Source organism: Aethalodelphis obliquidens, unplaced genomic scaffold, assembly GCF_003676395.1.
Source record: "Aethalodelphis obliquidens isolate GAN/ISIS:26980383/991018 unplaced genomic scaffold, ASM367639v1 scaffold43, whole genome shotgun sequence".
Lineage (NCBI taxonomy): Eukaryota > Metazoa > Chordata > Mammalia > Artiodactyla > Delphinidae > Aethalodelphis > Aethalodelphis obliquidens.
The window spans coordinates 15,243,473-15,379,373 of NW_020837987.1; the positions used below are offsets into that span (position 1 = coordinate 15,243,473).

Below are 135,901 nucleotides of genomic sequence, written 5' to 3' on the forward strand. Positions count from 1 at the left end.
ATTCAGTCCCGCCCTTAGGAAGTCTGGAAAGCCCTTTGCATTACTTACGTTCTGCTGAGGGAGGTGTGCTGAGGATGAAGAATCTCCTGGAACCCTTGGAATGAGAAACAAAGGTAAAATTGGGAGGAGAAGTGATGGATGAAGGGCAATAGAAGGGCAGGAAAGAAAAGAGGGTAATGAGGATTCATCCCATATATCTCTAAAGGCTGGCACAGAGGAGCAAGAAGAAATCAGAATTTTAGAGCAAGGCTGATCATCACATCTCAAACAATCAAGCCCACTCATGTTACAGATGAAGAAATAAAAGGAAAACCAGAGAGAGGGATATAGTTGACCAAGGTTATTCCGTGATTTAATGGCTAAGCCTGGGCCAGGACCCAGACAGGGCTCGTTCCAACACCCAAATGCAGTTTTAAATCAGAGAACGGAAAAGGAAAAAAAAAAAAAAATTGGCAGTGCAAAAAGGGAATGGTTGTGGGGTGTGAAGAAGAGAAAATACTTCACTACCTGGAAGCCTGGACAGCATCTTATTTATGTAAGTAGGAGAAAGGAAATCTGTTTTGACATGTGGGGATTAAGGGTTGGTGCAGAGACCACTCAAAGGGATCCTGTAAAGCATGTAGAAATATGGAACAGGAAAATGGGTGGGGGTGGGGGAGAGGAAATAAAATATTAGAAAGAAAAAAGAAAAAAAGCAGAGATCTGGCTCTAAACCAGAAAAACAGTGGAAACAGAAAGAGAAGACTTCCCTGGTGGTGCAGTGATTAAGAATCCGCCTGCCAATGCAGGGGACACGGGTTCGAGCCCTGGTCCGGGAAGATCCCACGTGCCGAGGAGCAACTAAGCCCGTGCGCCACTACTACTGAGCCTGCACTCTAGAGCCCGCGAGTCACAACTGCTGAGCCCGTGTGCCACAACTACTGAAGCCCATGTGCCTGGAGCCCGTTCTCCGCAACAAGAGAAGCCACCAACAATGAGAAGCCCGCGCACCGCAACGAAGAGTAGCCCCCCACTCACCGCGACTAGAGAAAGCCCACGCGCAGCAACAAAGACCCAACACAGAAAAAAAATAAATTAAAAAAAATTTAAAAAGAGAGAGAGAAAAAAATTGAAGTATAAGAAAAAAGGGGGAAAAAAGAAGAGAGAAAGAAAAAGAAAGGAAAGCAGAGCTCTGGTTCTAGAACCAGGAAAAAACAAAAAAAAAAGGAAAGCAGAGAGCTGGTTCTAACACCAGAAGAACAGAGGTGGAAAAAAGTAGTCCCAATTCAAATGCTGAGAGAGGTCAAGTAGGTAATTTAATAAATAGTAACTAACATTTATTGAGTGTATACTATGTAAGGCTCTGTCCTAGTAATTTGTTTAATCCTAAGAACGACCCCATGAGGCTCAGGCCCTTGACAGAGCACAGAGTCCTAACCACTGGACTGCCACTTTTTTGTGTGAAATAGCCTGATTTTTAAATGTTATCCCCCCCACAAGAAAAAAAGTTGATTTAATAAATTAAGCTTTTAGGAGGCCAAACAAAATCTATTTATGGGTCAAATCCAGCTTGGGTACCACCAGTTTGCAACCTCTGATGCAGAGACCAAGAGTGATGGAACTGACTTACCCAGAATCTTCAGAAGCGGGAGACAAAGATTAGGCTTTCTGACTCCTGGTCTACTTCCAGGAAGAATCTGAAACACTTAGGAGCCCTCCCATGGCTTCCCAGGAGAGGGTGGAGACAGTGACCAAAGGAACTGGGTTCTGGCGCTGCCCCAAGCCAGCCACTTACACCCCAGGGACCTGCGAGCTGCTCAGAGTGATGTTGAAGGAATCCAAACTGACACACTTCCAACAGCGCCACATCATGGACACCATGAAACGAGGAGACACTCTCCCCCTACAGTGCAGCCCAACTTCCAGCTAGAGGGTCTTGCCTTCCAAGCCGCCGGCCTCAGCCATCTGCTTGCCTCCCATCCAGGCTGCCCGGTCCCACCTCCGGACTGCCAGCCTGTGCCAAGACAACGGGGCCTACAGCCGGGAGCAGCTGAAGCCTCAAGCCACCCGAGATCTGGAGAAGGAGAAGCGAAGACTCCGAAATATTTTTGCCACCAGGAAAGAGCCAGAGGAATGGAAAAGAAAGCCCCTCCTATGCGACAGGAGGGCCCGGCCCCTGAGCTGGACCGGTGTGAAGAATTCGTGAAGGAAATCCAGGAGAGGAAAGAATTCCTGGCTGACATGGAGGCCCTAGGGCAGCGCAGACAGTACCGAGGTCTCATCCTTACTGAAATCTCCCAGAAACTACAGGAAATGGAAGACCTTGACCACAAGAGGAGTGAGGAACTTAGGAAGGCTCTTGCCACCACTTAATCTGCCTCCGGAGGGGAGCGGGGGAACCCAACCTCCACCACTGGAGCCCACCCCCTTGCCAAGCAGGGTCATCCCCAGGTCAGCCCACCCACCCCAGCCTTCAGCCATGTAAATGGTTGTATAGCACTGCCCCCACCTAGGGTACCCTGGACATAGATAGCACCCTAGAAAATGGACCGTGTCTCAGAAAATGAGCTGATTCTCCTTGAGACTCTGCCCAGGATTCTCAGTCAGCTGAGCCTCTGAGACCAGTCACAAATACAGACACATACACACACACAGTGACTCTTTTCTTGGGGAAAGAGCCACACACACAGTGAAAGAAAGGATCCAAGTCTCACCATCTTGGGTGTGTGTCTAAGGGCATCCACTGGGCCCCCTTCCCTCCGCCTCCCCGACTGCGTGTCCCTGTGTCCAGCACATTAGTTTTCCTGAACTTAGTAATGAATATGATTCTTTTCCTCCTACCTGTCTTAGGACCTACTTATTTGACTTCTTACAGTTTGGGGCAAATATTTAACCAGTATGATCAACTGGCTAATAAAACATATTTAACATGAAAAAAAAAAGAAGAAGAAAAGAAAAGGAGGAGGAGGAGGGCAAATTAAACCTGAAGCAAGCAGAAGGAAAGAAATAAGAGAAAGCAGACATCAATTAAATTAAAAACAGAAGCAACTGACACTGCAGAAATACAAAGGATCATGAGAGATTACTACAAGCAACTATATGCCAATAAAATGGACAACCTGGAAGAAATGGACAAGTTCTTAGAAATGCACAACCTTCCAAGACTGAACCAGGAAGAAATAGAAAATATGAACAGACCAATCACAAGCACTGAAATTGAAACTGCAATTAAAAATCTTCCAACAAACAAAAGCCCAGGACCAGATGGCTTCACAGGCGAATTCTATCAAACATTTAGAGAAGAGCTAACACCTATCCTTCTCAAACTCTTCCAAAATATAGCAGAGGGAGGAACACTCCCAAACTCATTCTATGAGGCCACCATCACTCTGATACCAAAACCAGACAAAGATGTCACAAAGAAAGAAAACTACAGGCCAATATCACTGATGAACATAGATGCAAAAATCCTCAACAAAATACTAGCAAACAGAATCCAACAGCACATTAAAAGGATCGTCCTCAATGGTGAAAAACTGAAACCATTTCCACTAAGAAAACACTCCCATTTATCACTGCAACAAAAAGAATAAAATATCTAGGAATAAACCTACCAAAGGAGACAAAAGACCTGTATGCAGAAAATTATGAGACACTGATGAAAGAGATTAAAGATGATATAAATAGATGGAGAGATATACCATGTTCTTGGATTGGAAGAATCAACATTGTGAAATGACTCTACTACTCAAAGCAATCTACAGATTCAATGCAATCCCTATCAAACTACCACTGGCATTTTTCACAGAACTAGAGCCAAAAATTTCACAATTTGTATGGGAACACAAAAGACCGCGAATAGCCAAAGCAATCTTGAGAAAGAAAAATGGAGCTGGAGGAATCAGGCTCTGGGACTTCAGGCTATACTACAAAGCTACAGTAATCAAGACAGTATGGTACTGGCACAAAACAGAAATTAGATCAATGGAACAGGATAGAAAGCCCAAAGATAAACCCATGCACATATGGTCACCTTATCTTTGATAACAGAGGCAAGAATATACAGTGGAGAAAAGACAGCCTCTTCAATAAGTGGTGCTAGGAAAAATGGACAGCTACATGTAAAAGAATGAAATTAGAACACTCTCTAACACCATACACAAAAATAAACTCAAAATGGATTAAAGACCTAAATGTAAGGCCGGACACCATCAAACTCTTAGAGGAAAACACAGGCAGAACACTCTGTGACATAAATCACAGCAAGATCCTTTTTGACCCACCTCCTAGAGAAATGGAAACAAAAATAAACAAATGAGACCTAATGAAACTTAAAAGCTTTTGCACAGCAAAGGAAACCATAAACAAGACGAAAAGACAACCCTCAGAATTGGAGAAAATATTTGCAAATGAAGCAACCGACAAAGGATTAATCTCCAAAATTTACAAGCAGCTTATGCAGCTCAATATCAAAAAAACTAACAACCCAGTCCAAAAATGGGCAGAAGACCTAAATAGACATTTCTCCAAAGAAAATATACTACAGATTGCCAACAAACACATGAAAGAATGTTCACCATCATTAATCATTAGAGAAATGCAAATCAAAACTACAATGAGGTATCATCTCACACCGGTCAGAATGGCCATCATCAAAAAATCTACAAACAATAACTGCTGGAGAGGGTGTAGAGGAAAGGGAACCCTCTTGCACTGTTGGTAGGAATGTAAATTGATACAGCCACTATGGAGAACAGTATGGAGTTTCCTTAAAGAACTAAAAATAGAACTACCGTACGACCCAGAAATCCCACTACTGGGCATATACCCTGAGAAAACCATAATTCAAAAAGAGTCATGTACCAAAATGTTCATTGCAGCTCTATTTACAATAGCCAGGACATGGAAGCAACCTAAGTGTCCATCAACAGATGATTGGATAAAGAAGACGTGACACATATATACAATGGAATATTACTCAGCCATAAAAAGTAATGAAACTGAGTTATTTGGAGTGAGATGGATGGACCTAGAGACTGTCATTCAGAGTGAAGTAAGTCAGAAAGAGAAAAACAAATACCATATGCTAACACATATATATGGAATCTAAGAAAAAAAAAAAAAGGTCATGAAGAACCTAGGGGCAAGACAGGAATAAAGATGCAGACCTACTAGAGAATGGACTTGAGGACACAGGGAGGGGGAAGGGTAAGCTGGGACAAAGTGAGAGAGTGGCATGGACATATATACACTACCAAACGTAAAATAGATAGCTAGTGGGAAGCAGCCGCATAGCACAGGGAGATCAACTAGGTGCTTTGTGACCACCTAGAGGGGTGGGATAGGGAGGGTGGAAGGGAAGGAGATGCAAGAGGAAAGAGATATGGAGACATATGTATATGTATAATGATTCACTTTGTTATAAAGCAGAAACTAACACACCATTGTAAAGCAACTATACTCCAATAAAGATGTTAAAAAAAATTAACCTTCCAGAATTGGAAACAACTAAATTTTCAATAAAGTGGCTTTTTCATTAAAAAAAAAAAAAAAAGAAGCGATACAAAAAAAACGGTTGAAAACCAAAAGCTTATTTTTAAAAAAAAAAAAAACTCAATAAAATTGATAGACCTTAAGGAAACTGACTGAGAAAAAGAGAGATGACACAAATTTTGAATACCAAGAATGAAAGAGTAGTTATAACTACAGATCCTAAAGACATTACAAGGATAATAAGGAATATATTTTTCAGAAGAGAACCTTTCTAAGCACTGGGAAGGACACAAAGATGTATTTGATGTAGGGCCTTTTCTCAAGGAGCTGACTCTTGGATAGATTCCCTGGTAGGGTATTTCATCAGTTTCCCAATGAAAGCAGTAACCAAATGAAGAAGCGTGCAGTAGACTGTGCAAGTTTGTGTAGCGGCTCCACAAGGCTGTCAGGGAACAAGGATCCCTATACTGTTGTCAATAATTTCCTCAGTCTGTGGCTTTGATCTACATGGTTCCTCACGGTCGCCAGATGGCTGCTCCACTTCCCGTATCACATGTATATTCCAGGGAAAAAGAAGAAGAAAAGCAACAAGAAGAAAGTAGCGGTGCTAATATGAGAAAACCAGAACTCCCCAAAAGACTCCAGCAGATAGCCTCAGACATTTGGTATTTCAAGTAGGCAAGTCTCTCAAGATATTTGCGTAATAATAAATCTAACAGCAGAGTCTGTGGTTTTTATTTTTGCATTGTTCACGTGGGAGAAGAGAACAGAACCGTCCTACAGATAGGTATACAATTTAAGAAACAGAGATGTCAATTACAATGTTATTGTTACCAGAGCAAAAAATTATCAAGTAAGACCACTGGTCAGAATTCCATTTTACTGGGATATCATTTTCATAAGACATGGAATAATTTCTAATGTCTTTGGAGTATCGTAAGACTGCTTTGTTTGAATTGTTCTTCTGAGGGCGGACTTATATCAACAGAGAACAGAACAAATCAGTACCAGTCTTGAATATTCATATGAAACTGTATATTGCAGAGGAGAACATAAATTATGTTCTTATAAACATTCGCAGTTTTGCACAATATCAAATCAGATTCCCTGAACCTTTTTATGACACAAAACCGTATCTTTTGATTTATAGCTGCAGGGGAAGGGAACATCTTCAATTCTTTCTGAGACACATTTCCTTTATCATGAACACTTATTTTTAAAAAAATAGAGCTCTCAAATTTCATTAGCTAGTATTATATGCAAAAAACAGACCTTCAGAGCTCAATTGTGATGGCAAAAAATGGGGTAACGGCTGAATGGACTTCTATTTGGTGATAATAATTTAATAGCATCTTTCTTGTACTTGCTTCATTGCCCAGAACTCTGTCACGTGGCCAGCCCTAGATGTAAGAGAGGAAGGGAAATAGGGTTTTTTTTTTAAACTGATAACATCACCACCTGAACAAATTTGAAATAATAAGAACATACAAGACGGTAGATATCAGGCAACTCTTGGGTTCTGCCTGAGACATTGCTCTAAAAGAGATGAAAATATATAAGTGCTGAAGAAAGTCTGAGAAAGGAGGCTTTTTTGTGGTTGTGAGGATCCAGGAAGGCTACCAGGAGGAAGTTACATTTGACCTGGGCTAGAAAGAGAGGTATGATTTGAATGTGGGCAGAGGGGAGAGTTGCAGAAGGATGCCATGAAAAAGGCGGCGGCCCAAGTAAACATACAGAGGTAGGAATGCACGGAGTAGATGTGGTATATATGTACACATACTTGTTTCTCTTAAGCTTGCAAAGAATGGCAGAAAGGGGAGCAGTAGAGATAGGGCAAGTGTGAGCCCAAATCATGGACAGCCTTGATGCAAGGCAAGGGAGTTTGGAATTTATCTTGCCAGCCGTAGAAATGTCTTTTATCACTCAAATGTCTCTTAAATATACCCCATCCTCTCCATCCCCCATAGCCACTGGGCCAGCTCAGACCACATCCTCATTCTCTTGAACTATTGCTTCCTCCTCAATGCAGACCATAGAGACCTTTATAACATCCACACCTGTTGCCTGCCCCCCCACCATGGTTCAAAACGTTTCCATGATTTCCACGACTTCCCCATTGACTTGCGAAAAAGCCCAAGCTCCTCGGCCTGGCATTTGAGACCCTTTAAAGGGAGAAGGGGCTGTGAGTGAAGACTAGAGGAAAGAGAAGAAAGAAGACATGGTCTTGAGACTCCACAGAGAGTCACGGGGAACCTTCCCTGTCCCTGTTCCTGAAGCTGCTCAGCCTCTGGTCCCATGAGGCTCCTAATTCACAGGTGGATGGACCTTAAGGGTGATTGCAGAGATAAGAATACCCAGTAAACAGGGCTCCCCTGGTGGCGCAGTGGTTGAGAGTCCGCCTGCCGATGCAGGGGACGTGGGTTCGTGCCCCCGTCTGGGAAGATCCCACATGCCGCGGAGCGGCTGGGCCCGTGAGCCATGGCCGCTGAGCCATGGCCGCTGAGCCTGCGCGTCCGGAGCCTGTGCTCCGCAACGGGAGAGGCCACAACAGTGAGAGGCCCATGCACCGCAAAAAAAAAAAAAAAAAAAAAAAAAAAAATACCCATTAAAAAAGGAATATATTTCTACCTCCACCTTCTGCTTCTAACTGCTTCTCCTCTCCTGATGCATTCCAAATCCTGCCCTCCAGGACATGTGGATCTGAGATCAAGAGTCAGCAGCATAATAGGTCCTGATCCTCTCTTGTCCCTGAGAACCTGTTGGTGCTGATGGTACTACCACTGTTACGGTTGGGTAAGTGGAACGCGAGGCCGGGTAGGAGGTGGTTGAGGAAGCCAAGGAAGTGCTGGGATGGGTGTGGCTGCGGGGGTGGAAGCTGGGCTGGGCTGAGGTCAGGTGAAGAGGTGATGACCTAAAGAATGATAAATAATACGTAATAGACATCTTCCATGTGCATTTTCTGTGCTTGCCATTGTGACCCACCCTGTGTCCCATTTTCTCTACCCAACAACTCCCTGAGGAATTACAGTCCCCATTTCACAGATGAGGAAACAGTCTTTGGGAGGTTAAGCAACTTGGCCAAAGTCACTAGAAATTTAGCTAGTGGAGTGCTCAGCTCTTCTGACTCCTAGTTCCATTTTCATGCTGTGCCCAGGCACTGTAGAACCCAAATGATCAATGTATCCACATCTGCTCTCTCAACACCATCACCTGTGCTGTGGGTGCTGTTAAGTCTTGGAGAAGACAAAAAGCATGGTGACCCAGAACCAAGTGTATCGAGATCACCAATGTGATGAGCTGGGGACTGGACTTCACGTGTGGGAAGCCAGGGTCCAGCCTCATGCTGTTACTCTTTTCTCTATGACCTCAGGCAGGGTCCTTAATCTCTCTCTCTTTTTTTAAAAAAAATAAATTTATTTATTTTAGGCTACGTTGGGTCTTTGTTGGTACGCGCGCGGGCTTTCTCTAGTTGTGGCGAGTGGGGGCTGCTCTTCGTTGCAATGCACGGGCTTCTCCTTGCGGTGGCTTCTGTTGCTGCGGAGCACAGGCTCTAGGCACGCGGGCTTCAGTAGTTGTGGTGCACGGGCTCTAGAGTGCAGTCTCAGTAGTTGTGGTGCACGGGCTTAGTTGCTCTGCGGCATGTGGGATCTTCCCGGACCAGGGATCCAACCCGTGTCCCCTGCATTGGTGGAGGATTCTTAAGCACTGAACCACCAGGGAAGTCCCTGTACCCATTTTTCTGATTTGAGAAACTACGATACAGAAATGATGCAACATGACCAAGGTTACAAGATACAGTTACTACCAACAACAAGAGAACTAAAAAATACCCAGCAGACCAGGTTGGGCTGGTGCAGTTTGGGAGTCTTCAAGACCACCCTCAGGTTCAGTAACTCACAAGGACTCACAGAATTCAGCAGAACTATTCTATTCCTGGTTACAATTTATTTATTTATTTATAAATATATTTTTTTCTTTATTTATTTTTGGCTGCGTTGGGTCTTCATTGCTGCGCACAGGCTTTCTCTAGTTGCAGCAAACAGGGGCTACTCTTCGTTGTGGTGCACGGGCTTCTCATTGCAGTGGCTTCTCTTGTTGCAGAGCACAGGCTCTAGGTGCGCGGGCTTCAGTAGTTGTGGCAAGTAGGCTCAGTAGTTGTGGCTCGCAGGCTCTAGAGCACAGGCTCCATAGTTGTGGCGCACGGGCTGAGTTGCTCCGCGGCATGTGGGATCTTCCCGGACCAGGGCTCGAACCCATGTCCCCTGCATTGACAGGCAGACTCTTAACCACTGCACCACCAGGGAAGTCTCCCCTGGTTACGATTTATTATAACAAAAGAACAGAGACTAAAATCAGCAGAGGGAAGAGCACACAGGGCAGGACCTAGGAGAGACCAGACACCTGTTTCCAGTTGTCATCTCCCAGTGGACAGCGCCCCTCCTCTCCCAGCAACAAAGTATGGGAAACTCACCAGACCTTGGTGTTCATCCTGAAGGAAGCAGAGAAGTCAGGATGCTTACTGACCCTTGACGTTGCTTCCCTACAGCCCCCGCCAGTCTGCTTTATTCTTCTTGTTCCTTGGAGAAGACTCTGCAGTGCAGCGGTTCCTTCCATGGGCTCCCCACGCCCTCCCTGCAGTGGTTGATGGGAGGTGCTCCCATGGGTCTGAACAACATGAATAACATCTTCCAGGTGACTTTTAGCATAATTGCCCCTTGGGCCAACAGCACCATCACCCTCCTCGGGGAGCCTGAAATAACCATGGGCCTCCACTGTGAGGGGAAGGACCGATATGGCATCCATACTTCAAGCATCTTCCTCATACCAGGTAAGTATACAGGGGTCTAGTTGCTGGGCTAGAACGACACCACCTAGGGACCAGGATGAGGTTGGGTACAGAGCCAGAGGAAAGAGTATTGGCTCAGAATTTACAGCCTTAGGAGAAAAACTACTCCCACTTCCCTCTGATTCCAGATAAGAATTCAGTTTCCAATGCGTTCGTGAAAGGGCTGATCCAGGGCGTCGTGTATGGACCCATTGCATCAGCACTATTCTCCTTCCTTGTTCTCCTTGCGTGAGTATCAAGTTAAAATTCAACAGCAAGGGGGCTTCCCTTCCCTGGTGGCGCAGTGGTTGAGAGTCCACCTGCCGATGCAGGGGACGCGGGTTCGTGCCCCGGTCCGGGAAGATCCCACATGCCGCGGAGCGGCTGGGCCCGTGAGCCACGGCCGCTGAGCCTGCGCGTCCGGAGCCTGTGCTCCGCAACGGGAGAGGCCGCAGCAGTGAGAGGCCCGCGTACCGCAAAAAAAAAAAAAAAAAAAAAAAAAATCAACAGCAAGCCTTCCCCAAAGCCTACCACATTTATTTACATTCTTTATTTCCTTCCTTATGATTCTTCCAGTTAATTCAGCTCTGTCAGTTTTCTTGATACAGACGCTTACATCATTACATTTCAGCCATTCTTCTTTTCCAGTTTTCCATTTAAGGCTATAAATTTCCCTGTAAGCATGACTGTAGCTGAGTCTCACAAGTTTTACTATAAAGTCTTTTATTATCTTTTGGTTTAAATATCGCTAATTTCCGTTATTATTTTTTGACCCATAGAGGTTTTTTTAGCGGCATCAATATTTTCTAATAATCCTCTTTTCTTTATTTCTATTTAAATCCAATAAGGTCAAAGAATATGCTATGCATGATTTCAGTTCTTTATTTCTTCGTGACAAAATTTTTGTTTAGTTTATATAAATAAATATTCCAATGTGGGTTTGAAAAGACTATGCATTCTACGCTTGTGGAATGCAGTGTTTTATATAAATATTATATATATGTACATGTATATATGTGTATATATATATCCTTTAAACCAAATTTATTAGTCATGTTGTTTAAATCTGCTCGAGCTGTACAGTGACTTCTGCCTGGTGCCCTTCCCTACACTTCATCTCCCATCCCTGAACCCCTCTCTTACCTGGCTGACGTTTACTCATTGCTTAGGACTCAGCTCACAGCTCTTCCATCATGTGCTCCAGGAAACCTTCCCTGGTACCTGGGCTGGGTGTCTTTTCAGGGCCCTCATAGCCATCTGGGCCTTGGGGTATTAGCACTAAAGGTTTCACTCTGATGGGACTAAGTGTGGATATCTTTTTTTGTCTGTTGTTATATTTGTTTGGCCTCTTTAATCTCTGCTTTGGTGTCTTTTATCAGTCCTGGAAAAGTCTCAAACATTCTTTCATATATGCCTCTGCCCTTTCCTTTCACTATGGGATTCTCATTTAATATTTGTCAAACCTTCTTTCTCTTTTTTTTCCCTCTAACCTTGTCTCCTGTATTTTCCAAGGACATAGACAAGTAGACAAGTGCTGTGTTAGAGGCCGGCACAAGGAAGATATTAAGGGAAACTTACCCCTTCGGTATCTCCTTATCCCTTGGGAACAAGCATCAATACTGCCCAGAAATCCCTCAGCCTACCTCTAGTCAGCCCTTCCCAGCATAGCACTCTGTCAGTACTACAAATGTTTTCCTTTTCCCCCCAACTCTCTTATCTCCTCCCCTCTCACTCTTAGCAATAAGGTTTCCCTACTTCGCAGGAAAAAAGCAGCTCCCCAAACCTACAAAGTTATTTCCCATTGGCACTGATGATTTACTCCTTGCCCTTTTCAGAGAAAGAGGCATCCCTCTTCCCGTCCAAGGTTAGCCCTACCTCCTTTGCTTGGGAATCCTTCTCGTCCACACTTCATTAATCATTCCTCCTGTCTCTTAAATTATCAATCACCCTCTCTTCACTGGCTCTTTCTCTGAATTATATAAATATGTCCAAATCTCTCCCACCTCAGCCCCACAAACTCCTTCTATGTACCATCCAGTGTTTTGGGGTTTGTTTTTTTTTTGAGAGAGAGAGAGCTGACGTCCACTTTCTGATTCTCTCACCCTCACATTCTCCAGTCCACGTCAATATGCTCTCCAGCACCGTGCCCCTGAAATGACATTGTCTAAACCAACCAGTCATCCTTATTCTCAAAATCCAATAGCAGATGTTCTTTTTCTGGTTCACCTTTAAGTGACATTTATCACTGGGTGGCCATTTGTGATTGGCTCCTACCCAGTGGCTCCTCTCCGGAGAGAAGAAATACGGCAAAGCCATCTGCTGAAAGTGATGTGGGTGGGAGCAGGGGTGAGGGGTAGAGAATGAAGAAGACGGACAGTGTTAGGCGTGGTTAGGATAGCCACTGAGGAGAATCACTGGGATCTGTACAAGGACAAGGACAACACTTGGTGAGCAGCAGCAAAGGCCCAGCAGTGACTGGAGATTATTAATTTTTTTTGGAGATTATTAATTGTTAGTGGCAGTAAGCGGCATTGCCCTGTGATGTTTCCTCCCACCAGTGGTCATCGGAAAGAAAGAGTAGATGGTGGCATTGATCTAGGTTTGGGTCTTTGCAGGCAGGGTCCATGGAAGGCTGATGGGGTGGGGGAAAGGGAGGCAGGGAGGCTGGAGGGAGAGAGCACTTCAAGTGGGCAACCAGTTGTACCCTGTGGGGTTGGAAGGAAGGAAGGGAAACCAAGGAAGGGAAACATGGTGTCTTGGCCTTGAAGCTTCCACCTGTGGGATCAAAGAAGAGGAACATGAGATTGGAATGAGAGCACGGGAAAGCTGATAGAGTAGAACCAGGGAGAGCATGGGGCATTGGGGTTCATATTTTCACAGGTGGAAAACTTTGGAGGATAACGGAAGCTTGGTGGTTACTAAGGGAGATAAGTCGCAGTAGTCAGAACTCTTCCATTTGTGGGTGACAAGAGCTGAACTCAACGCGTTCAAGAGAACTCGACAACAGTTCTGGTTGCTTTGTTGTCATAATCCCCCGGCCCTACTGCTTAAGCCATGATTTTAAGCCATGATCGTTTTAGCGTGTCTTACAATTTCATGGATCAGGAATGTGGGTGGGACCCAACTGGATGATTTTTCTGCCCTCCTGTGGCAGCTACTGAGGTCACGTGGTGGTAGTTAGCTAGCAGCTGGGCTGGGCTGTGGCATTTTGATGGGGACAGTCAGAAGATTGCTGGGCCCCTCCCCCTTTCCAAGGAGTCTCAGGGCCTCTCATGGTGGTCTCTTCCAAGGCGTAAGTTGCCAGTCCCCTTTAGGGCTAGACCTGGAATTGACAGTGTCATTTCTGCCATATTCTTTTACAAAAAGTCGTAAGCTAGTCAAGATTCAAGGGGAGAGGAAATAAACCCCACCTCTCCGTGGGAGGAAGGCCAAAAACTTACAACTGTGAAAAGACTAAGGGGACTCTCTGTACACTGATATGCACAAATATGCCAGGAATATTGAGAAAGAAAAGGGATGCAGAAGAGATTTCTCTAGGGAATGCCCTGACGGTCCAGTGGTTAGGACTCCGTGCTTTCACTGCCGAGGGTGTGGGTTCGATCCCTGGTCGGGGAATCCCACAAGCTGTGCAGCACAGCCAAAAAAATATTTTTTTAATTTAAAAAAAAAAGATTTGTCTATAAAAAAAATTGCATACATATCGAGACTTTAGGGGGACAGGAGAGAAGCAGAGGGAAGGCACAGTCATGAAGGGCCGCCAGGCTGGAGGGCTGGGGGACTTTGTGCCAGGGGACACCGGGGAGCCATGGGAGGGCTGTGAACAGGATGCTGGGAAGAGGGTCCAGGCCAAGAGAGTAGGGACTTGTATCCCCATTTGAGGGGAGGCGATGCTGCTCACAGAACCAGCAAACGGAGGGAAATTGGGTCTTCTGGCCCCCAGCCCAGGGGTCCTGCTGGGAACCATGGGGAACTGAGCACAGCGTTAACCACGGGGCTCATTGCCTTAGAATGAAGATGCGTAAGTGGTGGGAGAAGAGTCATATTCCCATGGCCAATGAGGCCCTGATCATCAAGAAACCAGAGCTGCTGGAGGAGCCAGAAACACCCAAGGAGTCTGAAGCTGAAACCTCACCTGCTTCTGTTACAGGTTAAGTCCCTGGGCTGGGCTGCTGCACAGCTGAGGCCACCAGAGGGCACTCGTTAGACACAAAGATTCCCAGAGCCCCCGGGTACTTGGCAACCGGCCGGGAGAACCAGGGCTCAGCCTTAGCAGAGCATCTGTCCGCTTCTTCAAGCCGAGGCCCCATTCCAGTAGCCAAGCCCCCTGTGCCCCAGATGGTGACGACCCTGAGGGGTCCCAGCCCCACCTGCTGCCCCTCCCACAGGCAGCCCTTGCCCCACCAGGAAAGGAGAGCAACATCTAGAAAGGGGCTTATGAGTCCGCTTGTGCTGCCATAAGAAAGCACCACAGACTTGGGAGCTTAAACAACAGAAATTTAGTTTTTCACTATTCTGGAAACTACAAGTCCAAGATCAAGGTGTGGGCGGGGTTCATGCCTTCTGAGGCCTCTCCCCTTGGCTCGCAGACAGTCATCTTCCTCTTGTGTCCTCACGTGGTCATCCTTCGGTGCATGTCTGTGTCCTAATCTCCTCCTTATGAGGGCACCAATCCTATTGGATTAGGGCCCACCCACGTGACCTCATTTCACCTCATCTCTTTAAAGGCCCTGTCTCCAAACAGAGTCACATTCTGAGGTGCTGGGGTCTAGGGCTTCAACGTACAGATGGGGTGAGGCGGGAAGGGACACAATTCAGCCCATGACAGAGGCTTCAAGGAGCTAATGGGATCCCTCCGTTTGTGGGAGACCCTTAAAGGGGAAGGGGCTTGCCCACGGCAGAGGGACGCCAGGATCTGTGTCTCCCACAGTCTAGGGCTCTTGAGAGCAAGAGAAGACCGCAGACACGTGAACTCCAGGACAGATCAAGCCCAGCGCGTGGCTCACAGCCGCCTAGATCCAGTGGCCCGGGGAAGACCTGCATAGACCCGCAGGGCAGGAGCGGCGGCTACCGTTCAGAAGCTAAGGCCAGAGGCCCTGCTCAGCACTCACCCTTTCACTGGGCAGACACCCCCCTAGGCCTCCTGTCAGCCCACACACCTGCTCCCTGCCCTGGAGGAGCGAGGTCTGGACCGGCCTGAGTCACCCAGGAGCACAGGTGAAATACAAGAACCCTGTAGGGGGCAGTACTAGGCTATGGACTGTTACCATGGCAGAGGCCCCATGGGGCCCTGTGAACCAGAGTGACAGTGACCACCAACCACGTCCAGCCCCAGCATTCTACAGGGAGAGAAACCGAGACCCGTAGAAGGGAAATGAGACCCTATAGGTCCCTCTGCAGGGACTCTGGGGATACTCCCCATTCCCACATGGCAAACGGGGAAACTGAGGCTCACTGCGCCCCAGGCCACACAGCAAGACCTTGCCCTGCTCAGGACCCCTGGGTCCCTGGAACAGCTGTCCGGGTCCCTGATCATTTTCTCCTGACCTTATAAGCCTCCAGTGCAGAGGCTGCAAACTCAAGCCCACAGGAGCCAGGCAGCCTGGGGGGACCGCATCCACCTTGAGAGCAGGTGCCCCACCTGAAGGGGCCGCCCCGCAGCCGCCGTCTCCACTCCCACGCCTTCCACCACCCACCCGCCCCGAGCAGCTATAGGATCTCTATGGCCGGATCTGCGGGGGGGTTTTCCCCAGAGATCCAGATTTCCGTGGGAAATTTCTGGATTCAAACATGTTGGTAATCGAGACCGTGTTTTTTAAAAAACAGCATGGTCCCAGGAAAAGCCATATGTGGGCCTCTCATTTGCAAATCTCATCAGAAGCACAGACGCAGAGGGGTCTCCCTTGATCTCAACCCAACCCCTGCCAACAGGAGGTGTCCTTATTCAGAATTCAAACACCTCAGGCCAAGCGCAAACAGAACCCCGGGCTCGGGGCTGCGAGGATGAGAACGAATTCCCGGTGGAGAGGGAAGATCCAGGAATTCACTCAGTCGTGCTGCCACAAACGTCCCCGGAGGCCTCCTGTGTGCCAGGCCCCGGAGTGAGGGCACGGCGATGAGTCGGATCCAGGTCCTTGCCCGCAACGAATACAGGTTGTCACAGCCTGCGTGGTCAGGGGCTGTGTACAGGGAGCCTCTGGGAGGGCGGGGGGCCGGCACTGGGGAAGGGGGGCTTGACCTCACCTGGGGAGCTGGAGCGTTGCCACCTGAGCTGGGAGGGGTGACGGCAGTCCAGGCACAGTAAGCCACAGGATGAAAACCAGGGGGCCTGGAGCGCTCCAGCCAGGGCAGGGCAAGCAGAGTGTCCTGGCAGGGGGCAGACGACACTGCAAACAGGCCTCAACCTTCACCCAAGCCACTCTCAGGCGAATCAAGGAGGGCTGTGCCTGGCCGGCTCCCCCCACCCTCCAGGACGAACCGGGTGGAGAAGCCAGAGCTGGGGTATTGCATTAAAAAAAAAATTATATATATATGCAGCTTATGAGCTTATGACCTGCTAACTGCGGAGGCAGAAGCCACCCGTACGGGGCTGGCACATGGCTCCCTCAGCGTCCAACTCCCACTTTGCGGAAGGTGCGGTTTCAACAGCACCCGCACAATGCTGAGTAGCGTCACAGGATTTTGGTGACTTACAGATCCTAGACGCAAGGGGGCGCGGTTGAGCCGGGGAAGGGCAGTCCTCCATCCCCGGGCACTGGCAAGCCCGAGATCGCAGGGTAGCAGCACCTATTACTTGTAAGGTGGTTGGGGCCAGGTCACTAACTGTTCACAGGCTTAACTCTAAGTGGTTATTTTATTTTTTTATTTTTATAAATTTATTTATTTATTATATTTGGCTGCGTTGGGTCTTCGTTGCTGCGCGCAGGCTTTCTCTATTTGCGGTGAGCGGGGGCTACTCTTTATTGCGGTGCGCGGGCTTCTCATTGCGGTGGCTTCTCTTGTTGTGGAGCATGGACTCTAGGCATGCGGGCTTCAGTAGTTGCAGCACGCGGACTCAGTATTTGTGGCGCACGGGCTTAGTTGCTCCGCGGCATGTGGGATCTTCCCGGACCAGGGCTCGAACCCGTGTCCCCTGCATTGGCAGGTAGACTCTTAACCACTGTGCCACCAGGGAAGCCCCCAAGTGGTTATTTGAAAAGATGTCTTGGGAAAAACAAAGCGTGAACTTATGGCGAGCATCCTACACTCAAGTCCTTATCTAATGTTCAGACTCCGGGTGTGAGCAGAGTTATCACACCATAAAACACCTAGACACAAGTGGGAAAAACAAAGGCATTTTCCTCAAAAGTTGTTTTTCTCATTGTAAGAACACACGTGACAACATCCTTGAGTTCGACTTCAAAGACCCCACACTCCATCAGTTAGGGCCTCGTGGAGTCACGGAGACGGAATTCAGGAAAAATGAATTTTTCATTTTCCTCCTGAGTGGGCGGCAGGGTGGGGACAGCAGGGAGCCAGCAGCAGCCCCATGAATAAAGATGAGGTTGGAAAGTGGATCCTCTTCCTAGAAGTGGTTACAGGGCTAACCTTTTCCTCCAGAGTCAAGAGAGAGACACTAGAGGGCGCTAAGGGGTCAGGCACGGCTCCAACCCCAGGCTGTGTGACATCGGGCCAGGCACAGACTCTCTGCACCAGGATAAGAATCAAATGCTTGAAATGTAGTCGTGCACGGGGGGGGGGGGGGGGGGGGCCCACGCAGAGGGCCCCCAGGAGCCTACAGCTCACCCCCTTCTGAGCAGACATTTGCTGATGTCCACTGTTTTTCAGCAATTCACGGGAAGGACTCACAGAACTCCGCAAAGCTCTCATACTCACGATTTATTGCAGCAAAAGGATAGAGATTAAAACTAGCCATGGGGGCTTCCCTGGTGGCGCGTGGTTCTAAGAATCCGCCTGCCAATACAGGGGACACGGGTTCAAGCCCTGGTCCAGGAAGATCCCACATGCCATGGAGCAACTAAGCCCGCCTGCCCCACATCTACTGAAGCCTGCGCGCCTACAGCCCGTGCTCCGCAACAAGAGAAGCCACCTCAATGAGAAGCCTGCGCACCACAACGAAGAGTAGCCCCCGCTCGCCACAACCAGAGAAAAGCCTGCGCACAGCAACGAAGACCCAAGGCAGCCAAAAATAAATAAATTTTAAAAATTTACTTTGAAAAAGAAAGCTAGCCATGGGAAGAGCACGCAGGGCAGAGTCCCAGAGAGGCCAGGAGCCTCCAGTGGTCCTGTCCCAGCGGAGTGGGGAGTCTGCGTGATCTCCCAGCGGCAACGTGTGACAAGACACACAGAGTGTTGTCGACAAGGGATGCTCACCTGAGCCTCGACGTCCAGGGTTTTATTGGAGGCTGGTTATGTAGCTCTTCGTTTCCAGGGCCACCGCCCACCAGGACGTCAAGCTGATACCACGTGACTCAAGGCATCGCCTATAAATCATACTGTTAGCATAGACTATCTGGTGTGGCCCAAGGTCCCCAGATAAACAAAGACACTCTTATCAGGACATTCCAAGGGCTTAGAGGTTCCCTCCCAGGAGCCAGTCCTCTGTTTAAAATGGGCAGGGTTTGGACAACCCAGGCCTGCTGAGTTAACCCTTCACTGCACACCTGTCTGAGGCCAGTTGGAAGTGCAGGAGATGCAGGTGAGTCAGCCTAGATGAGGACAAGAGTATCCTCCTCTGAGAGATGATGGGACTCGGTGGTTTAGGCAGTTTAGTGCCGACCTCTGAGCTTTGGCATTTCCCACTCACAGGGCCCTTCCCTGCCCCTCCTACCCCCCTGGGTTGACCTGGGTCCCGGTCTGGACAGGGGGAGGCCCGTCTCACCTCTGCATCCATGCAGTGCTCAGCACGGAGTGTGGCACCCGGGGGGCTCGGGGAAACATTTGCTACATGAGCAACAGAAGGAAGGAATGAGAAACAGTGAGGGAGAGACAGAAAGGTGGAGACAGAGACGGAAAGAGACAGATGGCAACTGAGGTGGAGAATGACAAGGAGGCGGAGACAGGGACATAAACCAGAGAGAAAGAAGGATGAAGGGGAGATGCACAGAGGGAGAGAAAGAGGAGATCACGGGAAGACAGATTTGTATAAACCTCCTCTGTCCCTTCAGGAGGTGATGGCAACAGCCATGATCATGGCACTGGCCAGGACTGAGTGACCCAAGCCCTCAGCCCTTATTCACTTAACCCAGCGGCCCTGCGGTCTGGTCATTGTGACCCTTTCACAGAGGAGGAAACTGAGGCCCAGAGAGGTTCAGAAGCCTCCCTATGGTCACACTGCAAACTTGTAGATGGGAGCTAGGCCCTCGAGGATGAGGACGCTGAGCTTCAGAAAGGGGAGGCTCCTTCCCAGGGGCTCACAGCCTGAGAGGCAAAGCCAAGTCCATTCGGGTGCACTGCCGTCTCCTGGCTGCTCCTAGGAGCTGGGCCCATTAGGGCCACTTCTCCGCATCTCCGAGACAGGCTGGAGCTTGGTCCTCCTCCCCAGAGACGAACACGTTCTGGTGCCTAGTGTTTCCTCCCAGACAGGTGGGTCTCAACCAGGATCCATGCTGCCCTTCCCAGGGGACCGTCTGGGTTGTCACGACCTCTAGTGCGTGGAGTCCTGGGATGCTGCTTAACACCCTTCAACACACGGGGCAGCCCCCACCATAAAGAATCACCCAGCCCCAGATGTCAGCGATGCCAAGACTGAGAAAGCCTGTTCTAGAGGAATAGGATGGACCTACAAGCACATGTGTGTGTTACACATTTGCACGATGTACTTTGCTTCCTTTCGCTCACAGAACACCACACCGTCCGTATCATTCACCTCACTCTTTACCAGCTGCCTATCAATACATACAATGTATCAAACCAGTCCTTTGTTGAGTATTTAGGTAGTTTGTCCTCTGAGCACTGCAGACAATGCTACATTCAGCCGTTGGGCATGAATGAGAATACACCTGCAGGAGAAAACTCTGGATATGGACTTTCAAGGTTAAGGGTGAGGTACATAGTTTCCAGGGATGATGCCAACGTGACCTTCATAGAAAGGGAACCGATTTCACTCTTGTCGACAACTGCTATCGCCAACCTGGTGTGTTTCTGGGTCCTTTGAACTTTGCCTATCCAGTGTATGAAAAAATAGTATCTGTGGCCATCAGAATCTTTATTTCACTTGTTAGGTATGAAATGAAGCATCTTCCACACTCCTGAACCTTCTAAACATCATCTTCAGGGGGCTTTGGGCCTCGACTGTGAAACCCCAACAGTGTTAGGACAGCAGGGGTCCTGGCCGGAAAGAGACAGCCACCTCCAGTGGGATTCCTAAATAGACTTTGTGATAAAGGTACCATTCACAGAGGTGCGAGCGGGGTTAGGGATACAGGGATGGTAAGGCTCCTAGGAACCAGGAACAAAAGGAAAAGATTCCTTCCAGGTTCTGCCGTGTCCTTGAGGAACTAGGAGAGAAATGGTGTCTCTGAGGCCTTATTGAGAACCGGAGCCGTGGCCAAGGGGCCACCTGACAGGCCCCAACGTAGGGCAGCGGGCAAGGACCAGAGCATTCTCCAGCCACCCTTCAGTGTTCTGCCTGTGCCTCCCTTTGGCCAGACCCCCCTTGAGGTCAAAGGGCAAGTAAGCTTGCAGGGTATGAGAGTTCCAGGTGCTCCACATCCTTGCCAACACTTACTACTATCAATCCTTTTAGCCATTCTAGTGAGTGGTCCTGATTTGATTCCCCTGATGACTAATGGTGTTGGGTATTTTTTTCAGGTGCTTATTAGAAATCCTCTTTCTGTGAAGTATTTGTCCAAGTCTTTTGCCCATTTAAAAATTGAGTGGTCTCTTTTGTTGTTGATTTGTGGGAGCTCTTTACATTGATATAGTCTGGCTATAAGTGCGTTATCAGATACACACATGGCAAATGTCTTCAGCTGTGTCTACAGCTTTGAGGAATTCCTTTACTTTTTTACTTCTCTGCTTTTACTTCTCTATGTCTGTTTCCTCATCTGTGAAACAGAGGTAAAGATAAGACACACCCCCAGGGACATCGTAAGGCTTCAAGGAGAATGTAAAAATGTGCTCAGAAAGATGCCTGCATGTAGGAAGTGCTCATATTGTCATCAGGCCTGGGATGGGTCATTCCAGGAAGAGAGAACCCTGTCCTCACCTAAGCCTCATCATAGGGAAGCAATAAATGACCTGTTGCCAGGACCCCCATGGATTTTGTACAGGGGTGTGTTGGTACAATGGCTCTCAGACAAAAAGTACCGATTTGTGGTGTTTGCCAGTTGCCACCGTGTAAATACTTCCATCATGTCCAATTTCAGGCTAACAGTGGTTTAACATCCATTTTGAAAATTCCTGCAAACTTAACCACCAGTTCTCACAAATCAGTGTGAACAAGCAGCGGCACACCACCAGCTCTTACGCCACCTGGCTGTGTTACCGTAGGGGGGTCCCTTTCCCTCTCTGGATCTTCGTTCTCTCCATCTATCCTAATAGGGCTAGCAACTCATCAACCCATGCATAGAGTACATATTTTTTGAGTACCTACGAGGTGTCAGTCACTGGGCTAAGCTCTGGAGATAAGCCTTGAACAAAAGCAGACGAAAACAAACAAACAAAACACCTGTCCTAGATGCTCGACATTGCTAATCACCAGAGAAATGAACATCAAAACCACACTGAGCTATCACCTCACGCCTGTCAGAATGGCTATCAGCAAAAAGCACAAATAACAAATGCTGGAGAGGATGTGGAGAAAAGAGAACTCTTCTACACTGTTGGGGGGAATGTAAATGGGTGCAGCCACTGTGGAAAACAGTATGGAGGTTCCTCAAAAAAATAAAATAGTACAACCATATGATCCAGCAGTTCTACTCCTGGGCATATATGCAAAGAAAATGAAAAACACTAATTTGAAAAGACACATGCACCCCAGTGTTCATAGCAGCGTTATTTACAATAGCCAAGACATGGTAGCAACCTAAGTGTCCATCAACAGAGAAATGCATAAATATTCATATATGTATATATACGAATACTACCCAGCTGAAAGAAAAAAGAATGAAATTTTGCCTTTTGCAACAACATGGATGAACCCGGAGGGTATTATGCTTAGTAAAATAAGTCAGACAGGCAAATACTGTATGTTATCACTTATATGTGGAATCTAAAACATAAAACAAACGGATGAGTATAACAAAACAGAAACAGACTGACAGATGTAGAGAACAAACTAGTGGTTACCAGTGGGGAGGGGGAAGGGGGGAGGGGCAAGATGGGGTGGAGGATTAAGAGGTACAAACTACTACGTATAAAAGAAATAAACTGGGGCTTCCCTTGTGGCACAGTGGTTGAGAGTCTGCCTGCCGATGCAGGGGACGCGGGTTCGTGCCCCGGTCCGGGAAGATTCCACGTGCCGCGGAGCGGCTGGGCCCGTGAGCCATGGCCGCTGAGCTTGCGCGTCCAGAGGCTGTGCTCTGCAACGGGAGAGGCCACGGCAGTGAGAGGCCCGAGTACCGAAAAAAAAAAAAAAAAAAGGAAGAAACTATAGGATTATATTGTATAGCACAGGGAATATAACCAATAGTTTATAACTTTAAATGGAGTATAATCTATAAAAATTTTGAATCACTATATTGTACACCTGAAACTAATATAATATTGCAAATCAACTATACCTCAATTAAACAAACAAACAAAAGCACAAAACCCTGCCTTAGCAAAGCTTACATTCTGGAAGCGGGAGATGGAGGAGAAGGGAAGTGACTGGAAACAAACAAGTGAACACGTGAAATAAGGGAACGGTAAAGGCTATGGAGAAAACAAAACCGATGTCACAGAGAGCTGTTGCATTGCGAGTGGGGGTTACTTTGGATAGCATGATCAACAAAGGCTTATTTTTTAAGATTTATTATTTTTTTATTCAATTTCTTTATTTATTTTGGGCTGTGTCAGGTCTTAGTTGCGGCATGCCGTCTCTTCACTGTCATGCGTGGGCTTCTCTCTGGTTGTGGTGGTGGATTTTCTCTTCTCTAGTTGTGGCACGTGGGCTCCAGGGCATGTGTGCTCTGCAGTCGTGGCTCAAAGGCTCTCTAGTTGAGGTGCGCGAGCTCGGTAGCTGTGGCATGCGGGCTTGCCCCAGGCATGTGGGATCTTAGTTCCCTGACCAGGGATCGAACCCAGGTCCCCTGCATTGTAAGGCAGATTCTTTACCACTGGACCACCAGGGGAGTCCCAACAAAGGCTTCTGAAAGGTGAGACCTGAATGATAAGAGTCTTGTGCCAATCTGGTGAGAAGAGCATTCCGGCAGAGGTAACAACAAGTGCAAAGGCCCTGAGGTTGGAACAAGTTGGGCTTGTTCAAGGAGCCGAATGAAGGCCACAGCAGCTGGAGTTGAGTGAGTGAGGCAGTGCAGTAGCATCAGCTGGTCTATGAGTTCAGTGCTTGTGGATCTGAAGGTGGAGGCCTAGAGACCAGGGCATTGGCTGCTGCCTTCAGAGCAGTCATCCAGGGGAGACGTGACAGCTCAGGGAAGGGTGGAGTGGGAAGAAGAGGACAGAGTAGAGATCTGTTTTGAAGGTGGAGGCCGAGCTAGCTTCTCTTGCAGACAGATTGGATTTGGGGGTTGGGGGGAGGAATAGAGGATGGCTGTGCTTTTGCAGTTAAACAGCCCCTAGGGGGTGACTTCAAAACCTTCTGCCTCCAAGTGCCCCAGACATGGAGTAGGCTCAGGGATTGTTCTCTTGCCTCAGAGGCTAGATGGGGGCACAGGGGACAGGGATGCCTCACCTGGTGGGCCAGGAGGGAGGACTATACCCGGTAAATGGATGTATAGTGGGACCAGGAGGAAGAGCTAACTTCAGGTTGTTAGGGCACTGGGCTGAGCTAGCACCCTCCCCAGAATCTCCGTTATTCTTCTCAATAACCTTGAGAAATAGAGATGATTCCATCTTGCAGGGAAGACACTGAGATTCTGGGGAAAGAAGTGACTTGTCCAAGGTCTCGCCCGCAGCCAAGTGACTGAAAGAATGAGCAGTGGGGATTCTCCATACCTGAACCCTGGATTACCATCTCCCAAGGTCAGGTCCCCCCCCACCCCGTCTCTCCCCATTCCCCTATTATCCTGGGGAGGAGGGTTGGGATGGACAGAAGAAGGAAATTTCACCCCAAAGTCAGTGTTATTCATGAAAGTAGATGGAGAAGCGGAACTATGTCCCACAGGAAGAGGGGGCTGGGAGTTCTGATTCCTGGGTCTGGGGGAGGTGGGGACTTGGGGAGCAGACTCCTGGGCCTGAGGGGGCTGGGGGCCGGACTCCTGGGGTTGGGGGGCCGGAATTTCTGGGTCTGAGGGAGGATGAGATTGGGACCTGAAGCAGGAGGGAGGTGGGCTCCAGGAAAAGTGTCCCAGACCCGGGGTTCTAGGGAGCCGAGGTGGGAAGCCCTGTGGATCGAGGGGGCGGGAGGGGGTAGGGGCCGGGCCGCAGTAACAAAGGCCTCTCCCTCCAAAGAGCAACCCTCCTCGGCCCCGCCTCCCTGGCCCCCCGTCTCCCCTGATTGGTCGGCCTTCCTGCCCGTCAGCACCGCCCCCTCCCCGGGTCTGCAGCAGCTCCGGCCGCCTCGTCGCGCCCCCCCAGCCCCCTCCCCCCGCCCCCGCCGCCCCCCGGGCCGGTGCAGCCGCAGGCGGGGTCCCCCTCCCCCTCCCCCTCTCCCCCCAGGCCTCGCGCGCCCCGGACCGGCCCCCCCTTTCCCCTCCCCCTTCGCGCCGCTGCTGCCGCGATGCCCCCCCCTGCGCCCGGGGCCCGGCTCCGGCTTCTCGCCGCCGCCGCCCTGGCCGGCCTGGCCGTCATCAGTCGAGGTACCGCAGCGCCGGGGGCGGGGGGCTCGGCCGGGACTCCAGGGTCCCAGGCGGGGATTGGGGGCTGGGGAGGGCGCAACCCTGAGCAGGGAAGAGGAGGCCCCCGGACGCGGAGGTCTGGGCCCGGGGGCGGGGGCTGCATCCTCTGGCTGGGAAAGGGGTCCTCGGACGTCTGGATCCATGCCCGGAGGCGGGGGTCCGCGTCCTGGGGCCCGAGCCTGGGCCTAGGGGCGGAGGTCTGCTTCTCCGGGCCGGCGAGAGGGTCTCGGACACCTGGTCCCGGCCTGGGGGCGGGAGTCTGCGGCTCGGGATCGGGGAGGGAGATCAGAAGCTAAGTAAGGGTCCCCGGGCAGAATGTCTGAACTGAGTTGGTGGGGGTGGGAGGAGGGTAGGAAGGGGGATGCCCCGTCGGGGGTCTTCATCTCTGCGTGGAGAGGGTCCCGCAGGGGGTTCCTGCCTGAGGGCTGGGGTAGGCGTTTCTGGGGAAAGGTTGGGGGGATGGTGTCTTCCCAGGGTCAGTAAGAGGAGGGGGCAGGGGTGTCTATAGACCTCCGTCCCAGGGCCGGGAAAAGAAGGGGGTGGGGTCTGGTCTCCCAGCTGGGAAGCGGCTGAAATCCCCCAGCTGGGTGGTCTAGGTTGGGAGAAAGTATTGGTAGTTGGACGGTTGCCGTTATGTGGGGGGCAATGGAGCTGGAGATCCAAGAAGTTGGGGTGCTGGTCTGGGGACTCAGATGTGGAAAGCTCTGGCTGGATATTTGGGTTCGGGGCAGGACGGAGCCTAAGAGACGGGCAGATTGAGGAGGGAGGGAAGGGAAGGGTTAACACGGGGTCAAAGGGTTAAACTCAGCCCTCCCAGTGGGGGAGGGGGACTGGGGCTGGTCTTTCGTAGAGCAGGAAGGGGAGAATGGAAAGTGGGGAGGGGGGTACTGGGGAGTGAACTTGGCAGTCTCTGTTTAGAGGACGTGTAGCTGGATCTCGTGTCTCCCCAGCGGGCTGGCAACCTGGGGATGGTCCAGGAGATGCCCCCTGAGGAGAGGAGGGGAGAGCAAGGAGGCAGGGGGCAGGGGACAGGGTTAATTCTGTGCTTCCAGAGCATTCCCCCAGGCCCTGCCCCAAGCCAGGATCACAGAGTCAGGGACACACAATCGGGAACACCCTAGAACCCCCAACAGTCTCAGCGAGACAGCGACAGCGGCTCTCAGCCACCCGCCCACACACACCGAGCTCGCACAGCCACAGAGACACCCATCCCCCTGGTCTGACCCGGAGCCGCACCTGCAGACACCCAGGGTCACATAGACCCGGCCCTGCACACACAGGACACAGGATGCTGAGCCGGAGGGTCACTCCCTCCCTGGTGCAGACCATCTGAGTGCCCCTCCCACTTGACCCGTCTGCATCCCTGCCTGTCTGTGTCTCTGTCTCTGTCACTTGTCTCTTTAGGTCTCTCTCACGTCTCGGCCATTTCCGGAGGCTCCCTGGCTCTGGGTAACATTCCGTTTGTCTCTGTCTCTGGGTCCCCTTCTCTCCATCCCTGCTGGGCTCAGCACAATTTCACATGTGTCCCTCCCCGCCTCTGGAACTGCGTCTCCATGTCACAGCACGTGTGTCTCTCTGCCTCTTTCTGGCCCCTGAGATGTACCTTGGTCCCCATTCACTTCTGGGAGCTCACGTCTCATCTCGCCCACTCATTTTCCTCCCTGTCCTTTCACTGTCTCTGGCTGTCTCCCATTAGCTCTCTCTCTGTCTCTCTTCCTTCACTCTCAAGTAACTTCCCATTTCCTTCTACTTCTACTCTTCAGAACCCTAGAAATCACTGCTGTTCACAGGTGCTGGGCTGGGATCTTAGTGGAGCCAGGAGGTGGTCTGTGACCTAGGTCAAGTCCAGTCCCATCTCTGAGCCTTTTGTCCCCCATCAGAGAACTGCAAGCAAGGGGGATAGGGCGGGGTGGGGGATGAGCTGAGACGGGATTAGGGAGGCAGAGAGAGAGCCCCCCTCACCCACCCTCTGACCGTTGGGGCTGAGCAAAAGCCAGTGGAAGATACTGCATCTCCTCCTCTCTTTTATTCATTGGATGGTTTCCAGATTAAGGGAGGAAAGCATCCACTACAAATCTGCATAAAAGCAAACCCCACTGTGTCCCGCCCCCCCACCCTCCCCAAACCCACTCTCGAGAGGGAGCCGGCGTCCCCAGCCTTCTCCCACCTACAGCGTCAGACACGCAGTTCAGCATCTGTAAGGGATTGGTTAGTTTGTTGATGTTTTTCCCCAGATAGAAACAAAATAAAGCCATTTCTCTGCAAAACTGGCATTTTTTCCCCACTTAACTCTACCTCCCCAACATCTGTAGATATTATTCTATCGTTCCTTTTTTTTTTTTTTCCCCTTAAATTCTTTATGCCAACACACACACATCCACGTACAAAAGCAGATGCTGCAGATGTGGGGTCAATTCTTCTGCCATATTACACGGAGTGGGGACAGGGTGAACCTGGGCGTGGGGGACCCCCCAGGCCCCCCCGGTTTGTCTGGACTGGGGGCGCCGCCTCATCGGCTCATTTAACAGGTATTTACTGAGCACGTAGTCGCTGTTCTAAGCACTGGGAATCTATAAACACAGCAGTGAAGTCCCTGCCCTCGCAGAGCTTACATCCTAGTGGGATGGAGAGAGATCCACAAACTAAAAAAAAACCTCAGAAGTAAACAGCTAATTTCAGAATGTGACGATTCACGTAGAGAAAATAAGAAGGACTCGGCAGGGCTTCCCTGGTGGCGCAGTGGTTGAGAGTCCGCCTGCCGATGCAGGGGACGCGGGTTCGTGCCCCGGTCCGGGAAGATCCCACATGCCGCGGAGCGGCTGGGCCCGTGAGCCATGGCCACTGAGACTGCGCGTACGGAGACTGTGCTCCGCAACGGGAGAGGCCACAACAGTGAGAGGCCCGCGTACCGAGAAAAAAAAAAAAAAAGAATGACTCGGCAGACAAGTTGGCCTTGTGACCTCAGGTGGTGTCTGAGCAGCTGAGGGGAGTTCAGACTGAAAGAACGGGAGAAACCAGCCTTGGAAAGATCCCGAGGGAACGGCAGAGGCAAAGGCCCTGCGGTGAGAACCAGCGGAAAGGAACAGGCAGCATGTGGAAGGTTCCCGGGCTCTTGGCTCTGCAGCCAGACTGCGGGCATCAGTGATAAGAAGGACTTGGGAGATCAGCAAAGAGGAAGAGGGCTCTGGGGGCTCCTCGTGGCCGTTAGACCAGGCCCAGCCCCTTCTCACGGCTCTTCCCTGCCAAAGCCACACGGACCCGCACTCACGTGGTCCCCACCCCTCCCTCCAGCCGGGCTTCTGCCACCAGCTCCCCAGACGCCCGCCACAAGTTCACACACACTCCTGGGCCTCGGGTTCCCCATCTGTGAGTTCTGGGATGGTGGAATCTAAGCATCCCCTGCATTGGAGGGTCCCATTTCCACCTAAGTTCCTTTGAGGGGCGGCAGGTGGTTCTTATCTCCAACTCAAGGTCACTCAGCTTGTTAGAAATCCCCTTCTCTTTTTTTTTTTTTTTTTTTTTTTCTGTTTTTTTTTTGTTGTTTGGCTGCGTTGGGTCTTTGTTGCTGCACGCAGGCTTTCTCTAGTTGTGGCGAGCGGGGGCTAATCTTCAACAAGCTTCTCTTGTTGCGGAGCATGGGCTCTAGGCATACAGGCTTCAGCAGTTGCGGCCCGCGGGCTCAGTATTTGTGGCTCGAGGGCTCTACAGCGCAGGCTCAGTAGTTGTGGCTCGTGGGCTTGTTGCTCCGCGACACGTGGGATCTTCCCGGACCAGGGCTCGAAGCCGTGTCCCCTGCATTGACAGGCGGATTCTTAACCACGGCGCCACCAGGGAAGTCCCAGAAATCCCCTTCTCTCAAGAGAAGGGAATTCACCCACTGCAACCTTCATCCCTTGGTTTATCAAACGGGTATGAGAGCCACTGGTCTGGACTGGCAGAGACCCGTGTGGTCCGTCCCATCACCACTGGATCTCGCGCCAGGCTGGCACCTGCCCCGTTAGCATCCCATCAGCCAACACGCATAGAGCTGTTTGCAAGCACTTAACTAGCAGGCACTGTATTGAGCCCGTTGCTTGGGTGACCTCCTCTCATCCTCTCCCCCACAACCCAATGAGGGAGGCACAACGATCGTCCCCACTTACAGGTGGGGAAACTGAGTCTCAGGGAGGGGAAGTAACTTGTGCAACCCAGTGGCACAGCTGGAATTTCAACCCTGGCAGCCCGGCTCCCCGGTCCGTTCTTTTAGCAGCCTGGTCATGCTGGCGTGGTCGTGGCAGAGCAGATGCTGACAGCGCGTCTGTACATGCGTCGCCGACTCGGGTGGGTGCTGGGCATAGAGCAACCTGCAGGCCAGACCTGCTCTGCCCCCTCCCCTCCACTCCCGGGGGACGGACACCGAACCGGGGGATAACAATAGATGTTTCTTTAAAAAGAAGGTGCTGTTAGGAACAGCTAGCATTTCTTGGGCCCTTTTTGCTTGCTAAGTGCTGAGCTAAACATTTTGCTTGCACGTTCTCATGGAATCCCTGACAAAAAACCCTCCGAGGGACGCACTACTGTTTTTCTCCTTTCTACAGTTGGGGAAACTGAGGCTCAGACTGGCCGGGGGTCACCCAGCCAAGAAACGGGGGGACAGACATTTGCTCTATCAGCCCAGACTCCTTACGGCTTTCTTAGCGAGTCTCTAGAGACCATCCATCCCCTCTACAAACAGTTCCCTGCTCAGAGCTAAGCCCAGCTCTGGGGGACACAACCAAGATTCAGGCCCTCAGGGGACTCCCGGCCAGGTAGGGAAGACACCCCTGGACACTGTCCCAGCTGAGTCAGAGGGTACGCAGTAGAGAGAGTGGAGACTCTCTGCCTTGAACAGTCAGGGAGGTCCTTCTGGAGGAGGGGGCATTTGAGTTGAGGTTTTGAAGAATGTGTAAGAGTCCAAGAGGTGGCAAAGCATGTTGTAGGAATCCATTTACATTCACTCATTCAACAAATATTTCCCAAGGCTTTCCAGGCCAGGCCCTGTGCTGGAAGATGTTGGGGATACAGACCTGAGTCAGACCCAGGCTCTGCCCTCAAGAAACTTATAGCTGGGACTTCCCTGGCGGTCCAGGGGTTAGGACTCCGCACTTCCACTGCAGGGGGCACGTGTTCAATCCCTGGTCAGGGAACAAAGATCCCACATGCCTCGTGGTATGCTCAAAAAAAAAAAAAAGAAACTTATAGTGTGCTGGGGGAGACAGATACAGTCACCACAGCTGTAAGGGAGGTAGTCCAGGCATTGTGGGAACACAGACTAGGGCTGGAGGGAGTAGGGAGTCAAGAGTTTCCCAAGCAGAATTCCTGCAGAGGGGACCTCATGTGCACTAGCTTGTTTATTTTTATATTAAACATCTCTTGAGGCCTCCTGTGGACCAGGCCCTGAGCTGGGTGATGCTGGAGGTGGGGAGACCCAGGCCCTGCCCTAAGAGGCTCCCGTCTGGTGAGGAAAGCAGACCTGAAAACAGTGCAGGGTGACTGGGACTGAGACAGAGGGAGGGGCTGGGCCCAGTGACAGGGTGGTGGAATGGCTAACCTGACCCCCACCCCCATTTGCCAAAGCCCAGAGAGGGGAAGGGACTTACCCAAGGTCACACAGCATGGAGGGTCCTCCTGAGCCTGGAGTCTGGGAACTGCATGAGACAGACATGCAGACCCACAACATCCAAAGTTATAGACACACAGACGAGGAATCGAAGAGGTAACTTCATCACTCATCTCCCAGGACTGCCCGCAGCCAGGGCCCAGCTGGGAATGCTGGGGAAACAGATGGTCTGAGCCAGGCCCTGCCCTGGAGAGGCAGCTGGGGGGGGAAGAGACCTCGGATCCACGGAGCCGTGGGAGCAGAGCGGGAGCTCGCATGGGCTCGGATGGGCCATCTCTCCTAGGAGAGGCCCCCATGTACCAGGTCCCTGGAGAAGGAGAAGCGTTTTGATGGGAAACAGTGGGAAGGAGGGAGAGGGGAGAAAAAGTGGGAAATGCAGAGCTGGGCTACGCTAGGGGAGAGGAAGCAGGAGAGTGACGCCGGGGCCCCGGACTCCAGGGGGCCATGCCGAGTGCTGGAAAGATCCCTCTGGCAAGGAGTGCGCGTCTGTCTGTCTTTCTGTCTGCTGTACCTATGATCAAGATCCTGCCCACCTCTGTGAGGTCCACTCCCCACCCCAGGGCCCTAGCCTGAGCTCAGGAGCCCCGGGTTCTTCCCTGAAGTGGGGCACCTGAGACAGCTTCCTCTGCAACCCCCAGACTGGGGTTGTCCTCCTTGAACCCTGGACAGTGGCTGTCACAGGGCTGGGGGGAGGGGGGCAGGTGGGGTGATTTCGCCCCCTGGGAGGTATCTGGCCATGTAATTTTGGTTGGGGCAGGGCAGCTACTGGCATCTAGGGGGTCGAGGCCAGGGGAGCTGCGGAACATCCTACACTGCACAGGACGGCCCCACAATGAAGGATCACCCAGCCCCCAATGTCAACGGTGCCGAGATGGAGAAAGCTTGGTCTAGGATGTGTGTGACCAGGGGGTGGCGGGTGTGTGGATAGGGCCGTGTGTGATCTGATCAGAGGTGACAGCGTGAGTGCACGCGCCCGATTCTTGGCCCAGGGCAGCCCCTTTGTATTTGAGAGGCTACAACTGTGTGGCTGTTTCACTGCACAGGCCGTATCTTCATGCACGACTTTCCAGGGTAGGGCGTGGGCATGAGCACAGCCCTCCGGCTGGTAGTGTCACTGTGACCGATTCAGCCTGTGTGTGTGTGTGTATGTGTGTGTGTGTGTGTGTGAGAGAGAGAGACAGCCCTCCAGGTAGGGCTGTAACCGTGTGCAGACTTTGCACCTGCGTGTGAGGGCCCGCTGGTGTCAGTGTACCCGTGTGGGGCCGGTTGTGTACGGTGGGGCGGGTCAGGGTACCACGTCCCTCCGGTGGCAGAGAGGCGTGCTTCTGGGAGAGAGCTGTCTTTTCCAACTGACCTTCTGCTGGGTGTGTGTCCCGGGCTGCGTGCGTCAGCGTGAGTATTTAGGTCTCTGTCCCGCTGAGCAGGACCCATTGCCATGCGTGGGACTGTCTCCTGGCCCCGGGGCTGGCTCTGCGCACCTTTCCTGGACCCCGGTGACTGTGTGTGTGTGTCTGTCCCCTGGCCGCCCCCTCCTTCCTAGGGTTCTACGTGGCAGCATCCTCTCTGCACAGCTCAGGACGGGCAAGTCCCTTCCCTCCCTCCAGGGCCCTTCAGATTACAGGAGCGACTCTGGCCCAGGCGAGCCCAGGGTGAGGGGCTGCAAACCCCCAGGGCCTGGCGAGCCCACTGCACTGGCTCTGGCCCAGCCCGGAGGGCCTCTGGGAGTCGTTGGCGGGGCACGGGCAATTAACTCATTAGATTAATTAGGTCCTCATCCTGGGGTGGGGGCCAGGGCAGCCCTGTGTAGACCCGTGCGCCCTGGCGTCCAAGGTCATCCGGCCGCCTCCTTTCCCCTCCTGGTGCTGTCTCCATCCGCCGCCTCCGCGTGCGCAGCTCCCACTCCCTGGCCCCGGTCCAGCCGCTGGCCACGGTCCACAGAGAGATGAATGGCGGGGGTGGGGGGAGCGCTGCAGCGCGCAGGCCGGCGTGGGCATGCGCCCTCAAGAGCGTGCCCCACCGGGCACGGGCACACGGGGGAGTCTGTAGACGCGAGGCGCTCTGTAGCACGCCTCAGCGCGTCCTGGGCATCTGTGCTAGACGTGTGTCCGCGTGGATATTCGTGTCCATCCGCGTTTGCAGGCGTGTTTGCGTTTGCATGTCTGGATGTCTGTGCACTTATGTGGGTGTCGAGGGTCTCCCTGAAGCGTGTCTTTCCATGTGTTTCTGGATTAATGTGTGTAACTGTGTGTATCCGTGTGCATGTGTCTGTTACATCTGTATATGTATCTGTGTATATGTGTATCTATGTACCCGTGAGTCTGTGAATATGTGCATGTGTGCCTGTGTACGCGGATATCTGTGTATGTATGTGTGTGTTCTTGAATCTGTGTGTATGTGTGTCGTACACTGTGAACATGTGTGTGTGTGCCTTGTGCCATGTCTGCATGTGTGTCTGTGTACATGTGTATCTGTGCTTGTATACGTACCTGTGTGCACATCTGTGCGTATCTCTTTGTATCTGCACATATGCAGTTCTGTAATTGTGAATCTGTGCATATGTCTGTGTGTGTGCACATCTGTACACAGCATCTCTGAGTGTGTCTATGTATTGGTGTCTGTGTGTCTGTGTGCACATACATGTGTGTTTGTGTGCTGTGATTGTGTGCTGTCTCTGGAGGTGCATAGGTTTGTGTGTCCCAGTCTGTCTGGGTCAGTGTGGGCTTGTGGGAAGGTGTTGCGTGTGTCTGCTCTGAGTGTGTCTGCCATGTGTGTCTCTGAAAACAACAGTGAACATATATGCCGGGGGGTGTGGGAAGTGTCTGTATCTGCAGGGGTGTGTGTGTGTGTGTGTGTGTGTATACAGATGTGTACAGTCCCGCCGAGCTGAGCTGCCCTCCCTTCCACAGGGCTGCTGTCCCAGAGCCTGGAGTTCAGCTCCCCTGCGGACAACTACACAGTGTGCGAAGGTGACAACGCCACGCTAAGGTAGGGAGACCCGGAGGGTGCTGCCCCTTCACCTTCCTTGGGGGGAAATGGTCCTGATCTCCAGGCACAGCCCACACCTCCCCATCAAGAGAGAGGTCATTGGGGCCCAGCCTCTGGGCCCAGGCCCACCCCTGGGCCTCAGTGTCCCCATCTGTCAAATGGGTGGAGGAATGGTGACCACCACCTGGGTTGCTGTGAGGATTCAAGAGTCTGTACACACGCCCTGAGCTTAGAGAGCCTGGCACACTCTGCCTGCTCGGTGAGAGCCAGGGTTACACACCCCAGCTCTCTGCCTCCCCAGTCTGGGTCTGTCCCCCTCTCTCTGAGTCTCTGAGCCCCTCTCTCTGGGTCTCTGTCCTTCTATCTCTGGGTCCCTCTCCCCCAGTGTGTCTTTCCCCCCTCCTTTTGGGTCTCTGACACACAACAATCCCTCAATAACCATCAGCTGTCATTCTGTTGTGCACTTGGGCTCACAGCTCTCCCTCTCTGAGGCTCAGTTTGCCCACCTGTAAAGTGGGTGCAGTCACACCTGCCTCCAAGGACTGCAGTGGGAACTGGAGATGCAGTGGGCCTTCCTCCCCCCCCACCAAGCCCCCGTGACGGGGGACCCTGGAGGGCCGGGGGGGGGTTGTGTGAGAGAGAAGAAAACCACCCTGCCCTCGTCCTCCCCGCCAGCTGCTTCATCGACGAGCACGTGACCCGAGTGGCCTGGCTGAACCGCTCCAACATCCTGTACGCGGGCAACGACCGCTGGACCAGTGACCCGAGAGTGCGCCTGCTCACCAACACGCCCGAGGAGTTCTCCATCCTCATCACCCAGGTGGGGCTGGGCGACGAGGGCCTCTACACCTGCTCCTTCCAGACGCGCCGCCAGCCGTACACCACTCAGGTCTACCTCATCGTCCACGGTGAGCCCTCAGCTGCGGCCCTGGTGGGGGTGGGCGGGCGCAGGGGACAGGGGACCCTCATGTCCTTGCTGATCCCTGGGACACCGCCATGGAAAGGCAGACACACACCCTGCCCCCACGAATTCCAGCCAAGCAGAGGGAGGGAAAGTCACAGGCAACTTCTAGGGCAGGAGAGCTACAGGGCCGAGCGTGGACTCGGAGGAAGACCGCATTCATTCACTCAGCCCTGTTTACGGAGCACCTGCTACCTGCAAGCATTGCTCCGCGGGCTGGGGACAGAGAAGGAGCCAGGCAGGCTGTCCCTGCCCCTTTGGAGGTGACTTTCCAAGGAGAGGCAGCTTCCCAGACATAACGTCTGAGCTGAGACCTTCAGGTGGGTGCAGGGCTGGTCCCGGAAAAAGAACAGCACGTGCGGGGGCTGGATGCGCAGAGTGGGAGAGGTGGGGCTGGAGAAATCCACGGAGAGGGCAGGAGGCTGCCTCACATGGCATCAGAGGTGGTCTGGAGTGCAGGGAGCACTTGGAGAGACAGGACCACAGGGACAGCCCAGCGGGGCCGTGGACAAGCCCCGACTTGAAGCCAGATTCCTCCAGGTTCCAAGCTCACCGCCACCACCCAGGGGCTGAGGGACCCAGAGCGAGCCGGGCGGTCTCAGACTCCGCATCTGCAAAACAGGGATGACGCTGTCATGTATCAAGTCCAAAACATCGTCAGCTGGAAGAGGCACCTTTATTTTATGCCTGGCTAGAAATGGAAAAAAAACAAAACAGAAAACCCCTCCCAGTGAAACACTGGCGTCCTACTACGTCATAAAGCCATCCTGATTGGAGAAATGTGCAAACGGGTGGGTGGAGGTGGGAAACGCCCCTGGGTGTTAGAATTGATGAGTAAAGCAACATCTACCCCAGAAGGGAGTAGTGAGGGTTTAGTGGGTTAATTTTTGCCAAACACTTAGAACGCTGTAAACTTACACACAGGAAGCACCATAGGAGCATTCGTTAAATAATTTTTTTAATAGTGATACTAATCAATAAAAACAGAGATGGGGAAGGAGGAATTCAGGCCAGAAGATAGAAAATAGAAACCAAGTTAGGAGGAAGGTGGAGAGAGACTGAGAAGGAGTGAGGAAGACAAGACCAGCAGCTGGGGAAGCAGCCAGACCCAGAGGGAATGGAACACACAGGATTGCTTCCAGAAAGAGGAGTGTCAGCTGGACCCCTGGGTCTGAGGGGGGCGGAGCCGGGGGCCTGGATCCTGGGTCTGAGGGGGGAGGGGCTGGGGGCCTGGATCCTGGGTCTGAGGGGAGAGGAGCTGGGGGCCTGGATACTGGTCTGAAGGAGGAGGGGCCAGGCCTGGATCCTGGGTCTTGGGAGCCCACATCTGGCCTCTCACTGACCTTCCCTCCGGCCTGCAGTCCCCGCCCGCATCGTGAATATCTCTTCGCCCGTGACCGTGAATGAGGGGAGCAATGTGAACCTGCTCTGCCTGGCCGTGGGGCGGCCGGAGCCCACGGTCACCTGGAGGCAGCTCCGAGGTGAGGACCCCACCCCTGGCCGAAAGCCCCTTCCCCCACTCCGCAGTCTGGGCCCCTCAATTCCCCATATCCCTAGCTAGATACCCAGGATCTCCCATGACCCCCTCCCTTGATTCCTCCGGAACCCTTGTGATGACTGGATTTCCCCCTCCTGCCCTGGTCCTGCTATTTCACTGGAAGACCCCAGAGCCTTGGAGCCTTCCCCACGTGCCATCCCAGGCCTGGGCATTTCCTCCAAATCACCTCCTAGATCCCAGCTTGCCCCACATCCCCGACCCCAGCAGCCTCAGTCTCTTTCCCTCCAGCTCACAGGATTCTCCTGGATTCAGACCCCTACCACTAGATGGCCAGAGCCAGGTTCCAGCCACGGCCCTGGCCCACACTCCCGTCTCCCGCTCGCATCACTACATCTCTACCAGATGCCTTAGGCCTGTGGTTCTCAGAGTGTGGGCCCCAGACTGGCAGCATTGGCGTCCCCTGGAAACTCGACAGAAATGCACATTCTTTGGCCCACCCCAGAGCTCATGAGTCAGAACCACCCCTCCCCACATCACCACCACAATCTGTCTGAACAAGCCCTTCAAGGGATTCCAGTGCTAGGGCTAAGAACCATGGCTGCCCCCAAACAGAGAGCCAAGGGGCCTGAAAGGGACATTCCAGGTCCCAGACATCACCCACTCCCCTTCTACCTAGATCTCTACTACCATTTCCCAGATCCCTAGATCCTTACTCACGGGGTCTTTGGAGACCAGTTGTGCCGATCGGTAGATCCCTTGGGACCCCAGAACCCAGTAACTAGGTCTCTGGTCCTTGGATCCTCCCCTAGTGGTTCACCTGAGCCCCACAGTCCGGGGCTCGAGTCTCTGGATCCCCGGATGCTCTGAGTCCCAAAGGGTCTCCTGAGCCAGCACTCTGTCACGAGACCCCAGATATCTGGATTGCTGACCCCAGTCACCAGATCCTGATTCCTTGGGCCCCGAGGGCTAGATCCCAGAACTCTGGATCCTCCCCACTGGGTCCTGTGAGCTACACGATCTGAGTTATGGACTCCCAGATCGCTGTATCCCCTGAACGCCCCCAATTCTAGGACCCTCCCCACTGGGTTCTAGTTACTAAGCCCCAGATTCTCATTCTGTGCCCCACCCCTAGCAGGAGATCCCAGGCCCGGCAAGCCCCTCCCCATTCCCACTGACCCGGGCACTCCAGGCCCTGCGCTGTCCGCCCCGCTGATGTGTGTCCGTGTTGTGCCCGTGTTGTCCCGTGTTAAGTGTTTGTGTCTGGCCCCGCCCCCTCCCCTCCCCTCCCCCCACAGATGGCTTCACCTCGGAAGGTGAGATCCTTGAGATTTACGACATCCAGCGGGGCCAGGCCGGGGAATACGAGTGCGTGACTCACAACGGGGTTAACTCTGCACCTGACAGCCGCCGCGTGCTGGTCACAGTCAACTGTGAGCCCCCCTGGCACTGGGCACGAAAGCGGGGCGGGTCCTGGGTCCCTGGGGATGAAGGGTGTGAGGGAGGAGGAAGGGGGTGAGTCTGCGCGAGGAAGGAGTCTTTGTTGGGGGGGATGCTGGAGACCTGGACTCCTGGTAAGGAGAGAGGAGCGGGCTGGGGGTGGGACCCCTTCGTCCGCACCCGGCTAGGAGAATTCGCTGACCCTGGTCCCTCACCAGATCCTCCCACCATCACGGACGTGACCAGCGCCCGCACAGCCGTGGGCCGGGCCGCCCTCCTGCGCTGCGAAGCTATGGCCGTGCCCCCCGCGGATTTCCAGTGGTACAAGGATGACAGACTGTGAGGACGGCACCGGGGCCGGCCGTGGTGGTGATGGTGGGGGGGGGGGTCCTTGGTCCTTTGGACCGCGGGGAGGGGGGCAGAGGGAGCAGAGTACTGGTTCCTGAGAACTTGAGGGTCCGGCTTCTAGGTGTTGGGGTCCTCTGAGCCCCAGGAAAACTGTGGTGGCTTACTGGAAATTTGGGTCCCAGAATGATGAATGCTGGAGCCTGGTCTCCTCCAGCTCTTCAGGAAGAAGGTCTGGGATGGGGGTCGATACTGAGGATCCGGCAGAGAAGTTTTAGGGTTAGGGGACCATTACATCTGGGGTCTAGCGGGGCCTGGGTGCCCCTAGTGGTCGGAGGTACACACTGAGAGAGTCCAGTGTCCCTGAGGGGCTAGGCTTTCTGGAGAGGGGCGTCTGCGGGAGTGGCCCGAGGTAGTGGCGCTAGAACCCGAGGCTAGGGGTCGCTGGGGTAGGGATCAGAATGTAGGGTCTCCAGGGAATCGGGGAGCCTGACAGTCAGGGGGTTGGGCTTTCCGCCTGGAGAGGGCCCCGGGCCGGGGTCCTGCGGCCTGGTCCCTCACCCGGATCCCCGGCAGGCTGAGCAGTGGCACGGCCGAGGGCCTGAAGGTGCAGACGGAGCGCACCCGCTCGATGCTTCTCTTCGCCAACGTGAGCGCCCGGCATTACGGCAACTACACGTGTCGCGCAGCCAACCGGCTGGGAATGTCCAGCGCCTCCATGCGGCTCCTGCGTGCGTCCCTGAGCGGCAGGAGGGGCGGGGCCGGAGCGGCGTGGGTGGGGCCGGGGCTGAGTGGGCGGGGCCAGAGAGGTGGCGATGCCGGGCCGACCCCAGACTGTCCCCGAACTTAGGAAAGAGACGCACCCTCGACTGAGCAAGAAACCGATCCCTTCTACAGACACATTCATTGGGCGCCCACTAAGGGCCAGGCATTGGGTGCTCGGGACACAGCAATGCACAAAGGAGCCAAGGTCTAGGGACTTGCACAGCTTACAGTCTAGCAGTAGTAGAAACGCAATAAACAAGTAGACACATAAGTAAAATGAAAAGCCAGCGAATACACACATAAATAAGCCAAAAAATTTGCATATCAATAAGGGCTACGAAGAAAATAAATAATAGAATTGGGGATGGTAGCATTGGATAAGCTCATCAGAGAAAGCTTCCTGGAGGGGGTAACATGTGAACTGAGACCTGAGTGGTCGGGAGAAGCCAGCCCGGCCAAGATCTGTGGGGAGAGCTTTGCAGATGGAGAAGACAGTCATCAGCCAGATGCTTAGACTAAAACAGTCAGAGGACAGGCACACGGAGTGAAAGCCCAGAAAGGTCCCCAGGAGGCATCCTCAGACCACACCCTCAGAGCAGAGATAAGACGCTCGGGAGAGACACACATGGGGTCTCCCCACTCTGGGCCTCCTCCCCTGACCCTCTCTCTTTCCCCAGGCCCAGGATCCCTGGAGAACTCGGCCCCAAGGCCCCCAGGGCCTCTGACCCTCCTCTCCGCCCTGGGCTGGCTGTGGTGGAGGATGTAGGAAGAACCCAGTGCCCTGGAGTCCCCCCGCGGGCGGTCTGAGGCCGAGAGCAAGAGGAGAAGGGGGAACAAGCGCCGCGGGTCTCGAGGGGGCAGAGGAGCTCTAAGAGGAAAAGGAAGAGAAGGAGGAAAGATCTTTACAGAACCCATCACTGTGAGGGATAACGCAAAATTATGCATCTTTCTACAGCCATTCTCGCCACTGTTCACCTTTCCGATTGTGACCCATCCCCGGCCACCCCACACCCGTCTCTTAGCTCAGGCTGTCAACTGGATCGCGTGTGTGTAGTGGGTGTGAGCGTGAGCCTGCACGCGCGTGTGTGCGTGTGTATGAATGGGTGGGAAAGGGAGCTCAGCACTCTTCCCTCCTCGACACGCCGCACATCCACTGCCCCCAACCTTGCTGTCTCTCACCTCTGGCTAGAGGTAGGTATGGGGGCTTCGTGCCGGAAGCTGTGAGGAGAGGTTTTCCAGGCTCCCTGCTTTCCCAATATATGCACTCACACCACCCGCTCCCCACCCTGTTGATAGGCTGTCTCCTGGGCAGGTTGGGAGTAGGCAGGGCCATCACGCTTGCCTGCCAAGCTGTCACTCAGCCTCTGTGAGCAGGTGCACGATCTCCATCTTGGCTCTGGGCCTCCCTGCTGTCAGCCGGCTGGCTGCCTGGAGCCGGAGGCCCCATCACTGGCTCAGCGGCCTGAGACCTTCCCACTTTTCCTGTCCCTCCCCACCCTGGACTTTCTGGCCCCCTCCTGGGCCAATCGGTGCTTCCATCCAAATGTCAGGCTGGTGCCTGTTGTCACCTGTGTGTCTCAGTGCTTTGCCCTACCCTGCCCCCACTCCCCTCGACCACCTGCAGCGCCAACCAGCTGCAGCTGGCCCACAGGTGTGGGCTTGCTGGGCTACCACTCCCTGGCCTCTCCACCGGCTGAACCTCCTAAAGGCTGACCTGACCACCCTCACACACACTCAGACACACACACACACACACACACACCAGCGACTGTGACCAGCAATAGCCCCCCGGCTCCAGCTGTCCTGTAGCTGGTGACCAGCTGTAGTTCCCCCCAGGATGGGCAACTGTTATCAGGAAGGGGCTCTGATTGTAGGAACACCCCGCCCTGGCACACCACATCACACAAGGTGGGGGAGAGAGAGGCATCAGACATCCTGAGCCCAGACCAAGATGCCAAGTCACCAGCTCCAACTCCCGGGAGACCCTCTATAAACACCCACCCTGAACTACACCACCCAGAGCTTGGGACGGGGAGAGAGGGCAGAGCAGGGGCAGAGGGGCAAGGGGCAGTGACTGTACCTCAGACGGGGGCGTGGACCCCATCCCACATTGTCTTCCATTCCCAGGGTCCGGGGGACAGGGCGGGCAGGGGGAGGGGTGCAAGGGAGGGGGGGCGGGGGGCCCTGGGGGCCGTGTGTTCCAAGTCATGGGGAGTGTTGAGACCACCACACCAATAAACGCCTTTTTCCAAAGCCTCCGCCTGCAGGTGTCAATGTCATTAAGGATATGGGTGAGTGGAGGGCAGAGTTGTGGTCATCGGTGGTGCCTCCCCAGCGTCACTTCTGCCCTCCCTTTTCTCTCTGGTAGATTTGCAACTGACCCATTTGCAGAGGTGGCACGATTGGCTTAAGCCACTCAGCATAGCCCGCTTCCCACTGTGACTGGTTCAGAGGTGGGCACGTGACCCAGCCAGCCCACTGAGAGAGTGAACACCAGAGCTGTGTGGATTTCCTAAGAAGAGACGCTCTTCTGCTGCATCACGCGGCTCAATGGCGTGAAGTCTGGATCTGCAGGGCTCCTTTTCCCATCGCATGGAGAGATCTTGGGTCTATGGGGATAGCCACGGTGGGGAAGACAACACGTGGAGCCTGAGAATGACAGAAACACTACGGAATGCAGAGTGGAAGGTCTAGAGAAACTGGGTCCATATGACATCACTGGAGCAAGTGGATCAAAACTTACCTGATGCCCACATTCACTTACATAAGCAATAACGTCCCATGTATGTTTAAGCCAACTCATGCTAGGTTTTCTGTTTCTAGTGATTAAAAAGGAAATGAAAATTCTAGCTGATACAGATGTAGAGAGTCCAGGTATCCAGGACCCCAGCCACCACCTTTTTAAAAAGATCCAAGGACTGTATTTCCTAAAGGCCTCTTCCACCCCAATCTTTAACCAGAATCCTTTCCTTCCTTGAGACAGACGCTGGTTGCCTATACTTTAGTTGTTGCCCCTTTCCTCTTTGCCCACCTCCCACGATACAGGCTGAGATATTTGGTTGCCCAGCCTCCCTTGCAGTGATGTGGCCAGTTTTTGCTCAATGAGACATAAGGGAAGTTTACTGTTAGGCTTCCAGGAAATTTTTTCCCCCACTCATGAGAGTAGAGGAACGCTGCTCCCTTCCTTTTGTCGTCAGATACAGTTGCGTGAAGATCTGAGCTGCAGCAGCCATTTTGCTACGTGAGGCAATATGCTGACCCACTGAGGGTGGCAGAGCAGAAGGACACAAAGTACCCAGGTACTTGATGGGGTCACTAAGTTGCTGAGTCAGCCTGAAACCACCTACCTCCATCCCTTGCCATCATTTATTTTGTTACTTACAGCCGAAAGAATCTTCACTGATGCACTCCTTAAATTTCCAATGAGAAACCCAGGTGGAAAAGGAGGCCATCCTGCTGGGGATGGCAGCAGCAAGCCCAGTCCTTCACTGGCCCCAAATACTTGATCAGTCAACAAATATGGATGGCCTGCTGTGTACCAAACTCTGTGTTAAGCGCTGGGGATAATGACACGGTCTCCACCTTCGTGGCGCTCCCGGTTAAGAGGGGGTCGGAGGCTAAACAAATAGTTATGTTTAAATACAAGGAGCAGGTGGTTCAGGGCCTCTGGGACCTAAACCCATGACTGAGGCACGTTAAGGTCATGGGTTAGGGAAGGGTCCTCTAAGATGGTAACGGTTACCTTTACACTTGAAAAATGAATGACATAGGTCTTCCCTGGTGGCGCAGTGGTTGAGAGTCCACCTGCCGATGCAGGGGACATGGGTTCGTGCCCTGGTCCGGGAGGATCCCACATGCTGCAGAGCGGCTGGGCCCGTGAGCCATGGCCACTGAGCCTGTGCGTGAGCCTGTGCTCCGCAACGGGAGAGGCCACAACACTGAGAGGCCCGCGTACCGCAAAAAAAATGAATGACATAGAGCAAAGAATGTTGCTCCAGGCACGATACACTCTGGGAGCAAAGGCCTGGAGGCAAACTTAAGTATGGTGGAGAGAAGCAGGGGTGAAACTTCTGGAAGGGAAGGTCAGAGAGGCTGACAGAGGCCAAACCACAAGACTCTGAAGGTCATGATGAGGAGTTTGGACAATATCTGAAGGGCAACGGGCAGCCATAGAAGGGCTTAAAGAGAAGAGGAACGCGATCTGATCCAAGAGGAAGACCCCGGGAGCTGGATGGAGTGTGGCCTGAAGCAGGCAAACGTTGACATAGGAAGACCTTTCTAGAGAATGGAGGCAGGCCGCCCTCTCCAGCTCGGGGCAGCACAGCAAGCCCTCCCAGTCGGCCACAGGCCCTTGACTGGTTGGAGGTTGTGCAGGTCACACTGTTAGGTCAGCAGGAGTCCCTCCTAGCCCAGAAGTCCCATCTCCTTAGCTGCACAAATACAAGGCGAGTCTTCTGCGCTGAGAGAGGGAGACAGGAAGTCCCACCTTACGGGTCCAACCTTCAGTCACAACAGGACAGGAGTTCCCCTACTGCTGCTGGAGTGAAACAGGAAGTCCCGCCCCAAAAGTCCTGCGCAGAGCAGGCCACTAGCCCTGGTCACACGTGCGTGGCTGTCCGAGCAATCTTGGGGTCCCCACGTGGAAAGCTGACTGTCCTCGGACCAGAGGCCTGGAAGGGAGGGAAGGGGGACAACTTCAGGGGTTGCCCTGGATGTGACATAACTCACCCTTTTCTAGAGCTAGCTCGCACCATTCCAAAATTAGCTGAGTTCCCTCCGTTTGCAAGGAGGAAAAAGTGTCTAGCCACCCTTGGGAGAGATAAGACATGCAACAACCCAAATTTTATGGGGAAGAAGACGTTCTATCCCACTTCGGAGAGAAAATGGAAGTTTTGCCAATTTTTATGGAAAAGAATGAAGGCGTTTTCCTTCATTTGGCGGGGGAGGAATTGGAATTTCGCACTTCTTTTAATATATATAAAAATTGGATGGGAAGTCCTGTCCAACTTTTATATATTAAAAAAAAAAAAAAAGACGGAAAATCTACCAATTTTGTAAACCAATAAGAAAAGCTGGAGGAAGAGAATTCAAACCATCTCCTCTGCCTGACTAAAACACAAAAAAGTTCCACCCCATTCCAGGACACTGGGGCACCCACACTCACTGAGTGGGCTCTGGTTGGGCTAGGGTCCTTCAGAGGAACTTCGAGGGGCAGAGGCTGTGGGGTCTGCTCTGGGGTCACGCTCTGCATCCTATTTTCCGGTACGGTGAATACAGGGGTCAACCTGGGCGTACTCTTCTTTCTGTTAGGAGTCTTTCCTGGGAAAGGGAGGAGGAAGAGAAATAGAAGCAGTTGATTGGCTGCTCTGACACCCCCACGCAGTCAACGGCAAGGGAAACTGGGCTGAGAGGTGGAGCCTTACGCTGATTGGCTGATATGGAGGTAGGCAGGCAGGTTGGATGAGGTAACTGCTGCTGATTGGTTCAGATGCTGAACCAATGGGACTCTTTGTAGGGAACCTACCACTCGGTCACTCACTCACCTTGAAAGCGGCACAGATAGCAGATGCCCAGGATGAGAAGTGCTGCCAGGAGTCCCAGGCCCAGTAGGGAGCCCAGGACGATGCCAGCGATGGCCCCGGGGCCCAGGATGGGGCCTGGAAGAGACCAAGAGAAGGAGGATAAGGAGAGCGGGGGCCAAATCTGAACCTGTTTCCTGAGCCCCCTGCCTCAGCCCCCCGTCAGAACTCAGGAATCTGGGACCCCAGCACTCTCAATTCCTTTAACATTTCCTTAGTGAATGTGGTGTGCCTGGCGTTCTGCCAGGTGGTGAAGCTCCGTTGGTGAGCAAACGAAGATACCTGCTATCGCGAGGGTTCCTTTTAGGAGGAAATCAGAAACGAATGTGCAAATAAATAACATAATTTCAGATTGTGCTCAGAAGAAAAAATCAATGAGCTATGATAGAAAATATGGAAGGGGAGGTGACATTTAGAAAAGTGGGTGACGGAAGGTCCTTGAGGAACATTTGAGCAGAGACCTGGGGAGTAAGGAGCCGGGCATGCTAAACAGGGGGAAGGGTGTTCCAAGCAGGGGGAACGGAACATGCAAAGACTCAGAGGTAGGAAAGAGTTTTCTGCGTTCAATGAAAACTGTGGGTGGATGACACAGAATGAAGGTGGAAGAGGTAAAGGATGAAGTTAGAGGGATTAACAGGGGCCAGAGCCTAGGCACAAAAGGCTTTTCAGCAAGGCGGCAACAACGTGATCGGATTTGCATAACTTCGGCTTCTACCTGGAGAATGGATTGTAAGAGGGCAAGAGGGGGCATATAGAGACCAGGTAAATGGCTGCTGCCGTCCAGGCAAGAGAGGACGGTGGTGTCTGACCAGAGTGTAATGGAAAGAAGTGGACGGATTGGGAAAGCATTTCAGAAGGAAGCGATGGGACCCTGCTGGTATTTGGGATGTTGGAGGTGATGTCAGCACTTGGGTGGTGCCCTGTCCCAGGATGGGAAGACTGGAGAGTTGGTGGGGGGTGGGGGGGAGGGTGTAGTTTGGGAGAAAAAAACCTCAAGAGATCTATTTTGGACATGTAAAGTCTGAAATGCCAGCTGGACATCCAAAGTGAAGATGTCAAGTCTGGAGTTCAGAGGTCTGGGCTGGAGATCAGACATTTGAGAGTCATCTGAGTATTAATGATATATAAGGTGATGAGAGTGGACAGGCCACACTGGGGAGAAATATAGGTGGAGAAGAGGGCTGAGGGCTGACACATCCAATACTTAGAAGTTGGGGAGTGTTGCTGGTTGAACTGTCTCCCCAAAAAAGATACAGTGATATCCTAACCCTCAGTACCTGTGAATGTCACCTTCTTTGGAAATAGAGTCTTTGCAGATGTAATCCAGATAATATGCAGAGACTTCTTTTCCAAAGAAGGTCATGTTCACGGGTACTGAGGGTCAGGACGTCAGTATACAGTAGTTCCCCCTGCCCTTATCTTCAGGGGATACATTCCAAGACCCTCAGTGGATGCCTGAAACCACGGATAGTACAAAACCCTACGTATTCTATGCTTTTTCCAGCATCACTACTCTTGCGCCTTGGGGCCATTACTAAAATAAGGGTTACCTGAACGAAAGCACTGACATAGCGTGACAGTTGAGCTGATAACTGAGACAGTTTCAAACAGGCAGAATACTCCGGACAAAGGTGTGATTCACATCCCAGGTGGGATGGAGGGGGCCAGCGTGAGAGTCCACCACGCTGCTCAGGCACGCAATTTAAAACTTACGAATCGCCGATTTCTGAAATTTTCCATGGAATATTTTCAGACCACGGTTGACCCCTGGTAACTGAAACCTCAGAAATCAAAACCGAGGATAAAAGGGGACTACAGTGTCTCTGGGGGGAGACACAATTCAACCAATCAAGTCGAGATGAGATCATGAGGGTGGGCCCTAATCTGATAAGACTTGTGTCCTTACAAGAAGACAGAGGCGGGGCTTCCCTGGTGGCGCAGTGGTTAAGAATCCGCCTGCCAATGCAGGGGACACGGGTTCAAGCCCTGGGCCAGGAAGGTCCCACATGCCGCGGAGCAGCTAAGCCCGCACCCGCGCGCCACAACTACCGAAGCCCACATGTCTAGAGCCCGTGCTCCGCAACAAGAGAAGCCACCGCAATGAGAAGCCCGTGCACCGCAATGAAGGCCCAATACAGCCAAAAATAAAAACAAATAAATAAATAAATTTATATTTTAAAAAAAGAAGACAGAGGCACACACAGGGAGGAGGAGGCTGTGGGAAGCTGAGGGCAGAGACTGGAGTGGTGCCAAGGATTGACCGTCACCATCAGAAGCTAGAAGGAGGCGAGCAAGAAGGCTACGCAGAGTCTCGGAGAAAGCACGGCCCTGCAGACACCCTGATTTCAGACTCCTGGCCTCCAGAGTTAGGAGAGATACACTTCTGTTGTTTCCAGCCACACAGTTCATGCTACCTTATTACAGCAACCCCAGGAAACTAACACAGAGAAAGAAGGAAGATCCAACAAAACAGACTGACAGGAGGGAGCCCACGACAAGGGCTTCTCAGCCCAGGACGAAGCCCAGCGGCTCCAACTCACCGGCACGGTAGACCCGGCTGTCGGATGGGGTCCCTGGCTGGAGCCCCAGAGTGGGCAGGATACGAAAGACCCAGACCTGGGGCTTCTGAGGAAGGAGGGGCACCACAGCTGAGCGATCCCGAGGTCCGAGGGTGAGCAGGGAGGTCCAGTCCTTGGACATGGTGGCTCTGCTCAGGTCAGGGCTCTCCTGGGCCTGGATCTGGAAACTGCTAATCAGGGCCCCTCGCTCCACATCCCAAGTCAGCACTGCTGCATCCCGGGTTCTCTGCAGCCTCCATGAGGAGATAGAAGGTCCTGGGGAGGGGGCGGGGGTGGAATCAAGGTGGGGGTTGGATTCATGGGTCCTAGCAGGGAGAGGAAAGGGGGCCACGGGCCTGGACTCCTAGGTCCCAGGCGCAGAGGGTCTGGAGACCCCAACTCCTGGGTCTAAGAAAGGAAGGGACTGGGGGCCCAAACTCTTGGGTCTGAGGGTTTCATGGAAAAAGTGACTGGGGTCCAGGATTCCCTGACGGGTCAGGGATCTGGGGGTGGGAGTTCTAGGGTCTGGGGTCGGCGGAGGCCAGGGACCAAGATTTCTGTGTCTGAGGGAGGAGGGAACTGAGGGCCTGGACTCCTTGGTCTGAGGGAGGAACAGGCTGGAATCCCAGTCTCCTGGGTTTGAGAGAAGAGAGGGCTGGAGGACCTGGGTTCCGGGAAAGGATGGGGCTCACCAGTGAGGGTGATCCTGTCGGTCCCAGCACCCAGCGCCCCACTGCACATCACGGAGTAATTTCCCAAGTCCCAGTTCAGGCTGAAGTTGCCGATCAGGAGCCTCTGCCCATCCTGGCTGAGCAGCAGGTGCCCGCGGCCGCTGGAGGCCAGGGGCCGCCCTTCCCGGGACCAAGATGCTCGAGAAGGGGGGCCACAGCCAGAGGCCTGCAGCGCCACCTCCACCTTCCCTGACTGTGTCTCCTCGACCACCGGATGCAGCAGCACCTCTCGAGGGGCCTCTGTGGGTGGAACAAACCCAATCAAGAAAGAGAACAGGTCCTGTGCCCTTTGATGAATCTAATAGGGCACCTTAGCCAGAAGAGGAAGATCTGCCCTTTCACTCCATCCCTCATTCATTCATCTGATTTCCTTAACAAGGACTTAGGAAGTACGTGAGACAGGCCAGGTCCTGGCCTGGGAAACTCATATTATTCTCAACCATGTATTGCTCTGAACACGTGGGAAAGTGTCAGCCCTCTCCGTCCAGGAAAGAAATTTTGGCCCCGCCCCTGCTTTAGGTATAGGAAAACCTCCGACCTTCTGTAGGGTTAAAGATAGAGGAAATCTCTCTTCCTGTAGTTAGGAAGTCCCCTTTTCTCAAGTTCTAATGGAGCAAAGAAATAGCCCCTCCTCCTCGGGAAACAGGAAAGAAGCTCTCACCCGGGGTGACAGTGCAGGTGCGCGTGGTCATCAGGTGGCGAGCAAGGCAGGTGACGGGGACGCCGCTGAGCCGGGGGTGGGCGGGGACAGCCTCCAGGAGCACCGAGGACACCGGTTCCGCCTGGACGCCTTTGGGGAGACCCTGGAACTGCAGGGAGGCGGCAGGGACCCCGCCGGGCCACGAGCAGCGGAAGAGGAGGACGCGATCCCCAGGACCCCCTTCGACTGAGCACTGTGGGGACCCGGGGGGCAGATCTGTAGAGGGGAGGGAGAGCTCAAGGGGTCAGTCAGCTCTCTCCCAGCTCCCCTCGAGCCCCGCCTCTCGCGCGTTCACTGCACTCCTTCTTCACCTGGCCCCGCCCTGTAGGCACTGACCCTGCCCCGTTCTCTTGCAGACCCCGCTCCCTTTCCCCGGCAACTCCTGGGCTAAGTGGGCAGTCGCAGCCCCACTGACTGCCCCCCTTTCCGAAGGAAACTTCATCCTCCCACACTGATCCCTGTCCTTCCAAACGTAACCCCGACCTTTTCTCTAGCTCCACCCCTTCTACCAGGTTACTTTGGCCCCCCTCTTTTTTTTTTTTTTTGCGGTACGCGGGCCTCTCACTGTTGTGGCCTCTCCCGTTGCGGAGCACAGGCTCCGGACGCACAGGCTCAGCGGCCATGGCTCACGGGCCCAGCCGCTCCGCGGCATGTGGGATCTTCCCGGACCAGGGCACGAACCCGTGTCCCCTGCATCGGCAGGCGGACTCTCAACCACTGCGCCACCAGGGAAGCCCTGGCCCCCCTCTTTGATTACTCCACGAGTCGCCTCTTCCTACTGAACCCTCCCCTTTTCTGGACATCTAGAATGATTCCACCCCTTTCTCTCGTGACCCTGCCCCCTTTCCCAGGTAACTTCTTTCTCTTGCTGATCCCACTTACTGGCCCAAGCAACTTAGTCCCTTTCCTTGACTACTCCTTCATCCCCAGGAAGCTCCGCCCTCTCGGTGCTGGCCCTGCCCCCTCTCCTGGCCATCCTTGCTCCTCCCCTTCTCTTGTGCATCCCCCCCCCCCCGTTCCTTCTACTGGGATCTCCGCCCCTCCCTGCCGGTCACGCCCCACCATGCTCTTTCCCCCCCCCCCACCCCCCCCCGGGTATCCCAGTCCCTTGCTGGTTCCGCCCCTTCTCCCGGGCATCTCCGCCTTTCCTGGCTGGCCCCGCCCCTCCATCCACCCCGCGGCTCTCACCCGCCACAATGAGTCTGAGCAGCGAGCGGCGGCGGTGACCGGTGCGCGGGTTCGCAGCGAGACAGGCATAGGCGCCGCCGTGGCCGGTCCGGACCGAGGGCAGAAGGAGGCGCGGGCCGGCGGGCACCGCGGCCTCGGCCGGGTCGGCCAGGCTCCATGTGATGTCGGCCGGTGGCCGCGAGGCGGCGGTGCAGCGCAGGGTCACGTTGCTGCCCACGGTGACAAAGAGGGCGGGGTCGGCGTCGCGGTCGGAGGAGACAGTGATGACCGGCAGATCCGGGCCGTCTAGGCGGAGGAAGGGGGTCGGAACCGCGAGAGTCGGGGTCAACTGGGACTCCTCCAGGATTTCCAGAGACTGGACCTCCAGCCCTCTCCTCCCCAGGGACTCCAGGAGCCTGAGCCCTCAGATCCCTGTCCCCGACCGGAGGTACCGCCGCACTCACAGAAAACACTGACGTTGGTCGCGGCCTCCGCGTGGCCGAAGGGGCTGTGGACGCGGCAGGTGTACCGGGCGTGGTCGCTGCGCGTAGGGCGCGCGATGAGCAGCTGGTCGCCCTCTACGCGGATCCGGGGTGGCTTCACTCCCGCAGGGTCCCCTGCCTCCAGGACGCGTCCGTCCCGGGTCCAGCTCAGCTCCCCGCGACCCGGCCTCCACCCCACACAGCGCAGCCGGAGCTCCGCCGCCCCCTCCTCGGTCTCCGGGGCCTCAGGCTTCACCGACACGTTGGACACGGGCTCTGGGAGAGGGGGAACGGACTCAGGACTCGGTTCTCAGCCCCCTCGTCCCTTAGGACCAGGGAGCCCCAGCCCCCTCCACCTCTTACACCCAGGACTTCGCCCCAGCCGAGGCCCCCTCTTAGCCCTCCTCTTAGCCCCAAGAGTCCTCTTCTTCTCACAGACCCATGAGTCTGAGTCCCCAGCTCTCCCCTCTCTGGGACTTGGGAGTCCGGGCTCCCAGGAGTTTTGGTCCCCAGGTCCCATTTCCCTCAAGCACCTGTCTTGACCCCCAGCTCCTCTTCTCCCTCCCTCCAGCCCAGAAGTCCTCTCTCCCCTGTCTAGGAACCCCTTCCTCTGGGGCAGGAAACACATCCTCAGAAGAGCAGTAATCTGCCCACAGCAGCCCCTGCAGCCAGCACTCTGGACCTCAGGGCCCACTTACCATATACACGCACAATGAACTCCCACATCTGCCGGGAGATCCCGGCCCGGATGACCTCAGCTGTGTAGACCCCAGCATCCTCTAGCTGGGCAGAGGAGAGTTCCAGACTCGCTTGGGTCTGGTTAAATCGTAGGCGGCCTTTGTACGTGGGGTCCAGGCTGATGAGAGGGGACCCTGGCCCCAGGGCCCCAGCTGCCAGCACCTTGGAACCTTGGCGCCAAACCACCAGAGGGGAAGGGGGACCAAGGCCAGGAACTGGAAGCAGAGGCAGCTGGATTGTGGTCCCCACCAGCACCGCAAGAGGGCCCCCCACTTGCGGGGATAAGCTTGAGGCAACTTTGGAATCCAGGCTCTGGGCAGAGAATTTCAGACCCGCATCCTCAGGGGAGAATTTTGAAACTGGGGTCTCCACAGAGACGTTCGTATTGGGGACTTGCCTGTTGGAAGCTGGGGTCTTAACAGAGGAGGAAGGCTCCGGGTTTGGGGCAGGAACTCGAGAACCCGAGGCATGAGGAACTACTTTGGAACCAGGTTTTCCAGAGAAGGGGTCCAGCTTCAGCTTTTTGCCCTCAGCAGAAACACTGGACTGGAAGGACCCGGGCACGTCCTTCAAATTCAGCACCTCAGGAGACCGTTCAGAATGAGGGATATCAGCTTTTGAACCTGGAGACTGATCTGGAAATTTCCAGCTGGGGGGTTTGATGGAGGGAACTTTCAAACCCGGGCCCTGGGAAGATCTTTCTGAGTCCGAGGAGAAATTGGTTCTCTGAATTCCTGAAGAGCCTTTGAAGGCGAGGACCCTTACTCCCGAGGCTGCAGAGGAAAAAGAAGGGAGGGAGTTGTTGGGCTGCAGAAAAGGGAAATGGTGGGCAAGGGGCTGGGTGGGGGGCTTACCCAGCAGCAGGAAGAGCAGCAGAGCCCGTGAGGTGCCCATGGTGCCAGCTGCACCCGCGAGGAAACCGGGGCAAGACCCAGGGCCTGCACCCATTCCTCCCGGGCTAGACGAGTCCAACAGGACGGATAGCTTCCTGGGCGGGGAAGGGAGCCAGATCCAGTGGGAGGTGCCAGGATCCCCCACCCAGATAATATGGCTGAGACACTCACCCCACCCCACTTGTCCTCATCAGCTAGTCCCGACTGAGGGGAGGCCCAGCTGTAACCCCTGCACTCCCCACACCCTGGGGGCAGACGGTGAGACTGGAGTCCCAGCTGGAAACTTAGTAACAAATTTGTGGAGGGGGGTGGGGAGGTGAAGTCAGGAAGACTTCCTGGAGGAGGGTCAGGTGCCCTTTGAGAGAGCACCCCGCCCCCAGCCTCCTGGCGTCTGGTCCACTCTGTCCTGCCTACATCTTCAAATACCCATGTCTGACCCTGCTCCCCCTCTGCTCTCCATGGTCCCCTGTTGCCCTCAGGGCCGAGTCTCAAAGGGTTATCTTCCACCCAGTTCTCTCTCCTGAGAGCCGGAACTGTGTCTCCTCAACCCCCAGGTCTTAACATGCCCCATGTCCCACTAAACGTAGAGTCTTCCCTCTAACCCCACCCTCCTGCATTCTCCATCTCCAGTGTGGCTCCGCCATCTAGAGGGATGCTGGGAGCCTTCCTCCCTTGTTCCTTCCCCTCACGGCTGTCAGTCTCTGGATCCCACCCCTCCTGCCCCCTGAATCTCTCTGCTCCGTCCCTTTCTTTCTACCAGCCAGACCCCAGCACAGGCCTTGACTTCCTCCGTCCGCTTGCCTAGCCTCCTCCCTCCAGTCCGTGGCCCCCCAGATGGTCCTTGAGTCTTTCTACCCCCCGAGTGGCCCCCTCCCTCACAGCCCTCCTGTGGCTCCCCAGCACCTGGCCTTGGAAGACAACCAAGTTCCTCATCAGAACTTCCAGGCCCTGCGTGGCCCAGACCCACCCACTCCTTTCCCCCTCCAGCACTTCCTCTTTGAACACCCTGCCATTCTTAGGCCCGCTCTCCCCTCCCAGCCTTGGCCGGGACAGTTTCCTTTGCCTGAAAGCTCTGGCTCACTCCCCCACCCCCTCCAACCTGGCTTAACCACAACTTGTCCTTCAAGTCTCACCTTATCAAGAACCAAAATAATAATTACCCATTTGCTGTGGTCCAGGAACTGCGCGAAATTCTTCCCCTTCCCAGGCATTAGGCTGAACACTTCCGAGTGCTCTGAGCTGGGTGTTTACAAACAAGGATACTAGGCTCAGAGACATCATGGGACCTGCTGGAGGTTGCACAGCCAGAGGGAAGAGCTTGGTCCACAATGGTCAGGCTGCTCACTCCTCCTGAAAGCTTTCCCTACCACCCCATGCTAATAATGGTTAAAATACAGAGTAAGCATTTTCTGCATGTCGGATATGGTTGTGAAGATGCTACATTAATTACCCTTCAAAACCCCATGGGAGGACTTCCCTGGTGGTCCAGTGGTTGACTCCGCGCCCCCAGTGCAGGGGGCCCAGGTTCGATCCCTGGTCAGGGAACTAGATCCCGTGAGCCACAACTAAGACCTGGCGCAGCCAAATAAATAAATAGATTTTTTTTAAAAAAACAAAAAAACCCATGGGGTAGGTTTTGTAGCTTTAAAATGGTTACAGGGTTTCCCTGGTGGCACAGTGGTTGAGAGTCCGCCTGCCGATGCAGGGGACATGGGTTCGTGCCCCGGTCCGGGAAGATCCCACATGCCACGGAGTGGCTGGGCCCGTGAGCCATGGCCGCTGAGCACAGGCTCTGCTTAAAAAAAAAAAAAAAAAGGTTACAAATCCAACCCTCCTCCTACTAAGAAATAGGGTCTATCTCCCCCTCCCTTGGATCTAGGTAGGCTCTGTGACTGTCAGACCAAGAGAGTACAGCACAAGTGGCCCTGTGCTAGTTTCTGCATCTAGGCCTTGAGAGACTGGCATACTCCACTTCCCACATTATAGAATACTCCCGCTGGGACGCAGCTGCCATGATGTGAGGAAGCTCAACCAACCCAGTGGAGAGGAATCATGGTCCCTGGCCAACAGCCAGCTCAAGTCAACATCCCCAGCCAGCTTGCCAGGCACATGACTGAGGCATCTTGGACACGCCATTTGAGCCACCCAGACTGATGCTACGTGGAGGAGAGGCAAGCTGTCCTCGCCAAGCCCTGCCCAAATTTCAGATTTACAAGCAAAATGATTTTTGGTTTAAGCCACCAAGTTGTGGAGAGGTCTGTCATGCCGTGACAGACAACCAGAAAATGGGTATTATTACTAACTACACCTGATGGAGGAAGAAAGCCAAGCTCAGAGAATAGGAACCTGCCAAAGGTCCTCTCAGAGCCAGCGACTGGCCAGGCTGGGAGCTGAACCCAGGGCCTTGGGCTCTAGACCCCAGGCCCCCAACCACTACACCAAGCTCTTACTATTTCGATCATCCACATGAGGAAACTGAAGATCAGAGACAGGAAGTAACTCACTCAAGATCTCACAGCTGCTAAGTGTGAGGGTGAGGGTCTAAAATCACTATGTCTAGCTCCAGGTCCCTGCTCTGCATCCTCACACTAGGTTTTGACTGTCTGTTGCTTGTCTGTCTTCCCAACCAGGACCAGACCTCCCGGCCTCATTCCCTCTTGCGTCCCAAGTCTCAACAACGGCCTGGCACCATTGTCTGTGCCCCCTTCACCATGGAAGCTCCTCACAGGCAGGGGCCGGATGTGACTCCCCTGGCTCCCCAGCATCAACCAGCACAGGACCTGGCACACAGGAGACTTAAGTAAATGTTTGTTGAATGAATCAAAGAATGGGTTTCTGGGGGATGAGTTAACAAAGACAGACGCCGCAAGAGTCATGGTTTTATTGCCGGGTTTCAGGGAAAGGGCTCAAATGCGCCCAATCTCCTTCAGCTTGGCCACCAGGTCCTCTGTGGTCTCCACCTTGACACCGGCTGTGCGCTGGGGTGGGTCTTCCACGCTAATCACGGAGAGCTTGGAGGTCAGGTCCACGCCCAGGTCCCCAGCCTTGATCACTTCGATCTTCTTCTTCTTGGCTTTCTGCACATGGGAGGCTCACGGTTCACAGGGCTGCCCAAGCCCCTGCCCACACTCCTGCAGCCCCCTTCCATGGGTGCCACGTCTGCAGAACCACTCCCATTGGCTGAACCCTTCTGGACCTGCCCACTGGCCAGGGCACACGTGACCTCTTACAGGGCCACACCTGGTGTGGACAATTCCTGCTGCCTGGGATGCCCTGGGGAGCCCTCCTATCGCGGGAGCCCACCTTTAGTCAACCGCCGTGGGAAGTCCTTCGCTGGCTGGAACGGACTGGCAAAGTCATTCTTCTCGCAATAATAACTCAATAGACTTTTGGCCAAGATGACCAATCGTACTCTCCCTGTTGGCTGAGATGATGACTCATTGAACCCTCCCTATTGCCTAGGAGGACACACGGAAACCTTCCTACTGGCTGAGATGACTCACTTGAACTCACCTACTGGCTGAGACGCCTCAATGAACCCTCCTTGTTGGACGGAATGACATACTGAACGCCCCCTGTCAGTTGAGATGACACACCGAACTCTCCATTGTGGCTGAGATGACACATTAAACGCTATTGGCTGAGATGACACACTGGACTCACCCTATTGGCTGAGATGACACATTAAACGCTATTGGCTGAGATGACACACTGAACTCACCCTATTGGCTGAGATGACACACTGAACTCACCCTATTGGCTGAGATGACACATTAAACGCTATTGGCTGAGATGACACACTAAACCCTCCGTATTGCCTGAGATGATACATTGAACTCTTCCTATTGGCTGAGATGACCCAATGAACCCATTCTAGAGCCATGATGAACAGTGAACTCTTCCTGTTAGCCATGATGGCCTAAATGCTGCCTTCCTGTTGGTAATGATTACCGGGGGAACCTTCCCTGACAAAACCAAGATGACTTAATGAATCCTCCTTATTTGGCTAAGAGCACACAGTGAACTTTTCCCATTGGTTGGGATGACGGGGGAACCCTTCCTAGAGTCCAGTGAAGCCTTCCTATTGGCTGAGGTAACCAGCAAACCCTCCCTGTTCGCCAAAACAGCCACTGCCCCGCAACCTCGAACTCTCACTGTTGGCAGAAATGATTCAGTGAACCCGCTCCGTTAGTGACCGGGTGACCCCTTCCTTTGGAGGAGACGTCTCTTGGGTCCTCTCTCCTCCCACCTGACCACCAGGGAGGCACTGGGCCTGCTGCACTCACCCGTCCCCAGGCCCCCAGTGGCCCACCTGCCAAGCACTCACCATGATGTTGGGCAACGTGGCGTAGCGGGGCTCGTTGAGCCGCAAGTCAGCGGTCACCACGGCAGGCAGCTTCAGGCGCAGGGTCTCCAGGCCCCCATCGACCTCCCGCTCCACTTTCACCTTGTCCCCTTCCATCGTCACCTGGGAGGCAAATGTGCCCTGGGGAGGGACAGCGTTGGGGGAGCACAGGTGAGGTTAACCCAGTGCAGGCACAGAGCAGGCCACTGCTGAGTGCACAGCACACGGAGGGCCAATGAATGAGAACAGAAGTGGGAGTCCCGCAAGGTGACCTACAGACATCAAGCTTAAAAACAGGAGAAAGCCACAAGAAGGGAACTCAAAACTCCAGGGGAGGGTCTTTCCTGGGACCCAGGGTGTAGGTGCTAATGTCCTGAACCTGCCCGTTGGATCACCCTTCCTTAATGATAATGAACATGTATGGAGTTTGGGGCACTGTTCTAAGCGACTGTATTAAGTCATCAGATCCTCACAGGAACTCTTTGAGGTAAGTGCTATTATCCCCATTTTACAGATGAGGAAAACTGAGGCAGAGAGAGGCTCAAAAATGTGTCCAGTCTGGTTCCACCTTTCTGTCCCCAAGAGCTCCCTTTGAGGTCCCTCTGCTGAGCCAACAACAGAGCCTTCTGTGTACCTTGATCCTCGAAACATCCACTGGGGCCCCCTCAGCACCCACTCTCTGGCCCAAGGCTCCTCTGCCCTTCGGTCCTGAACCACCATTTCCCGACGTGACCTACACCCTCTCTGTCTAACCAACCTGTTCTCTCCGTTCACTTATTCACTGGACAAATCTTTCAGGTCTTAGTTGGAATGTCCCATGAGCCCGGCTCTGGGGATGCACCATGAACACAACCGACAAGGACCCGGCTTTGGGGGGCATTTATCCTGCAATGAAGACCACCGGTAATCAAGTAAATACACAGTGGCCACTGGCCACATGTGGCTTCTGAGCATGTGAAATGTGGTTAGTTCCATCGAGGGAGGGATGGAATTTTTCATTTTATTTCATTAATTTACATTTTAAAACCAATAAGTAAGATCCATTATCATGATTGTGGTGATGGTTTCATGGGTGTGTAACACGTGTCAAAGCTTACCTAACTGTACACATTACACGTGTGCAGTTTATTGTACAGGTCAGTTTTATCTCAATAAAGCTGTTAAAAAAAAAGGATACTTGATGCAGTTATTGGAAAACCTTTAAGTCTGTTTGGAACAAGTTGGATTCGTGAATCCGCTTTTTCAACAATAAGTATTAGGAATCTAAGTATTTCTTATGGAAGTTGAGCATGTGGATTGAGATGTGCTGTAAATATAAAATACAGCACTGGTTTTCGACGACCTCGTACCAAAAGCCAAAAGAATGTAAACTAACTCAGTATTTTTTTTTCATGTTTTCTTTTTCGGCCACACCACACGGCTTGTGGGATCTTAGTTCCCCAACCAGGATTGAACCTGGGCCCTTGGTAGTGAAAGCAGAGTCTTAACCACTGGACCGCCAGGGAATTCCCAGCTCAATATTTTTTCTATTGATGACATGTTGAAATAATATTATCGATCTATTCTGTGAAATAATATAGGATTAAAATGAATTTGGCCTTTTTTACTTTTTTAATGTAGCTGTGAAGAGCTTTAAATGACCCACGTCGCTTGCATTTCTATTGGACTGGAATGGGAAATGTGGGGTTGGGGAGGGGGCATGAGTACTTTCATAGATAGTGGGCAAGGCAGGCCTCTCCGAAGAGGTGATATCTGAGGAGAGACCTGGTGGGGAGTGAGAAGCCCTGAGGAGATCTGAGAGAACCCTGTTCCAGACTGAGGGAACAGTCAGTGCAAAGGCCCTGAGGCAGGGATGAGTGGTGTGGTTGAGGAGCAGCAGGCTGGGGAAGCGGCATGTGAAGGCCCAGACGTGGCCTGGTGTCCTGGCTGTGCACCCCTCCTTCCTGCCCACTGGAGTACCCATCCTGCTTTACACCTGCCTCCCTCCAGAAGGGCAAGGACAGGCGTGGCTGTGTTCTGAGCCCCCAGGCCTGGCCTTCAGCAGATGCTCCCCACTCCGGCCTCACCTGTGGCCAGTCCAGAAATCCGGCTGTCATCTGCCCTGTCTGGTTACAATCATCATCGATGGCCTGAGTGGGGAAAGAGAGAAGACTGTACACTGATGGAGCTTCTCACGTTCCATCTGGGCCTTTCTCTAGAATGCAGGCTGGCAGATGTTTTCTCTAATGGGCCAGGTCTCTGTCACAATCACTCAGCTCTGCTGCTACAGTGCACGAGCAGACACAGACAATAAGTGTCTATGTAAACAAACGCAGTAGCATTTCAACAAAACTTTATTTATAAAATCAGTGGTGGCCATGGACCACAGTTTGCTGACTCCTGGTCTAGAATGATCCCATGCCCTCACTTGGGCCCCGAGATAGGCAGTCACTCGTCCAGGAGTACATGAGGGCACCTGGCATCCCAGATGCCAAATCTTTGCCCACTGTCTAAATAATCCAGAGGCCTCCCTCTAGCCAAACCCTACGCCAGTCACACTAGGGAACTAGATGAATGGCACCTGGGCCAATGAGAACGTTTTATCCCTGACCCCAGCGATTGGTTCAGGGATGGGCACGTGACTCCAGCTGGACCAATGAAGTACCAGCTCTAGAAGCTCTGCTGGAGTCCTTGGGAAAGAGATTCCTATTTTCTCTTGGGTTTGTTAGGCTGGTGGGATGTGAGCCTGGAGATACACAGAGTGACGCCAAGACAGAGGAGGGGGTGTGGAGCACGTGGGACTGGATCCAGCTGTGCCTGAAGCTTGTTACCTAACCTAATGAGCTTGCTGTTTGGCTTCACGATTCTGTCACCTACCTGCTTGCCCAGCAGCACCAGGTCCACCTTCTCCTTCTCTGCCAGCTTGGCCAGGACCCGGGCCACCTGCAGGGGACCCAGGCGATCCACCTCGGCAGCCGGCACCTCCACGTGGATGCCTCGGTCTGCACCCATGGCCAGAGCGGTGCGGATGGTCTCCTGCGGAGCGGAGAAGGGGCTTGACTTGGCTTCTAGCCCTAGGGGGACCCAGGAGCCCAGTCTCCAGCCCTCCTCCCTCAGACCCAGGAGTCCAGGCCCCAGTCCCTCCTCCCTTAGACCCGGGACTTGGGGTCCCAGCCCCTCCCCAGGCCCCCGAGCACCTGGCACTGGGTAGGCCCGCAGCTGACGGCAATGACTTCCTTCACCAGCTTCTTCTCCTTGAGCCGTACGGCCTCCTCCACGGCGATCTCGCAGAAGGGGTTCATGGAGTGCTTCACGCCATCCGTGACCACACCCGTCCCGTCGGACTTCACCCGTATCTGCTCAGCCAGGAGGGGAGGTGGCAAGGTCAGGGGGAAGCGGGCGAGAAGGTGGGGGTCGGGAGGGGGCGGTGGCCGAGACACCAAGCCTCGCGCAGGCTGGACGGGGACCACAGGGACCTGGAAAGGGGCAGGGCCTTGTCCAGGGTCCCACAGCTCCAGGGACAGAGAGGGTTAGAATTCACAGACGGGTGGAGGTCACCTTCTCACTCAGACATTCGCTGAGCGCCAGGGACGTCTGCCATGCTCGTCCTACTCTGTGGCTGTTCTTCGGGCCTGAAAGAGTGTCTCTCAAATTTTTCTTTACCATAACCCACTGCGAGAGGTACATGTTACAACATCCCCAAGTGTATTATAAATGCACGACACACATTTATACATTAACGTAAATACCAAGGCAATGTAAGGTTCCGTGATCGATGCTAACCCTTCCGTTATACACCATACCCTGACATTTTCTGTTCTTTTTTTTTAAACTGCCAGCCTGCCACATGGTTTTCCTGACCGACACATGGTTAAGATCGAGTCTGAGAAACACTAGCGTTGAAAACCTCTCTCTGCCAAACAGGCTAAGGTCAAGGGCAAGCAAACCTCGTCTATTGCTTTCCTCCCACGGCGAGTCTTCACTGAACACGGGCCCTGTGCTGGACTTCTAGGCACCGCTGTGTGCAAGGCAGACAGGTCTGCTGGCCCGGAAGCTCCCGGTCTGGCACAGCGGGGCATGGCAGGAACAACCAACTACTGCTTCTGTTAGTTTCCCGAGGCTGCCGTGACGAATGACCACAAACTTGCTGGCTTACCGTCTCACAGTTCTGGAGGCCAGAAGGCCAAAATAGGTTTTGCTGTGAAATCAAGGTGTCAGCAGGGCTGCGGTCCCTCGGGAGGCTCGAGGGGAGAGTCTATTCCTCGGCTTCTTCAACTTGGAGGGGCTGCCAGCATTCCTTGGCTTGGGGTGGCATCACTTCACCCTCAGCTCTGTGCTCCATCTCCATGCAGCCTTCTCTGTGTGTGTGTGTGTGTGTGTGTGTGTGTGTGTGTGTGTGTGACGAAACTCGACTCCTCTCTTATAAGGACTCTTGAGATGGCATTTAGGGCCCACCTGGGGAATCGAGGAGAACCTCCCCATCTCAAGATCCTTAACTCAGTCGGGACTTCCCTGGCGGTCCAGTGGTTAGGACTCCACGCTTCCACTGCCAGGGCCCTGGGTTTGGTCCCTGGTTGGGGAACTAAGATCCCACAACCCACACGGTGCAGCCAAAAAAAAAAAAATCCTTAACTCAATCACATCTGTAAAGACTCTATCTCCAAAGAAGGTAACAGTCACAGGTTCCACGGATGAGGAACTTCATAGCCCAGGGGGGCCACTGTTCCCCCCACAATCCTCTTGGTAGCAAACAGGGATGACAGCATTGGCCACTGCAGGAGCCCTGTTCTAAGCAATCACGTCCTAACTCATCAATCCTGGCAACAGCCCCGTGAAAGAGGAGCCGTCGCTGTCCCTGTGGGCAGACGAGGAAACTGACGCTCCGAGTAGAAGCACCTGTCCCAAAGCCACACGGCCAGTCAGCAGTGCTCTGCGCCCCAAGCACTCGAGTCCCCTCTGTACCACCTGACAATTCCTGAACAGGGCTCCAGGAGCTGTGAGACAGCACGATCGGGGCCCGACCCAGTCTGATGTTGGAGGCTATCAGGGAAGGCTTCCCTGAGGCAGTGGCACTTGAGCTGAACCTGAAAGAGGAACTGGCATCGAGTAGGTGAAGTGTGAGGGAATGCGCTGGGGGTGTGGGAGGAGCATGTGCAAAAGCCCTGAGGTTTGAGGAGTCCCAGGAGGCTGGTGTGGCCAGGGGAACACAGTACGCTGTCAGCGAAGCTGGCAGGGGCTGAGCCGGGGTGACAGGCACAATAACAGATCCTCAGGATGCCCATATCCTAATCCCTGGAACCTGTGACTGTCGCCTACATGGCAGAAGGGACTTTGCAAAAGTGATTTAAGTTTAGGAATTGAGAGAGGGAGATTATCCTGGATTATCCAGGTGGGCCCAAAGTAATCACGAGGGTCCTTACAAGTGGAAGAGGGAGGTGAGAGAGCGTCAGGGTCCAAGAGAGCAAACGCTAGACTGCTGATCGAAGACATAAGAAGGGGCCACAAGCCAAGGGACGCAGGTGGCCTCCAGAAGCTGGAGAAGGCCAGGAAACGGATTCTCTTCTTGAGCCTCTGGAAGCCATGCAGCTCTGCTGACACCTTGATCTTAGCCCAGTAGACTCATTTCAGACTTCTGACCTCCAGAACTGTAAGAGAATAAATCTGTGTTGCTGTGAGCCACTGAGTTTATGGTAACTAGTTACAGCAGCAATAGGACACGAATTCAACTGCGCAGGGCCCAGCAGGCCATGCCGGGGAGCTGGGTCTTGATCCAGAGAACAACAAGGAAAGGTAAAGAGGTGAGTGGATCCAACTTAAGTTTGTACAAGGTCGTTCTGTATCTCGGTGTAGAAAACTGGAAAAATGGCAAGAGCGGAAGTGGGGAGACAGCTGGGCAGCTGTTGGTCACCGAAATAAGAGATGACAGTGGCTCGGACAATCCAGCCACATGTGGAAGTGGATGGACTGGAGAGGTCTGTGGAGGTGAAACTGACAGGGTGCTGGGGGCAGGAGAGGGAAGAGTCTAGCAGGACTCTCGGGTTTCTGGTGGGTACATCAGTCCAGCGGGGGAGGATGCTGAACTAGGCTCTAGCCTGAGAGAGAGACTGTCAGAGAAGCCTGGCTTGGGAGCCTGCCTAATCTGGCTCAGGACCTCACCTCTTTCTTCTCCTTGGCCGGAGCAGACCTGGGCTGACAGCAGGGACTCTCTCTCTGCGACTATTTCCCTGCACCTGTTTCTCTGGGGCTGAAGGATGTGGTTGTTCCTCCCATCCACGGGACAGAACTGAGATGGGAATGTGGGATTCAGGCAGGGGTCCCCCAGTCTGGCTGCACCTCAGGGACTGGTAACATTAAAAGGAGGAAGAGAACGAGGAGAAGGACAACCCACACTTTCTATCACTGTTACTTCATTTTGAAAAAGTCACCTTAGCACCAACAGTAAGGCTCAAACCCCAGAACTTAATGAATGCACTTTACAGAAAAAGCCATGGAGCAAACACCATGCACTGAGTCCATGGTTTTTTTTTTTCACTAGAACCTGGGCTGGGCATGTCACCCAGGATTTCCCCAGAATTTCCCAGACACGCCCCTGGCTCCATCCCTCACCTCCTTCCCTGGTCATCTTCCTCAAACTGCATCCCTCCTAACTCTCCCCGCCCCCTTCCTCTGTTTCCTTCTGGAGCATGCCTGCCATATGACATATGCTGTACTGATTAGCTGTCTTCTCCCCAGCAGAACGTCAACTCCATGAGGACAGGGATTTATGGGTATTTTGGTCATGACCGTATCCCCAAGGTCTAGAGCGGTGCCTGGCATGTGGTGGATGCACTGGAAATATTTGTCGGATGAATGAATGAGAATTTGCTCACAAGAGTAATGCATTAAAACCTGCACCTGTCCGTTCATCAAACACTTACTAAACAGCATGGAAACTAACAGGCCAAAGCCCTGTCTTTCATGAAAAAAAATAAAATCCAAGATAGGAGTTTCCCCTTTATAAATAGGAAAGCAGCCCATCAGTGTAAGGCCTCACTGGGAAGCCAGGGGGCCCAAGAGAGGGCCTCAAGCCTGCTCCGGCCCTGGCAGGACTCTCAGCCCCAGACTCCTGACTCCCAAGGAGGAAGGGTTGCGAGCTCTCCAGCACCAGGGGCCCGTGCCAGCTCACCTTCTCCGGGGAAGACCTTTGAAGCCTGAGTTGATTTCAAGCTTCAAAAACACTGTTTAGTTAAATTACGTAAGTCGGGAAACCATGGTTGGCCTGAAAAATCAGTGATGATCCTTTTTTTTTTTTTTTTTAATAACGATGTTTTATAAATTGAGGGAGATGATTCAGTGAAGCGTCCAGGCTTTCTCTCTAAAGGTGTAACAAATTAACTCTCAACAGAAACAGCCAGAGGGGACCTCCCTGGTGGTCCGCTGGTTAAGACTCCGTGCTTCCAGGGCTGGGGGATGGAGGAGCATGGCTTCAACCCCTGGCTGGCCGCGTGCCACAGAGCGCTGCCAAAAGAAAAAACGAAAGAAGGAAAGAAAGAAACAGCCAGAAACAGGAGGCAGGCAACCTCCAAGGGCTTTACAGGTGTTCACTCATTTAACCGTCCGGACAGCCCAGGAGGTGGGTTACTGCCACCGCCATCCTCATTTGCTAGATGGGTCAACTCAGGCAGAGAGGCCAAGCAGGTGACCATGGAAGGCCTCATAGACAAGGTGACTTTTTTTTTTTTTGCGGTACGTGGGCCTCTCACTGTTGTGGCCCCTCCCATTGCGGAGCACAGGCTCCGGACGCGCAGGCTCAGCAGCCATGGCTCACGGGCCCAGCCGCTCCTGTGGGATCCTCCCGGACCAGGGCACGAACCCGTGTCCCCTGCATCAGCAGGCGGACTCTCAACCACTGCGCCACCAGGGAAGCCCGACAAGGTGACTTCTGAGGAAAGTCTGGAAGGGAGTGAGGAAGCAATGCTGGGAACACAGAGTTGGGTCAGACCTTGCACACCACCACCACCCCCTCCTGAAAGGAGCGGCCAGTCTGGGGGCAGGGGGTGACAACTGGGCAAACAGAGGATCTCAATCCAGTGTGGGAAGGGCTGAGATGCAAGCCCAGGGGGCTGCAGGAGCACCCAAGGACACATCAGGGTAGCCTGAGGGGATGGGGGGGGCGGCGGCTTCCTGGACGTGGTGATGCCAGGTAATCCCTACACCCTATTACAATCAGTGGGATCAGAGTTAGGCAGGACAAAGGAGGGATGAGAAGCAGATGGGGGAAGCGGGGAGCTGTAAGGGCACCCAGGCAGAAGGCACAGCAGGGGCAAAGGCCCAAGGCAAGCAGCAGCCGAGTTTGTCAGGAAAGTATGAGCAGCTGGGAGGCACAAAGGGGTGATGGAGGGCCAGGGGGCCAGGGCTGGACCACGAAGGGGCTCGAGCACGTGGCGGAGGGGCTGGGACTTTGTCCTCAGGGTGCTGGGAGTGGCGGCATGAGCGGAGGGGCCTTGGTCAGCCCTGGGGGCAGGAAGCCCCCCACACGCAGGCTGGGAGGGGATGGACTGGAGGGGAGAGACTGGGGAAACAGGAGGAGACAGCGGTGAGGGTTCAGGTAGAAGAAGATGAAGCCTGAACTGCTGCAGAAGAGGGAGCAGGGCAGAGAGATGGAGAGGGCAGGGGGGACGGGGCTGAGAAACGACAGGCTATGGGAGACGAGGGAAGGAGGGCTGGGGTGGCGTCTGGTTGGTGATTAAGGTAGTTAGCAGCGTTTGAATCACTTGTTTCAGACACATCCAGGGAGATGCCCTGGGGCACCGTGGGAGGGGCGGCCCTGCCAACACTGCGAAAAAGGACAGGAGCTCATGTCAGGAGGAGTTCACACTTCCCCATTTGGCACGAACACCAGAAGCACCCATGGGCTAGGTCCTGGGCGGCGCAATGCTGGGACCCAGAGCTGAGTCACATGTGAGCCTGTCTGGCGGGGGAGACAGATATGACCCCAGACATCTCAGGCCAGGGCCCAGGGCTGTGGCAGAGGGGGGCAATGGGAGCCCAAAGGGACAGTCAGAATGGGAAGGAAACCAGAATTGGGTCCCAGGACCCCAAGACGAGCCTGTCCCCCAAACAAGCAACCCCCCTGCCACACACTGCCAGAGCTGTCATTAGGCCAAGTGGCTGCTGAGTGAGAGCAGGACTTGGTTGCATTCTGACCTGACGGCGGCTACAGCTGCCTAGCCGGGTGATCCGGCAGCCAACAGCACCTCCACAGGCGTGTCCTCACCTGTCCAACAGGATTAACAATATCTAAACAGGGGAATTCCCTGGCGGTCCAGTGGTTAAGACTCTGCACTTTCACTGCCGTGGCCAGGATTCAATCTCTAGTTGGGGAACTAAGATCCCACAAGGCACGCAGCATGACCAAAAAAAAAAAAAAAAATCTAGACGGTATTGAAAGGACTGAATAGGCTCATCTCCATCAAGGACCCGGAACGCTGCCTAGTGCACAGTAAGGACCCACTAAATGTGGGTTGTTAATGATGCTTAAGTTTTCATGCGAGGGTCAGGCCTCCAGGCCCCGTACTGGGCAATGCTGGGGACACAGAGGTGGACTCCTGGTCTGATGGGCATTGCGGGGTGGGAACATACACGGATGGACAGTCACTGCCTTCAGTCTGGTTTAGGCCAACTACTGAGACAAAGTGGCTTGAGGGACCGTGTCTGATTTACCTCTGTCTGGACCATCTTCTGTCTGGGGACAAGTCAGGCCCTCAGAGACCTTGCCCTCCACCCCTCTCATGGAGGTGGTAAGCTATACCACCAACTTGTCAGACTGGTTTTCATCTCTAGCAAACACACTTCTCCCTTCCCAGCGTCTCCTCACTTGCCCTGGGGCTGTGATAGCTTCTGGGTTCCCATAGGACCTCCATGACAGCACTTTTTCTTTGCTGAACAGTCAACCGAGTGTGCAGTGCAGCCGAGTGGGTGAAAGCCTGGATTGTGTGCAAAGCACTAGCTGGGATGAGGAGTCAGAGGGACCTGGATCGGAATCCCGGCTGTGCCCCTTCCCAGCTGAGTGACCCCTCTGCGCCTCAGTTTCTGCGTGTGCTAAACAGGAACCACGGCTCCTCCAGCAGGTAAGAAAAAGAGAAGGTAACTCGCCCTGCACACAATTCTCAAGACAGTGAGTACAGAACTGGCGGAAGGGGAACGGGGTCATGACCCAGAAGGGCTGGGTTTGAATGAAGAGGGATCGGGCGTCAGAACCTCTCAGTTCTTGACCTTTGCCCTCAGGTGTGACTTTGACGTTTGAGGGAAGAGCTGCAGAGGATCAGAGGTACCAGAAGACCCTCATACAGTGTGCGCTCTTGACCCCGGAAGTATACGGCCGCGGGGCTCAGGGAGGAGGGAGAGGGGGGCCCGGTCACCTTCACGGCGAAGTCGATGACCCTCTTGACAGCCACAAGCGCGCGCAGCTCCGCCATCTTCCCTCCGCGGCGACCCGCCGGGTCAGTCCTCACCCTCGGCCTCGCGGTCCGGACGCCCCGCCCCCTGTCCTTCTCTGCGCCGGTGCCCCGCGCCACCAGCCAGTCAACCGCTGCGGTGCCCGCCTCCCCGCCCCGACAGAGGACCAATCAGGAGGCCTGAGGGGAGGGCGGTGCGGCAAGCGGATGCGGGCCAATGGGGAGAGGATCCTGGGGAGGGAGGCGGAACCCGGAGGGGAAGGGAAAAACTGCTTTGTGAAGGGGGCGTGGCCGAGAACTAGGGGAAAGGTCTTGCGGGGGAGGGAAGCGTGGCCAGGGAGGAGTTTCAACGAGTAGTCCTAAGCTTCTCCCAGTGCCCTAGGATTAGCCCTCTCCCCTAGGTCCGCACCTCTTACTCGCCTCTCCGAGTCGCGGTGCCTATGTGTCCGAGTCCCCCCATTCTCTCCGTGCCCGTGTTCCTCATCCCCTCTATGATCGTGCCTCTACGTTCCCCCATATCCGTCCTCCCCCGTCCCTGTCTCCACTTTTCCTCCATGTCTGTGTCCCTACATCCTCTCCACGAGCCCTTGTCCCCTCCTGACCCCACTACCCCCTGTCCCTGTTCCCATCAAAACTCTTGTCCTGTCCATGACCGAATCTCCGTTCCCGTGTCCCCCCATGTCTCCACGTTCCCTATAGGTTCGTGTCCTTACTTCCTCCCTGAGCCTCCAGGTACCCCCGTGTCCGCGTCCTCAGGTCCCCCAGAAAGGCACGTGGAGCCGCGGCAATGGAAGCAGTTCCTTTATTCTGCCCCAGGCAGCTGCGGTCATAAGCACACGGGGAATCCACTGATGGCATCCGTGCTCTGCATGATCATGTCCGCCAGCAGAAAGCAGAAGCCTGGCGGGAAGGGAACGGAGGGCGGGTGGAGGAGGGTGAGTACTAGGGCGGATGGTCGGGAGGGCCCCGGGGACTGGGGTTTGGGGCTCCAAGGGCGTTTCTGTCGGGTCCACGGGAGCCCAGAGTGGAGTGTGTTCAGGAGTCCCTGGGAGGTCACTGTGGTGTTTCCTGGGAGGACAGCTGGGGCGTCTCTGCAGGGAGGGGGGGGTCCTCGGGGCAGGCTCCTCTCCACCCTCTTCCGTTATCCAGGTTACCCGCGAGAACAGAGAAGGGTAAAGCCAGCCACCCCGAAAAACAGGACCAGGAGAAGAAGACGTCGTTTTTCCCTGCATTCTTCACTGTGTAGCCTGTCATGGCGATCAGCTGCAGCAGGCCTGGGCCCCGCCCACCCGCCAGGTGAGGGTGGCCAGGGGGCTGCACCCAGCCTCACCCTGACCGCGCCCACCGCCTCAGACCACGCCCTTCTTGCCCGCCCTCCCGTCCCTACTCTACCCCATCTCCCTGGCCCCGCCCCTGACCCCGCCTCTTTAGCTCCTCCCCCTCGGGGCCCCTACCTCCTCCAGCTACCAGGCCCACCCTATGCCATCTCACCGCAGAGGAAGAAGATGGCACTTGTGGTCCGGCCCCGCGAGTCGCCCTCCTGGCACAGAATCCGCAGCCCCATCACCAAGCCCACGATGCTGCAGCCCGCCGCCAGCACCATGCACGCCCCGGTCACCGCCAGCATGGCTGCGGAGAGCGGGCCGCATCAACCCCGCTGGCGCCGCTCCTGGCCACCACCCCCATCCGCCGGCTCCGAGCTGGGAGCAGAGTCAGGGTTTGGGATGGGGACTTGGAAGTTACATCGTGAGCGGCGGTTAATGTTGCAACAGGGAGGCAGGTCCCCGAGTTGGGGTTCCTGGTGGCCTGGTCACGGAGGGACAGCTGGATCTTAGGCTGAAGTGGAAGGGCTGGGGGCGGGGGCACCGCAGGATGTGCCCGGCTGTAGTGTCAGGAGAGGGGGCCAGCTGTGGTCAGTGCTGGGGGGCTGTCTGTCCAGTAGGGGGGGAGGGTCTGACAGCTGGGCGGCGGGGCCTCACTCTGGCAGGAGATGTTGGAGCAGGTGCCCCCGCTGCACTCCTGCCACAGGCCACTGTGGCCCCCAGAGTAGCGGATCCAGTAGTTGGTGGCCATGGACAGAATGGTGAGGATGTTGGCCAAGAAGCCCAGCAAGGTGCCCCCGCTTTGAAGGCTCCGCTTCACCCCCATGCCAGGGAGGCTGCTGCCGAGGACCACACATGCAGGATTGGCCAACGCTCCTCCCACCCCCAGGTCCCTGAGACCCCCTCCTGCATGTCCCTCCATATCCCAGCTGGCTACCCCTGCACCCCTGCCTGGTGCCCCTACTTCTGGGACCACCCCCCTCAGGCCCCTCCCAGACCCAAGACCACCTGCCCCCTCAGGCATCACTGCTTAGGAACCTCTGCCTTCCAGAGACCTCCATCCCCCAGTAGACGTGACTTTGGCCTGTCCCTTGCCTTCCCCACCACACACCCACCTAAATGACTCACCCACAGCTCCCAGGGCTTGTCAGACAGAGCCCAGAGGGTGGGGGAAGGGAGACTGGGTCTCTGTGAGGCAGCAGGAGTTCCAGAACCCCCTTCTCTAGTGGCCATTTAAAGAGATAACCACCCACCCACCCATACACACACACACACACACACACACACACACACAGAAGCAGCTCTTCTGGCAAACTGACAGCTCAGAGTCAGGTGGCAAGTCTGGGGGACCCTGAGGGCCATGACATGGTAGCCCGTGTCCTAGAAGCTGCTCTTCCCTTGACCCCATAAGCTCTCCTGGTCCCCAGCTCTCTGTGCCCTCCCAGGCCCCCATGCAGCCTCCTGCCCCTCCCTCCACTTCTCAAGGCCGGTTCTCCTGGAGAACTCCATTCTGCATCTTCTTGCCAGGTGAGCTCCAGTGACCACCGATGCTCTGAGAGCACCCCACACTGCATCTCCAGCCCAGGTCCTCACCTGCTTCTGACCACCTCCCAGACCCTGACACCCAACCACATCCCCACTGATCTCAGCATCTTCCACCAAACCAGGGAGGACACCATCACCCCATCCAGCTAGTTGGACCACACCCCTGGGCACTATCCTCGCCCTCTTCCTGCCCCTCACCCTACAAAGCCCTTGGATCCCTGAGTCCAGTTCCTCCCACCCCCTGAAACTTTCTGGCTCCTTTCCTCCTTTCCCTCTCATGCCCTGGCCCCAGTGCACCCTTGTCCTGTCTCATGTCCCACCTGTTGGATTGCCAAGCTCTTCTCTCCCCTTCAAGCCTCCCCCATGGGCCCCAGAAGGAGCTTTCTGGCACCCAGGCCAGACGCTGTCCCTCCCCTGCTCACACCCTTAGCTCTCCATCACCCTCAAGAGACAGTCAACTGCTGGGCTAGAGGTGCTGCCTCCTACCCGCCTCTCCATCCTCATTTCCCCTCCCGCTCACCTTCTACAGTGGACCACAAAGCACTATTCTCCATCCCCTGAGAACTCCCAGCCTCTCCACGCCTTCACCTTAGGGTCCCTCTGCCCGCATTACCTTCCCTCGGTATTTAGGTGTTCCCTAAACACAGTCTCCCCAGAAAGCTCACCTCCACACCACACCCCTCCTCCAGACACAGCCAGTCTTCCTGCCACACCCGCCCTGGGCTCTGCCTGCCCCCACCGGACTTGGAGCCCCTGGCGGGCAGGGCCTGATCTGACTCACCTTCAGCGTCCCCAGTGGGAGGCCCAGCAGAAAGGATGCACTCAGGAAAAGCCAGCTGAAAGAGGGAATTTGTTCTTTTTCTTTCTTTCTTTTTTTTTTGGCTGCACCCCGCGGCTTGCGGGTTCTTAGTTCCCTGACCAGGGATTGAACCCGTGTCCCCTGCAGTGGAAGCACGGATTCTTAACCTCTGGACCACCAGGGAAGTCCCAAGAGTGAATTTATTAATGAAATGAGGAAGGCGCGCTAAGGGTGACAAAATCAGAAGGGGCAAAAGGAAAGAGCTAAAGGGAGAAAGACAAAGGGAAGAAAAGAGAGAGAGGATGGAGAGACAAGGGCCCTGGGGCCAGGCCCGAGCCCACACTGGTTCCCACTCTGGTGGGAGCATCTCTAGGGCAGGGCAGGTAGCAGGATTGACTCCTCTCTGGGTGCCCAGTGTCATCCGCCGTGGAGCTGCAGTGTCGCTGGCTTCTGTTGTGGTAGCATTAACCTCAGAATAACCAGATCCCAGCAAATTTTTATTGAATGAATGAAGACACAAAGGAAAGAGCTTGCAGACGCTGGGAGTCAGGGCAAGAAGGAGAGCCAGCTGTCTTCATGGTTCCTGATGACGCCTTCAGAGAATGGAGCGCCAAAGCCGTCCTGTGGTTCACATGGCCTCATAGCCAGGCCGGTGGGCCCTGTAGTGAGCTCCCAGACTCAGGCCACCTGGGTTGGCAGAGAGAAGTTAAACCCTGGCTCCTGCCCTGCTCCCTCAGAGCCCCCAGCTGGGCCCCTATCCACCCCTGGAACTCCCCAGGGCAGCAGTCACCTGCACAGAGAAAGAGGACAGTTGAAACCCAGCCCAGGTAGAAGGACCAGGAGAAGAAGGAGTCGATCTGGGGGTGTCCAGGCTGCTTCCACCGCTCGATAGTGTAGACCACTGTGGCCACTAGCAGGGAGAGGGCTGGGGACGGAGACAAGAAGGATGGCTCAGCCCCTCCGCGAAAACTCACCAGGTCCCAGCGCCCCAAGCGCAGCCCGGAGTCCTTACCTGCGGCAAAGGCTATGAAGGTCGAGACAATGGGGCCGCGTCCAGCGGCAGACAGTGAAGGGATGCAGGACATGACCAGAAAGCTCACAGAGATCAGGCCCCACAGGACAGCCAGAATGCAGAAGCTCTGTGTCACGCGGATATAGCCTGCTCAGAGACGGGACTGCTAAGTGCCCGTCCCCTCAGGCCCTTCCCCACCCCAAGAGAGACCGCTCCCCCTTACCTTCTACTGAGCCCTGATCTCCCCTTGGCCAGAGGCCCGAGTGAGACGAGGAGCTGGGCCCCTCGGCCACAAACCAGAAATTCGTGCTCAGAGCCACCAAGAGAGACAACAGGCCCAGGGAGCTAGTGAGCAGGGCCAGGGACCGGCAGGGCTCCATGGGGGCGAAGGCTGGGTTTCTGGGTCCCGGGTGATGAAAAGCCTGGTGATCCAGATTCCTGGGTCTCTGAGAAAGGAGGAAGCTCTGCCCCCCGGACTCCTGGGAGAGTCAAGCAGTTGGGGCAGCTGGGGGACCTGTGGTCCTTCAGATCAGACTAGTTTGGTCTCACCCAGTTCGTGGCGGCTGACTCGTCACACATCCTCTCTTCCCGGCTTGCATCGGCACCCGCCCCCCACCCCTCGAGGTTCTCCTCACAGTATATGGTGGGGGGAGGGCCCTGGAGGTGTCACATTGTCAGTGGTTTGGGTGGGTAGAGTGTGTCTCTACAGACGTTTCCATACCTCCTGCCCTCGGAGCCCTCCACACCAGAGGGGGCTTCCTGTAAGAGGTGAGAGAGAGGCTTGGGAGGCCCAGAGGTGGGGTGTGGTGAGTGAGGCCAGGGTGTGAGTTCAATGGGAGGGGGAGGTGTAGCCAGAGGGGACCGTTGGGGGATGCATCATTCTTTCCTGTGGGTTCTGCAACCTTCCGTTCTGGCAGACGGGGGCCCCAATTCTAGGGTCTCCATAAAAGGAGGGGGAAGGAGGCTAGGATGCTTGGGGCTGAAGGAGGAAGCTGCTAGGAAGCCTAGACTCCAGGTCCTGAGCGTGGGGACACAGAATCCCGGCTCCTTACTTAGAGCTTATGCCCAGGGCAGGTAAACAGCGATGGCAATTCTGAAGGTTTGTGGCGGGAAGACACGCCCACATCCTCATCTGATACATGAGTTCACACTTAGTGCTGTTTCGAGCAAGGCTTTCCGTCTGGTGTGCTTCATCAACGGGATCTGGGTTTCTGTGGTCGGGGAGTGGGAGTTGGGGGTCAAGGATGTCAGTGCAGGACTTTCTGGCCCTCCCCTCACAGCAGCATCAGGTCCTGGGCCCCACCTCAAATAGAAGGTGAAGGTACCACAGCCCAGGTGGAAGGCCCAGACAAACTTGACCTCTACGAAGCAGGAATGACCTGGGAGAGGACTTCTGTCCCGCAGATGAACTGAGCTAACAGTCCCAGGACAGCTGGCGAAGGGGAGAACCAGAGTGACCCAGGAGGCTCTGTCCTCTTCCTTGGTTGGAGACTCCAGTTTGCAGGCCCCCATCCTTCTCCCAGATGCTCACCAGTGGGGTAACTGGCCGCTCCTGAGGACAGGCTCCCAGAAGGGGATCCAGGTCCTGAGCAGCTGGGGTGCCACTCCCAAAACAGCTCCTGTGATTAGCTGCCGGACCAGCTTCGGGAAGTCTCAGCTGAGGGCACGTGGTGATCACACGCACAGAACCCATCTGAGATCTTTTTCTCTCTCTTTTTCTTTTCTGGCCTCACTACATGGCTTGTGGGATCTTCGTTCCCCAACCAGGGATTGATCCCGGGCCCTCGGCAGTGAAAGAACGGAGTCCTAGCCACTGGACCGCCAGGGGATTCCCCCCATCTGTCATCTTGACCCCATCCCAAACCCAACACCATCCTGACCGCAGGCAGCTCCAATCCCATCCTTAGCCCCATCCCTACCCTCCAACCCAGCCCCATTCTCATTCCTAACAACAAATTCAATCCCATCCTTTTATTTATTTTATTTATTGGTGTGTGTGTGTGTGCCACACCGCATGGCGTGCGGGGTCTTAGTTCCCTGACCAGGGATTGAACCCCAGACCCAGCAGTGAAAGCGCTGAGTCCTAACCACTGGACAGCCAGGGAATTCCCTCAGTCTCGTCCTTAACCCCAGTTCCAATTCCAAACTCCAGCTCCAACCCCAAATTCAACCCATCCCAATCCCCAAACCTAGGGGCTTCCCTGGTGGCGCAGTGGTTGGGAGTCTGCCTGCCGATGCAGGGGACGCAGGTTCGTGCCCCGGTCCGGGAAGATCCCACATGCCGCGGAGCGGCTGGGCCCGTGAGCCATGGCCGCTGAGCCTGCGCGTCTGGAGCCTGTGCTCCGCAACGGGAGAGGCCACAACAGTGAGAGGCCCGCGTACCACAAAAAAAACAAAAACAAAAACAAAAAAAACGCCAAACCTAACCCCAAAACACAACCCATTTCTCAACCCCAACTCCATCCCTGAATTTAACCCCATCCTTATCTTCTCACCTAACCCCATTCTTATTCCCAAACCCAACTCCAAACTCAACCCCATCCCCAAACCCAAACCCATCCTCACCCAGACGCTTAACCCTCTCCTCACATCCATCCCCACACCAGATGGCATTTCCAGTCTCAACTCCAGCCCCAGTCCCACCCCCACTTCCTTCTTCATACTTCTCCCCGACCCTGTAATTCTTACCTCAATCCCAGCACACCCCCTCCATTTTTTATCTTCATCCAACCTCCAGGTCCAAGCCACTGGAGGACTGAGAGCAGAGGGGGGAACATGATTGGAATCATGTTTTAATAAAAATTCCTTTAAAGTCTAAAAACAATAAATGCTGGGGAGGGTGTGGAGAAAAGGGAACCCTCCTACACTGTTGGCGGGTATGTAAATTGGTACAACCACTATGGAGAACAGCATGGAGGTTCCTTAAAAAACTAAAAGAAAAAAACTAAAAAAAACTAAAACTAAAAAAAAACCTAAAGAACCCGCTTCCCTGGTGGCGCAGTGGTTGAGAGTCCGCCTGCCGATACAGGCGACACGGGTTCGTGCCCCGGTCCAGGAAGATCCCACATGCCGCGGAGCGGCTGGGCCCGTGAGCCATGGCCGCTGAGCCTGCGCGTCCGGAGCCTGTGCCCCGCAATGGAAATGGAAGAGGCCACAACAGTGAGAGGCCCGCGTACCGCAAAAAAAAAAAAAAGAAAAAAAAGGAACGTACTGTGTAGCACAGGGAACTCAATATTCTGTAATAACCTATATGGGAAAAGAATCTGAAAAAGAATGGATATATGTATATGTATAACTGAATCACTTAGCTGTACACCTGAAACTAACAGAACATTGTAAATCAACTATACTCCAATATAAAATTAAATTTGAAAAAGAAAAAATGAAAAAAAAATCCTTTAGATACTGTGTAGAGAATGGACTGCAGGGGCAGGGATTGGGTGGGGTGTGGGTAAGGGTTGAGGCTGAGCTGGTTAGAAGTCTGTGGCAATAAGCCAGGTGAGACATGATGGTGGCTGGGATCAGGGGGTAACCATGGTTGACCAAGAAGGGGTCCAATTCCGAATACATTTTTAAGGTGGAGCCAAAACGATGTGCTGATGAATCAGATGTGAGACGTAACAGAAGGAAAGCTATGGAGGGTGATCCCAATGTTTCTGGCTTGAGCAGCTAGATAAAAATGGGCTTGTCGGGCTTCCCTGGTGGCGCAGTGGTTGAGAATCTGCCTGCTAATGCAGGGGACACGGGTTCGAGCCCTGGTCTGGGAGGATCCCACATGCCGTGGAGCAACTAGGCCCGTGAGCCACAACTACTGAGCCCGTATGTCTGGAGCCTGTGCTCCACAACAAGAGAGGCCCACGCACTGCGATGAAGAGTGGCCCCCGCTTGCCACAACTAGAGAAAGCCCTCGCACAGAAACGAAGACCCAACACAGCAAAAATAAATAAAATAAATTAATTTTTTTTTAAAAAAAGAAAAAATCCTTAAAAAAATTTAAAACAAAAATGGACTTGTCATTTACTAAGTTGGGGGAGACCATGGGAGGAGCAGATGCGAGGTGTGAGAGAATTCAGGAGCTCAGCTTCAGATATGTGAAAACTGAGATGCCTCTTCTTTTCAGGTGGAAATGTTGAGTAAGTAGTTGGAGATACGAGTCTGAAGTTATAACATCATTATTATTGCTAGAGTCAGCCCCTATAAATATGATTCCTGGAATAAGTCTCAGGAAATACTTCTACTTAAATAGGCCTCAATAAATTATAATTAGAGAAGAAGGCTTCAGTTGCTATTATACTAGAGGAAGCCTCTATAAATATAGTATTTTGGTTATTTGAGGAGGTCCCAATAAATATTTCTAGGGAGTAAGCCTCTATTAATATAACAGTTCCTAGCCTAGGCTGTAATAAATATTCTTATTATTGGAATTAGCCTCCCTAAATAGTCTTATTATTTCGTGATAAGCTTTAGTAAATCTCATGGCAGTTGGCACGAGTTTATGGAATGCACTAATGAATGAGTGAGTGAAGAGAAGATCAAAGTCACGAATGATGGATGAAGAGGCAGTGCAGGACCAGGTGCAGATCAGACTTCTGGTGTTTCTCCTTGGAAGGGTCCATCCAGGGAGGGGCCAGGAGGTTGGGAGAGCCAACTGGAGATGGCGCGAGTGGGCAAGGAGGTTGTTTTTCCACAGTTGTTCCTTTTTTTTTTTTTTTGGCTGCGCTGGGCAACATGTGGGATCTGAGTTCCCAGGCTGAATTTGCTCAGTGGCGTTCTGGAGGGCTCCGAGGAGCTCTGGTTGTCTCAGCACAGAAAGAATTCAGTGAGAGGCAAAGTGATGAGATAAGAAGCGATTTATTAGATTATGAGGATAGGATGCTTATGAGGCTTACAAGTGGGTGGGCGAGAGGGTGCCACGCCGAGAACTTAGTGGGCTCCTGTTTTATAATCAAAGGAAAAGTGGGGAGGGGGAGAAGACCACCTCCTTCCTCATTCTTGAGTAGACGTCATGCTTCCATCGTCAGCTCCGCCTCCAGGTTGGGCAGGGGAGTTTTTTTGTCCCTACATGGTCAAGCCAGGACTGTCATGGCACTATGGAAAAATTATTTCAGGTCTCAGTACAATGAGGGTCTTTCACTTTGAAATATCACCTTTCCATAAATTATTGTCTTGTATGTGTGCAGAGAGAATGTCATGGGGGTTATTAACTTACTGAGCTCACGGGACAGGATGTGGGTCTCACGCCACCATTGTTTTATTGTTTGGGGCATGTCTCATGCTTCTGTTGCATGGTTTTGTTGCTAAGCAAACCTGCTTGGTTTTGTGGTTAAGCAAACCTGCTTTCTTAAGTGATCTTAACTTATAGGGGTCTCCCATACTTTTTCTTTACTTACAATCCCCTAGTGTAAGTAAATCCTCTATTTAACTAATCCCCTATTTAATTACCTACTTTGTCCCTTTATTCTGTCCCTATCATGACCAGGGATAGAACCCATGCCCCCAGCATTGGGAGTGTGGAGTCTTAACCACTGGACCACTGGGGAAGGTCCACAGATCTTTTCATTTATCGTGTTATCCTACTGTGATATTATGTTTTATAATAAATATATATTGGGTCTTTGTCCCCACTTCTGGCATAGGGATCCTAAAACTCTTGGAATTTCCTAAGTTGTGAGAGCAAGGGGAACCAACCACATGATTAGAGGGTCAGAAATTGCAGTCCCACCCCTTGACCTCCTGGGAGGGGAGAGAAGTTGGAGACTGAGTTCAACCACAAATGGCCAATGATTTAATCAATCATAACTATGTAATGAAGTCTCCAGAAAAACCCAGAAGGAGAGGATTGAGAGAGCTTCTGGGCTGGTGAACACGTGCTTTCTGGGGGAGAGTGACCTACTTGGAGAGAGCATGGACGCTCCACACCTCTTCTCACTTACCTTGACCTGTGAATCTCTTCCATCTGGCTGGTTTTTGTTTGTTTGGTTGGTTGGTGTTTTTTGCGATACGTGGGCCTCTCACTGTTGCGGCCTCTCCCCTTGCAGAGCACAGGCTCCGGACGCGCAGGCTCAGCGGCCATGGCTCAGGGGCCCAGCCACTGCACAGCATGTGGGATCTTCCCGGACCGGGGCACGAACCCGTGTCCCCTGCATCGGCAGGCGGACTCTCAACCACTGCGCCACCAGGGAAGCCCCATCTGGTTGTTTTGAGTTATATCCTTTTATAAAAAACTGGTGATCTAGTAAGTAAAATGTTTCCCCGAGTTCTGTGAGCTGCTCTAGCAAATTAATGGAACCCAAGGAGGGGGTTGTTGGGACCTCTATCTATTGCTGGTTGCTCAGAAGCACAAGTGACAACCTGGGCTTGTGATTGGCATCTGAAGTGGGAGGCGCGGTCTTCTAGGGCTGTGTCTTTAACTTGTGTGATCTGACACTTTCTCTAGGTAGATCGTGTCAGAATTGAGTTATTCGCTTGGTGGTGTGGGGAAAAAACACACCCATCAGAATTGGACCTACACATTGGTTTCCTAGCAGTTGAACCCAGGGACTTTCCTGACGGTCCAGTGGTTAGGACTCCGCACTTCTACTGCAGGGGGCCCAGGTTCGATCCCTAGTGGGAGAACTAAGATCCCACACATCGAGGGGTGCAGCCCAAAAAGAAAAAGGTGAATCTAGTAGGGGGGGGGACTGTGCAATTTATCTCTGTGCCCATCTCTCCTACAGGAACTGAGCAGGCAGGCCTACTATAATGCCACCACCCCTGCCCCATTCACCACACTTCACCCCTCTTTCTCTCCACTCGAACGCCTCAGGGACCACACTTCAGTAGTTTCCGTCAGTTTTATTAAACTCCAAAAAGTCTCTCTAATGGATATTCCGTTTCTCTAACAACCCCCCTGGTGGCTGGGGCCTTGGGTCTCCTCAACTGCTTCCACCAGGCCCCAGGAACCAGGATTTCAGGCCTCTAGACCCACCGCCTCCTCTTCAGTGACCTGACTTTGACATCCAGATGAAGTCGGGGCACACATTTGGGTTCAGCGGGGAGTGGACAGGCGCCGACATTCATTCATCCGGTAGGCACACATGTAGAAAATTCCTGCGCGAGAAGAGATCCCGGTTGACCCCGCCCAGCCCCCCATCAGCCCTCCCAGCCCCTGCTCCCAGCCCCAGACACCGACACAGCATCCCCTTTCTCCCTGGTGTCCACAGGGCTTGGAGTCTGCCTTCTGGTTCAGTGCCGGGGGCGCCTGTGTGGGACTCGCCCCCATCATCTCACCCGGACACTGGCCTTTCCACCCCCAAACCCAGTACCTGCAAAGAAGGTCATGAGCAGGGCTACCCAGCCCAGGATGTAGGACCAGGAAAAGCGCCAATCCCCGAAGCGGCGACCGAGGAAGCTGACGGTGACTCCAGTGTAAATGGCCAAGGCCAGCAGGACGAAAAATGCTGGAGAGAGAGGTCGGGGGTGGGGGTGGGGGAATGGGGATGGGGGCGGGTTTGGAGATGGGGGTGGGAATGAATAAATTGAGAAGCGGGTATGGGTGCAGGTAGGGATAAGGGTGAGGATGGGGGTTGAGTTGAAAGTGGGAGTAAAAATGAATGAGGGGTAGGGTTAGGGTGGGAATGGTGTGGGGTTGTGTTGCGTCATAAAGAATCTGACTGGTCTTTGTCTCTGGTTCCTGGGAGGGAAACTCTAAATCCTTGGAATTTTCTGAGTACTAGGAGTGTCTTTGATGTTCTTGGATCACACCTGAGTTTATGTTGATGATCAGAGATGACTCAGAGATAGGAGCTGGTCAGCAGAAAGACCAGCCGTGGGAATAGAGGGTTGGGGCTTTGAGCCGCTTGGGATCAGTCCAACCTCTGGGGAGGAAAGGGGAGCTGGAGATAGAGTTCAATCCCATGGCCAGTGATTCATGCCCTTGCAATGAAACTCCAGTAGAAATGCTGGATGCTGGCGGTCACTGGGGCTCCCTGTTTGGTGAATGCATGGATGGGCTGACGAGCCCTAATTCTGCAGGGAGAGCGCATGGAAACTCCATGCTCAGGACCCCTCTCCGGCTTCACGCTATGCATCTCTAGTTGGCCGGTCTTGAGTTGTAGTCTTTATAATAAAACTGTAAGTATGATGCTTTCCTGAGTTCTGTGAGTTATTCTAGCACATTTCTGAACCTGAGCAGGTCCTGGGAACCCCTGAATCTGTAGCCGATTGGTCAAAAGTACAGGTGAGCTGGGGACCCCACTTGCAGCTGAAGCAGGGGCAGTCTGGTTGGGAACCGTGCCTTTAAACCTGTGGGGTTTGACGCCAGCTCCGGTGGTTAGTTCCAGAACTGAATGGCAGTACACAGAGCTGGTGTCAGAACTGACTGGCATTAGAAATAGTCCTGAAGTTGTCGTCGAAGGTGGAGGGGGGATTTGGGTGCGGGTGCAGTGGAGTGAGGAACAGTGGGGAATGGAAGTGGTGTTGGGGGTAGAGCTGGAGAGGGAGCTGGGAGGGGGCAGGTGGAGGGGGTGAGTCACTCACTGGAGGCGAAAAACACGATGCCCGCAGAGAAGGGCCGGGAGAAGCGGGTGAAAGTGGGCTGCTGAGCGAACGCCATGATGCCCATGATGATGCCAGAGGTGGCGCACAGGGAGGACAGGATCATGAAGGCCCGGGTGGCATTCCAGTATGCTGTGGGAGCACCCCACAGTCACTCCTGTGCCTTCCTTGCCCTCAGTGGTGAAGGCTGCTACCTCTGAGGGCAGGAATGCCTCACCCCTCTCTGTATTCCTGACCTAGCTCCTCCTTCACCTCTCTGAAAAACCCTTCCTCTTCACCTGGCAGACTCCTATTCGTCCTCCAAAGCCCGGCTCCCAGATCCCCTCCTCTGGGAAGCATCCCTTCTCCCCTCAGGCACCATCCTCACTCCCTGCTCTGGGTTGAGACTCTCTTTGCCTGTTTCCCTCTCCAGCCTGATTGCTCCCTGAGGACAGGGACCTGGTTGACTCTACACCACAGACACCAGCAGAGGTTTGATTTGCACATGGGCCTGGAGAAATGCTTGTTCAATGAATGAATGAGTGAGCGAATGCCGATTTCCCATATCCTCCTGCTACTCACTCTCTATCCTCTCTCCCATGCTCCCTTTCCCTTCCTTCATACCACTTACCCATATTTAGAAATGTCCCATTAATTTATTTCTAACTTGTTTATGATGTCTATCTCTCTCCGCTGAGTTCTCAGCTCTGCGAGGGCAAGGGCCTGGCTTTCTCACTCACTGCTGTATCCCCAGCACCTAGTGCCTGGCCCGTAATAGGTGTTCAAGAAACATGTTGAATGAATGGAGATGCCCTGGGAACACTCATCACGATCTCATCTCCCATTTGGCAACTCTCAAGTACGCACCAGGCTCTCTTCCCATATATGATCCTATCTATTCTTTCCAAGAGCCCTATGCTCTAAGTAAGATTTTCATGACCATTTTTCAAGTGAAGGAATGGAGGCTCAGAGAGGTGAAGCGATTTGCTCAAGGTCCCGTAATTAGCAAAAGGACTGGAGTTGAAAGCCAAGCTCCACGCCCTCCGTCTTAACCGCTTTGTTATTCTGTCTCTCGGAGAACCCATGAGGATTATCACCCCGGGCAGAACTGGGATCCTGCCACTGAAAAAGCCTTAGATCTTTGCAAAATGCAGTCTTTTGTCTTGTGAAAGTCTAGGGGAGAACAATTCCTGGATACTTCTTCACGGATGTTGTTACGGGCTGCTGGGTTGCGTTGTGTCTCCCCTTTCAAGTTCATATGTTGAAGTTCTAACTGCTCCCCCCTCCCCCCACTGCCTCGGAATATGACCTTATTTGGAAATAGGGTCTTTGCAGATGTAAGTAGTTAAGATGAGGTCATACCAGAGTAGAGTGGATTTCTAATGCAATATGATTGGTGTCCTCATAAAATGGGGACATTTGGAGACAGGCACAGACAGGCACACACCCAGGGGAGCATCACGCAAAAATGAAGGCAGAGGTGGGCTGGTGCACTTACAAGCCGAGGAAAACCAAAGATTGCCGGGCAGCCACCAGAAGCTAAGAGAGAGGCAGGGAACAGATTCTTCCTCACAGCCCTCAGAAGGAACCAACCTTGCAGAGACCTCGATTTTGGACTTCCAGCCTCCAGATCTGTGAGGCGATAGATTTCTGTTAAGCCACCCAGTTTGTGGTACTTTGTTACGGCAGCCTTAGAAAAGGAATACACGTGCCTCTGGGTATTTAAAAGTCTGGAGGACTTATGGGGGATGTTATAGCCTATTTCTTTCCCATGGTTGGGCTAATGCAGGGGTGGAAAACACAAGTGCCTCTGAGGCCTGGCTGCAGCTGTGAATAAAGGCAGGAGACGGCAGGCTGCATGGGGAACACGTATGTACCAGCGACCAATGATCAGCTTCATCTTTAGATAAAACCTTCCCTATTCAAATCACAGTGTGGTTTCTGTCTCCTGAGGGGACCCTGACCGGTGTACCCCATTTGAAGGGGGCATTTGCTTCTCATAACCAGCTGACCATGGGCCTGGAAAAGACAGGCAAAGCTGGATTATTCAAGAAGAGCTGCAAGTCCAGATTTTAATGTAAAAATCTCCAGATTTTTAAAATACTGGTAATGACTTTGGAAGCTTTAAAAATGCTATGCATACGCGTCCTGGGTTGGGTTTGGCCTCTGGGAAGCAAACCCAGGACTCCTGCTCTAATTTCGGTGATCGGATTACGTCAGCTATACGATGGATGATCAAATTAAACCTGCTGTTTGGACAAATACCCAAGAATCAATCGGGGTGAGGTATGTCCCTGAGCCTCTCAGTCTTGTGGTCATGAAGATATCAAATGAAGCTGAAGACGTCCATCCAGCCTCCCTCTCTCCCATCCCCAGCAGAGGGAACTCAGAGTGTCTGGCGGTGTTCCCAGTCTGAAGCAGGAGGAATGGTAGAAGTGTGACAAAGGACACAGCCAGAAATGAAAAGGATGTACGAAGTCAGCCAGGTGGGGCTCTGAGACTGGTAGCCCAGGGCAAACCTTTCCACTTCTCCCTGTCTCAGTTTATCCCTCCAGCAAATGGGTAGGTTTGGTAAGATGGGGTAGGTGAAATCTGCCACAAGCCTGTCATCTCACAGGGCTCAGTGAGGGTTGGCTCCTCTTCCCAACCCCCTCCCCAGAAGAATTGACTTTTTGAGGTCAAGTGTCGTGTCTTAATTCACAGACACAACAGAACAGCCCTCTTAGTGTTGTTGGGACACCGAAGGGAGTTAATCCAGGCAAAGCGCTTAGAATAGCATGTAGGACACAGTAACAATACATGCCAGTTATTGTTATTATTATTACTACACTATGATTGGATACAGATAATATAGAACATGTGATATACTATGTATTATTAATATATTGTATAATGTATATTGTATATACATTATATATATATATATGTATATTGTATATACATTATACATTGTATAATGTATATAATATAATGTATATATTATGTAATATACTATACATCTCTATGCATCTCTCTTTCCATATATATGCATGCATATACATTTGACCCTTGAACAGCACAGGTTTGAACTGTGCAGGTCCACTTACGTGAGAATTGTTTTCAATAAATACATACAGCACTACACTATCCGCGGTTGGTTTAATCCCCAGATGCAGAACCACCGTGGATACGGAACCGCGGATACGGAGGGCCGACTACATGGCTTGAGCATCCGGAGGCTTTGGTATCCACGGCGGGTCCTGGAACCAATTCTCTGTGGCTAATGAGGGACTGAGGGAAGACTGTACATATATACAAATATATATGTATATGGAAAGAGGCACGTAGAGGCACATAGTATATTATAATAATATGTATTATATAATATAGATTGCAGGAATCCTATACTGTAAGTACTATTTTTATCTCCATTTTTACAATATATAATGTATTATATACACGTATATATCTATATACACATATACATACACACACATATATACATATACACATATGTGTTACATGGCTTGCCTCACAGCAAGTATTAAAAAGTATCTCATCCAGTGTTAGCAAACTTAGGGTCCGTATTGCTTCTGTATCCTCCTGGTACCTAATATAGTTCTTGACACCTAGTAGATATTTAGAAAATGCTCTTCTGATAACCCCAGCCCCAACTGCTATATCTGACCTCTATTTCATGCCAGGAAATGTCACCTCTCTACTTAACCTCTAAATCGGTACATCCTGTAATTGTACTAGAAAAAAATACTGAAATCCCAGTTCTGCCCCTTCCACGCTGAATGACCTTGGGCTGGACGCTTTCCCTCCCTGAGCCACAAGGTTCTCCATCTGCAAACAGGTGGCCTTTCCACCGTAAGGTTCTGCCCCGCGTGAGGCTCTGACCCCAGGCACAGCCCAGACCCTGCCCCGGAGCCTCACCGATGCTCTCCGTCTGCAGGTAGCACTTGCTGCCCAGGCAATATCGCCACAGGCCCTGGTGGGCGAAGGCCCCCGACAGCCGGTACTGCATCCAGTGGTCTGTCGCCGTGGCCACCACCAGGAGGATGGTCCCCACCCAGGCGCAGAAGAGGCCGCCACCCATGAAGCTGTACATGGTGATCTGTGGGTAAAAGGAGAGATGGGGTCGGGAGCTGGATTCCCATGTCCTGGGGGAGAAGGGACCGGGGGTCTAGATTCCTAGTCTGAGGGACAAGAAGCTGGGGCCCTAGACTTCCAGATCCTAGGTGAGGAGGGAGCTGGGGGGCTGGGACATTAGGTCCCAAGGAGAGGAAGGAACTGGGCACCTGGATCCCTGGGTCTGGGGGGGCAGAGGGAGCTCAGGATCTGCACTTCTGAGTCTGGGGGAGGAGAGGCTGAGAACCTAGACCCTTGGGTCCTGGGGGGAGAAAGGGGCTGGGGACCTAGACTTCCAGGTCCTAAGCCAGGAAGGGGCTGGCCACTGGGACACCAAGTCTTTGGGGGATGGAGGGGGCCGGGGCCCTGGACTCCCAGGTTCGAGGTGAGGAGGGGGCTAGGGCTAGGACCCCACCAAGTCCCTGTGAGAGAAAGGAGGCCTGGCTGCCAGATTTAGGGGGAGGAGGGGCCCATGGCTCCCACACCTGGTCCCTACCTGAGGGGCAGAGCCTGCCCTGAACCCTCCGTCTGACTCGGACCCTCTGTGCAGACTGAGCCCGGTCAGGTCGCTGGCCTCTCTGCTCCCAGGGTCTCCCAAATCCCTTAAGCCTCCCCATACAATGGCCCCATGGCCCAGCAGCTTCCAGCAGGCAGAAGTGCAGTGGTGGCAGACGCCCCAGATGGAATTCGCTGAAGCAGGAATCCAGGCCCTCCCTCCCCGCAGCCCCTGGTCCCACCGGCCTCTCTCTGTGACCCTCCCAGCCACCCTAGCACCCTTTCACAGGCCTCGTTCCACGGCACCCTCGGGGTTAGCCCAAGCTGTGTAAGCAGACACAGACACAAGACGTAGGGTCACTCAGCCATTTATTGTTCAGCCCGGCCCCGCTCCCCCAAAGGCAGGAGATGGGGTGGGGCTGCAGGTATCTGGATATGTTGGGCCAATGGGGTTCTTTGCAGGTGGGGTCACAGGGCATGTCACGTTTGGGGCTGGGACAGGAAGGAGGTTGAGGGCGGGGCGGGGCTGGCTGGGGTTGAAGACAGGGCTGGAGTGCAGGAGAAATCAGGGATGAGGATTGGTTGGCCTTCAGGTGGATGGGAATGAGGATGGGTCAGGGCGGAGATGGAGAATGGAATGGGGGTGAATGGCTGCGGGATGTGGGATTCAGTGTGGCCGTGGGATGGGGCTGGCAGAGGCAGGTGGGAATGGCTTTGGGGTTAGGAATGGGCCTGGGCATGGCTAGAGGAGCCCTGGGCATTGAGAGCGAGGTGAGTGTTGTCGCTGTAGCTGGGAACAGTGTGAGAAATGGGAAGAGGCTTGGGTTTGGGCATGAGGTTCAGGGTTGTTTCCCTGTCTTGGGATCCTATGTCAGGTCTGGGTTTCACCAGGTGACTCGCAGGACCCCCTCCTGAGGCTGTGGTTTGAGAGGAAGAGGGATGGGAGCAGGATGTTTCTTGGGTATCTCCAGCAGGGCTGAGGTCACCCTGGGCTCCAGGAACACCCTCCTGGTGACCCTCAAGGGCCCCCTCCGGAGTCCAGGGTGCAGGTCCTCAGGGTCCTAGTACTCGGCCTCCCAGTCATCAGCAGGCGGCGTCTCCAGGGGCGGCTCCGGACCCTGGGCGTCCTTCTTCCCATCCTGGGCAGGTGGTGCTGGTGATGGCAGCGTCATCGGCGGGGTCTTGGGGCCAGCCCCAGGGTTCCCCACCCAGCCACTCTCTGCCTGCTCAGCCCTCCCAAGTCCCCACTGCCGCTGGCCCTGACCCCGGCCTGGCCTGCGTCGGACGTCCCTGCCCCCTCGTCCCCTGGGCGGCCTCTTGGCGGTGCCCGGCTGGGTGCAGCACGCCTGTGGGGCGCAGGGGCAGGAGGGCAAGGACTGCTGAAGCGTGTAGGCTCCCATCAGGGCACTGTGCAGGAGGTAGGAGAGAGCATCCAGACGGATGGGGACAGTGACAGCGGCCAGGCTCTCAGGAAGCCCCAGGTGGGCTGGATCTGGGGTGCCCAGGAGAGAAGGGAACAGGGCTGGGAAAGGTGCAGGCGGCCACGCCTCAGTCCCTGGGGAAGGCAGGTCGTTCCTAGAATAACAAAAGGACAGGTCAGTGGGTCTCCCCATCTGCATACGCCTTCCCTGCTGCAGCCTTTCTGCTTCCCGGCTTCTCCCAGGAGTCCATTTCTCCCCATCCTCAGGACTGAGCTCGCCTCTGACTTCCAGGCCCCTTTCTCTCTGTTTCTTCCCGTTTTCTTGACAGACAGACAGACAGACAGGTCTGCCAGCATCCCACAGAACGCGGCTCCCATTCCAGGCTGCCTCCCTCGCGTCGTGTTTGGGCAAATCATTTTCCCATTCCGAACCTTACGTTTTCATACCACGAGATAGCTTCTGGCGCTATCAAAGGTGCTTACTAAAGGGCTGGGTCTGGGAAATGTTCAATAAATGTGGACAATTATTATTTCTCCAGCCCTACGTCTGTGTCTGGCATCTTCCATTCTGGTTCCTTCTCGAAATTTCTCTGTTCCACAAATATGTTTCTAGCTCTCTCCCTATTTCTAAGCATCTCGCTCAACTCTCTCTGTCACCAAGACTGTCGAAGATTCTGTTTCTGTGTGATGATACCCAAGACTTTTTTTTTTTTTTTCCCCTGATACTCTCTGGGTCTGTTCAACTCTGATTTTCTCTACCCTCCCTCTTTCTGGGTGTCTGTGCTCCCCGCGGGAAGTCTTGCGTCTCTCACCCCTCTGGCCCAGTCCCTTCCTTCTGTTCCATCTTCACCGGGGTCTTTCAAGTCTTTTCTAGGACCCTCGCCACGACTTCTCCACGGCCCAGTGAGCGGGGAAGCGTCTGGAAGAAGATGGGTGGGACTTTGTCAGAAAGGGGGCGTGGTTTGCGGGGCGTGCAGAGTCGCAGGAAAGCGTGCAGGGCTGAGTTCGCGGGGTTCCAGTGCGTCAACCCCACGTATCTCAGGTCGCAGACCCCGCCTTCCGGAGACCCAGGAGCCGGGCGCTCGAGCCAGCTCCTCCCTCAGATCCAGGATCCAGGCCCCGGCCCCTCCTCCCTCAGACCCAGGATCCAGGCCCCCGGCCCCTCCTCCTTCAGACCCAGGAGTCCCCGCCCCTAATCCCTCCTCCCTCAGACCCAGGGGTCCAGGCCCCCAGCCCCTCCCCCCTCAGACCCAGGAGTCCAGGTCCCCAGCCCCTCCCCCCTCAGACCCAGGAGTCCAGGCCCCCAGCCCCTCCCCCCTCAGACGCAGGAGTCCCTACCCCCCTCCTCTCTCCACCTGTATTCCTGGGCCGTGTCCTTAGGGGACCCGATGGTGTTCTTTAGGACTAAAGGGACGTTTAGGGAAATCTGGACATTGGGTACTCCTGGGGGCAGAGGGGTTAGTAGATGGACTGGAACCTTAGAGGCTGGATTTCACTCTAAGCTCTGGGCTAACATTACCTTCTAGGACCTCGTGAGGTTTAAAGGACGTATCACGTGTGTAAAGTAGTCCACACATGATCTGGACTACAATAAGTCTCAACCAATGAGAGTTTCTTATTGTTATTGCTGGTGGTCGTGGTAGTATTTTATTGAGAAGCAATAGTCATTCTCATATCTATTTATTTAAGAAATATTATTCAGTGCCTGCTATATGCTACGCTCCAGGTTGGGGGCTTGGGATTTAGCCCGGGACAAAATACATGCACGCTACTGAAACTTTACATGTTGGGAGAGAAACACACAAGACACAGTACAGTTTCTATATGCAGGAGGGCTGTGAAGGTGTAAAGACAGGACAAGTGATATAGAGGCACAGGGGGCAGAGGGTTATTTTATTTTTTGGCCACGCCACCGGGCATGTGGGATCTTAGTTCCCCGACCAGGGATGGAACCTGCGTTCCCCTGCAGTGGAAGCTCAGAGTCTTAACCACTGGACTTCCAGGGAAGTCCCCCATGGGCTTATTTTAGATAAGATGGTTAGAGAAGGATACTGTGGGATGGAGCCAGCTGACCTGGGAGTTGATTATTCCCAGCGGAGGGACAAGCAGGTGCAAAGGTCCCTCAGGGTGAAACAAACATAGTGTTTGAGGGACTGGGAAGCAATAAGCTAGGAGGAGAGGGACAGGTCTATTTTTTAAATATATATATATTAAAAATTTTGGAATACCTTCATATTTACAGAAAAGTGACGAAGATAACTTTGTAACTCACCCCGATTCCCCTCTTGTTATCTTCTTACATTATCGTGGAACATTTGTCACAACTAAGAAACCAACATGACTCTTAAGACTCTTCACTAAACTCCAGACTTCATTTGGATTTTGCCAGTTTTTACCCGAATGTCCTCTTTTTTCTGTTCCAGAATCCAAGGCAGGATCCCACTGAGTCATCACATCCCCTCAGTCGCCTCTGTTCTGCAGCAGTCTCTCAGTCTTTCCTTGTTTTTCACAACTTTGACAGCTTTGAGGACTACTGGTCAGTTTCTTCTTTTTAACAAACTAGAGGTCTATTTTAATGAATAATTCCAATTTATTTAGTCTTCATTTCACAGAGGTTCAAAAACTGTGCCTCAGAGAGGCTAAGTAAGTTACTCAAGGTCACGGAGCTCGTCAGTAGCACAACTGGGATTTGAACCCTGACTCCAGAGTCTGTGCTTAATGGAGACACAAGTAGGAGGCAGACTGTATAGTACCTTCTAGGCTGACTTTGGATTTTTTTTTTTTTTTAATTCTGGAACATTGAGACGACTTTGAACATTTGTAAGCAGAAGTGTGACACAATTTATGTTTTAAGAAGAGCACTGTGCCTGCAGTTTGGATAGTGGATTGTGGTGGAACGCAAGAGTGGAAGCAGGACGCCTAGGGAGAATGCTGCCATCCTCCGGGCATGGGTGGTGACGGCTCCAAGGAGGGTGCGGGTAGTGGGGATGGGAAGATGTGAATAGATTTAAGATGTGTTTTGGAGGGAGAGCCATCGGGATTTGCTGCAGGGCTGCTGGACACGAATAATGGGGAATCAAGGATGATGCAAAGTTCTCAACCAGGGCGGCGCCTTTGAGTATGAATTTTTTTACAAGAAGTTCACAACATCCCACTTTAAGGATGAGAAATCCGAGACTAGCTTTCGAGTTCTGTGCTGGATGATACTGGTGACGCCGAGATGACGCAGAACCAGTACCTGCTCTCGAAGGGCTCTCAGTCTTGAGAGGTGGGGGACAGACACAGAGATGGACAATAACATTCTGGGGTGATGGGAGCCGGGACACAGGGCGGAACAGGACAGTGACAGCCGGAAGCGGATTAAACGTTGCCTGGAGGCAAGGGGGAGGGGGAGGTCGGGGTCCAGGAAAACATTGTTGCTCGCTTGCAAGGCGTGGGGGAGAAGGTCGGAGAGGTTTTTGGGTTTTTTGGTGTTTTGTTTTGTTTTAGAGGAGGTGGCCTTTGGGCTAGGTCTAGGGTGAATGGATAGTTGATGTAGAAGAAACGGCGCGAGCAAAGGCTAGGTGGTTGGAATCTAAAGATTTTTACCAGAAAGTCTGGTTTTCCTTTCCTGGCGACTATGATTAGCATGCAGGTCTCATCCATCCGGTTAGGAAGCTTATGTCAAACAGGGCTCCGAAATAAGGGTTCGAATCCTCGTTCCGCTTCTTACTAGCTCTTGACCTAACGTAAGCTAGGTCTCTGGGTTTTTGCGACATAAAACCCAATTCCAGCGTAACGGCACTGCTTCGTGTTTTGTTCTGTTACTGTTCCTCCGGTTTCTGCCGTCAGGGTCCGACCTCGCCACTTACCATGTACCTGGCCCTTTAAGGCCCTTCCTCCCCGAGCTGGGAGAGCGGAGGCGTGTTCTTGCGCCTCTAAGAAGATGCCCTTTACCCAGCTTTCAAAATTGACAGGCAAGTTCTGAAAAGTGACCAATCAATTCCTGAGTCGGGAGGGAACGAAGGTTCCGATTTGTTGGGGAACGCCTGCAGCAGTAGGTTTGAGCTCCTCCCACTCCTTGTTACTTGGAACAGCGCGAGACGTAATCCTCAGCTCTGATTGGCGGGTATGATCACGTTACTTCCGCGTCTCCTCCCTCTGTCCGTCAAATCCGGGGAGGCGGGGCTAGCACCCTCGCTTTTTGATTGGCTACGTTTCTGAGCGCGTCCGAGCGTCTGAGCGTGAGAAGCCCGTGCACCGCAAAGAAGAGTAGCCCCCGCTCGCCGCAACTAGAGAAAGCCCACGCACAGCGAAGAAGACCCAATGCAGCCAAAAATAAATAAATTTTAAAAAGTTACTGACCCCTGGTCAAACCTGTTGTCCTAGCAACATAATCTTGCAATTTCCCAGGTCAAACAAATTTTGTAGGGTCCTTTGGCAGGATTTGGGGGCAGAGAGAGGGAAACAGAGGCCCCTCCAGCATTCTGCCCCCTCTAAGTTTATCAAAACGAATTCAGGACCTGCAGTGGTCATCCCTTTTAGGACCTGTCTGAGCTTGAATGTCACTTCTGCTATTTTGTTGTGTGAACCTGTCCCTCTTGAAGCCCCTATAAAATGAGGCGATTGTACAAACTACCATGTATAAAATAAAAAAGCTATAAGGATACGTTTTACAACACAGGAAATAAAGCCAATATTTTATAATAACTGTAAACGGAGTATAACCTTTAAAATCTGTGAATCACTATGTTTACACCTGAAACATAATACTGTACATCAACTATACCTCAATTTTTTAAAAAAAGTTAAAAAAAATGAGGCAGTTGCATTGGTTGATCCTACTCCATGGGTAATTCAATTACTCTGGGTATACTGGCTTCTGGTGGCCAACTTCAGTGCTTGCAGCTAGTTCAGTTTTTTATTTTATTCAGTACACAGAGGCACTGGCACAGTTAGGAGGCAAAATATGTCAGCGTGGCCCTCCTTACCATATCATCATATGCAGTAACTACCAAATCCGGGCTCCGGGGGTGACTATGGAGGAAAGACAGAGAACACTTAGGACACAGTGAGCACAGCGCTCTTTTTTGCTACCTTCTTCTCCAAAGCTATTTGCATCCCACCTGCAGACTGGAGCTCCATGGCTCAGCCCACTGGGCTAGTCAGTTAATACCTTACACAAGGTAAAATGTTGGCTATATTCCCTGTGTTGTACAATATGTACCTGTAGCTTATCTTATACCTAAGAGTTTGTATCTCTTAATCCCCTACCCCTATACTGCCCCACCCCCCTCATCTGTACTCTCTTATTCAATCATTATAACAAACCTTCCAAGTAAGGGTGTTACCTTCATTTTAATACATGAGGCTCAGAGAGAGAAAGTCACTTGCCTACACTTATTCTGATTAGTAAGTAGTAGAATCTGGACACAAGTGCAAGTCCTTTGTCCTTTCTATATACTGCACCTGCCACCCCTCCTTATCAGGTCCCCTCTGCTCAACAAGCCACCAAGAGGCCAATATAAGGTCATGACCAAGAGCCTGGGCTCTGGAATCAAATCTTACTAATCCTGTGGCTTTGGATGTGTCTGTAACCTTTTCATGACTCAGTTTGCCCAACTGTATAATAGAGATAATATCTGTATAAAGGAACCCTTGGAAAATTCCAACTCAAAATCTTTTTCTTTCTTTTCTTTCCCTCTTTATCTAATTGCATTTATCCTTCTAAGGAGTAAAGACATCCCCTGCACCCCCACTCCCCCACCATGGTCTTAGAAAGGAAAAGAAAGATCAACGGAGGCCAGCTTCATGGACACAGCCTGACCACTACTTCCTGCTGAGATGAGGTGACCAGCTAGCCTCTCTTTATATCTGAGATGATTGACCATCCTCACATTCTGCCCTGAGTTTTGAGTCCTTTTCACTCAAGAGCGCCACTTCAGGAGGGATTATGAAAAAGCGGGGAGAGCAGTGGTTTTGGAGTCAGCCATGGGTGGGACCCCTGATATTGCCGATTTCTCCTGTGTGTCTTTAGATAAGTTAATTCACCTCTCTGAGTCTCAGATATCTTCCCAATGGAGATACTCTTAAATCTTACACCACAGTTGGCTCACAATGTGATACATAGCAGGTATTCAAAAATATTCATTTCCTCCCTCTTACTATTAAACTGCCACTCAAGTCTCCTCGCCCTACAAGTCCTCACCCTAGAAACCTTCCATCTCGTCACAGAGCTAGCCAGTGTCACCTTGGCTACTCTTGAACTCTCTCTGGACCTCCGCTTCTGTTAGCTCTTCTGTACAAATAAGTGGGTGAGTTTACATTACATGAAAATTCCACCAACTCTTCCTAAACCGAAGGCTAGCTATCTTAGGCTTAGCAGGGCAACGACTCCACTCTGCCTGAAACCAGCCACAGGCGATCCAGAAAAAAACGGGCATGGCTGCATTCCAATAAAGTTTTATTTATGGATACTGAAATTGGAATCTCAAGTCATTTCCACGCATCATAAAGCATCCTTCTTTTGATTTTCCTCTTAACCATTTAAAATGTAAAACACTCTTGGCTCACAGGTGGCAGCAAACTAGGCAGTGGCCCAGACTTGACCTGTGAGGTCGGCGAAGATGAGCGCTTGGTCATCTTTCAAGGCCCTCCCACCGCTGAGAAACTGAGACTGTTGAGTATTCAGCCAGGGTGGTGCCTAGGTGTGTCAGAGGAGAAGCTTTACCTTGCTTAGAATAGTGTATTTGGAGAAGGCTGCTCTGGAGACATTGACCAGGCTGTTCCAAGATGCTAGGATCTGGGATGGGATCATCCCATCCTTGGACGATGAAATGAGAGAGAGAGGGAGACAGAAAGACAGACAGACTACACTCTGTTCTCCTCTTCCCAATCGTTCTGCCTTTCTCCCCGGCCTGGGTCCAAGTCCTCCAACCCAGCAGACAGACGCTCAGTGGAACTGGATTTCAGCATACTCTGAGTGAGTACCCTTGGGCCTCTGGGTGTCCCATGGTCTGAGGCCTGGGAAGTTGAGGACAGCATAATGGGTCTCCTCCTGGTTGTTCTCTGATTCTGGGGCTTGAGGGGATGATTTGGGTCCTGGACAATTGTGGGAAACAAGATAGAGCTCCTTCTGGTTCTTTCTGGGTTCCGGGGGGTGAGCATCTGGAACAGTGGCCCAGGAAGGACTGCTTGGTTTGGTTTTCTGTTTCTGAGCCTAAGGGAAAAATGACCATCCTTCATTCATTCATTCAACAGATACTCGAGCCCCTACCACGTGCTAGGCACCGATTGAGGAACTGGGGTTACATCAGGCAGTAAAACAAAGACCCTGCCTTCGCTGAGCTCGCCTTCCATCTCGCGACAGGAACACACAATAAAGACAAGTCTGTGGTTAAGCCTCCCAGCCTGTGGTTCTCTGCTATGGCCGCCCTGGCAAACTAATGCAGATACATTGGTGTAAACATCACCACAAGACGTCGAACTGCTCCATCATCACAAACATCTCCCTCCTGCTGTCCTTCTCATCATCCTCCCATCCCGAACCCCTCGCAACTACTAACCTGTCCTCTGTCTCTACAATCTTATCATTTGAGAGTGTTATATACACGGAATCCTGTGTATGTGACCATCTGAAATTGGCACTTTTCACTTTTTTTTTTCTTCGTCCCTAAGCTCTATCCAACCGAGGGGGGAGAAGTGGTTTGGATGGATTTGGGAGGAGATTTGCAGATGGATTGATTGTGGGGGCGATAAAAAAGAGAGGAGTAAGAAATGACTTAAAGTCTCTAGGCTTGAGCAGCTGGACAAATGTGGTGCTATTTGCTGAGATGCAGAGGATGGAGGAGAAGGGTTTTAAGTGGTGCTTAGTCATGAGTTTGGTTTTGGACCGGCTAGGTTTGAGATGCCTATTAGACATCCACGTGGAGATGCTGCCTAGATAGTTGGCTATGAGTCTAGAGTTCAGGGATGAGTCTGGGAGATGTAAATTTTGGAATCGTCCGCATATAGATGTTCTCTCCTGAAAAGATCCAGCATTTACCCAACACTTACTAGGTGCCTGGTACTGTTGTAAATGCTTTACAAGTAGAAAATGAGCATATTGAATACCCAGAGTGAGCCTACGTGGTCGGCACTACTATTATCCCCATTTTACAGTTAAAGAAATCGAGGCACAGAAAAGTTAAGTGACTCATCCCAGAACACACAGTGAAGAAAGCGGACAGGAACCCGAGCAGGCTGGCTTCAGAGCCCTACCCTTAACCATCACTAGGACATGCCGTCTCTCAGTGATATTAATCATTGGTGACATCATTAATTTTACTTAGTAATGTTGTTGGTAGTAGTAATAATGGAATAGCTGCTACCTATTAGGCAATAACATGTGTTGTAATCCTCAAGCCGACTCTCAAGGAGGAAGCAATAGAGGCGCAGTGGAGGGAGCGATTTGGTCAAGGTCTCATAGAGGTTAAGTGCCAGAATCAGGATTTGAATCCAGCGCCCGGGCCTCTTCCACTGCGATGTCTCTCGGGCAAAGGGTGAGGGCGGGGCTGGGGAGGAGGGTATACAGGAGTCAGAGAAGGGGAAGAAGAGACAGCTGGTTGGGGCCACTCACCAGGGGGCCAGTTTTAGGGACCACGTTGATGTAATCCAGGAGCGTGCTCCTCCGTGAGACCCTGGACCTCGGAGTCTCTCCCGGGGCCGGGGCCGGGGCCGGAACCTCTGCTTGGGTCCACTTCTTCCTCAGAGCCCTCGCGCTGAGGGAACACCCCGCCTTGGTGTGCGCCCGGGCCCCGCCCCCCTCTCCACGGGTCCCAGATCCCACGCTCCCTCCATCGCTGGTCCTGCTAACTCACACGATCAGGATGAAGCAGAGGAGAAGGAGGGTCATGAGGCCAATTCCTAGAAATATTCCGCTGGAGAACGCTTTGGAGGCGAATCCCTTCTCATCTGCACGAGGAAACGGTCAGCTATCTCTGAGCCCTTCCCATCCCCGTGCGTCCTCACGTCCACCCGCCACTAGGCGCTCAGGCTTCCGGAGCCTAGTGGTTTTTCCAGAGGTTTTTACCTCGAGCCCCTTCCCATCGACTTCTTGGAAACCGCTACACCCCAGGCCCAAGCGTCAGGCTCTCCGATTTAATTTCCCCCTCCGCATCCCCAGCCACAGGCGCCCCCGTGTCCCCGCTCCCCAGCTCCTGACCCAACCACAGGACCCTGTCGCTGTCGTTCTCAGCCCCCGCCTCCAGGGGGCGTCCAGTTGGCCCCTGACCTGGCAGCAGCAGGACAGTGGCGCTCTGGGCCCCGTGGACGTTCTGGGCCTCGCAGCTGAGTCTGAGGCCAGAGCTGAGCCCCTCGCGGAGGCTCAGGGAGCTGTTGACCCAGGGCCCAGCCGAGCTGGAGGTGACCTTGAAGGAGGCGTTGCTGAAATTCCCCTCCAGCAGCCCCTCCCCCAGCCGCCAGCGCAGGGAGGGGGCCGGCTGGGCTCGGGAGGAACAGTCGCAGTGCAGACCCTCCTCCTCCTGGGAGCAGGAGGGTCCCAGCAGCTGCGGGGGGACTGTACAGAGGGAGGAGAGTCAGCGGTGCCTCTCCCCTCACGTGGGCCCAGGTGTCCTGCCCCCAGGGGTCCCCGCACTCACAGACCACCGAGAGGCTCAGAGACGTATTCTGGGAGCCCAGAGGGTTCTGAGCTCGGCAGGTGAATTCTCCTTCATGCTCTGCTTGTATCTGCGGCAGCTCCAGGACCCCAGGATCTGAGGGCTGGGAGGGGCTCAGAGTCTGTCCCCCTCGGGCCCAGCTCAGCCGGGCTGGGGGGTTGCTGTGAGCGACACAGAGCAGACGCAGGCTTTGGCCTTCCAGGACCGGAAGAGATGTGCCATTTCTGAAGTTTTCCAGGACTAGAGAGGGAACGGCCAGGAGGGATGAACAGCTGAGGGCACAGGGACCCTCTTCCTGCTGACATTCCAGACGTCCGGGCTCCCAGTTCGGTTCCTCTGATCCCCTTTCCTACCTGTCCTATTTCCCTGGGAGACCATCACTTTCAGGTTCTCTGGGGCATCTGAAACAGAGACAGGGTACTTGACGTTAAACAAGCCAGGGGTTTCCTTCTGGGCAAAGTGAACGTCCCTAGGGGTGAAGGGCTGGGAGGCGGAGGGGGTTGAATCACCCACTGAGTGATTCGCAGATGAATGACCCAAGGGAATAGACTGGTAAGAAGGGCAGGTCCCTAAGATACTGTGATTTATAACAGAAATAGGTATTTGATCTTTGTTCCTATTCCTGGCACAGAGCTTCTAAAACTCTTGGATTTCCTGAATGCTAGGTAAGCGTGATAAACGTGCCTTGTTATCTGTAACAAACCCCTTTCCACCACTCCTGAGTTTATGTTAATGAAGTCACTTTTAGAAGCGCCCGAGGATGAAGGCTTGTTGCCGGGGGAACCAACCACGGATCTGAGGGTTAGAACTTTCAGTCCCACCCCCCTGACCTCCGAGGAAGGGAAAGGGGACTGGAGATTGAGTTCAGTCGCCAATGGCCAATGATTTAATCAATCGTGCCTATGCAAGGAGGACTTACACGCCCCCCCCACCAAATGGGTTGGGAGAGCTTCCAGGTTGGTGAACACTTGGAGGTTTGGGGAGAGTTGTGCCCAGGAAGAGGGCATGGAAGTTAGATGCTCCTTTCCCCATACCTTGCCCTATGCATCGCTTCCATCTGGCTGTTCCTGAGTTATATTCTTTTATGATAAACCGGTCATCTAGTGAGTAAAATATTTCTCTGAGCAGCTCTAGCAAATTAACTGAACCCAAGGAGGAGGTCATGGGAACCTCCAATCTATCGTTGGCCGGTCAGAAGCACAGGGGACAACCTGGACTTGTGATTGGTGGCTGAAGCGGGGGCGGGGCCCCTTTCCAGAAACTGATCCCTTAACCTGTGGGATCTGACGCTATCTCCGGGTAGATAGCGTCAGAATTGAGTTGAATTGTAGCACACGCCACTGATGCTGGAGAACTGCTCGGTGGCGTGGGGAAATCCCCCGCCCCCGCGCCCACCGCAGTCGGAGCTGGAAGCAGAATCCCAGCCCCATAGGCCTGGGGTTCCGGGTCACCTTAGAGCTCTGGGACCCTGCCCTCAGCCCCCTCCCTCCGCCCCGCCCCCCCCCCCCAACCCAGGCCCCTGCTGGTCACACTCACACTGCACGGAGAGTTCCAGGCTGCGGCTCTGAGAGCCAAGCCCGTTCTCAGCTCGGCAGGTGTAGCGACCCGCATCCTCGGCCTTCACCCGGGGCAGCACCAGCTCCAGGGTTCTGGAGCCCGAGGGGTGGGACCAAGAGAGGATTCTGTCCTGCAGGGCCCAGCTCAGTGTGGCCAGCGGCACGCTGTCAGCTGTACAGAGTAGCCGCAGGAACTGGCCTTTCTGGACTTCCAGATGGGGGCTGTTTCCCTGCGGCTCCAGGGCTGCAGAGAGAGAGAGCGCGCAAGAGAAGGACTGCAAGGGGGAACACCACTCCCCCGCGCTCCTGACACCCCCAAGTGGCCCTCAGTACCTGATACATCGGTCTGGGAAATGCTGATCACCACGTCTTTGGGGGCATCTGTAACAGGATTGGGAGCTGGCTTTGAGTAGGAATGAGAGATTCCCCACCGCCAGAGAGAACCCCCTCGGGGAGAAGAAAGTGTGACTTTCCTCCGGGAAGACAAGTGACAGATGAGTGCCAAAGATGCGCTTATGGACGCAGGTCCAGACGGCATCCCCATCCCCCTCCCTGGGCCGAGGCAAGCGTCGCTAGACTCCACGCCTTCCTACCCACGCATCCGCAGAGAGCTGACCATCATTGCCCGGCTGCCTCTCTCCACCTCCGCGTCCCCCGTGCCTGTTTGCGCGCCCTGATGTCCTTCCCGCCACCAAACTCACAGGCCACGCTCAGCAGGACGGTGTCCTCTGTGCTCAGTCCCCTTCTGGAGACGTCCACTCGACAGGTGAGCTCAGTGCCGTGGTCCTGCGGTCTGGGTGTGAAGGTGAGGGCTGAGAGGTAGGAAGTTCTTGGTCTGGCCTCGTGGGAGGAGACGGTGGCCCCCCTCCAGGAGAGAGTAGGGGCTGGACATTCCTCAAAGGTCCAGTGAAACATACAGATGAGCGTCACCTGGTGCCCAGGCTTCAGAGTCTCTGGGACGTAGATCTCTGGCTTCTGAGTCAGGGCTGGGATGGAGGGAGAGAGGGTGGGATGCTAGACCCTGATGGGGGTACTCCCGGGGGTCCCCCATGGTCCGTTCCCCATAGCCCCTCCCCAGTATGAGAAGGGGGGAGGAGGGGAGGGGGGTCCCACCTGGGGGGTCCCACCCCATTCCAGCTCGAGCCAGTTCCGTACCTGTCACCTCCAGACGGAACTTGTATTCCACGAAATTATATCGCACGTAATAGCCTCTCTCCAACCGAAAGAAGTACGATGCACTGTCCTCCATGTGTACATCTCTGATGAGCAAAGAGCAATTCTGTCTCGGATCGCCCAGGAGCTGGAATCGGCCTTGGGTGTCTGTTTGCACGTCTCGATCCGGCTTGTTTGTGGCCACTGGCAGACCACTGTCTGTGGCGGTCGGGTCTTTGAACCAGAAGCCGTAAGCTGGGGTGGAGGGAACCCAACCTATTACGGGATAGGAGACGGAGCAGGGCACGACCACGCACAGGCCTTCCTGCACCCTCACCAACTCCTGCACCTGCAGCTGGAAAGCTGGATTCTGAGCCCATGACCCTATGGGGAGACAGAGAGAGGCTCAGGCTGCACCCCCAGTCCCGGGCCCCTCCTGGCCCCCCACCTCGTTCACTCACCGGCCCACAGCACGGCTAAGAGCAGCGGCAAGAGCATCTCAGGCACTTGGAACTGTCCTGGGACACGCTCATTCCCCAGACACTGTGATTCGCACTGGGTGAGGGCAGAAGGCGGAAGCTGAGCCCTGGTGGATTGATGCATGAAATGAGCTTCTGATGCTCAGACCCACACGACTCATTTTCCTCTTCTGGACTCTCCCCGCCCCCATGTCACCCACTTGAACTCACTCTTTCCCGGGGGGGCTCGCCTGGCGTCTGGGCTCCCTGAGCTGGTCACCTTCCCACGTCATCTCTGGGGGAGGGAGTGGAGGACATGTGTCTAGACTTGGGGCCTGGCTTTGGGTGGGTGGAGGCCGGGGACTCTCCCGCTGGACCCTGAGCCGTTAGGGAAGCAGAAGTGAAAGTTCCCAGTAAGCCCTTCTTACCGGGGCCTCTGGTGATGGTGATGGGTGCTGGGCAGGGTGGATTTCTGGGGCAGAGGGTAGGAGTGGGAGTGCAGGGTTAGTCTTGCCAGATAAAAAGTCAGGATGCCCGGTTAAAACTGGCTTTCAGACGAAAAATGAATTGTTTTAGTATAAGTATGTCCCAGAGATCGCATGTGATATATATACTTCTACTGAAATCGTTCGTTGCTGAGATCTGAAATTCAACTTTAACTGGGCACTTTGCCTTTTTATTGGCTAAATCTGGCAACCGTAGGCTGGTCTCAGTGCCTCTACCCCTTCACCCTCCCTGATGGGCTCACTGACTCCCGGTCCCCCAGGAGCACCCACGCCAAGGTCTTTGTCTGCTCCCCAGTCTCCCCTTCTGCCACACAGCTGGACAACGCACATTTGTAACACCTGCTGTGATAAGAACACAGACACCCAGGGGCGATGCTGATGCTGGGAGACTTAGGCAATGTAAGGGGCATGGCATTTGTGGAGTGAGTCAGGTAAACTCCCCCAGATGTGGACTGTCGTTCCCCTCACCTTGAGATGACTCTGTTTTGGTCACGTGGAGACACTGTGCTTGCCTATATGACCTCCGTGCTCTGGAAGCTTGCGTGTGGCAGGTGTCATGCTGTATATAGCGGAGGCGGACACACATAGGTAAATGAGACAGTGTCTGACCTCAAGGGAACCCAGCTTGGTAAATGAAGATCCTTAGAAACAGAAGAGCACTGAAGTGTTCATCAATGCCCTGCCCCCCACATGCTGGGACAGACATTCACGCTGGGCCCTGGGGAAAGGGTGGTCACTACTTCCTGGCAAAGTCAAGAGGGGCTTCCCAGAGGAAGCGACACATAACTATCCCTGTCCTCGAATCCACTCTAGTAGTCTGCTCAGGCTGCCATAATAAAAGAGCACAGAATGAGCGGCTTAAACAACAGAAATGTATTTCCTCACAGTTCTGGAGGCTACAAGTTCAAGATCAACGTGTCAGCAGGGTTTGTTTCTTCTGAGGTCTCTTTCCTCGGCCTGGAGATGGCCGTCTTCTCCTCCAGTCTTCACCTGGTCTTCCTTGTGTGTACGTGTGTTCTTCACAAGGACACCAGTCATACTGGACTGGGACTCTGCCCTATGACCTCATTTCAACTGAATTGCCTCTTTAAAGACTCTATCTACAAATATACATTCTGAGATACTGGGGGTTAAGACTTCAACATATGAACTTGGGGGCAGAGGGAGTGCAATTCAACCCGTAACATCCACCCTCCTATTCACTCTGCTGCCGGGTTCCCACTGCCCAACCTAGGCTTTCTCTGGGGGAAGCAGTTTCCCTTCTCCCAGGGGAGCCCTTGCATCCAGGGACATCACACCCTTCCTTCCGTCAAGTTCACAGAGAAAGGGCCTCTCAGAGGGAGGAGTGAGAGGGAGGGAAGGATGTCTGAGTCCTGCTGAGGGCTTGCCCTGAAGGAGCTGAGAACTGAGGTTCCCCACCCCCAAAGCTTAGATCCAGCCTCACCTCTGCCTTGGAGCACCTCCATGCCTCCATGGGGCTAATGGGAGTGGGAACCAGGACAGTGGCAACATCTCAGGCCTTCCGTGGGTTTCTCCACACTATTTCATGCTACTCCATCAGACAGAAAAGGGAGAGAGGACCGTCTGCTACCCTGGGGCTGAAGGATACCAATCCGTGACTCCCCAGCTCCTCCAGGCCAACCCAGAGGTCTCATACGCCCCACCAACGAATGTGGGCCACCCTCAGGGTGAGATATGCCTTCAAAGCTCAGAGCTGATCCCTGAGATGTGGAGGTGAGGAGGTCTCCTGTACCAGGTGAGGTCAGTTGGGCAGCTTCATATCTATAGCCAAGCGGCCAGGGAGAGGTAGAAACAGAGTGGAGCCAGTAACCCCACTTGTGGACCAACCCATCCCCTTCTGGAGGCAGCTGCCACAAGGTTCCTGGAGGTGGTCCAGAGACCACCAGCTCCCCTCCTCTGCGTTCCCGGAAACCCGGAGGGTTCGCTCTTCTCTTCACAGGAAAGGTTCTTCAGGTCACAGGAACTGCCCTTTGTCTACTGTCCACCCTGCTCACCCGAGTCCAATCTCGCCTCCATCCCTCCATCCCTCAACCTCTTCTTGTCAGAGTCACCAAAGATCTCAAATGGCTAAAACCCATAGGTAATTTCTATTCTCATCTCATTTGGATGCCGCCTGCTCCGCAGCATTTGGTGTGCTCAGTCACCCCTTCCTTCTTTTTTCTTTTTATAAATTTATTTGTTTATTTATTTTGGCTGCCCTGGGTCTTCGTTGCTGCACACGGGCTTTCTCTAGTTGCGGCGAGCGGGGGCTACTCTTTGTTGCGTCGCATGCGCTTCTCATTGCGGTGGCTTCTTGTTGCAGAGCACAGGCGCTAGGCACGCGGGCTTCAGTAGTTGTGGCATGCGGGCTCAGCAGTTGCGGCGCACAGGCTCACTAGTTGCGGTGCACGGGCTTAGTTGCTCCGCGGCTGTGAGAAGCAGTCAGCCTTGAGAGCAGGCTACGGACATGCCAGGCATGCCGCCGCCGCTCGAAGGGACTGTGCCTACTTGTTCCCCTCCTTGTTCCATTCCATGGGAGATAAATCACCAGAGCCCAGAGATCAGAAAGAATGCAAAATGAGACAAGCAAAGCTGTCTCCCCCCTGCACGTGCAGGTTATTTTTGATGATTCTGGGTTTATGGGTTTTCTCCCAGGGAAGTTAACCTTGAAGCCGAGACAGTCTGTAGATAACGTAAACCACCATCTGGTAACCTCCCTTTTTCTAGTCTATATAATTTGCAACCGTAGCATAATAAAATTTGCCTTGCAACTCTCAGCTGTCTTGGTCCTCTGACCCCATTTGTCGGTGCTACTTCAGTTCCTTACCCCTTCCCTTCTGACCCTGGGCGGTGAAATCCTCTTTCTCCAGCTGGTCTGCGGCACGCGGCCTGTGGGATCTTCCCGGACCAGAGCTGGAACCCGTGTCCCCTGCACTGGCAGGCGGATTCTTAACCACTGCGCTACCAGGGAAGCCCCACCCCTTCCTTCTTGAAACACTTCAGTCTGGCTTCCCCTGTCACCTAGAACTGCCATCTCGAAGGTACCTGCCGGAGTCGGGCTGCCCATAGCGTACAGAGGACACCATTACTTCCTTGGGTTTTCCTTCTACCTTTCTAGACACTCGTCTTCATCTTTAATGGTTCCGCCTCTGCCCTTGACTCCTAAATCTTAGAATGCATCAGGATCACTCTCCCTAGATGTCCTATTTCATCCATGACTTTAAAAATGCATGCTACGGGCTTCCCTGGTGGCGCAGTGATTGAGAGTCCGCCTGCTGATGCAGGGACACGGGTTCGTGCCCCGGTCCGGGAAGATCCCACATGCTTGCGTACCGCAAAAAAAAAAAAAAAAAAAAAAAAGCATGCTACATGTGATATTGCGATTTAGAGTAAGTATATATTTTGGTCTTTGCTCATGGTTCCTGGCTCACAGCACCCAAAACCCTTGGAATTTCCTGAGTGATAAGAGCAGTGGGAGCATCTTTTGTTCTAATATTGGTCTCTTGTCCTCAGTTCCTGAAAACACTTCAGAGCCAGAAATGAGTGTCTTGCTATTCATAACAAACCCCTTTCCACCACACCTGAGTTTTTGTTAATGAGGTGACTTTTGGAAAGCACATAAGGATGGGGGCTAGTTGCCAGGGGAACGAACCATGTGATTAGGAGGTAGGAAATTTCAGTCCAGTCCCTGACCTCCCAGAAGGGGTGAGGGGCTAGAGGCTGAGTCAGTCGCCCATGGCCAATGATTTAATCAGACACGCCTATAGAATGAAGCCCCCATAAAAACCAAAAGTATGGGGTTCAGAGAGTTTCCAGGTTGGAGAACATGTGAAGATTTGGGGAGAGCGGTACACCTCCCCAAAGAGAGGGCATGGAAGCCCCAAGCCCTTTCCCCATACTTTGTCCTACGCATCATTTCCATCTGGCTGTTCCTGAGTTATATCCTTTTATAATAAGCCAGTAATCTCAGAAGTAGACTGTTTCTCTGTGTTGTGTGTGCCACTGAACCCAAGAAATGGGTCATGAGAACCTCCGATCTATACTCCATCAGTCAGAAGCACGAGTGACAACATGGACTTGTGATTGGCATCTGAAGCGGGGGGCGGGGGGGCAGTCTTATGGGACTGAGCCCTTAACCCGTGGGATCTGACACTATCTCCAGGTAGGTGGTGTCAGAGTTGCGTTGAGTTGTAGGATGCCCAGCTAGCGTGGAGAATTGCCTGGTGGTGTGGGGAGCTTCCCCCGGGCCCACACTTTGAAATCGGTAATCAGAATTGTACTACCAATATCAATTTTTTGATTTTCATATTGTCCTCCAGTTGTGTAAGGTGTTAACACTGGGGGTAACTGGAATGCATGGCACATCACTGTACGTTTCTCTGCAACCTCCTGTGAGTCTCTGGTTGCTTCCAAATGAAGTTAAACTACAAACTAAAATAAATGATCACAAGACACACAACAACAACAATAAAGAAACACGCTGATGACTCCTAAAGTGTATATTTCAATCCTTCCCTGTCTACCTGACATGGACTCAGGAAGACATAATGGGCATCTCAAACTTAGGATCTAAATTTTCACACAGCACTCTTAATTCTCATCTCAAACCCTCTCCTTTTCAGTTGTCTAAATGTTATTGTTTTGTGGTACCAACATCTGCCCACATCCTAGCATCATTCTGATGTCTTCCTTTGCCTCAGTCCCTGCAAGACCTGTCAGTTCAAATTTTTAAATATTAAAAAAAAAAATCTATCCACTTATGCCCACCCCCACTACCATTCATTACCCTAGTCCAAGATTTCTCAATCTCAGCACTATTGACATTTTGAGTCAGATAATTCTTGGGGAGTAGAAGCCGCCCCGAGCTTTGTAGGATGTTGAGCACCGTCCCTGGCCTCCACCCACTAGATGCCACTTGCCTCCCTCCCCCCATCACAGTTGTGACAATTAAAAATGTCTCCAGGGGCTTCCCTGGTGGCGCAGTGGTTGACAGTCCGTCTGCCGATGCAGGGGACGCGGGTTCGTGCCCCGGTCCGGGAGGATCCCACATGCCGCGGAGCGGCTGGGCCCGTGAGCCATGGCCGCTGAGCCTGTGCGTCCAGAGCCTGTGCTCCGCAACAGGAGAGGCCACAACAGTGAGAGGCCCGCGTACCGCAAAAAAAAACCCCAAAAAACCAAAAAAAAAACCTCTTGATGATTCTTCCTGCCTCTTTATTAAAAAAATTATTTTATTGAAGTATAGTGGACTTACATTGTTATGTTAATTTCTGCTGTACAGCAAAGTGAGTCAGTGATACATATATAGACATTCTTTTTCAGACTCTTTTCCATTCTTTTTCAGACTCTGTCCCAGACTACTGAATACAGTTCCCTGCTTCTACTTTTGCCCCTTCCGTAAGGCAGTTTCAACACAACAACCAGAGTTATTTTTAAAACATAGATCAGATCAAGTCACCCTCTTGCCCAAACATTTCAATGGCATCTTACCATATGTAGGAGAAAACCCAAACTCATCACCATAACCTATAGAACTCGACCTGAGGTAACCCCCAGTGACCCCTGCAAACTCACTTGGAACGCACTCCACTTTACTTCTGCACTCCCGCCGGCGATCCCCACTGTTTCTCACATTTACCAAATTCATTTCTGCCTCAAGAACATGACACTAGCTGCTGCCCGTGGCTGCCCCCCTTTTCACTGTTCTCTGCTCAAAGGCCATCTCTTCGGAAATGCTTTTCCTGACCTTACAACCAACCTGCCCCAACATTTCCCCACCCGTACACTTTTCCAGATTTTTGGTCATTTCTTTGACCTCCTCTGAACTTTCCACCTTTTCTCAGTGTGACCAGAGCACCTCCCCCCTTTGCAATTGCCTTCTCATCCAAGCCAGCCTTCCCCCCTCCCAACCCTTGGCTAGACCACAGACTAGGGGCTACCTGAGTCCACGAGAATCTTTATCGGTCATCCTCGTATCTGCCTTCTCTGCCTAAGAATGTTCAGATTTTTCTCTGAGCCTATTCCTTAAGAAAAAAACTCTACAAGCCTCTGGTTTCCTGCTCTAATTCAACAGATGTTGAACACCTGCTTTGTCTGTCCCTGAGGTCACAACGGGGACAAAGATAGATATTGAGAGGAAGTGAGATTGGGGGTGGGTGGGTAGGTATGGGGTGGGAGCAGCTGAGGAGGGGGAAGAGAGGTAGGTAGGTAGGTAGTTCAGGATTCTGCCCTAGAAGGGTGCTGGGTGTGGGCCTGAGGACTGGACTTATTAGGAGGGATGAATGAAGGAGATGTAGGGAAGCATTCCAGTGGTGAATGAAGAGTCTGGGTCTGGCTGTAGTTGAGGCCCTGAGGGTGCTAAGGAGCCTTTGTTGGGGGGAAGGGAGTATCTCAGACACCCGCTGGCTAGCATCTTTGTGTCATTCAGATACACCTGTCCCAGTTCCCGCCCATACTGCTTGTGCTGCAGTTCAGGATGCTGCCCCCAGAGGGCGCTCCATTTTCCCTGGCACACACTGACCCTTGAGCCCCAGTCACCAGGATCTCTGCTGTCCAGAGTCCTGAAGAACTGCAGCTCTTTAGGGAATATTTCTCAGGCTCTGGACACATTTGCAAACGTTGCTCATCCAAAAAGGCTGCATCCATTCTCACTGAACCTACAAATAATGATTCTGCTCTTTTCACTGCACCTCAGTACAACTGAGTCTCTGCCGGGGGAGAGCATATCAAAGCAAACACTAAGTCCCCACAACCATCCGCTTCCCTCACTGCAAACCCACCTTTCCTGAAATTTAAAACACCTCAATATCTCTCACAGTGTCATTCTCAAATAAATGACGTCTACCCAGGCACACCAAACATGCGATGTCCTCATAAGAAAATGTTCCTGTGGTGTCTCAGTCTGTTCCGGCTGCTATACTAGACAGACCAAATGTAAGACCTGAAACCATAAAACTCTTAGAAGAAAACATAGGCAGTGTGCTCTTTGACATTGGTCTTCACAACATCTTTTTGTCTCCTCAGGCAAGGGAGACAAAAGCAAAAATAAATAAATGGAACTACAAAAAATTAAAAAGCTTTTGCACAGTGAAGGAAACCATCAACGAAACAGAAACACAGCCTACTAAGTGGCAGAAAATATTTGCAAACAGTATATCCGATAAGGTGTTAATATTCAAAATATACAAAACACTCATGCAACCCAACATCAAAAACACCAAACAACCTGACTAAAAATGGGCAGGGGACCTGAATAGACATTTTTCCAAAGAAGGCAAACAGATGGCCAACAGACACAAGAAATGATGCTCAATATCGCTAATCTTCAGAGAAATGCACCTCAAAACCACAATGAGATAGCACCTCACACCTGTCAGAATGGCTATGATAAAAAAGACAACACATAACAAGTGTCGGCGAGGATGTGGATAAAAGGGTACCCTCGTGCACCTTTGGTGGGATTGTAAATTGGTGCAGCCACTGTGGAAAACGGTACAGAGGTGCCTCAAAAAATTTAAAATAGAATTGCCATATGATCCAGCAATTTCACTTTTGGGTATTTACTCAAAGAAAACAAAAACACTAATTTGAAAAGATATATGGGGGCTTCCCTGGTGGCGCAGTGGCTGAGAACCCGCCTGCCAACACAGGGACACAGGTTCGAGCCCTGGTCTGGGAAGATCGCACATGCCACAGAGCAACTAAGTCTATGCACCACAACTACTGAGCCTGCGCTCTAGAGCCTGCGAGCCACAGCTACTGAGCCCGCGCACCACAACTACTGTAGCCTGCGCACCTGGAGCCCGTGCTCCGCAACAAGAGAAGCCACCGCAATGAGAAGCCCGTGCACCGAAACAAAGAGTAGCCCCCGCTCGCCACAACCAGAGAAAGCCCGTGCATAGCAACAAAGACCCAACGCAGCCAAAAATAAATAAAAATAAATAAATACATTTATATATATAAAAAAGGGGGGGCTTCCCTGGTGGCGCAGTGGTTGAGAGTCCGCCTGCCCATGCAGGCGACACGGGTTCGTGCCCCGGTCTGGGAAGATCCCACATGCCGCGGAGCGGCTGGGCCCGTGAGCCATGGCCGCTGAGCCTGCGCGTCCAGAGCCTGTGCTCCGCAACGGGAGAGGCCACAACAGTGAGAGGCCCGTGTACCGCAAAAAACCCCACAAAAAACAGAAAACAAAAGGTATATGCACACCAATGTTCACTGCAGCATTATTTACAATAGTCAAGATATCAAATCAACCTAATTGTCCATGATAGATGAATGAATATATAATATATGATATTACTCAGACAATAAAAAATGAAATCTTGCCATTTTTGACAACATGGATGAATTTAGAGAGTATTATGCTAAGTGAAATAAGTCAGACAGAGAGACAAATACCATATGATCTCATACGTGGAATCTAAAAAAAAGAACGGGGCTTCCCTGGTGGCGCAGTGGTTGAGAGTCCGCCTGCCGATGCAGGGGACACGGGTTCATGCCCCGGTCTGGGAGGATCCCACATGCTGCAGAGTGGCTGGGCCCGTGAGCCACGGCTGCTGAGCCTGCGCGTCCGGAGCCTGTGCTCCGCAATGGGAGAGGCCACAACAGTGAGAGGCCACAACAGTGAGAGGTCCGCGTACCGCAAAAAATAAAAGAATAAAAAAATATTTAAAAATAAATTAAAAAAAGAACGCATACAAACAAAACAAAATGAAAACAGACCCACAGATACAGAGAACAAATGGGTGGTTGCCAGTGGGGAGGGGGTGGTGGGCAAAATAGGTGAAGGGGATTAAGGAGTGTAAATCACCAGTTATAAAATAAATAAGCCATAGGGAAGTAATATACAGCAGAAGGAATAACGGTCAGTGATATTCTAATAGCTCTGTGTTGGGACAAATGGTTACTAGACTTATCATGGTGATCAGTTCATAATGTATACAAATGTCAGCTCACTACGTAGTACACCTGAAACTAACACAGTATCGTACACCAACACTACTTCAATAAAAATCAAAGAACCTTTAAAGTATTGACCCAACACACAAATAACTACCGTCAAGAAAAAGACCAGTATTAAAAAAAAAAAAAAGAAAAAGACCAGTATTATTTAAAGAAAGACAAGACCAAGTCATCAGCCACAAAAAATTGACAACGTTCAGCAGTCAGTGAAACATTACTAGACACATAAAGAAGCAGGAACATGTGACACTCGGTGAGAGAAAAATCCTTCAGTGGAGTCAGGCCTAGACATGACAGAGGAGACAGACCTAGCAGACAAAAACATGAAAACATTGATTACAAACATTATCCATATACTCGAGGATGTAAAGGAAAACATCAACATAATAAAAGAAGAAACGTAAGATTAAAAACCAAGGAAATTAACTTCTAGAGAAAAAAATAAATTATCTGAAGTGAGAATTTCACTGAATGAGACTAACAGCAGATTCAATATTGTGGAAGAATAATCAGCAAACTTGAAGATGTAGCATCAGATCCTATTCAAACTGAAGAATATAGAGAAAAAAGGTTGGAAATGGTGAACAGATGCTCAGAGCTGATAATGAGATAATACTGGGCATTATCACATATGTAAAATTGGAGACCCAGAGGGGAATAGAAAAAAAAATACATATATATATATAAACACTGGCTTCAATTTTTATAAATTTGATCACTACTATAAAATTTCAGATTCAAGATACTCAACACCCTCCAAGTAGGATAATCTCTGTCTCTCTCTCTGTCTCTCTCTCTCTGTCACACACACACATTTACACGCCAAGACACATATTATTCGATTATTAAAACCCAGTGAAAAAGAGAAAATATTAAAACCAGCTACAGAAAAATATAAACTACAAAGAAAGAAAGATGAAAATAAGGCGAAACTAGGCAAGCCAAAAGAATTTAAACAACAGAACGGGGAAAAGTTTAACCTAGAATTCCTAATCCAACAAAAATATCCTTCCAAAGCTAATGTACATGGAAACTTTTCCAGACAAACTGTGGCTGAGAGAATTCATCACCAGCATACCTACACTACAAAAATATATGAAAAGATCTTCAGGTAAAAGGAAAATGATACTCTAGAGAAACTATACTGTCATCTTAAATTAGAAATAAATCTGAGAAAAGAGGCAGCGTTATCTTAATGCAAAAGGACAGCTTTATTGTTTGCAAGGTTTGCAAACCAGGGATAAGAAGCCTTTGGCTGTAACCAAAAGTACGTTCCTTGGAGGTGAAGGGGTGAGGGGTGTTTGAAAGCACAAGCCGAAGAAGCCACAGTTGGGAGACTTATAAAAGGGGACTGGATGGCCCTTGCAGCCTGACCGCAAGTCACTGCAGCCTGACCAGAAGTTTCCAATGATGGCTGTCACTGGAGCATCTCCTTAGGGGTTTTTCAGGTAGGACCCTTAACACAATCAGAAGTCCTTATAGTTTTCGTTCGTGGTTTTTCTAAGAACTCAGAGTACGTGACTGAACCCTAGGTCTGTCACGATTGCCTGGCTCCATTTTATTGGGGGTACCTGTTAGCCACACCAGGTCCATTTTCTAAATATGTTCTTTCCACAGGGAATCCCTCTTATTTTTACTTTTCCTTAGGGGATTTTATTTTTACAACAAAGGGATGAAGAGCAATTGAAATGGTTCATATGTGGATAAATATAAAATAGTTAATTGTTCTAATTAAAAAAATCTCTTTCAAATTAACTTTAAAAAATACTATATCATGGGATTTAGAACAATATATTATGGGTCGCGCTATGGGCATATCAAAACCATGCTAAGGTATAAGCGCAGAGAAGAAAACATGTTACATGGAGCACAGTTCAATTTAATAATAAAAATATCTATTTCCTCCTTGCCCTCACAACCACTCATGTAGAACTATCAGGAAGAAACCTGGAGGCCAGATGTGAAGAGATGTTATTTCTGGAAAGGAAGCAGGTTCAAGTCATCCGGGACCTCCTTGTTCATAGACCTCTGAAGCACCGCTGTGAAGAAGGGAACTCAGTCGCACCTCTCAAGCCTATTCCCTTGTGAGTTTCTGCACCTGTAAGGGAAACACAGTTCTGAAACAAGGGACCAGTTTCGTGGAAGGTCTGCTCTGGAAAGGACAAGACGGAGGTGTCCCCCAATCAGGGACACCTTAAGAAGGGCTTCTCACCTGGTATAGTAGATCCAGGTGAGGCCATAGGTGAGAAGGAAACCAGCCCCCATCAGGGCCCCCCTGAGCAACGTGAGGACCAGGGGCCAGGAGCCCTCTCTCCGCTCCCCAGAGACTTGGGAGAAGGAAGAGGAGACGCCTGGAGGACGAAAAGAGAGAGGAAGGTGGATGATAGGTGTAAGTCCACACCATTATTTTTATTTTGGCCACGCTGCTTGCCATATGGGATTTTAGTTCTGCGACCAGGGATCAAACCCACGTCCTCTGCATTGGAAGCATGGAGTCTTAACCACTGGACCACCAGGGAAGTCCCTGTAAGTCCACACCTTAACCCTGCTTTCCACCCTAGCTCAGAACTCAGGCATCCTTGCTTATACTCACCTTGTACAACTAGGTTCAGGGAGACACGGAGGGAGCCCCTCGGGTGCTGAGCTTGGCAGGTTAATTCTCCTCCATCCCCTAAGACCACGTGGGGCAGCTCCAGGACCCCAGGGTCCAAAGGCTGTGAGGGGCTCACTGTCAGGCACCCACGGGCCCAGCTTATCCTGGTGGGTGGGTTGCTGTCGACAACACAGACCAGGCGCAGGGACTGGCCCTCCACGACTCGAAGGGAGGTGGCGTTGCCCAGGATCTCTGGGATTAGAGAGACAGAGAGAGCTAGAAGGGCAAGGCTGAGAGGCCCTTCTCTCCCTCTGTCCTCCCAGACACGGGAACAGCGGCTCTGAGACAGGCACTGCAGGCAAGGCCAAGGACGGGGGGCAGTCTATGAGGTGAGGTGGGGGAAGGAGAGGCAACCTGCTGATCCCAGGACAGGGGGCTGTGGACGCTTGAGGAAGAGTCGGCCAGATCTAGGCCTGGGAGAGAACATCCCAGGACGTGGCCCTTGATGTGTGAAACTGTGCAGGGCACTGACATCCGTGGGTCTGGCCACTTGGAGGCCTGCACGCAGGTGATGAGAGCCCCAGGGAGCCATGGGAGGGTTCTGAGCAAGAAAGTCGTAGGGTCAGATCTGGGGCATGTAGAGATCCCTTTGGGGTCCCCATTCTTGCAGGCTGGACAGGGCCAAGACTAGAGGCTGACAGGCCAGAGGGGAGGCTGGTCCGGATCCAGGCCAGAGAGAGGATGGAGGCCTGAGTTGGAGCTGCGGTCACGGGGATGGACGAGGGGACTGACGTGAGTCATTCTCAGAAAGTCAACGTCGCAAAACTCCCTGAGTCCCGGGGACGATTGGGTGAGACACGGAGCCTAAAGGAATTGCCGAGATCCAGGCTCGGGTTACTCATATCGGAGGGTCCCTTGCAGGGGGAGTGGAGGGCACTCAGGACAGAGGTTTGGGAGAGTCTTCAGGGCAGAGGTAGGATTGGAACCCCGGAGTAGACGAGCTTCCCCTCGGAATCCTGCAGAACCCAGCTTGGGAACTCAGTCTCCTTGCGGGAGAGACGGAGACAGGGAGGAGGCAGGGAATCCGCGAAGGGATGTCCTGGGAAAGTGAGGAGGGAGAAGAGGTGGGAAGGGAGGGGGCAAGCGGAGGTGACAGTGAGTTGTCACTAGGAATCCACAGTGGCCCTGAAGTGAGTCCTGCCAGGGGACAGGGTTGGGAGGCGGAGGGCAGACGTAGGAGCAGAGAGGGGGTGAGTGATGGGCTTGATTCTGTCCATCTTCACAACATCCCTGCATCTGACCTCCATTCCACCCAGGTACTTTTCTCCCACCTGTGCTATTTCCCCGGAAGACACGAATGTCCAGGTTCTGTGGAGCATCTGGAACAGAAAGAAAGAAATGTCCTCCTGCAGCATGATGAGGTGTCATGAGTAACATGACACCATGGGGGGGGGGTCTCAGCATTCTCCTCGTTCTCCTCCCAGCCTGCCTCCAAGAAGAGTCCCCAAGTATCCCACCCAGGCCTCCCGTCCCCAACGCCCTCCGCCCTCAGGGCCCCGGCGTCCCGGCCCCGTGCTCACAGGACACGTTGAGCCTGATGGTTCTGTCTGTGCTCACGCCAGCTCCGGGGAAGGTCACTCGACAGGTGAGGTTGGTGCCGTGGTCCTGGGGCCCCAGGGTGAGCGTGAGCACCGAGGAGTGGGGGCCCTTGGGGTGCAGGGAAGGGAGGGCAACCCCGGTCCAGGAGAAGGTGTGGGGTGTCCCCCTCTCACAGGCCCATGGCACTGCACAGGTGATATTCCTGGGGAGGCCAGATTCTAGGGTCCCCTGGACGTGGATGTCGGGTGTCTGTGTCAGAGCTGAAGAGGAGAGAGAAACAGACCCAGGCCCTGGATGGGGGGCCCCGAGTGTGCCCCTCAGAGCTGTCTCTGCCCCAGGCCAGCCGCAGCGGCCTGTCCTCCTAGGTCCCCTTGGGCCCCTCCCAGGATGAGAAGACAGGGGGTCCCCTCCCAGCCCTGCCCTGGGGGCCCTCAGGGCCCCTGTGTCTGTGTGTCCTCTTCTTGACACCATCCTTACCTGTTACATGCAGGCGGAGCTTGTTCTCTAAATAATTATATTTCACAAAAGGCCCTCTCTCCACCCTAAAGAAGTATGTCCCCGTGTCTCCCTGCCGTGCATCTCTGATGTCCAGGGAGCAGCTGTAGGTCCAGGGGTCTCCAAGGAGGTGGAATCGGCCCTGGGTGTCCGTCAGCACCCCACGACCTGGGTCGTTTGTGGCCACTAGACGATCCTGGTCGGTTCTGGCCCCTTCCTGGAACCAGTAGCCGAAAGATGGGACAGAGTCGTCCCAGTAGACCCAGGGATGGTGGAAGAAGCAGGGCACGCGGACACACAGGCCCTCCTGCACCGTCACGGACTCCTGCACTTCCAGCCGGTATTCTCTGTCCTGAGCCAGGGACCCTGCGGGGAAACGAGGGTCAGCCACAGCCCCTGCCCTGCCCAGCCCTCTCCCCGCAGCCCACCCACCTGCCCACAGCAGGGACAGCAGCAGCGGCAGCATCTCTGAGACGGAGGGCTTCTGGGCGTCCTGTGTGTGAAAAGAGAAGGGGAAGGAGAGAGGGAGGTAAGGCTGCGGGGAGACCCACGGGAAGCCGGGGAGGAACACGAGACCCAGGTGTTCACAGAAGAGGAACTGCAGAGCCAGAGCTCGGCCCCCCTCCGTACAGAGCGGACGGACACCCCTCAGTCCAGAGACCCCGGAGACCTGCCCTGAGAGGAGCAGGCAAGGAGGAGAGCCCTGCCCTGCCCCCCATCTCGGGTGGGTCCTTCCAGCACCAGAGCCTCTGAGGACACGGAGGCGTAGGACACGGTGAGCCTCCTAAGGTCCTCCCGTCTGAGCACCGCTGTCTACACCAGGGAGCCGCTCAGCTCCTGTCTTGACCTGGAGGGTCCCAGCCTCACCTAGACCCTCGGGTGGTCGGTCCCGCAAGATGTCGGGTTCTTTAGGGTCTGTGTGAGCGTCTGGGGCAGAAGACAAGAAGGGGCTCCTGGGTGACGTGAAGGCAGCCGCCAATCATGCCTTCACTCCTTCCCCCAACACTGAGCATCTTGGGCTGGTGACCTGGAGACCAGAAGGGCTACGGCTGGCCTGGTCCCTGCCCAGGAGATGCTCCCACCCGGGCCCATCACTTCCTCCCCAAACAGGCAGCACTGTCGGGCTTTAGAGCTGCATCAGTGGTGAGATTGCCGAGTGTCCGGCAGCATACTGGGTATTTTCTTTTAATGAGTATGACTTTTTTTTAATCTAGTAAAAAAATAACTCTTTTCAAGTTGAAAACCTTGAAATTCTGTACCTACTAAACAACCAATCCTTCTTCCTTCTTCCTGCCAGCTCCTGGCAGCCACAGTTCTATTTTCTCTCTCGAGGAATTTGACTCCTTTGTCTACCCCATAGAAGCGTAATTATGGAGTGTTTGTCTTTTTTCCACTAGGTTGTTGAACTTACCGTAATGTCCTCAAAGTTCATCCGTGTGGTAGCAAGTGTCAGAAATTCCCTCCTTTTTCAGGCTGAATAATATTCCATGGTTTTGCTTACCCCTTCATCTGTTGAGGGCAAGCTGGGTTGCTTCCATCACTTGGCTATAGTGAATAACGCTACTAGGAACACGAGTGTGCAAATATCTCCTGGCGTCCCTGCTCTCAGTTCCCTTTGAGAGATATCCAGAAGTGAAAGTCAGGATCATGTGTTAATTCTATATTTAAGTTTTTGAGGAAGTATCATACTCTTATCATCCCACCCCACCCACTTTTTTTAACCTCATCTATTGTCATCTTACACTAACTCTACAATTTAAGGTCTCTACCCTGGACCCCTCCTCTGATCCCCAGACTTTCATATCCAGCTCTCTACATACATTTCTGCATCATATTTGATCCTCATTTCCCCTCACCTACCACATCCATTAGAAAATTCTGTTAGCTTGACCTTCACAACATATTCAAAACATATCCTCTCTATCTACACGATCTCCTCGGTCCACTGCACCATCACCTCCTGCCTGGAGTACCCAGCAGGGTCCTGCCACATCTCTTTCTTGCTGCCCTGGACCCACTCTGGCTGATTCTGAACACAACAGCCTGAGGATCCTACCTCAATGAGGGTCTAATCCTATGTCCGCTCTCCTCAAAGGCTTCCAGAATCCTGCATTGGCCTGCAGTCGCCTTGCACGGGGTCTGCAGCATCCTCCCATCTTCCCCCCAATCCCTTTGCCTCCCCACACCAATATGTCACATGCTCATGTCCTTGTGTGATCTTCCTCCAAACCTGTCAAGAGCTGACATGCTCTCATTTTACTTATCATTTCTTTGAAAAGTTCTTGTCCACATAACGACATTCCCATGAGGACAGAAGTACTTCTCATTTCTATAATCACCATAAAACAAAACACCATTTGAAACATTGTATACGGTACGATTCAATGGCACTAAGTACATACACAACGTTAGTGCAACCGTCATCACTCTATCTCCAGCATGTTCTCATCATCCCAAACAGAAACTCTGCTGCAGTTACACAATAACTCCTCACCATCCCCATCCCCTAGCTGCAAGCAACACCATTCTACTTTCTGTTTCGATGAATGTGCCTCGTAGGGAGCTCGTATAAGCAGAATCAAACGATATCTGTCCCTTTGTGTCTGCTTCTTTCAGGTAGCACACTGTTTTCCAGAGTCACCGGCGTTGTAGCGTGTGTCAGAATTTGCGTTGCTTTGAAAGGCTGAATGATACTTGATTGTAGGTGTTACCACGTTTGGTTCATCCATTCAGTTGCTGGGCGCTGGGACTGGTTCCACCACTGCTGGGAATCTTGCTGCTATGAACAATGGCATGGAAGTTATCTGTTTGAGCCCATGCTCTTTTCAGCAACGAAAATCCGTCGCCCCGCAAAATAAATAAATAAAATAAATAAAAAATTTATGAAGTATGCTACGTAATGAATATTTGAGTTAACAGCTTGCGGTATACATGTGCGGGTCTGGGCTGGGACGACAGGGGTTGAGAAGAAAGCAGAGTTGTCCCTGGAGGTGGACACATGGACACATTCACCGAGGGGGAGGAGAGGGCCCTGGGCGGAGTCGTGAGAACACGCACACTCTCAGGCGCGGTGCGGTGCGGTGCGCACGGGCTTAAGCTTAATTGCGGGTTGGAGGGGGAGGTGGTAGTTGTGACTGAGACAGCCCGGCCGGGGAGATAGGAAGAGAACAAGGTGGTTACTGGTGACCCAGGTGAGAGTTTTGCCAGGCAGGGGTGGGAGAGGGCGGCAGCCAGATGGCCGGGAGCAGAGGGGTGATGCGAACGGGAGGCGTTGCACTGACCGCCTTTAGCCCTCTCCTAGTTGCCACCTCCATCAGTGCCACAGAGGAGAGCTTCCTTCCTACCTGTGCCATTTCCTTGGATGGGGCCAAAAGCCAGGTTCTGGGAGCATTCGGGATAGAGAAAGAAAATATTTTCTACTTCCATCATGGGAAGATATGGTGGCTTAACTTCTTTGGTTGGATCCACAAAAGGGTGGCGAGGTGGGGACGGTTGTGCTTTCTTCTCCGTTCTCAGGCCGGGCTTCTGGCCACACATCAGGTCCCACAGGCTCTGCAGCTGGGTCCCTCCTCAGGGACCCAGGTGTCCTAACCACCCCCCACAGAGGATGCCAAGCCTGATGGGACCAGGAGCTTAGCCAAGCGGGGAGAGAGAGCCTGAGCTGCTAGTGTCAAGTACCTGATTAAAGCGATGAGTCAACATGAAAATAACAATTAAGCCTTTAATCACTTACTTGTTAAAGAACAGTGAAGCCGACTTTATTCAGGACCACTGTCACAGGTGCAGGGACCCCTGCAGTGGGGCTTTGCAGCAGGGGAAAGGGATCAGGCTCAATTCTGAATACAACGAGGAAAAGTGGGAATTTATTGCCAAGGAGCGGGGTGAGGGGTCAGCGGATGGAAAATTGCTAAGAGGAAACATAGGGGCAAAGGGGGATTCTGGCTAAACCGAACTACCAGGCTTCTTGCTGAAGGTCGGCCAGGGTGATCAGATATCAGCTGGGGGCTAGTGAAGGGTGAGGAACCCCATCAGACATTGAGGGTAAGGGATTTTGGTTAAACTGTCTTACCAGGATTCTTGGGAAAAAAATGGATGATGCAAAGATAGATGCAGAACTCAAGAACTTGTTGAAAAAGAGCTTCAAGAGCCTGGCTAAAATTATCCAAGGAGAGAACCTTTGCCGATGGTCAGGGTGACCAGCACAGACATGGGGGTCGTCTCGCGGACGCGGGACCCAGAACAAAAAGCTCTAGTGGGTCTAAGGACCCTGGGTTGGGGGTGGCGTTGGGAATGGAAATGTACTGAGTCCTGAATCGGAGTGGGGAAAAGTGTCTCCAATTTTTCCTGCTTCTCCTCTATGAGGAGGCTTCAGTGGAGATGCCTGAAGACCTCTGCCCAAGGCTTCAGATAAACAGACCAAAGAATAAAGTCATCTAAGCTAGGAATGCAAAAATGTGAACAGCACGATGGGCCAGGGCAGTCTGAGTCCTTCGCTGCAACTCCTTTCAGAGACTACAGTGCAGCACGCCCGTGAGGCCAGCCAAGGAAAGCTTTTGCATTTGCCTATGATCAGGCCTGAAAAATCACGTATAGGTTTGTAGCCATGAGCTGAACTCCTCGGATGGCTCTATACATAGACCTATCACCTCCTAGGAAGGTCTCCTGACAACGTAGGGCTGGTGTCATGATCCTTTTTAAAAATTTTATTTATTTTTAAAAATATTTTTATTGGAGTTTAGTTGATTTACAGTGTTGTGTTAGTTTCAGGTGTACGGCAAAGTGAATCAGTTACACATAGACACATATCCTGGCGTCATGATCTTGAGACCCGAACATATGGGTGAATCATAAGGAATGGGGGACCCTGGGCCCCATGGAGGAGAGAAGCATCCTCCTACTGGACTTTGGGCTGTTCAGACTCCAAAATGGTTGTACTTCAGGTTAAAGGGATGTAGGTTTGGGGTATCTGGTAACAAGCTGAAGAGGAGAAAATGATTCAGACCCCAGAGGGGAGACCCTGAGACTCCACCTCGGCTTCCCCTGGGGTCCTCAACAAGTCCTCCACCCTCCAGATAAGGAGTATCTGTGTTCCTGTCTCTGGGGTTCTCTCCTGGGGATCCCTGGCTACTTGTCACATTCAGATATATTGGGAGTCCTTTTTCACATAATATTTCTCTACCTTAAAGTATTCCCACTTCCCCGCATCTTGGAGAATCTGATGCTTAGAGAGCAACTGTGGGTCCCTGGATCCCACAGAAGGTTGGATTGGCCCCAGATTGTTTCTTCCAGGTTTTGATGGGGTCTGTGGCCAGAAGGGGATTACAATGTCTGCTGCCCACCTCCAGGATCTGAAGGTGGATGTCGAATGGGCTAAAGTCAGTCCAGAAAATCCATGGGTTGAAATGGAGAACGGGATGGGATGCACAGGTTCTCCTTCACCGTCACTGAGTAAAGGTTACAGATCGCACCTGCGCCAACCTCCAGGGACCACTGCAGGAAACCGAGTCTCTGTCTGCAGCCCTGCCAGGAAACCTCTTCCTCACATCTGTTGCCCTCACGGTTGTGGCCACAGTGGCAGCAGCATTTCTGGGCTGCAGAGGATAATCTAGATTCGCCTGACGCCATCTGAATAGCCTTTCCCAGCTTGGAGATGGGGGCGGCCATGGGGTGCTAAGAGAGCTGGGGGTGTTTCCTGGGTTGAAGTGTATGGCTTCTATGTCAAACTTCTCCCTTCAACAGAAACACCCATCTCTCCCTCGGGCCACTGCCGGGGGGAAGTGAAAGCTGAGCTCTTCTCTCCTGGGACCACAGCTGGGTGGACTCTTCCTGAACCCTGAAACGCTGACTCTCTCTTCCTGAAGACCAACCCCCACTCCCCTTAAGACACATGGGGGGTTTGGGGGTCTATTTTCCCCAGATAGGTTTCTTGGAGTCTAGACAGACGTAGATAGGGAGGCCTTTATCCTGTTCATATCAAGTCCCCAAGCCTCTCCCACTTCGCCTTCCCATCAGAACCTACCCACGGCGGGATCGCTCTTTCCAGCCAAGACACCATCTCGTCCCCAGGAAGCAGGGGGGTGTCGCTCTCCGTGGTGCTGAAGCAGTATTGGCTCTTGAGTTTAGGAATAACTGGATTGTACAGAAGGGTCTGACTAGACACGAAACAGATCTGGACCTCAGGCCAGAAAACCATCTGAGGCAGAAGGACTGGGTCTGCCTAGGAAGGAGAAGATCAGGGAGGGGCCGATCCTCTGGCCTGGGGCCAATCCTTTGCCTCTCCTTCTTCCTTCTTTACTCTCTGGAAAGTCTTGTAGATTCCGCCAAGCCACTTAATCAAAGCCAGCAGCAGCTCTCCCCTCCCCCCACCCCTTCTTGTTTCATGAGAAAAATAAAGCCCTGTTTGGTTTTGGGTTTTTTGTTTCATTTATTTTTGGCTGTGTTGGGTCTTCGTTGCTGAGCGCGGGCTCTCTCTAGTTGCGGTGAGTGGGGCTACTCTTCTTTGCAGCGCGTGGGCTTCTCATTGCGGTGGCTTCTCTTGTTGCCGAGCATACGCTCTAGGCGTGCGGGCTTCAGTAGTTGCGGCACGTGGGCTCAGTAGTTGTAGCTCACGGGCTCTAGAGCACAGGCTCAGTAGTTGTGATGCACGGGCTTAGCTGCTCCGTGGCATGTGGGATCTTCCCAGGGAAGATCTTCCCAGGGAAGCCCTCCATGCTTTCTTTATAGTTTTATCACCAATGTATCCCTAAAAATTATAGTTCAGGGGCTTTCCTGGTGGCGCAGTGGTTAAGAATCCGCCTGCCAACGCAGGGGACACGGATTCAGGCCCTGGTCTGGGAAGATCCCACATGCCGCGGAGCAACAAAGCTCGTGCACCACAACTACTGAGCCTGGGCTCTAGAGCTCACGAGCCACAACTACTGAGCCCACGTGCCACAACTACTGAGGCCTGCGCACCTAGAGCCCATGCTCCGCAACAAGAAAAGCCACCGAGATGAGAAGCCTACACAACACAACGAAGAGTAGCCCCCACTCGCCGCAGCTAGAGAAAGCCCACCCGCAGCAAAGAAGAACCAACGCAGCCAAAAATAAATAAATAAATTTATTAAAAAAGTATAGTTCAGATAAACCTATTTTTCAACTTTTTATAAGTGCAATCATATTATATGTCATTGCCTGTGTCTTGCTTCATTTTTTTTTATTGTGATATAATTTACATATAATGAATATATATTTAGGTACATTTATAAATAATAGATGTATACACAAGTAAATGTTTAAAATAATCAATAGACTTTATTGTTTTAGAACAGTTTTAGGTTTACAGAAAAATTGAGCAGACAGTACAGAGAGTTCCCATAGGCACCCTAACCCCCTCATATTCTTCCCTATTACTAACATCTTGCATTAGTGTAGTATATTTGTTACAAATAATGAACCAATACTGACACATCATCATCAACCAAAGTCCATAGTTCACAGTGAAGTTCTCTCTTTGTGTTACACAATGCTATGGGTTTTGACAAAAGCATAATGTCATGTATCCACCATTACAGTATCTTACATACATATTTTATCATATATGCGTGATATACACTTATGTATGACATATAAATATATATGTAAATAATTTTTATTTAATGTATTTATGTCTAGTCCACAGGATTTTCGTTGTTTAAAATTTTTTTTCTTTTTTTAAATTAATCTTTATTGGAGTATAGTTGCTTTACAATGTTGTGTTAGTTTCTGCTGTACAGCAAAGTGAATCAGTTGTATGTATACATACATTCAGTCATTTTTAGATTTCCTTCCCAGTTAGGTCACCAAAGAGCACTGAGTAGAGTTCCCTGTGTGATACAGTAGGTTCTCATTAGTTATCTATTTTATATATAGTAGTGTATGTATGTCAATTCCAATCTCCCAGTTCATCCCACCTCCCCCCACCTTGGTAACCATAAGTTTGTTCTCTACATCTGTGACTCTATTTCTGCTTTGCACATAAGTTCATTGTATCTTTTTCTAGATTCCACACATAAGCAATATTATACAATGTTTGTTTTTCTCTTTCTGACTTATTTCACTGTGTACGGCACTCTCTAGGTCAATTCACGTCTCTGCAAATGGCACTATTTCATTCCTTTTTATGGCTGAGTAATATTCCATTGTATATATGTACCACATCTTCTTTATCCTTTCCTCTGTCGATGGACATTTAGGTTGCTTCCATGTCCTGGCTATTGTAAATAGTGCTGCAATGAACATTGGAGTCCACGCGTCCTTTTGAATTACGGTTTTCTCTGGGTATATGCCCAGGAGTGGGATTGCTGGGTCATATGGTAGCTCTATGTTTAGTTTTTTAAGGAACATCCATACTGTTCTCCATAGTGACTGCACCAATTTACATTCCCACCAACAGTGCAAGAGGGTTCCCTTCTCTCCACACCCTCTCCAGCATTTATCGTTCGTAGATTTTTTGATGATGGCCATTCTGACTGGTGTGAGGTGATACCTCATTGTAGTTTTGATTTGCATTTCTAATGATTAGTGATGTTGAGCATCCTTTCATGTGTCTGTTGGCCATCTGTACGTCTTCTTTGGAGAAATGTCTATTTAGGTCTTCTGCCCATTTTTTGATTGTGTTGTTTGTTTTTTTGATATTGAGCTGCATGAGCTCTTTGAATATTTTGGAGATTAATCCCTTGTCAGTTGCTTCATTTGCAAATATTTTCTCCCATCCGGAGGGTTGTCTTTTCGTTTTGTTTACGGTTTCCTTTGCTTAGTACACAGGTTTTAATGAGTTTTGATAAATGCATTCATCCACCCCAATCAAGATGTAGAATATTTCCGTCACTACTCAAATTTTCCTTATACTATGCCTCCCTGAGGCAGCCTTTACTGATTTCTATCGCCATAGCTTAGTTTTGGCCACATTAGAACTTCATAAAAACGGAATCATAACTGTGTCCTCTTTTATGTCTGGCGTCTTCGGATTCCTGCATGCTGTCGGTTCCTGCCTCAGTGGTTCCTTCCATTTTATTGCTGAGTAGTATCTCTGGGACAGGGAGTCCAGAATCTGCTGCTTCCTGTGTCTGCCCTCACGTGCTGGAGAACTGACCCTGGAGCTCCTGCTCACCTCACGTGATCCATTCTGCTCCTCTGGACCCAAGACCTGGGGCCTCTGGGGCAAACTCACAACAGCAGGCATGTCCCCTCTGGGTCTTTCTTGCTGACAGCTCCACTTTTCCCAGGAGCCCAGATAGGCGGCCATCTGAAGGCTCCAACCAGAGCCACAGGAGCGAGTGGGGCTGGGAAGTGAAGGAGGATTCTGTAGCCTCAGTGATGCGGCCTGACCCAGGGGCTCTGCAGAGACACGAAGCAGCCCTCGAAAGGCAGTGAGCACATGGTCACTCATCCACCATTCACTCTGCATCAGTTTCTGGGGGCCCTTGGGGAAGGTCACCGTGCTAGCCACTGACAGTAGACAGAGCTCAGAAAAGTCGAACAGCATTAAAACAAACAAAAAAAAGAGATTTGGACGACGCTTAATGCAACTTCATCACAGCTCTGCCACCTTTTAACTGTGAGAATACGAAGCTATGCCTTTAGCTGTAATTTCCAAGATGTGTGGGAAGGTATTAATCACAGGTTTGAAAGTGGCATTCGATGGGGCCTGTGAAGCCCTGAGCACCTACCTGGCACTTGGTAAACACGGCAGCCTAAATAACCCCCCATGTGGGGTTTCACCCATTCCAATAGGAAACCACCAGCAATCTGCCCGATCAGTGACCCTTACCATGTCCACAGGGACCCAAGGAGAGGCCAACGTCGACCCACTCATTCATCCCCAAAGGACCCCAACACTCACTGCCCAGGAAGCAATGCGGTCACCCTCGCAAACCTCCATCACGGACCCCCTAGGTCTCCCATCCACTGGTTCCCACATGCTGTGCTTAGCACCGCCGTTACTGATTTCATATGTCCTCCATCCGTTACTGTCCCCCTTGCGTGTGTTACAAGGTGAGCCGCAAAGCCCTCCGATCCCTGAAGCCCCTGCTCCCAATCAACCACTGCCTCCTACAGCCCCCCAAGTGGTGAATCACTTCCCCTAATGTCCCCCAGCCCCAGGAATAGTTCTCAGGAGCCTGGGGGCAGACACAGGGAGCAGCGTATCCTGGACTGCCTGTTCCTGGGACAATCTGGACCCTCCTGCTGAGAGCAGACCACAGAGGGCAGATGCTTCCTTGTCCACAGGCCTTCTGTGTTATGGAGGAAACCACGGTCTGGCTGATGAAGAAGTATGTGTTTGTTTTTGTTTTGTTTTGAAGTAATCAATTTGGCTGCATCGGGTCTTAAGTTGCGGTATGCAGGCTTCTCTCCAGTCGCGTCTCGTGGGCTTAGCTGCCCCGAGGCATTTGGGATCTTAACTTCCCTGACTAGGGATCGAACCTGCATCCCCTGCATTGGAAGGCGAATTCTTAACCACTGGCCCCAGAATGTGTTTGTTGGAATAGATTTGCTGGGGAGAGTGATGGGGAATCTGTGGGGTTGAGTATCAGGGGTGTTTCCAGGGTGAGTGATTGGAGAGATTTACAGTGGCTGAGGAGGGGGGTCTTTGAGCAGAGTGATCTCTTCCAGGGCATTGGTGGGGAGAATGACTGGTGGGGACTGCGTAAGGTGAGTGATGGGAGGATCTTTTAACTGCGTGACAGGGAGTCTGTGGGGTGAGTGATGAAGTTCTGAGTGTTGGGGGCAAGTTTCTCTAATTTAAGTTGGATGTATGGTTCATGAAGTTTAACCCTCTTCTTTTGTTTTTCTGTATGTATGTATATAAGTACTTTTGTAACCGTTAAACTCCAAGTATAATTTTACTGTTGGGTTTTATATCATTGGTTCATGAGACTTGCTCATTTGAGGACAGTGAAACATGCATATGAGAAGGGACCTAAGTTTGGAACCTTATAGGAGATGAACCTTGTCGAGCCCCTGGCACCTTCCTGGCACATGGTAAACAGTGAATAAAATAAAAATCAGCAAGTTGCAGAGTCAGGTATCAGGTACCGTGTTTAATTTTCACACAATCCTGTCAGCTAAATATTATGTTCATTATTACACCCATTCTGTGGATGAGGAAACTGAGGCTGAGTGCTGTTACATAATTTGCCTTAAGGTCCAAAGGGAGGTATAGGGAATCGGTCCAACGTCCGCCTCATTCTAAATTGCACACAATTGCCACTATCCCATCTGGTTCCCTACATGCTCCAATTCCAGAAACACCATCTCCGTTTCCTGTTGCCTTCAGAGAGCTTAGGTTTTGGAGTGGCCATGTCTGGTGTGCCTACTCTGAGTTCTGGACATTTCACTGCCTATCCAGATTATTAGACTAGGATGCTTTTCCAGTCTTTGCCCTGAGGCATGTGATGATACACATCTGTCAACCGCCGGCAAAGAAAGAACTATAATCCTATTTCAGGGATTGAAGCTTGCCATCTGCTCAGGGCTCAACTGTGCCTTTGGCGATGTTTCAGTAAACTAATAAGGAATGTGAAGACATTATCTCAAATTTTGGCGAGCTGCTGTGAAGCCATAAATTAAATGAAGCACGAGGCTGATGTTCTCACTATGAGACAGCAAGTTTCCTGTCTGGGTATTTGTCGGCTGAGCAATTCTTCTGGGAAGAGAATGAAAACTATTTTATGGATGGGGCTCTCTGTTCATCCCTTGTTGTATAAGACTAAGAACTTGGCATGTGTTTACATGTATCATTTGGTATTTAATATCAAGTATGTGGTTTTATTATCCACATTTTGTAACTGTACATTCCTTCCAGGTGTTCAATCCATCCCTGTCCAGAGAGTTTTAAAAATACAAATTCTAGAGTGAAAGCAAGCTATGGTCGTTAGAGAAAAATTTCAATGACAAAAAGTGAAAAAAAAAAAAAAGAAGAGGATGCTTGTGAGGCTTACAAGTGGGTGGGCGAGAGGGTGCCTCCCCGAGAACTTCGTGGGCTACAGTTTTATAATCAAAGGAAAAGTGGGGAGGGGGAGAAGGCCACCTCCTTCCTCATTCTTTTTTTTTTTTTTTTTTTTGGGTCCCGGGCCCCTCCCCTCTTTGGCCTCTCCCGTTGCCGAGCACAGGCTCCGGACGCGCAGGCTCAGCGGCCATGGCTCACGGGCCCAGCCGCTCCGCGGCATGTGGGATCTTCCCGGACCGGGGCACAAACCCGCGTCCCCTGCATCGGCAGGCGGACTCTCAACCACTGCGCCACCAGGGAAGCCCCCTTCCTCATTCTTGAGTAGACGTCATGCTTTCATCATCAGCTCCGCCTCCAGGTTGGGCAGGGGAGGTTTTTTTGTCCCTACATGGTCAAGGCAGGACTGTAAAAATTATTTTAGGTCTCTGTACGATGAGTACCTTTCCATAAATTATTGTTTTTATGTGTGCAGAGAGCATGCCCTAGGGCGTCATTAACCTACTGAGCTCACTGGGCAGGATGTGGGTCTCACGCCACCATTGTTTTGGGACATGTCTCAAACTTCTGTCGCACGGTTTTGTTGCTAGGCAAGCCTGCTTGGTTTTGTGGTTAAGCAAACCTGCTTTCTTGAGTGATCATTAACTTACAGGGGTCTCCCATACTTTTTTCTTTACTTACAATACCCTAGTGAGATTAACTATTAATTACCTAATTTGTCCTTTACTCTGTCCCTATCATTGGGACACTTCATTTAAAGGGAGAAGAAAGAGGGATTCCCTGGTGGCACAGTGGTTGGGAGTCCGCCGGCCGATGCAGGGGACATGGGTTCGTGCCCCGGTCCGGGAAGATCCCACATGCCGCGGAGCGGCTGGGCCCGTGAGCCGTGGCCGCTGAGCCTGCGCGTCTGGAGCCTGTGCTCCGCAGCGGGAGAGGCCACAACAGTGAGAGGCCCCGTACCGCAAAAAAAAAAAAAAAAAAAAAAGGGAGGAGAAAGAAGAAAAGTCAAGTTAAGAGGAAAATACAATTAGTCGGGACAATGCCAGCAAGCCCAGTTGGGCAGAATTTTCAGGAGGCTTTTCCATCATCAGAAGCATACCCTAGAAAAGTGGGCAGTAGTGGCCATAACGTAAACAATGGGGCAGATTTCAGGAAATGGAGTGAGGATCTGAAATGAACCTCCTCATTTATGGTAACACGGAAGCGCATTTCATGGTCATGGGAAGGATAGCCATTAGAAGGGACTATCACACAATATAACACTGAAAGAACTCAGGTCTACAAATTCATGATTGCACAAGAAAACACATTTCAGACTCAGGGAGAATGGCGATGCTTGGGAAATGAAACGAACACAAAGTCTGGGACGAATCCTAAGACTGGTAAGAGGGTCACATTCCTTGAATACCATATTCTCACCCAGCTATTCTTCCATTCATTCAACTCATCCGCCCATCTATACATCCATCCACTTATCCATATTTCCATCCCTCCCATCACACCTGTATTTCCATATATCCATCCATTCTTCTGTTCATCTCTACCAGGTAAGGTTCAATTACGAAAATGGAAATCACTCTAAGTACTTAAGACAAAGGAAATTTAATCAATAAAATTGGTTACACAGTTGATAGAAAAGATGAAAAATTCAACACAGGACAATAAAGCAACCTTGAAATGAACAACAGCAGACCACCACCAGGACAAAGGGAAGGGGCAGCGTGACAGAGCCCAGGGATCTGGACACCCAGAAGAAGCTGGACCATGGCAGGTCTTCCCCTTTGGGAGCTGGAGGCTCAGAGGGGACGCAGCCGCTGCCAGAGAGGTTGCACAATGCAAAGAGAGGGGAAGAAATAAATACCTTGGATTTTACATTTTCCTCCTTGATTTTAATCTCCAGCATTTGACTCAGTAACTGACCCTAGTTGGAAGCCAGCTAATGAAGGTACCTGGAAAATGTAGCCTGCAGGGGTAAATCCCATCAGTACAGAGCAGTGTAGGTGAGGGACCTGGAAATGGTCTGAGAGCACACTGGCCAAGGGCTGATCTGTCCATCCACCCATCCTCTCCCATAGGTCCAGTTCAGAAGACCAGACATGAAACTGGACAGAGGATATTTCTGGCTGAGAAAAGTCAGCAAGTATGACCTGATACACAGAGGTAAGCTGTGGTGAGAGAGATGCCTGGGAGACAGAGACTCTGTCCCTCTGAGCTTCTGTGCCCTGCCTTTCACCATGTCCGGAGGAGAGAGAGTGGTTCAACCCACAATCCCAGCCATGCTCCTCTAGGACCCTCCAATTCTGTGGGAAATTGTAAGAGGAGGTTCTGGGCTAGGGCTGCGGAAACAGACAAGGCCACCCTCCCTTGGGATTTGGGGGCTCACGTGTTAGATCATCTGAGGAAGGGGCCCTTCACCTAGATCCAGGTGAATCCACAGGTGAGTATGAAGCTGGTCCCCATGAGGGTCCCCTGAAGCAGGGTCAAACCCAGAGGCTACAAAACACCTTTCTCTACAGACTTAAGAGTCATCTGAGCGAGAAGAGAGAATGAAGTTGAAGAAAGAGAACTGTGGAGATAAAGGGCCTTGGATTTTCAAGGTATGGAAAATAAGCCTAAAAGGCAAGAGGAAAGGAGTGTGTATGGAAGTGTGGAGGGCAGAGGCGAAGAGAGGAAACCTTGGCAAGATTATAGGTAAATATAAATCCAAATTAAACATAAATATAATTGTGTTCGTGTACATACGTGTATACATGATGATACATACATTGTCAATCTAAATAAATGTAGGAAGCAATAACCAAGCAGAAAGCATTTATTTGGGATCAAAGATTTGCAATTCAGGGCACACAGATTCAGGTAGCTACCCAAACAGCGCCCCACATGGGAGTAAAAGTCAGGGGTTTTTAAAGGCAAAAAAGGGAGATTTGCACTACAAAGAATTTTTATTGGAGGGACTTCCCTGGTGGTGCAGTGGTTAAGAATCCGCCTGCCAATGCAGGGGACACGGCTTCGAGCCCTGGTCTGGGAGGATCCCACGTGCCGCGGGGGCGGCTGAGCTCATGCGCCACAACTACTGAAGCCCACGTGCCTGGAGCCCATGCTCCGCAACAAGGAGGGGTCACCGCAATGAGGTCCGCGCACTGCAATGAAGAGTGGCCCCCACTCGCCGCAACTGGAGAAAGCCCATGCACAGCAATGAAGACCCAACGCAGCCAAAAATAATAAATAAATAAATTATTTTTTAAAAAAGAATTTTCATTGGAGGCAGAATCTAGTCTTAGATGAACATGGTTGAGTGCTAAGGCTATAACTAGAGGGTGGAAAAAGTTCGTTGCAGTGACAAGTCGCAGGTGTTCTTGCAGTGTTCTTGAAATATCTGTGGTTTGATCCAGTTCAAAAGTTCATGGTTCCACCTGGTGGGGACGTGCGTAAGGTCCACCCCCTTAATGGCCTCCTGGATCCATTTTAAAAACCCTTGTCATAAATGACTCCATTTAATTTCACATTTCACAACATCATATATAATCTCAGAGTTGGGAATGGCAGAGTGATAAGCAAAGCGTTATAAACTCATAAGCTTTACAGCTTAAAGACGTAAATTCAACTATATAAAATGAGATTTGGATAGCAAATCCAGGCTAAATGAAACCAAAAGACAATGACAAACGAGGAGGATATATTCATGGTCATGTTATAGACTAATGATTGTATTTCCTAATATAAAAAGAACTTGTCCAGGGGCTTCCCTGGTGGCGCAGTGGTTGAGAATCTGCCTGCCAACGCAGGGGACACGGATTCGAGCCCTGGTCTGGGAAGATCCCACATGCCGCGGAGGAACTAGGCCTGTGAGCCACAACTACTGAGCCTGCGCGTTTGGAGGCTGTGCTCCGCAACAAGAGAGGCCGCGAGAGTGAGAGGCCCGCGCACCGTGATGAAGAGTGGCCCCCGCTCGCCGCAACTAGAGAAAGCCCTGGCACGGAAATGAAGACCCAACACAGCCAAAAATAAATAAATAAATTAATTAATTAATTTAAAAAAAAGAACTTGTCCAAATCCTTAAGAAAAGAAATATAGGCTAATAATGATGGAAACAGATATGAATAGTCACTTCATTGAATGGCTGAACAGATTAGAATGGAAAATATTAATCATCATGAAACCTATTTAAAAATGCTCACCTTCATGCCTAAAAAGAGAAATTCTAGTTAAAACTATGATGGGGTACATTTTTCATTGTTAAGAATGGAGAGATCAAAATCAGTGCTAATGCAACCTGCTGTTGAGGTTGCAGTGAAGCAGAGACTCTCATCACATTGCAGGAAACAGTGATGCAAATTGGCACAATTTCCTGGAGAGCCATTTGGCCATATCGATCAACACTAGTAATGCATGTGCCCTCTGAGGAATTCAAATTCATACAGACATTTTAGCAGACAGGCATACCTTGGAGATAGTTCAGGTTCAGTTCCAGACCACCACAATAAAGCAAAATAAAGTGAGTCACACAATTTTTTTCTTTTTTGGTTTCCCAGTGCATATATAAAAGTTATGTTTACACTATATAATCTGGTAAGTGTGCAATAGCATTATGTCTAAAATAAAGAAAAAAGGAAAAACAACCCAATATACATACCTTATTTCAAAAATACTTCACTGCTAAAACATGCAAACCATCACTTGAGCCTTCAGAGAGTTGTCATCTTTTTGCAATAGTAACATCAAAGACCACTATCACAGATCACCGTAAAAACTAAAATGAAAAAGTTTGAAATACTGCGAGAAATACCAAAATGTGACACCGAGACATGAATTGAGCAAATGTCGTTGGAAAAATGGTGCTGATAAACTTGCTCATCGCAGGGCTGCCAGAAACCTTCGATGTGTTGTTTTTTTTTAAAAAAAGGTGCAGTATCAGTGAAGCAGAATAAAGCGGACGCACAATAAAACGAGGAATGCCTGTATATAGAGAGAATACATCCTTAAGTGCTCTCCAAAACCACATTACCATAACAAAGGACACTTTAATGGCTCTCAACACTAAGGAAATTTCGAAGTTTTTAGTTCTCTGTCAAGCTCAACACTTCTGGGCTCCCAAGATGTCTCCTCTGGGCAGAGTTGTGCGAGGGACGAAGGGGCTGGATACCTGGATTCTGAGAGTGAGGCTTTAAATCAGTATAGAGAAAGCGTATTTTTCACAATATGCTATGTTGTTTTCTCCTAGACCTATATATATACAAGTATTTAATTGGTTCCTTTCCAACGCGGGACAACTCCAAGACTTTTTAGGAAGGTTGCCTGTTTTCCCTGCCTGTACGGAATGGAAGTTCTTTGAAAATGGCGGCCTCCTTATCATAATCCTTATGGGCGCGGCCATGTCGTCCTCCTGACACCGTCCCCGAAAGAAAACGAACCGCGGAGTAGAGAGACGACGTGACACGCCATGATAACTATTAGCAGGCAGCGGCTTCAAAGGTTCTAGTGAGCATGCGCACAGTTCAAGTCCTGACCGGAATCCCAAACCGCAAGCGGCCCAGAGCGGCCATTTCGCTTCTGCCGTGAACCGCCCGCGGGATGCTGAGGCGATGTGGGGTATTAGCGATGCGTAATCTGTGGGGTCAGTGAGGGGAGATCGGCTTGGCGTGAGTGACGTGGGCGTTTGGGGGCCGAGTGCTGGGGCCCGTGGGATGAGTGATGCCGGGTGTGAGGAGTGAGTGGTGGGGATCCATGGGGTGAGCGATGGGGTTCTTAGTGGTGGAGGCTATGGGTTAAGTGGGGTTTTCTAAGTTGAATTCTTGGCTCGCTGATTTTCACTCTTTCTTTGCCTAATTTCTGCATGTATGTAAGTACTTTTGTAACTTGAATTCCAAGTGTTCTTTAATGCAGGTTTTATATTGTTGGGCTGGGAATCTTCCTCATAGGAGGACAGTGAACGTGCGTCTCAACAGGGCCTTGGTATGGTACCGGGAGCCATTTGGGGAAGTGATCCACCGCTTGGGGGGCTGTAGGAGGCAGTGGTTGATTGGGGGCAGCGGCTTCAGGGATCGGAGGGCTTTGAGGCTCACCTTGTAACACACGCAAGGGGGACAGTGATTGAGGGAGGATCTATGAAATAGTAAAGTGGGGTGCTAAGGGTGGCATATGGGAACCAGTGGATGGGAGACCTAGGGGGCCAGTGATGGAGGTTTGCAAGGGTGACTGCATTGCTTTCTGGGCAGTGGGTGTTGGGGTCCTTTGTGGATGGTTGAGTAGGTCCGTGTTGGTCTCCTCGGGTCCCTGTGGACATGGTAAGGGTCAGTGATTGGCTGTTGAGCAGATCAATGATAGTTTCCTACTGGGGTGCGTTATTTGGAACCCTAGGTTGGCGGTTATTTGGGGGGTCCTGTGGAAATCACACTCCCTTTGGAAACACTTATTGGCAGTCAGGGCAGTAATGATTTCAGAAGCCTGGCCGTGGGGTGACTGGGAGGCATTTCATGACCTTCTTCGGTCTACTCCTTGGGGACTTCTAGAGGTCAGTGTGGTCAACGACTATTATTTTGGTTGGGGCGGGGAGGGAGAAATGGAGAGGCAAGAAATGGTAAGTGATTGGGCGTCCTGGTGCATGTCTGCAGGTTTTCCAGGTGAAGGTGGAGTTCCATATATTGAATTTGAGGGGTTTTTTGGTCAGAAAATGCTGAGCTGTCTATATTATGGATGGGCACTGAAAAGGCCAGAGTGTCGGATTAGGCACTCCAGATACAGACAGCTGGAAGCCTCAGGAAAATGTAAATGGCATTTCTGGAAATTGACCACGTAGAGGACCACATGGGATAGTGGCGATTGTGCGCACTTTCAAGTGAGGCGGACCTGGGACTCATTCCCTGTTCCTTCTGTAAGGTCGGATCTTAACGAACGGCACCGCGAAACAGGGGAAAGCTTCAAGTGAGCTTTATTAGGGAGCGCTCCCGGGCGAGGGTTGGGCAAGATTTTATAGGGGAAGAAGGGAAAGGGGTGTGGTGAATCTGGGAGGGCGCAGGGTATTCCTTATTTGGTGGTCTTTTCGGGTATCCTGGGGGGACCGTTAGTCCCGCCCCTCGAAAGGCGGGAAGGCTGGGCTGGGTTCAAAGTCCCCAGGTCAGTTCCTGGAACTGGGTGGTCCGGAGAATTTCGGTCTGAGGCAACCTGTGAATCTGATTGTGTTCCCCTGCCTCGGGCCAGTTGGCCTTACACTTTCCTTTGCACACTGAGTGACCTTAAGGCAAATTATGTAACAGCACTGTTTCCTCATCCACAAAATGGGTATAATAATGATCATGATATTTAGCTGACAGGGTTGCATGAAAATTAAACAAGGTACCTGATACCTGACTCTGCAACTTGCTGATTTTTTTTTTCAGTGTTTCCCATATGCCAGGCAGGTGCTGAGGGGACAAGCCTCATCTCACGGAAGCTCCCCGATGCCTATGATAAACACCTTCCTTCTCATTTTGGAAACTGCAACTAAAGTACTATCTTCGTCTTCTCACGGTTAAAAGGTGTCAGAGCTGCAATGAAAGCTTCCTTACGTTTAGCCCAAACCTCTTCATCTCTTCTCATTTTTTACCCCAATAGCTAGACTTTTCTGAGTTTTGTCTACCCTCATCTTGAACACAGTGACTTTCACCTAATGGCCTTCAGAAATTCATGTGGAGTGAATATTAGATGAGAACTATGTGGTCGTTGCCTTTCCAGGATTTCTGGTGTCCCCGCAGAGCCCCTGGGTCAGGCCACGTCACTGAGGCTGCAGGATCTCCCTTCACAGCTCCAGCCTGACTCTTCCCAGCAGCTTTGATTGGAGCCTTTGATGCCCACCCGGCTCCAGGCTCCTGGAAAGAGTGGAGCTGTCAGCAAAAGAGACCAAGAATTGAAGCCCAGAAAGGACATGCTAGCTGATGTGAATTTACCGCAGAGGCCCCAGGTCTTGGGTTCAGAAGAGCGGGACGGATCATGTGAGGTAAGCAGGAGCCCCACGGGGACAGTTCTCCAGAACCTGAGGGCAGACACGGGAAGCAGCATATTGGACTCCCTGTGTCTGAGACAATCTGGATTCTCCTGTGTAGAGCAGAGCACACGTGGCCGATGTTTCCTCATCCATGGGCACTGTGTGTCACAGAGGAAACTGAACTGGCTGATGAAGGAGGATGTGTAGTAGAAGAGGGCTGTCCCTGGGGCAAAGGAAGAAGAAAAAGTACATCCAGCCACAGGCGGGGAAATGCTGATTCCTTCCTTCTCAGCACAGGCGAAGATCCTGCATCTTCCATCCACTGCTGGGTCCTCACTGTCTCAGCTGGTCCCCACCTGACTCCTCACCGGAGACTGGCTGGTTTCCCCTTTGTCCTCGTAGTTTATAGTCATTGGATAGTAGAGCAAGAACTGGCTTTTAAGGACCATGTTGTTTTTCCTACTTTATTAGATGAATAAAAGTGCCAGAGAATAATGTTTCCAAATTGCCCACAGATATTAATATTTGATATTTTGGAATGAGAAAGCAGGGTTCTTCAGTATACTCAAGGTTTCCTGAAATTCCAAGTTATTCTGTGTATTTCATGACACTTTATTTGCATGTTTTTAAAACAGTAATGACCCACTCCGAAGACCTCATTTTAACTTTGTTACCTCTTTAAATACCTTGTTTCTCCAAATACAGGCACAATTCTGAGGTCCTGGGGGTGAGGACTTAAGCATATGAATTTCGGGTGGGGACACACAATTCAGTCCACAGCAGTGACACTGTTGTAGAAAAATGTCTTTCATTTCGTACTAAAGTTGGCTGAATTGTTAAGAGCATTTTCAAAAGCACGTTCAGTTACGTGTTAAGATACATGATACTTATTAGCCTTGTTCCTTTTTTAACGTTGAAAATTTTTGTTTGCTTGCCTTGATTCTGCTTTTGCTCACTGAGGTTTTCGAGCAGTTTCTCCGTTCACGCTAGAATGTTCTCCAACAACATTCACATCATCTTGGCTTTGCAGCCTTCCCTCTACTCTGGCCAATACTGTGTTGTTGGGTTTTTTTTTTGGTTCTTTTTTTGTTTTTGTTTTTAAATAACTGCTAATTTAATCCAAAGAGATATGTCATTGTTGCTTTAATTTGTATTTTTTTTACAAGCAGGATAATTTTTTTTCCCGAAGTTTTATTGGTCAATGATTTTTCTTTTGTGATTTACTTTTCTTGTCCTTTGACAATTTACATTTTAGTTTGTCTTAGCCTCTGGACTTTCAAAGATGTAGTATATATTAATAACCCATTTTTCTTTGCATATCTGTGTACATTTCTTTTACCACTGTTTGCCTTGGAAGTCGTTTCTGGTTTTATGTGCACATGGTTTTTCTGGGCTTGTGAATAAAACAGCTGTCACCACTGTCTTTTCTTCTGAAATCCACCTCCTTAGAGGCAATCAGTTTTTACCTTTTTAACTAAATGTTTTGGTACTTACTTCCTAATCCTTTAATGACACCCTAATATAGCTCCGTCTCAGATTCCCAGGTTTATGTTTGGCCCTCTGTCATATACTCGCACCTGCAGCACTCACATGCATGCTTTTCATGCTTACTTTTCCAAGAGGTGGGTTAAATTTTGATTAGCTCAGTATTCCCTGAAATCAATTTACTTCTCCTGTGTGTCTCTCGCTACACAGAACACCACTTCTGACACTTATGGTCACCAAATGTGCAGGGATTTTTCCCACCCCAAGCAATTCTCTGTGACACCAGCTGGGTGTCCTACAATTCAGTTCAATTCTGATACTGTTGACCTGGAGACAGTGTCAGATCCCATACGTTGTTAAGGGCTCAGTTCTTCAAGACTCCCCCCACCCCCTTTCAAATGCCAATGGCACGTCCACCTGTGCTTCTGACCTATCGGCTATAAGTCAGAGGTTCTCACAACTCCCTCCTTGGGTTCAATTAATTTACTAGGGCGGCTCACACAACTCGGGAAACCAGTTTACTCGCTAGATTACCAGTTTGTTACAAAGGATAACTAAAGGACACAAATCAACAGCCAGGTAAAGAGCTATATAGGACGAGGTCTGGAACAAAGGAGCCAGTTTGTCACGCAGCCCAGCAGTGAGGCCAGGTGAGAATCACGGGATTAGAGATGTGTGCAGTGTGGCCAATATTCAATTAGTAAGTCACTCAGTTTATTGCACACAATTAGCACACAACACAGGTTAGTCAAAGTAGGGAGAAAAGGGGTGGGGAGTAAGGAGTCACTTGGCCCAGTGCTCTCATTATAAGGAGTCTGTCAGTAGGATGTAATGGTTACACCCCAGGGGATCTTGTCTCGCTCAGCTGCTCCTTCTGTTCCAGTAAAGTCGTTCCTTATCTACCCTTAGTTTATCACTCTGAGACGCTCCCAGCCCTATACCAGACATTTCACAACAACTAATGCGGAAGTCCGCATTGGCCACTGTGACTCCATTTTGCACTATTTAACATAGCTTAAATCCTATGAATTTCACACAGAGGAGTAGGAATCATAAAAGAAGTCACTGGAAAGCCATATATATCATGGCGAAAAAAATCATTAAAAACACACCCTTGGGGCTTCCCTGGTGGCACAGTGGTTGAGAGTCCGCCTGCCGATGCAGGGGACACGGGTTCGTGCCCCAATCTGGGAGGATCCCATGTGCCGTGGAGCGGCTGGGCCCGTGAGCCATGGCCGCTGGGCCTGCACGTCTGGAGCCTGTGCTCCGCAACGGGAGAGGCCACAACGGTGAGAGGCCCGCGTACCGCAAAAACAACACACCCTTGTATGTAAGTGCCTGTTCACCAATGATGACTAATTCTCATTGAGCTTGGGTATGTTGTTACAGGGCTCCGTATCATTTGAGGACGTGACCATAGACTTCAGCAGGGAGGAGTGGCAGCAACTGGACCCTGCCCAGAGACGCCTGTACCAGGATGTGATGCTGGAGATCTACAGCCACCTCTTCTCCGTGGGTGAGCACATCTGACCTGGGACTCTTGGACGGGCCTCCTTGAGGAGATGTCTTTCCTTCTTGTGGCGTGCAATGGGACATCTGAAGAACGTAGTCAGTCTGCCCTTGGCTTGTCCTAAACTGTTCATTCCTTTGGGGCATCTTTGAGTGTTCCTTTGCTCCTAGTGAAGGGTGTTGAGTTTTCTGATGTGCCAATAGAGCTTCACTGAACGGCCTCTGAAGCCCAAGACCACGTCCGAATGCAATATCCTTTCTTATTCACAGGGTATCGCATTCCCAACCCAGAGATCATTTTCAGGATGGAAAAGAGAAAGGAGCAATGGATGAGGGA

At 52.1% G+C, this 135,901-nt stretch overlaps 11 protein-coding genes, 1 long non-coding RNA gene and 1 pseudogene across 24 annotated transcripts in view; 5 read left to right on the forward strand and 8 right to left on the reverse strand.

Annotated features, from left to right (window-relative positions):
- The first annotated feature begins 1,699 nt into the window (after positions 1-1,699).
- On the forward strand, positions 1,700-2,352 carry LOC113605662 (UPF0193 protein EVG1 pseudogene; annotated as a pseudogene).
- Positions 2,353-8,176: 5,824 nt separating this feature from the next.
- SIGLECL1 (SIGLEC family like 1) lies at positions 8,177-10,580 on the forward strand. The gene is made up of 3 exons (XM_027079195.1): positions 8,177-8,265; positions 10,019-10,300; positions 10,447-10,580. Exons 1-3 carry the CDS (start codon positions 8,241-8,243, stop codon positions 10,548-10,550), a joined length of 411 nt encoding a protein of 136 aa, XP_026934996.1. The 5' UTR covers positions 8,177-8,240; the 3' UTR covers positions 10,551-10,580.
- A 14,538-nt stretch (positions 10,581-25,118) lies between these two features.
- IGLON5 (IgLON family member 5) lies at positions 25,119-39,671 on the forward strand. The gene is made up of 8 exons (XM_027080386.1): positions 25,119-25,197; positions 33,781-33,840; positions 34,357-34,767; positions 36,182-36,301; positions 37,614-37,748; positions 37,974-38,094; positions 38,677-38,831; positions 39,543-39,671. Exons 1-8 carry the CDS (start codon positions 25,119-25,121, stop codon positions 39,629-39,631), a joined length of 1,170 nt encoding a protein of 389 aa, XP_026936187.1. The 3' UTR covers positions 39,632-39,671.
- A 3,302-nt stretch (positions 39,672-42,973) lies between these two features.
- Positions 42,974-51,851, reverse strand: VSIG10L (V-set and immunoglobulin domain containing 10 like). Its single transcript, XM_027079111.1, has 10 exons — positions 51,675-51,851; positions 50,781-51,593; positions 50,065-50,358; positions 49,622-49,906; positions 48,395-48,649; positions 47,695-47,973; positions 46,985-47,278; positions 44,409-44,522; positions 44,030-44,184; positions 42,974-43,535 (listed from the first exon to the last, which is right to left on the reverse strand). Exons 1-10 carry the CDS (start codon positions 51,766-51,768, stop codon positions 43,464-43,466), a joined length of 2,655 nt encoding a protein of 884 aa, XP_026934912.1. The 5' UTR covers positions 51,769-51,851; the 3' UTR covers positions 42,974-43,463.
- Positions 51,852-54,576: 2,725 nt separating this feature from the next.
- On the reverse strand, positions 54,577-66,569 carry ETFB (electron transfer flavoprotein subunit beta). Its single transcript, XM_027079176.1, has 6 exons — positions 66,438-66,569; positions 59,235-59,393; positions 58,915-59,073; positions 58,125-58,187; positions 56,041-56,199; positions 54,577-54,790 (listed from the first exon to the last, which is right to left on the reverse strand). Exons 1-6 carry the CDS (start codon positions 66,492-66,494, stop codon positions 54,620-54,622), a joined length of 768 nt encoding a protein of 255 aa, XP_026934977.1. The 5' UTR covers positions 66,495-66,569; the 3' UTR covers positions 54,577-54,619.
- On the forward strand, positions 65,733-67,970 carry LOC113605675 (uncharacterized). 4 transcript variants are annotated; one of them, XR_003427293.1, is made up of 4 exons: positions 65,733-66,146; positions 66,304-66,346; positions 67,173-67,408; positions 67,623-67,970. It is a non-coding gene; the product is annotated as an uncharacterized LOC113605675 (long non-coding RNA). The 4 variants fall into 4 exon arrangements; XR_003427294.1 differs by having other exon boundaries at positions 67,290-67,408; XR_003427292.1 differs by having other exon boundaries at positions 65,734-66,146; positions 66,304-66,369; positions 67,230-67,408.
- CLDND2 (claudin domain containing 2) lies at positions 67,289-68,726 on the reverse strand. The gene is made up of 4 exons (XM_027079200.1): positions 68,453-68,726; positions 67,965-68,102; positions 67,628-67,747; positions 67,289-67,373 (listed from the first exon to the last, which is right to left on the reverse strand). The coding sequence occupies exons 1-4, from the start codon at positions 68,715-68,717 to the stop codon at positions 67,300-67,302; spliced, it is 597 nt and encodes a 198-aa protein (XP_026935001.1). The 5' UTR covers positions 68,718-68,726; the 3' UTR covers positions 67,289-67,299.
- A 1,897-nt stretch (positions 68,727-70,623) lies between these two features.
- Positions 70,624-72,103, reverse strand: NKG7 (natural killer cell granule protein 7). Of its 2 annotated transcripts, XM_027079192.1 has the most exons (4): positions 71,375-72,097; positions 71,152-71,298; positions 70,930-71,064; positions 70,624-70,826 (listed from the first exon to the last, which is right to left on the reverse strand). In XM_027079192.1, the coding sequence occupies exons 1-4, from the start codon at positions 71,529-71,531 to the stop codon at positions 70,768-70,770; spliced, it is 498 nt and encodes a 165-aa protein (XP_026934993.1). In that variant the 5' UTR covers positions 71,532-72,097; the 3' UTR covers positions 70,624-70,767. The 2 variants fall into 2 exon arrangements, with proteins under 2 accessions (XP_026934993.1, XP_026934992.1); XM_027079191.1 differs by having other exon boundaries at positions 70,930-71,298; positions 71,375-72,103.
- Positions 72,104-78,178: 6,075 nt separating this feature from the next.
- LIM2 (lens intrinsic membrane protein 2) lies at positions 78,179-84,288 on the reverse strand. Its single transcript, XM_027079194.1, has 5 exons — positions 84,275-84,288; positions 83,584-83,764; positions 79,669-79,818; positions 78,456-78,590; positions 78,179-78,240 (listed from the first exon to the last, which is right to left on the reverse strand). The coding sequence occupies exons 2-5, from the start codon at positions 83,756-83,758 to the stop codon at positions 78,179-78,181; spliced, it is 522 nt and encodes a 173-aa protein (XP_026934995.1). The 5' UTR covers positions 83,759-83,764; positions 84,275-84,288.
- A 356-nt stretch (positions 84,289-84,644) lies between these two features.
- CUNH19orf84 (chromosome unknown C19orf84 homolog) lies at positions 84,645-86,607 on the reverse strand. The gene is made up of 2 exons (XM_027079193.1): positions 86,506-86,607; positions 84,645-85,848 (listed from the first exon to the last, which is right to left on the reverse strand). The coding sequence occupies exons 1-2, from the start codon at positions 86,535-86,537 to the stop codon at positions 85,335-85,337; spliced, it is 546 nt and encodes a 181-aa protein (XP_026934994.1). The 5' UTR covers positions 86,538-86,607; the 3' UTR covers positions 84,645-85,334.
- Positions 86,608-92,118: 5,511 nt separating this feature from the next.
- SIGLEC10 (sialic acid binding Ig like lectin 10) lies at positions 92,119-99,632 on the reverse strand. Of its 5 annotated transcripts, XM_027079120.1 has the most exons (13): positions 99,469-99,580; positions 98,726-98,789; positions 98,498-98,622; positions 98,040-98,420; positions 97,586-97,870; positions 97,218-97,265; positions 96,865-97,128; positions 95,682-95,729; positions 95,311-95,568; positions 94,944-95,228; positions 94,531-94,624; positions 94,290-94,431; positions 92,119-92,891 (listed from the first exon to the last, which is right to left on the reverse strand). In XM_027079120.1, exons 2-13 carry the CDS (start codon positions 98,785-98,787, stop codon positions 92,625-92,627), a joined length of 2,259 nt encoding a protein of 752 aa, XP_026934921.1. In that variant the 5' UTR covers positions 98,788-98,789; positions 99,469-99,580; the 3' UTR covers positions 92,119-92,624. The 5 variants fall into 5 exon arrangements, with proteins under 5 accessions (XP_026934921.1, XP_026934919.1, XP_026934917.1 ...); XM_027079118.1 differs by lacking the exon at positions 94,944-95,228 and having other exon boundaries at positions 98,040-98,291; positions 99,469-99,632; XM_027079116.1 differs by lacking the exon at positions 94,944-95,228 and having other exon boundaries at positions 99,469-99,617.
- Positions 99,633-109,145: 9,513 nt separating this feature from the next.
- Positions 109,146-114,256, reverse strand: LOC113605642 (sialic acid-binding Ig-like lectin 14). 4 transcript variants are annotated; one of them, XM_027079137.1, is made up of 9 exons: positions 114,057-114,256; positions 113,513-113,572; positions 113,078-113,138; positions 112,628-113,011; positions 112,132-112,440; positions 111,883-111,930; positions 110,552-110,803; positions 110,171-110,309; positions 109,146-110,056 (listed from the first exon to the last, which is right to left on the reverse strand). In XM_027079137.1, the coding sequence occupies exons 3-9, from the start codon at positions 113,109-113,111 to the stop codon at positions 110,014-110,016; spliced, it is 1,209 nt and encodes a 402-aa protein (XP_026934938.1). In that variant the 5' UTR covers positions 113,112-113,138; positions 113,513-113,572; positions 114,057-114,256; the 3' UTR covers positions 109,146-110,013. The 4 variants fall into 4 exon arrangements, with proteins under 4 accessions (XP_026934938.1, XP_026934939.1, XP_026934936.1 ...); XM_027079138.1 differs by having other exon boundaries at positions 113,513-113,672; XM_027079135.1 differs by lacking the exon at positions 113,513-113,572.
- A 15,891-nt stretch (positions 114,257-130,147) lies between these two features.
- ZNF175 (zinc finger protein 175) overlaps positions 130,148-135,901 on the forward strand; it is an 11,919-nt gene continuing 6,165 nt past the window's right edge. The window contains exons 1-4 of one of the 2 annotated variants that reach the window (XM_027079113.1): positions 130,148-130,249; positions 131,987-132,582; positions 135,445-135,571; positions 135,835-135,901. The exon at positions 135,835-135,901 is cut by the window's right edge and continues 29 nt beyond it. In XM_027079113.1, the coding sequence (XP_026934914.1) occupies positions 132,433-132,582; positions 135,445-135,571; positions 135,835-135,901 (344 nt within the window). In that variant the 5' untranslated portion in view covers positions 130,148-130,249; positions 131,987-132,432. The remainder of the gene's footprint in view (positions 130,250-131,986; positions 132,583-135,444; positions 135,572-135,834) is intronic. The other variant, XM_027079114.1, reaches the window with a different exon arrangement.

Excerpts from the sequence above, each read along its gene's own strand:
- NKG7 (XM_027079191.1), bottom strand. The coding sequence starts at position 71,531 with ATGGAGCCCTGCCGGTCCCTGGCCCTGCTCACTAGCTCCCTGGGCCTG. Across the intron at positions 71,299-71,374 it reads AGATCAGGGCTCAGTAGAAG|GCTATATCCGCGTGACACAG; the intron begins GTAAGGGGGAGC and ends GTCTCTGAGCAG. Across the intron at positions 70,827-70,929 it reads TGTCCTCTTTCTCTGTGCAG|GTGGCCTGAGTCTGGGAGCT; the intron begins GTGACTGCTGCC and ends CTGCCAACCCAG.
- ETFB (XM_027079176.1), bottom strand. The coding sequence starts at position 66,494 with ATGGCGGAGCTGCGCGCGCTTGTGGCTGTCAAGAGGGTCATCGACTTC. Across the intron at positions 59,394-66,437 it reads TCATCGACTTCGCCGTGAAG|ATACGGGTGAAGTCCGACGG; the intron begins GTGACCGGGCCC and ends CTGGCTGAGCAG. Across the intron at positions 54,791-56,040 it reads CCACGTTGCCCAACATCATG|AAAGCCAAGAAGAAGAAGAT; the intron begins GTGAGTGCTTGG and ends TCCCATGTGCAG.
- SIGLECL1 (XM_027079195.1), top strand. The coding sequence starts at position 8,241 with ATGGTACTACCACTGTTACGGTTGG. Across the intron at positions 8,266-10,018 it reads ACTACCACTGTTACGGTTGG|CCCCCGCCAGTCTGCTTTAT; the intron begins GTAAGTGGAACG and ends GCTTCCCTACAG. Across the intron at positions 10,301-10,446 it reads AAGCATCTTCCTCATACCAG|ATAAGAATTCAGTTTCCAAT; the intron begins GTAAGTATACAG and ends CTCTGATTCCAG.
- LOC113605642 (XM_027079135.1), bottom strand. The coding sequence starts at position 114,077 with ATGAACTTTGAGGACATTACG. Across the intron at positions 113,012-113,077 it reads GCTGTCCCTGCTGTGGGCAG|GGTCCCTGGCTCAGGACAGA; the intron begins GTGGGTGGGCTG and ends GTTTCCCCGCAG. Across the intron at positions 110,804-111,882 it reads CTTCCGGGGAAATAGCACAG|AGATCCTGGGCAACGCCACC; the intron begins GTGGGAGAAAAG and ends CTCTAATCCCAG.
- SIGLEC10 (XM_027079120.1), bottom strand. The coding sequence starts at position 98,787 with ATGACGTGGGAAGGTGACCAGCTCAGGGAGCCCAGACGCCAGGCGAGC. Across the intron at positions 98,623-98,725 it reads GCGAGCCCCCCCGGGAAAGA|GGCTCAGCTTCCGCCTTCTG; the intron begins GTGAGTTCAAGT and ends TCAATCCACCAG. Across the intron at positions 94,625-94,943 it reads CACTGTCCTGCTGCTGCCAG|ATGAGAAGGGATTCGCCTCC; the intron begins GTCAGGGGCCAA and ends TTCCTCGTGCAG.
- CUNH19orf84 (XM_027079193.1), bottom strand. The coding sequence starts at position 86,537 with ATGGAACAGAAGGAAGGGACTGGGCCAGAGGG. Across the intron at positions 85,849-86,505 it reads GAAGGGACTGGGCCAGAGGG|GAACGACCTGCCTTCCCCAG; the intron begins GTGAGAGACGCA and ends TTGTTATTCTAG.
- IGLON5 (XM_027080386.1), top strand. The coding sequence starts at position 25,119 with ATGCCCCCCCCTGCGCCCGGGGCCCGGCTCCGGCTTCTCGCCGCCGCC. Across the intron at positions 25,198-33,780 it reads CCTGGCCGTCATCAGTCGAG|GGCTGCTGTCCCAGAGCCTG; the intron begins GTACCGCAGCGC and ends TCCCTTCCACAG. Across the intron at positions 37,749-37,973 it reads CGTGCTGGTCACAGTCAACT|ATCCTCCCACCATCACGGAC; the intron begins GTGAGCCCCCCT and ends GTCCCTCACCAG.
- CLDND2 (XM_027079200.1), bottom strand. The coding sequence starts at position 68,717 with ATGGAGGGACATGCAGGAGGGGGTCTCAGGGACCTGGGGGTGGGAGGA. Across the intron at positions 67,748-67,964 it reads TGCCATCTTCTTCCTCTGCG|GCCTGCTGCAGCTGATCGCC; the intron begins GTGAGATGGCAT and ends GGCGGGGCCCAG. Across the intron at positions 67,374-67,627 it reads ACCCTTCTCTGTTCTCGCGG|GCTTCTGCTTTCTGCTGGCG; the intron begins GTAACCTGGATA and ends CCTTCCCGCCAG.
- VSIG10L (XM_027079111.1), bottom strand. The coding sequence starts at position 51,768 with ATGGGTGCAGGCCCTGGGTCTTGCCCCGGTTTCCTCGCGGGTGCAGCT. Across the intron at positions 51,594-51,674 it reads GCTGCTCTTCCTGCTGCTGG|CCTCGGGAGTAAGGGTCCTC; the intron begins GTAAGCCCCCCA and ends TTTCCTCTGCAG. Across the intron at positions 47,974-48,394 it reads CACCTGCACTGTCACCCCGG|AGGCCCCTCGAGAGGTGCTG; the intron begins GTGAGAGCTTCT and ends TTCCACCCACAG.
- LIM2 (XM_027079194.1), bottom strand. The coding sequence starts at position 83,758 with ATGTACAGCTTCATGGGTGGCGGCCTCTTCTGCGCCTGGGTGGGGACC. Across the intron at positions 79,819-83,583 it reads CCTGCAGACGGAGAGCATCG|CATACTGGAATGCCACCCGG; the intron begins GTGAGGCTCCGG and ends GTGCTCCCACAG. Across the intron at positions 78,241-78,455 it reads GCTCATGACCTTCTTTGCAG|GAATTTTCTACATGTGTGCC; the intron begins GTACTGGGTTTG and ends CTTCTCGCGCAG.